The 144,179-nt window shown below is 38.9% G+C and overlaps 1 protein-coding gene across 6 annotated transcripts; it reads right to left on the bottom strand.

Annotated features, from left to right (window-relative positions):
- Positions 1–30,608: 30,608 nt before the first annotated feature.
- Positions 30,609–127,387, bottom strand: gria1a (glutamate receptor, ionotropic, AMPA 1a). 6 transcript variants are annotated; one of them, XM_088081285.1, is made up of 16 exons: positions 126,799–127,381; positions 126,521–126,655; positions 104,521–104,760; positions 99,174–99,358; positions 93,352–93,405; positions 88,576–88,734; positions 87,842–88,009; positions 86,702–86,806; positions 85,259–85,369; positions 80,661–80,867; positions 78,848–79,293; positions 47,720–47,918; positions 46,257–46,504; positions 41,447–41,561; positions 34,413–34,547; positions 30,609–30,928 (listed from the first exon to the last, which is right to left on the bottom strand). In XM_088081285.1, the coding sequence occupies exons 1-16, from the start codon at positions 126,884–126,886 to the stop codon at positions 30,761–30,763; spliced, it is 2,763 nt and encodes a 920-aa protein (XP_087937411.1). In that variant the 5' UTR covers positions 126,887–127,381; the 3' UTR covers positions 30,609–30,760. The 6 variants fall into 6 exon arrangements, 5 of the variants coding, with proteins under 5 accessions (XP_087937411.1, XP_042348748.2, XP_087937413.1 ...); XM_042492814.2 differs by lacking the exon at positions 41,447–41,561 and adding an exon at positions 42,274–42,388 and having other exon boundaries at positions 126,799–127,376; XM_088081287.1 differs by having other exon boundaries at positions 30,792–30,928; positions 34,258–34,547; positions 126,799–127,387.
- Positions 127,388–144,179: the final 16,792 nt, after the last annotated feature.

Genomic DNA, 144,179 nt, shown 5'->3' with positions numbered 1-144,179 from the left:
TGTTTTCAACAGTTTTTGGGACATGACATATTTTAACATTTTGCCTTACCTATAGTCTTGGATTTTTGGTCATATTTTCGACATGCCAAATTGTGCTTTTTTTGGCTCCTTTTGAAACTTTCTTTGCTCTGGCCTCTTTTGGCAGGCTATTCTAAGTTGTTTTCAGCTGTTTTCAACAGTTTTTGGGACATGACATATTTTAACTTTTATGCCTTACTATAGTCTTGGATTTTTGGTCATATTTTCGACATGCCAAATGATGCTTTTTTTTGGCTCTTTTTGCAACTTTCTTTGCTATGGCGTGTCTTGGCAGGCTATTTTAAGTTGTTTTCAGCTGTTTTCAACAGTTTTTGGGACATGACATATTTTAACATTTTTGCCTTACTATAGTCTTGGATTTTTGGTCATATTTTCGACATGCCAAATTATGCTTTTTTTGGCTCCTTTTAAAACTTTCTTTGCTATGGCCTCTTTAGGCAGGATATTCTAAGTTGTGTTCAGCTGTTTTCAACAGTTTTTGGGACGTGTCAAATTTTGACATTTTTGCCTTACTATAGTCTTGGATTTTTGGTCATATTTTCGACATGCCAAATTATGGTTTTTTTGGCTCTTTTTAAAACTTTCTTTGTTATGGCCTCTTTTGGCAGGCTATTCTGTTGTTTTCAGCTGTTTTCAACAGTTTTTGGGACATGACATATTTTAACTTTTTTGCCTTACTATAGTCTTGGATTTTTGGTCATATTTTCGACATGCCAAATGATGCTTTTCTTTGGCTCTTTTTGCAACTTTCTTTGCTATGTCGTGTCTTGGCAGGCTATTTTAAGTTGTTTTCAGCTGTTTTCAACAGTTTTTGGGACATGACATATTTTAACATTTTTGCCTTACTATAGTCTTGGATTTTTGGTCATATTTTCGACATGCCAAATGATGCTTTTTTTTGGCTCTTTTTGCAACTTTCTTTGCTATGGCGTGTCTTGGCAGGCTATTTTAAGTTGTTTTCAGCTGTTTTCAACAGTTTTTGGGACATGACATATTTTAACATTTTTGCCTTACTATAGTCTTGGATTTTTGGTCATATTTTCGACATGCCAAATTATGCTTTTTTTGGCTCCTTTTAAAACTTTCTTTGCTATGGCCTCTTTAGGCAGGATATTCTAAGTTGTGTTCAGCTGTTTTCAACAGTTTTTGGGACTTGTCAAATTTGTGACATTTTTGCCTTACTATAGTCTTGGATTTTTGGTCATATTTTCGACATGCCAAATTGTGCTTTTTTTGGCTCCTTTTGAAACTTTCTTTGCTCTGGCCTCTTTTGGCAGGCTATTCTAAGTTGTTTTCAGCTGTTTTCAACAGTTTTTGGGACATGACATATTTTAACTTTTTTGCCTTACTATAGTCTTGGATTTTTGGTCATATTTTCGACATGCCAAATGATGCTTTTTTGGCTCTTTTGCAACTTTCTTTGCTATGGCGTGTCTTGGCAGGCTATTTTAAGTTGTTTTCAGCTGTTTTCAACAGTTTTTGGGACATGACATATTTTAACATTTTTGCCTTACTATAGTCTTGGATTTTTGGTCATATTTTCGACATGCCAAATTATGCTTTTTTTGGCTCCTTTTAAAACTTTCTTTGCTATGGCCTCTTTAGGCAGGATATTCTAAGTTGTGTTCAGCTGTTTTCAACAGTTTTTGGGACGTGTCAAATTTTGACATTTTTGCCTTACTATAGTCTTGGATTTTTGGTCATATTTTCGACATGCCAAATTATGCTTTTTTTGGCTCCTTTTAAAACTTTCTTTGCTATGGCCTCTTTAGGCAGGATATTCTAAGTTGTGTTCAGCTGTTTTCAACAGTTTTTGGGACGTGTCAAATTTTGACATTTTTGCCTTACTATAGTCTTGGATTTTTGGTCATATTTTCCACATGCCATATTATGGTGATTTTGGCTCTTTTTGCAACTTTCTTTGCTATGGCGTGTCTTGGCAGGCTATTCTAAGTTGCTTTCAGCTGTTTTCAACAGTTTTTGGGACATGACATTTTTTGACATTTTTGCCTTACTATAGTCTTGGATTTTTGGTCATATTTTCGACATGCCAAATTATGCTTTTTTGGCTCATTTTAAAACTTTCTTTGCTATGGCCTCTTTTGGCAGGCTATTCTAAGTTGCTTTCAGCTGTTTTCAACAGTTTTTGGGACATGACATATTTTAACATTTTTGCCTGACTATAGTCTTGGATTTTTGGTCATATTTTCAACATGCCAAATTATGGTGATTTTGGCTCTTTTTGCAACTTTCATTGCTATGGCGTGTCTTGGCAGGCTATTTTAAGTTGTTTTCAGCTGTTTTCAACAGTTTTTGGGACATGACATATTTTAACATTTTTGCCTTACTATAGTCTTGGATTTTTGGTCATATTTTCGACATGCCAAATGATGCTTTTTTTTGGCTCTTTTTGCAACTTTCTTTGCTATGGCGTGTCTTGGCAGGCTATTTTAAGTTGTTTTCAGCTGTTTTCAACAGTTTTTGGGACATGACATATTTTAACATTTTTGCCTTACTATAGTCTTGGATTTTTGGTCATATTTTCGACATGCCAAATGATGCTTTTTTTTGGCTCTTTTTGCAACTTTCTTTGCTATGGCGTGTCTTGGCAGGCTATTTTAAGTTGTTTTCAGCTGTTTTCAACAGTTTTTGGGACATGACATATTTTAACATTTTTGCCTTACTATAGTCTTGGATTTTTGGTCATATTTTCGACATGCCAAATTATGCTTTTTTTGGCTCCTTTTAAAACTTTCTTTGCTATGGCCTCTTTAGGCAGGATATTCTAAGTTGTGTTCAGCTGTTTTCAACAGTTTTTGGGACGTGTCAAATTTTGACATTTTTGCCTTACTATAGTCTTGGATTTTTGGTCATATTTTCCACATGCCATATTATGGTGATTTTGGCTCTTTTTGCAACTTTCTTTGCTATGGCGTGTCTTGGCAGGCTATTCTAAGTTGCTTTCAGCTGTTTTCAACAGTTTTTGGGACATGACATTTTTTGACATTTTTGCCTTACTATAGTCTTGGATTTTTGGTCATATTTTCGACATGCCAAATTATGCTTTTTTTGGCTCATTTTAAAACTTTCTTTGCTATGGCCTCTTTTGGCAGGCTATTCTAAGTTGCTTTCAGCTGTTTTCAACAGTTTTTGGGACATGACATATTTTAACATTTTTGCCTGACTATAGTCTTGGATTTTTGGTCATATTTTCAACATGCCAAATTATGGTGATTTTGGCTCTTTTTAAAACTGTCTTTGATATGGCTGGTCTTGGCAAGATATTGTAAGCTTTCTCCAGCTGTTTTCAACAGTTTTTGGGACATGACATATTTTAACATTTTTGCCTTACTATCGTCTTGGATTTTTGGTCATATTTTCCACATGCCATGTTATGGTGATTTTGGCTCTTTTTGCAACTTTCATTGCTATGGCGTGTCTTGGCAGGCTATTTTAAGTTGTTTTCAGCTGTTTTCAACAGTTTTTGGGACATGACATATTTTAACATTTTTGCCTTACTATAGTCTTGGATTTTTGGTCATATTTTGGACATGCCAAATGATGCTTTTTTTTGCTCTGTTTAAGACTTTCTTTGCTATGGCGTGTTTTGGCAAGCTATTTTAAGTTGTTTTCAGCTGTTTTCAACAGTTTTTGGGACATGACATATTTTAACATTTTTGCCTTACTATAGTCTTGGATTTTTGGTCATATTTTCGACATGCCAAATTATGCTTTTTTTTGCTCTGTTTACAACTTTCATTGCCATGGCGTGTCTTGGCAGGCTATTTTAAGTTTTTTTCAGCTGTTTTCAACAGTTTTTGGGACATGACATATTTTAACTTTTTTGCCTTACTATAGTCTTGGATTTTTGGTCATATTTTCGACATGCCATATTATGGTGATTTTGGCTCTTTTTGCAACTTTCTTTGCTATGGCGTGTCTTGGCAGGCTATTCTAAGTTGCTTTCAGCTGTTTTCAACAGTTTTTGGGACATGACATTTTTTGACATTTTTGCCTTACTATAGTCTTGGATTTTTGGTCATATTTTCGACATGCCAAATTATGCTTTTTTTGGCTCATTTTAAAACTTTCTTTGCTATGGCCTCTTTTGGCAGGCTATTCTAAGTTGCTTTCAGCTGTTTTCAACAGTTTTTGGGACATGACATATTTTAACATTTTTGCCTGACTATAGTCTTGGATTTTTGGTCATATTTTCAACATGCCAAATTATGGTGATTTTGGCTCTTTTTAAAACTGTCTTTGCTATGGCTGGTCTTGGCAAGATATTGTAAGCTTTCTCCAGCTGTTTTCAACAGTTTTTGGGACATGACATATTTTAACATTTTTGCCTTACTATAGTCTTGGATTTTTGGTCATATTTTCCACATGCCATATTATGGTGATTTTGGCTCTTTTTGCAACTTTCATTGCTATGGCGTGTCTTGGCAGGCTATTTTAAGTTGTTTTCAGCTGTTTTCAACAGTTTTTGGGACATGACATTTTTTGACATTTTTGCCTTACTATAGTCTTGGATTTTTGGTCATATTTTCGACATGCCAAATGATGCTTTTTTTTGCTCTGTTTACAACTTTCTTTGCTATGGCGTGTTTTGGCAGGCTATTTTAAGTTGTTTTCAGCTGTTTTCAACAGTTTTTGGGACATGGCATATTTTGAATTTTTTGCCTTACTATAGTCTTGGATTTTTGGTCATATTTTGGACATGCCAATTTATGCTTTTTTTGGCTCTTTTTAAAACTTTCTTTGCTATGGCCTCTTTTGGCAAGCTATTCTAAGTTGCTTTCAGCTGTTTTCAACAGTTTTTGGGACATGACATATTTTAACATTTTTGCCTTACTATAGTCTTGGATTTTTGGTCATATTTTGGACATGCCAATTTATGCTTTTTTTGGCTCTTTTTAAAACTTTCTTTGCTATGGCCTCTTTTGGCAAGCTATTCTAAGTTGCTTTCAGCTGTTTTCAACAGTTTTTGGGACATGACATTTTTTGACATTTTTGCCTTACTATAGTCTTGGATTTTTGGTCATATTTTCGACATGCCAAATGATGCTTTTTTTGGCTCTTTTTGCAACTTTCTTTGCTATGGCGTGTCTTGGCAGGCTATTTCAAGTTGTTTTCAGCTGTTTTCAACAGTTTTTGGGACATGACATATTTTAACATTTTTGCCTTACTATAGTCTTGGATTTTTGGTCATATTTTCCACATGCCATATTATGGTGATTTTGGCTCTTTTTGCAACTTTCATTGCTATGGCGTGTCTTGGCAGGTTATTCTAAGTTGCTTTCAGCTGTTTTCAACAGTTTTTGGGACATGACATTTTTTGACATTTTTGCCTTACTATAGTCTTGGATTTTTGGTCATATTTTCGACATGCCAAATTATGCTTCTTTTTGCTCTGTTTACAACTTTCTTTGCTATGGCGTGTTTTGGCAGGCTATTTTAAGTTGTTTTCAGCTGTTTTCAACAGTTTTTGGGACATGACATATTTTAACATTTTTGCCTTACTATAGTCTTGGATTTTTGGTCATACTTTCCACATGCCAAATTATGCTTTTTTTGGCTCCTTTTAAAACTTTCTTTGCTATGGCCTCTTTTGGCAAGCTATTCTAAGTTGCTTTCAGCTGTTTTCAACAGTTTTTGGGACATGACATTTTTTGAAATTTTTGCCTTACTATAGTCTTGGATTTTTGGTCATATTTTCGACATGCCGAATGATGCTTTTTTTTGCTCTGTTTAAGACTTTCTTTGCTATGGCCTCTTTTGGCAGGCTATTTTAAGTTGTTTTCAGCTGTTTTCAACAGTTTTTGGGACATGGCACATTTTGAAATTTTTGCCTTACTATAGTCTTGGATTTTTGGTCATATTTTCGACATGCCAAATTATGCTTTTTTTTGCTCTGTTTACAACTTTCATTGCTATGGCGTGTTTTGGCAGGCTATTTTAAGTTGTTTTCAGCTGTTTTCAACAGTTTTTGGGACATGACATATTTTAACATTTTTGCCTTACTATAGTCTTGGATTTTTGGTCATATTTTCGACATGTTAAATTATGCTTTTTTTGGCTTTTTTTGCAACCTTCTTTGCTATGGCGTGTCTTGGCAGGCTATTCTAAGCTGTTTCCAGCTGTTTTTAACAGTTTTTGGGACATGACATATTTTCACATTTTTGCCTTACTATAGTCTTGGATTTTTGGTCATATTTTCGACATGCCAAATTATGCTTTTTTTGGCTCCTTTTAAAACTTTCTTTGCAATGGCGTGTCTTGGCAGGCTATTTTAAGTTGTTTTCAGCTGTTTTCAACAATTTTTGGGACATGGCATATTTTGACATTTTTGCCTTACTATAGTCTTGGATTTTTGGTCATATTTTGGACATGCCAATTTATGCTTTTTTTGGCTCTTTTTAAAACTTTCTTTGTTATGGCCTCTTTTGGCAGGCTATTCTAAGTTGCTTTCAGCTGTTTTCAACAGTTTTTGGGACATGACATTTTTTGACATTTTTGCCTTACTATAGTCTTGGATTTTTGGTCATATTTTCGACATGCCAAATGATGCTTTTTTTTGCTCTGTTTACAACTTTCTTTGCTATGGCGTGTTTTGGCAGGCTATTTTAAGTTGTTTTCAGCTGTTTTCAACAGTTTTTGGGACATGGCATATTTTGACATTTTTGCCTTACTATAGTCTTGGATTTTTGGTCATATTTTGGACATGCCAATTTATGCTTTTTTTGGCTCTTTTTAAAACTTTCTTTGCTATGGCCTCTTTTGGCAGGCTATTCTAAGTTGCTTTCAGCTGTTTTCAACAGTTTTTGGGACATGACATATTTTAACATTTTTGCCTTACTATAGTCTTGGATTTTTGGTCATATTTTGGACATGCCAATTTATGCTTTTTTTGGCTCTTTTTAAAACTTTCTTTGCTATGGCCTCTTTTGGCAAGCTATTCTAAGTTGCTTTCAGCTGTTTTCAACAGTTTTTGGGACATGACATATTTTGACATTTTTGCCTTACTATAGTCTTGGATTTTTGGTCATATTTTCGACATGCCAAATGATGCTTTTTTTGGCGCTTTTTGTAACTTTCTTTGCTATGGCGTGTCTTGGCAGGCTATTTCAAGTTGTTTTCAGCTGTTTTCAACAGTTTTTGGGACATGACATATTTTAACATTTTTGCCTTACTATAGTCTTGGATTTTTGGTCATATTTTGGACATGCCAATTTATGCTTTTTTTGGCTCTTTTTAAAACTTTCTTTGCTATGGCCTCTTTTGGCAGGCTATTCTAAGTTGCTTTCAGCTGTTTTCAACAGTTTTTGGGACATGACATTTTTTGACATTTTTGCCTTACTATAGTCTTGGATTTTTGGTCATATTTTCGACATGCCAAATGATGCTTTTTTTGGCGCTTTTTGTAACTTTCTTTGCTATGGCGTGTCTTGGCAGGCTATTTCAAGTTGTTTTCAGCTGTTTTCAACAGTTTTTGGGACATGACATATTTTAACATTTTTGCCTTACTATAGTCTTGGATTTTTGGTCATATTTTCGACATGTCAAATGATGCTTTTTTTGGCTCTTTTTGCAACTTTCTTTGCTATGGCGTGTCTTGGCAGGCTATTTTAAGTTGTTTTCAGCTGTTTTCAACAGTTTTTGGGACATGACATATTTTAACATTTTTGCCTTACTATAGTCTTGGATTTTTGGTCATATTTTCGACATGCCAAATGATGCTTTTTTTGGCTCTTTTTAAAACTGTCTTTGCTATGGCGTGTCTTGGCAAGATATTGTAAGCTTTCTCCAGCTGTTTTCAACAGTTTTTGGGACATGACATATTTTAACATTTTTGCCTTACTATAGTCTTGGATTTTTGGTCATATTTTCGACATGCCAAATTATGCTTCTTTTTGCTCTGTTTACAACTTTCTTTGCTATGGCGTGTTTTGGCAGGCTATTTTAAGTTGTTTTCAGCTGTTTTCAACAGTTTTTGGGACATGGCATATTTTGAAATTTTTGCCTTACTATAGTCTTGGATTTTTGGTCATATTTTGGACATGCCAATTTATGCTTTTTTTGGCTCTTTTTAAAACTTTCTTTGCTATGGCCTCTTTTGGCAAGCTATTCTAAGTTGCTTTCAGCTGTTTTCAACAGTTTTTGGGACATGACATATTTTGACATTTTTGCCTTACTATAGTCTTGGATTTTTGGTCATATTTTCGACATGCCAAATGATGCTTTTTTTGGCTCTTTTTGTAACTTTCTTTGCTATGGCGTGTCTTGGCAGGCTATTTCAAGTTGTTTTCAGCTGTTTTCAACAGTTTTTGGGACATGACATATTTTAACATTTTTGCCTTACTATAGTCTTGGATTTTTGGTCATATTTTCGACATGCCAAATGATGCTTTTTTTGGCTCTTTTTGCAACTTTCTTTGCTATGGCGTGTCTTGGCAGGCTATTTTAAGTTGTTTTCAGCTGTTTTCAACAGTTTTTGGGACATGACATATTTTAACATTTTTGCCTTACTATAGTCTTGGATTTTTGGTCATACTTTCCACATGCCAAATTATGCTTTTTTTGGCTCTTTTTAAAACTGTCTTTGCTATGGCTGGTCTTGGCAAGATATTGTAAGCTTTCTCCAGCTGTTTTCAACAGTTTTTGGGATGAGTCAAATTTTGACATTTTTGCCTTACTATAGTCTTGGATTTTTGGTCATATTTTCGACATGCCAAATTATGCTTTTTTTTTGCTCTGTTTACAACTTTCTTTGCTATGGCGTGTTTTGGCAGGCTATTTTAAGTTGTTTTCAGCTGTTTTCAACAGTTTTTGGGACATGGCATATTTTGAATTTTTTGCCTTACTATAGTCTTGGAGTTTTGGTCATATTTTCGACATGCCAAATTATGCTTTTTTTGGCTCTTTTTAAAACTGTCTTTGCTATGGCGTGTCTTGGCAAGATATTGTAAGCTTTCTCCAGCTGTTTTCAACAGTTTTTGGGATGAGGCAAATTTTGACATTTTTGCCTTACTATAGTCTTGGATTTATTTTCATTTTTTTGATGTGCCAAATTATGGTGATTTTGGCTCTTTTTGCAATTTTCTTTGCTATGGCGTTTCTTGGCAGGCTATTTTAAGTTGTTTTCAGCTGTGTCAGCAGTTTTTGGGACGTGTCAAATTTTAACATCTTTGCTTAACTATAGTCTTGGATTTTTAGTCGTATTTTCGACGTGTGACGTTCTACTGATTTTGGCTCTTTTTGCAACTTTCTTGCCTTACTATAGTCTTGGATTTTTGGTCATATTTTCGACATGCCAAATTATGCTAATTTTGCCTCTTTTTGCAACGTTCTTTGCAATGGCGTGTCTTGCCAGGCTATTCTAAGCTGTTTCCAGCTGTTTTTAACAGTTTTTAGGACATGTCAAAGTTTGACTTTTTTGCCTTACTATAATTTTGGATTTTCATACATATTTTCGACATGTCAAATTATGCTGGTTTTCAGTCATTCTTCGGAGATGTTAAAAATTGAGATTTTTAGCCATACTATACTGCGGTTTTTGTTAATTTTTTTTTCACATGCTGCATATTCTGTTTGTTCCACAGAAAATCACACACACACAAAAATCCTTAAAATAAATTATATTACCAGAAGGAACCAAACCACATCATGTATATGTACTTGTGAAAAGATATGCTCTTCTTACTTTTACCTTTTTTTTTTGAGTGAGATGACATTCTGCTTCGTTTAGCAATAAAGCTTGATTTTTCTCACGTTTTAAGAGTGAATTACCAGCAAAATGTCCAAGAAAAGGAATTACTGCATTCTTTCCATGTCAGCTATAGCTATTTCTCTTTTTTTTTTTTTAGCTCCCCTCCTGTGAAACAAACAGTTGAGAATACAGTAGGTGTTTTCTCCCTATGAAAGCTTTCAGTAGTCCTGTACGACTTGGCCTTAACTTCCAGATGAGGATGTTCTAGAAAAGTAGCCAGCAAGGACAGACCAGCAGGGCTATAAGTGGGTAAACCAGGGAGCCATACAGGAAGTGGTCCAGGATGCTTTGCGAGATGACTGACAGATAGAGGGGCCCACCCTCTATGAAGCTGATGGGCATTTCCTGCAGCTCATGGATGAAAAAGACAGAAAAGGGGAGGCGAGAGGATGACCTGGACAAATAGAAAAGTTGACTATTTGACAAACATATGGCAGTGCAGAGCTAAAAATCAAACTCGTGTGTGCAGATGTATTACCTTGGTATGTGGGGTGTGATGAAGGCAGCCACAGGCACCAGGGTGAGAGCCCTCATCAACTTCTCCCTGAAGTTGATGAGGGCGTTGCCATCCCGCAGCACAGCCAGGTACAGCATAGCTACTAGATTCAGCATTTTCAAGCCCTGCTCTTTCCCATCACCTGGCAGGAGCCTTCAAAAAAAACCATGAAAAACAGCTTCTGCATTACAGTGCTCTTAAAGTTGTACAAGTTCCCCACTGTTTCAACCATGTTCTTTTTATTTTCAGCTAGTTGACAGCAGAGCTATGGACTAAAGTAAGGGTCAGTGAGATTTTTTAGATGTGACAGGATGTTCAGAAATAATTTTAGAGCTTGTGGAGAGAAGAAGAGAAATTAAGATTGTTAAATGTGTAAAAAGATTTGTAGTTTTTATCACACACGATACTACAACATTTTTTATGATTTCTATATGACATACAAAACAATCATATATGCTATGACTTATTTTGCTATATACTATACTATGAGATTTTTAATGATGTTTTATGACATGATATACTATGAAATTTTTCAGGATTTTAAAGATGACATTCTAGACAGCAATCTAATTTTTTTTACTTACATACTGTCTTATGATAGTTTTAGGATATTTTATGACATAATCAACTTTGACATTTTAATGATTTTTTAAAATAAAGTTTAAAATTTTTAAAGTTTTTATGACACATTACCAGCACTTACTTTGTGACATACAATATCAGAAAAACTGTCCATGACAGCTTTTTTGTGACATATTATAATCATTTGTTTTGTTTTTAATCACTGTTTAATGAAATTTAATGAAATATTATACCAGTAATTTTTAGATACTATATTTAGATTTTTCTTTTTTTAACATTTTTATGGCGTATATTTTGTGACATACTACTGACATACTACTTTGTTACACTTATATTACATTTTATTGTTTCACCTTTTGACCCAATAAATTTAAAAGTTATGAAATAGAGAAAGGTCAGTGTCTATCATTGATTTGACCTACCCACAGCATGATGGCAATCTGCAAACTCTTGCCAACCACACAGGTCCCATTCAATACTACTCTCCATCCCGCTGTGTCTTGAAATTACAGATAAAAGGTTACCAGTAACAAGGCAGGGTCTGGGACAGTGGCGTTTTGTCTGATTTCAAATAGACAAAGTCTTCATTTTCAAAATATGAGGGTTGTTTAAGTGGCTTAGCATTACACATCAAAATATTAATGTGTCATGGTAAACTTTTGTCTTTATGAACCATGCTGCACATCATTAGCTCAGTTAGATTCTCCACAATATGCCGCAGCCTGTAGCTCCTCAAATCCTACATTTTAGCTATATTTTTCTATTTTTTAAACACCATGACCCCTTCTGCTGAAGCATGACTATTCTACAATAGAGAAGCACTTATCAACATCAGGAAAAGTTGTCTGGAGTTTGGACTGAATGCAGCAAATCCCCACAAACGACATGCGCTGAGTGGCCAGTCAGACCAGAGAGGAGGAGAGCCGGCATCAGGGCGAGACTGACCCGACTTGGACTGAGAGCTGCTCCTCTACCAAGCCTTCTTCTGGCTAATGTCTGCTAGCAGAAGAATAAAGTGGATGAGATGTGATAGAGGCAACAGAAAATCAGAGACTGCTGTGCACAGAGACATGGGCATTTACCCTGGCATTCTGGATCAAGCTGTTGCACTGGATGGGCAGACCTTGTTCAGAGCTGACAAGACACAAGACTGATGCAAATTCAAAACATGCACTGCAGGAAATGAATGATGCCATCAGCAGCAACATGCCCAAGGAACTGGATGGAATCTTCATAGCAGCTGCTGATTTTGGTCAACTCATCCTTCAACTCCAAAGATGTAGCAGGATCAAGGACAAAAGTAATTAATTTTTTTCAACTTTGTTTAAAAAATGACTAATAAATCTACCTTCTACCTTCTTCTACAATTCAATCACTCAGTTAAATTCATGGAAACCAGAAGCACCAAACATAATCTATTGTCAAGAAAAGTTGCTGACTCCCTACTTTTGGAGCAATTGTATGTGTAATTGTATGCGTAATGTCAGAATATTATTAATCATTTATATTCCTTTAGTCCAAAACAGGGTCCACCTATCAAAAGAATGAAAATAAGTTTTCATGAAATATTAATCCAAGTTGTCAGTATTGGAGTGTAAAATCCATTGCTAACTGTGCATGCCAAATTCTACCAAACAGACCTGCACTTCAATATTCTCTCATCGGCCCGCACCATGTTGTTGGGTATGCTTGGTTTCTTTACTTTGCTAGCTAACAAATAAAATTGTTGCCAAGCTTTTCAATGTATTCTTCAGTCTGGGACAGCCTCTGGAGTACAGGATGCATTCCCAGTTGAGAAGGCAGACGGGCGCTGTGACATATCTTTGCAGCCAGCGTACTGCAAACTTTGTAAGCCGTTTTCTTAATACCAGGGCTCGGTGACAGTCATTTCGTAATGACAGATTCTTAGCTTTATAATGAAATCAGTGTTGTTTTGTACTCCTATTTTCAAGCAAAATATATTTCTAATAGTATATAAAACTTAATTTAGAATTGTATATAAAAATATTGGGGGACATTTTGAGCATATTTGACTATCGAAGAGAACCCTCCCCCCAATATCTATTCTAATTAGGGCCTAGACATGGGCAGTTAAAAAATGTTATGTCTAAGGAAATACCATTAGATGAGCACTTCAGACCTATTTATTGCATATTTTAATAGGTAAAAGACTAATAACTACTTGAAACTGCTGAGTGAATTTAAATATATAAGAGATTCACTATGTCAGTAAATTAGCTTTAGTGTACAGTACATACACACATTATGGATATATATATATATATATATATATATATATATATATATATATATATATATATATATATATATATATATATACCTAAAAGTGGGGAGGGAAGCGACAAACTGGCCCACTTCATTGCAAAATGTATAAATTTAAGCCAAGCTGCAGGGGTTGAAATATTCACTTGAGCTCATGATTAAAGAGGGTTTTAAACCCTGTCTGGAACGTGTGTTTGCGTGTATTTGTGTGTGTGTGTGTGTGTGTGTGTGTGTGTGTCACAGATAAAGAAGGTGGGATATGGTAGTCAAAAAGGATTGCAGGCTGCAGCATCAGTGCCTGCCAGTGTTCGGCTTGATTTTAACTTTGGACAACTTGCCCCAAGAGCTTAAGAATTCACTTCTCCAAGGCAACCAAAAACAGTCAAGGTACATACAGCCTAAATCCCACTAGGCCCACTATAATCCCCATAGCCTTTATTAAAGTGACCTTTTTCAATGTGGATTAAAAAAAAATCACCAAATTTAATGATTTTTTCACTAGAAGTGATTAGAAACAGCATTCCTGTTCCCTATGTCACATACAGAGGGACTGGCAGACAGACCTACTGTAATCTGCATTTTCACCACCACCCGCCCTCGTCCTCTTTCAAAGAGGAAGTTGAAGGTTTATTAGAGTTGGTGGCCTGTGATTGTGTTTTAATGAGAGAATGACTGCGGAGGGGAGATAAGGCACCCAGTTCGGGCTGAGAGGTCCTTGGTGGGATTAGAATAATCATCAAAAAACGCCATGTCTTTAAAAAACACACAATGGAACAGGGCCGCTCCTGTCATCCTCCACTCCTCTGCCCATTCATCCCTCCATCTCTCCATCCCTCCACCCCAATGCCAGTAGGCCAATTGACATTCCAGTGTGATGGTCTGCTGCTTATGGTGGAATGTGACATTTTCTCTCATCATTCTCTGTACTGAGCCAAATGTGCAGTTTTACAGATTAGAGGGGGGAGGGTAAGGGGGCATAGTCAGGGAGAGGAAGAGAGAGGGAGATGGAGATGGAGAGAGATAAAGAGGCATTCAAGTGCTGAATTAATGCAAACTCATGATAATGAGGCATTCAGATACAAGCAGCATCATTAGGCACCATGAGTTCAGTATTCCTGTCTTCCTGTTCAAACTTTATTTACATGTCTCCTATTTAATGTCAACAATCAACTACTGGCATTGCATTATGGAAATCACCAGCGTGAGAGGGATAAATACCATAGAGCTTTTCATTTAGGTTCCTTATAAATGTCACATGTTAATGTGACATTCAGAATTGTGATGTGCATAGACAACTGACTGTGACGCAGCGGCATTGTTCATATATTTGTTTGTGTATTCTGTGTGTGCCTGGAGGAGTAAGAAGTATATCTGGTGGTGGGAAATCAGCTCCTGATTTTGACCACTCGGGGCAGCAGAAACAAGCTGTAAAGGCAATATTGATAAGCTGATAGTTGACAAGTTCATATGGCAAACATTTTGCCTTAATGTGTCCAGCAGATATGGATTGATGTTCGCTAGAATTTGTAATTGTGTTTCTGCCACCTGATGAATATAAATCCAATATCCACTTTTGTTTCAGCTCTCTTTTTGCTCTTCACCAACTCCTGACAAAAATATTGCTCTTAGCTGCTAAATGCTTCACTACGTTCATAAGCTAGTAGCTAACTTTAGGTATGGGTTTTTGAGAGCTTTTTAACAGTGTTTCATTGGCCTGACACCATCCCAGGATAGTATACTGTATTATACATCAAGGTATATACATTTGTTGGACAGAGATTGTAAGCAAAACCTAAAGACAATTAAAAGAAAGTGTTTTAGCTGAAAATACCTGTCCACTATTTGAAACAAGGTTGTTAAGAACTATAAAAAAAATTGAAAAAAAAGTAAAGATTTGGATAGTAATACCAGCACAACGCACTGCAGAGACACTACAATATGTTCTATAGACCGACTCAAAATGTTTGTTCACAATAACTTCTGGGCAGAAAACCTCTGCATCATGTACATAAAAGGATGTAGCACTTTTCAAACGCTTCCTCACTTGGTTAGTTTGTAGCCATCTAAAAAAGTCAGATTCAGTTTAACTATACCCTATAGGGCTAACATAACAACACAGTACTTAAATGAGCACAGCAGAATTGTCAGATTGGTCAGACCATCGTGTTGATCTATATATCATTATATCGACGTTACAATTAAAAATGACAACAAAAATAAATGTATGCTGATTTTTACATATCTCTGCAATTAAAATCTATTGCAACTTGTCCTCCCAGAGTTCTCCTCCCAGAGGTGACTGTTGTTAGTGCGAGGTCACCGTGATTCGGTCTGTAAGGGTTTCTCAGCAACTTATCTTACATGGGCCAAAAGAACATGTTGATAAAATATTGATTATAGCAGCTTTAATGTTGAGATTGCTGTGGGAAAACTCACCTCGTTTTATTCATTTGACTTTAGAATTTAATCTACTCATATTAATCACATAATACAGCCATCATGCTTAACTGCATCTTGCAGATGCATAGCATTATTTTTTAATATGAGAAAAGCAGGAAACCCAGGGTAGCCATTGTTAAAGCAAGTTTAACCTATTTTTATGTCAAGCATTTGTGTGTGAAACAAATAAGAATAAATCAATGTATTTTTGCTTCATTGTTGCACAGTGTTAGTGTGGCTAAAACGTGATGTGAATCTCAGATCTTTCCTTTTGACCTTTAATAATCTCTCTGCAGTGTTGAAAATGAGCTTGGAGCTTGAAGTACATAGTGGGTGCAAACTGAATGTGTGCATTGCAACTTCTCACAGCTCTCATGTGTGATTGATATACCGCAAGGGCCCATAAATTAAAATTGATGATTTGTTTCTCAGACGGATGTGTAAATTCGGGGTGAAATAAAGGTTGAGGGAAAGAGTGGAAAATGATAATGATGTCTTTGGCTTGATGGTAAAACAGTCAAGCTGGGGTGAAGATTGAAAATGATGTTGTACTCTGGTGGAAACGCAAATGGAAAACAATAACAACCCCACAACTTTGCTGCTGCTTAATTATTAATAAATAATCCAGAAGAGAAGCTGAACCTGTGCTGGAGTTCTACAAAAAACACATCACTTCATCCCACACAGGCCCTTCATATGAAGTGTATGAATATTATTATGTGGCCACCTTATGTGTGTGTGAGAGAGGGCGAAAGTTCAAGAGGTGTCTGAGAGCTTCTGCTGTTATATATAGTAACAACTTCATCACCAGATACCTGTCCCTTTTCCAATCTGATCTCACTTTAGATCCACTCAGAGAAATATGACTGGTCATTTGCCTCATCATCCAAAAATCTGAGGAATTTAAGGTTTAAGGTTTTCTTCACAGAGGACAGGTGTTAAACATTGATACAACAAGCACACAGCCCAAAACACAGAGATGCCATGGAGGGTGTCATGTGATTTTCATTCCTACAAACATATCTCCATCCCTTGCAGGGGATAGGGGATATGTGAACTCTGTTCAGCTGGAACTCTCCCTTATTTACTGTTCTTTAAATGCTGTTTAAATCACACCAGCTAATCTGAAAGGTTTTAGCAGTGTTGATGTGTGTGTATACAGTTTGTGACACAGAGAGAGAGAGAGAGATAGAGTTACTTTGTGGCCTCTCTCTACAGGGAGAGGGGATTATGTTTCTCTGCTGTCATGTGTTCTGACATTCAGAATGTTATTAAACTTCAATAGGCTGAGCTCAGGGTTCACTGATTACTCTTACTGGGGCTGAATCCATTATGCAGGGTTTACTTCACACCATGTGTTTACCAAAATCACAATCACACACTGATACACCTGCACATGCACTCATGTATGCATGCATGCATATATGCATCACACCCTCAAGGCACTCACACACAGAGTCACACAGATGCAGATAAATACGTTAGTCTGAATGCGCCATTACTGCAGTAATGCATTTTAGGTAATGTGACTGTCTTGGCAAATTTGATTTGTGTGCCTACTAAATATGCATAGCGTATTGAAGGAGAAGGCTGAAATTCGGAGTTAAGAATGTTTCTATAGTGATGTGAGTGTCTTTCGAGTGAACTCTGGCATTGAGAATGAGAACAGAAAAGCCGTCTGCTAAAAGTGAAGAGATTGCCCACTCACAGCTTCCAGCAAATACACCAGCATGCACTGACTGGTAGAATGAAAAATGTCTCCTATTGTCAAAAAGCTGTTCCTTTTCAACAAATGGGAATGACAATTGAAGCATTGCTTTGCAGTGAGGAGATTTAAGTATGGAATTCTGGCCTATTGAGTGAAATATTACTTTGAAATGGAGGGTATTTCCTGTTGCTTGGGTTTTGACCCTATGCACTAGAGTGATTGGCTGGGAGTCTACCTGCGTTGTGCAGGGAGCCTCCCTAACTTTGATCACTGTGGAAAGAGGCCCTGCTCCATAATCCCCTCATCTGTCATTCTGTCTGAGGTGATGTGGCCTGCCATACATCTCTCCCTCACTCCCTCCCCCTGTTCTTTCTGTATCCAGCGCCCGTTTACTACCTCCATCCATCTTACCCTTGAGGCCGTTGTCTGCCTCTGTCCATCGAGATGGACAGATGGAAAACAGAGGAAGAGAAGTTGGGTTCAGGGCAGCGGCTTTCCCTTAACTTCAGGAGGTCTGCAGCAGAGCAACTTTTTTCTGTTCCTCCAACAATGAGGAAGCACATATCTCAAACAGGGGCAGTTTATCTTGAGAGCATCGGACTAACAGGCTCTGTCTCGTGATTGACCATCCCTTTCACTTGGTCCCTGGATGACCCTCAACACCACTGAGACGTGGGAGGACGATTAAAGCTCCAGCTGGATAATATGTCATCATAACCTCATACGTTTTAATTTACAGAGTGATAGAAGCGGAGTTATAAATCCCCAGCTAATGGGATACAAGAAGCTTCAAACTGTGAGCCTTACTGTGTGTACTGACCACTGAAGTGCTGGAGCAATATTTAATAGTGTCCTTTCTCAGGCCAGTGCAGTATCTGTGTCTATGCACTTATGTAGTGTGGTCAGACAGCCCAGTTACCAGAGTAAAATGTTGACATTTTTTGTACATTTTTGCAAACCACAGTTTTGCTTCATTTGTATGTATAATACTTTTGACTTTCAGATAACATGCATATGAGCTGAGTTTCTCATCACGAGGAGGAGGAGATGGCGGACACCTAGGTGAGACAGCTGTCAAGCAGGAGACAGCAGCTGGCCACTAATTTTAACAACAACAAAAGTGGGTCTTTTTTAACATGAGTTTAGGGCATTTCTAGTCATGTTTGTAGCACAGTGAATTAACATTAACAAAGAAAATGTGGTTATAGCTTTGACTTTTGGTCTGAATTTGAGGCTTTTTACATCCACATAAGCTTAACAGTATGGCTTTTTTATCCGTACTCCTCACTTTTAGGGGATAAAAAGTAATGCAGAAATTAACACAATTTATAGCCAGCATATGCAGGATTTTTACATATACAGTCTGGCTGTCTTAGGGAGCGGCACAGGAGATCATTCATGCTGAGTATAATAAGATATATATCCATATATCTCATCTACCTTTTCCAAATGGACTAAATGACACTGACTAACATGCACATTTATGTATTCATATTTTTAGAGATTAAAAATTATTATCTATTATCTATTATCTATATATCTATCTAAACATTTCCGGCAGTCATCTTTAACAAGTGCAGCCATGTTCAGTCCATAGACTGTATATAAAGATAAACGCCATGACGACACGAAAAGTGAAGCCAAAATGTCTTGATCGCCGTGGTGGCTGGTTGCAATATAGGTCATAAATCAAGCCCCCTCCAAATTAGTGGATGGGTTTTGGGCCAAACAAAAAAATCAAGTACACATAAAATATTTTTTTCCAAAGAATGTCCTGATAATTTGAGTTTAAATTAGTTATTTGATGTTATAAGATTGGGGGTCTGACGTTACAGTTAACAGCTACGTGTCAATCAGTGCACTCGCGACCAGTGGTACTTGCTCACAAATGGTCAGATGGGTGTACTGGCAGGAACTCTATACTTTATATTAAAAAAAAAATAAAAAGAAAAAAAAACAACAAAGAAAATCTGATGTCAAAGGGTCTTTTGGCACAGTATATGTGCATGGACAGACACATACCAAAAACCTACAGTACAAAATAAGCATTTTGGCTTTATATAGTACTGTCGCATCACCAGACAAGAGTCAGACAAAGTGTTAGTCGGGACCATCAACAACGTTGACATCTTAAGTTCCAGACAGGCAGGAGCCTCTCAACCTAAAACATGCAGAGTGGAAGGGCACTGATGCTTCTCAGGTCAACCACATGTCAAAGCACAAATATAACATTCTTATGAGACCAAGAATCAAACATTTCTTTATGATTAAAAATTCCTTCACAGTACCACTATATATGTTTGGAAATCAAGCAAGCACTAAGACTGTCCTGAGGCGATTTCTGTGCAATGCCAATGTGCCATTAGATGCTGCTTTCAGATCTCATCCTGCTGTGACTGCCAGTCTGAGAGAAATGGCCTGAGGGCTGGATGGATAAGAAACGAGAGGTGCTACATGCCATTGAACTCAGTCTTGCAGCATCTCTGTGGGCGGAGAGTGTGTGCTTGGGCTTATGTGCAACCCATGTCCATGTCTGTGTCTATGTCTTTGCTCATGTATATGTGTGGAAGAAAACTCCCACACAGAAATGCGTGCAGGCGCTGCTGCCTGCAGCTGCTTGTGGGTGTATGGAGCCCACATGGAGGGAACATGGGGCAGGGACAAGAGAGGACAGAAAGAGAATCACTTGAATTACAAGTGACTTCCAAGATATAAAATAATCAGCAAGAGTCAACATCCATGAGGATGTGTGTGACTCTGCCCTTTTGAACTGAGGCAGTTAACTTAAGCTGTTCCAAAGAGGAGTAAGCATTTCCTCCCTGATGACTGCGAGACTTTACTCCATCCCCCCAACACGAGCTGGCAGCAGCGTCTTCACCACTATTGATTTCCTTTCCTCCTCTATTTGGAAAAACATGGCTCACATGCCAGAAGGAGACTCTGCAACAAAGTCAGACCACCTCTGTTCATAACAGCATTATTGAAATGCAAAGGAAGAGAAGAAGAGAGTTTGGGAACAGACCTCATTTATAAAACAAAACGCCCACAGCTAAAATCAATGGCAGCACCACCATGACACACACAAACAATGTTTTCAGCTGAAATAAAACCAGCTTAAATTATGATTTAATAAAATATCACACTAGAACCTGGAAACACACACACACAACTATGTGCAGGACAACAGGTAGCAAAAATTCGAAGTAGTGGATGCCTTACAGACAGTGAAGTTGGCTGGGCCGAAACAATATCAAAATATCCTGGTGCATCATCTTCATTAAAGTCCCAGCTGTACGCTCACTACATCCTAGACATTAATATTTGCTGTTGTTTTGTCATAACAGTTACCATTTTTGCAATAAATAAATACATAAAGCAAGGCTGACGGTGTAGCCTAATTGACCTTTTACTGCAGCAGCAACGGTCGAATCATTACTTAGAAAACTTGGCACAGCAGACCTTCAAGCTCTGGATCTCTGCATACGCTGAAGTGTGTCAGGTCTGTAGTAAGAGCAATTGTGCATGTAGCAACTCAGCTAACACAGCTTTACCTATATTTTGGGGGGTTCAATTGCACTTGTGAAGCGACTTTCTAATCTTCCAACGACTCAAAGCACTTTTACACATATCGTATTCACACATGTATGGTATGGTGGCCGAGGCAACCATAAAAGGTGCCTCCTGTTGAAGCCCTCAAACGCACTCACACGGGAAACAATTTGGGGAGCCAAAAAAGATTGGTGGACAACCTGCTCTTGCTCCCGAGCCACAGCCACCCCAGCTGTTATTGGTTATGTAAAAAAAAAAATTAAAAAAGAGGCCCATTCATGATTAGACACCCACTGTGTAGTAGGCTAGATTATTTGAGTTTAGATCCCAGCTATGCCAGCCAAACTTTATTTAATTCATCAGTTTAACATTGGTTTTGATCCCTGAAGCCTTTTCTTTAGTCACATTAAAAGGGATAGCCTACAACAAAGTCTTAACCAGGCAACCTTGCTTTACAAATATTTATGCTAACCTGTGGTTAGGTTTTGCACAAAAAAACACACTGGTTAGGATCAGGAAAACATGTTTTGGCTTAAAATACAAAATTTTGTTGCCAAAAAAACGCTACAGCTGATGAAATCTGCTAGTGACAACTGCCTTTCAGCCAACAAATTGACCTTGAGGCCCAGATGCGCTAAATTGATCTCAAAGACTTAGCGGCAACGAAAGGTGACTGTTGCCTTTGTTTTGGCCTTAAAGTTGTACACACATACACACTGTAAAGACTACAACAAATGGCCAACCACACCTGTGTGAGAGGAACTGTTCCTGCATACCAGCAGATGGCATTAGTCTGAAATCTTCATTCAAAAACCGACAGACCAGTAATGAAATTAAAAGCCTGCTTTAGTCTGTCTGGACTCAAGAGCCTGTAACTGAATTCAAGAATTGTAAATTGTAAATCTGTCACCTTTATCATTTTAAAGTCATTGTGGTCTTTGTGAGAAAGAAAGGCTTGATGGTGGTAGCAACAGCAACTAAGGGCAACTGATACAAACTTATTGGTGAAGTATTTCTTTATTTTAGGTCACATGATCTTTCTATATTTGAGCTATCTACAAGGCAAACACAAGTGTGAGTCCACACCTGTGTTTGTCCAGGTCTCTTGGAAACTGTCCCAGTTGCTAATCAACTATCCCTGTTAGAGAATCTGTGAATATGCTTATTAGTGTGTGTGTGTGTGTGTGTGTGTGTGTGTGTGTCTGTGTCCACTTGCATAGGTATGCTACTGCTGCTCATCAATGCTTCTCTAAAGAGAGACAAAAAGTGTGTGAGGAATCTGCACCTGGACACAATTAACTAGCATTCACTTTGAACGACTCTCTAGGCTGGAACAAGATCTCTCCCTGTACTTCCCGTCTCTTTGTTTGCACGCTTTCCGTTTTCTCATCAAAATTTCTCCTTTACTCCTACCCACGATACCTGCTGCCTTCTCCATCATCAGTACACCTGCAGGTGTTTCTGAGAATGTTCATTGTTTTGCTGTTGAAGACATTACTGTTTCAAAGAACGTCATGATTTGAGGGTGTGATTTACTGATCCTCAAAGATCCAGGACAGGTGACGTGTTCAGAATTAATTTTAGATAAGGACTGATTACCTAAAACCTGGGGACATGATTTCATTCTCCCGAGATAAATTTCATCAGAGGTGCTGGCACAGAGCGCCAGAGTGTTGTGACTCCAGGACATTTACAATCACATAGTAGACCTATGGCGAGGACAGGAAGTTAATATAGTATGTCTGATGTCATATACACAAGTGATGCTGGAAATCACATTAAAGTGTCTGACAAGTTACTTCAAACGCTTTCTTTCAAAGTCATAAATGAGAAACTTCTAAACTTGTTGAGAGGTGGCAAAAAGAAATGCAAAAATCCTGTTGAAACACCTAGCTTGGAAAAGAGAAAGAGAGAGATGTTAATTATACAGCAGGCCTTCAGCTGTCACAGTGAGAAAGAGCGGGGCCTCTCCGGTAGTTGATGTCACTAATCATGGGGTGTGACACAGCATGACACCCTGTTATCTCTATGTAGCACACACAAGCGCAAACGTACACAATAAGCACCACAGCGCACAATGGCACATTCTATATTTGCATCTTCATCATAATAATAAATTCTTCTCCCAGGCTGAACAATAATATGAGAAACGACTGTTGCATGAAATGTTTCTTCCAAGTAATGAATGGTATGTTTCGTTTCACCCCTCATGCACACAGATGCAATTTCCAAAGCTGAATGTGTGCAATCCAGGCAAGAAAATACATTAATAACTAAACAAACAACTTAATTAATCATCGAGCAGAGTTTGTGCACAAAGTACACCGAGGATTTTTCTACCAACATCGTAGCTTCATTGACACGCCACAGTCAGTTTGTGTTTGCAGTATTAACATAATAAAAGTGATGCCACAGATGCTATTTAACAAACAGGTTAAAGACTGGTTCAACTTTGCAAACGCAGTGTGATGAAACTCAAAATGGTCAAAATCACTATCTGGTCCAACTGTGAACAAAGGTACACTGACTTTGAAATACAATTTTCAAAAAAACTGACCAAAAAAAGCACAAAAAGTCCCACCTCCACCCAAGCATCCACCTGTCTGAGTTTACGTTCCCCCAGGGGGGGAAGCTATTATCATCATCACTCCACACTCCCTGCTGTGTTGAGCTTGCTGTTCCTCTCGGGAGAGATGAGGACGGGGCTTAGATGCCAAACATAAATGCTGTACATATTCTACATTTACATAATTAGCTATGCCAAACATGTTTCCTGGCTGAATATAATAAATTCAGGCGTCACAGCTGAGTACTAATGTTGTGTTAAACAGAAATGTAAAGGCATGACACAGATATTCATGTCGAAAACAATGTAGAAGGGGTGACATTGTCAGGGAAGAAGCAAAAAAAGAAAGTGTTTTAAAGCCACATTAAGGCAGACTATTTTTAACACAGCCAGAAATATGCTGAGAGGAGATCATCGATTTGGTTGTGCATGTATCTCTCTCTCTCTCTCTCTCCAAAACTATTGGACCCATCAGCTTAACATTTGTTTTTGAGAAAAACACAGAAAGTTGTCACCTGATTCTCCAGTTACTCCTAGCTTTGATCGTTTTAGTTTCCCACTGTTTTGGTTTTCAAAACTGCAACTTTACTGTTTTGGTTTACTCACTGCTCACATTGTTTCCAGATGTAGTAGGCAGCTGTTTTCAGGCAGATCATCTAGCAGTTAGCTGGTAAACATAGTGAAGCATTTAGCAGTTTCACAGCCAGATGTTTCCCACAGAAGTTGGTGAGGACCTAAAACAGAGCAAAAAAAAAAAGTGTTTAAAAAATACTACCTACTTATTATATCCATATGGTTTAATTTCACAATAAACTTCCAATGTAGGTTTGCTTGGTTTTAAGGGTTTACTTTTAGAGGAATAGTAGCCAACTTTGTTTTGGCAACAAAACAACTTAGTGAGGTTAAGGAAAAGAACAAGGTTTGTTTTAAAATGAAAATGACTTTTGGTTTCACATGGGACACAAACAGCTGTCTCCTGGGTGAAAGTCCTGTGTTTCACCTAAAAAACCAACCTTACCTCTTCTCTGCATGAACCTTCTCACTCTTTCCTTCAGTTGCTCTAACCATCTAAAAATGACTGAATGAATGGAATATTTTTTTCAGACATGTGAAAACAAAATAAACAAATAGTTAAAAGTTAAATAAGTTTCACCAAACCGGCATAACCAAGTGAAAGGCATGTTCCATAGATTCCATTTACAAGCACTGACATGCCAATCCCACCCCTTCTTCACAACTCAGTTAATAGTCTGCATTTAAAGAAATACATTGCATATATAAACATATCTGTATATACCCATATACACCATATATATACACACACACACACATATATACATACGTACACACATAAACACATTCATACATACACACACATACATATATAATGAACCAAATTCTTTATCTTAATATAAAAGTTATTGCCTATATATATATATATATGTGTGTGTGTGTGTGTGTGTGTGTGTGTGTGTGTGTGTGTATATATATACACACAGATATATGTCATTGATTAGTAGCCCGCTTACTGTAGTATTGTCTATAATAGGTAGTAAATATGTTGTCTATCAATGTGGCACAGTGAGATGTCATCCTGCTGGGTCTGGTGATTTTAGGATAAAAGCTTAAACTGTGCATTGTATTAATAAAGTCTGCAGTTGGTTTGTGTTTATTTGGATTAAGCAGATCTATATTAAAATGCCCACAGATGAACATGACCTTATGATTTGACATCGTGAATATTTCCTCCATCCTTGTTAGAACCTGGTTCTCTATATTCCAATAGGTTTCCGTTCGCAGTTGTCATTTTCTTTACCACCTTATAATTTAAGCTTTTGTCCACATTCACAGCCATGTCTTTTCCAGCTCTCGCTCTCCCTGTTAATATAATTCAGTTCATAACCATCTAATGCAAAGTCCACACCCGTCACAGGGTTCATCCAAGTTTTGTTACATCCAAGTTGTGTTACATGGTTGTGTAAACTGATGTATGAAGTATTCTTAAATGTTGTAAAAGTCAGCATACATTATTCTACAGTAAAAATGAATAATTGATAGATTGTGTTCTGTCCTGATGGTCTTGTTGTATTGTTCATCTGTATAATAACTCTTCAATATTATAATAACCAAAATCTAATCAACCCATTGTTGAGTCCTAGTGAGTGTTCTTAAGCTATTGCGTTCGCAACAATGTGCTGTCCAGTCTGTTCCGGTCTTGGCTATTGCCGGCGTGGAGGCATAAAAAGCATAATGTGGTGTCGCCACTTCTGTCTTTCTCTCCCCACATTTCTTCTTAACATCTTTCTGTGGTGTAAGATAAAGAAAAAATGCCCCCCCAAAAAACCCATTTGAAATTACAAAAAAAACCCACCCTGAAATAATAAACTGAATATACCTCTCTGCTTAATTCTTCTTGCAATATTAAATATATGCAGGTTAATTTACTTGCTTTTATACATGCAAATGATGTATACACACTCGTGCTAATTAGTTTGAGTGGAATGCATGTGAAGGTACTCCTTAATTAAATGTTGTCTGTACTCCCTAATCTGTATGACCCTGATGAGGGCCATTAAATTGACGCTAGTTGGCTCTTTTTAATTGTCTTGCAGTCCATGTAACAGAGGCTTTCTCTTTGTCTTTGCTGACGCGAGACAGACCGCCTGAGATTACTTTTTGGATCACTGCTCTCCTCTCTGACCCAGGCAGCGCTTTCGTCTTTTCTTGCTTATAAAATCTAGTCATATCCCACTCGCCTGAGGCACAGAGTGAGATACATGCCTCCCGTGGAAATAAAACGGAACAAATATACATAGTTTATTCCTTTATTCAGTTACAAAAGCATGATGACTTCCTTCCAGGACACTTTGGTTAGAAAAAAAAGTTTATTTCTCAAAAGTCATATTCCTAATAGTTGTTTGCTTTTTTTTTTTAAACTGTGAACCCATTTATTGACTATCGTTTTAGTTTTAAAACTGAGTAACACCCTTTCCATAGTTTAAAAAAACAACAATAATGATGTCTCTGGTGAACAAACTCTGGTGATTAGATTCCAGTAGTAAAATACTGTGTAAAAGGAAAACGACAAAGAAATATTCAAATGGTGTTAAATTTCAAGCACTTAAAAAACACCAACAGGTAATTCTGAAATTGCAGCAAAATAAAATAAAATAAACTCAAAATTGGCTTTAAACAACATTAGCGTCTACAGATTATTCAACATCAGTCTGTCTGTATGTGTGTGTGTGTGTGTGTGTGTGTGTGTGTGTGTGTGTGTGTTATATTTTTTTACACTCTTAAAAGTGTATAACACTTCCCGGCACCCCGACTCTCCTTTATAATACAAACGTTGAGTGTCTTTTTTTAAATATTGTTTTTTTTTTTACAAATCTGTTATGGTATATAAAACATCTGTCTGAAGGTAAAGCCTCCACTGAAGAGTGCTGTGCCTTGTTCTAATTAATACAACATCGGCAAAAGAAGACGCATCGATGAGGGAAGAAAGGAAAAGTACTCACGCGGCAGGTAACTAATTCAGGTACACTGAGGCATGGTCGGGAGGAGAACAAACAATTTCACTCGGGGAAGAGAAAAGCCTTTTATATACATAATAGGTGGAGATATGTATGATTTCAGTAAACTCGGACTGCCCATCTTTCTTGCTTGTATTACACTGTAGAGAAAGAGAGAGGTCACACATTAGTTTTGGTACCATTGTTTTTTTTTTTTTAAAGCAGAAACTCAAGAGGAGAAGAGAAATAATACATGACCAGCTGTGGGGGCAGGAGATGAGCGCTGCCTTTGTATAGGCGCTTGGCCTCTGCTGTGAAACGAGAGGTCGGCTCGAGCGTGCGGTACATAATCTAAAGCTGACCTCTGGTGTCGGGCAGCAGCGAAAATCCCATTTCAAGCAACAACCTTCCAGTCACCTTAAAGTAAAATCACACCCTTGGACACTGTTGGACTCGTAGTCATCGACTGTGTTTGACAATGTTGATGATGCTCAGTGCATTTCACGACTTATGTTGTGATTAATGACTGCAATTTGCAATTTTCCCCTCAATGTGCTTCACATGTAACCTGATAATTTTCTATATTCTGCATTATTTCTGATCATCCAGGTACTTGAAATGGTTGTACTCTGCAGTGGAATATTTGTGTTGTACCACCTACACAAAGATTCCACTGCAGAGTACAACCATTTCAGCTACCTGGATGAGGAAAAGATGCTCGTGCTGGCAGGAAGCACAGAGTGTACCCTTTACATCGCCTCTGGCTGTGATGCATTGTGAAAAGCTGTTATTGGTTTCGCTCCTGCTTTGACAGTTTTTCACCTGTAAGACTGTTGAGTTTAAAGGATAAGGCTGGCGACATTCAATGTTTTTCTCATTGTCAACATTTCCCATGAAAAGACCAAAACCAACAATGAATTGATCGCACAAAACACAGCACAGCACTGGCTGACATTTTCCCACTATTATCTTATGAACACGGGCACTGTTAGTTTATTCTGAATCTGCTATTTATAGTAATTAACACACCAAATGCATATTAATACACTGCTAAAAATGTACTCCTGTCTGAGTAACATTTTCTTAAAACTACAGTTCTCAGCTATTTAATACAAATACTGCATGTATAAAAAAAAAAAAAAAGAAGAAAAGAAAAAAGAAAGTGTGAGCTGTTTTAAATATGTTCGTCTTCTGTAGGAATTAAGGGGCTTAGCACAGGGTGTCACAGACAGGGCAGGGAAATCAGAAAATATTAAATATTCTGTATGAAATACACAACAGTCAAAGCTTAAGTCCAGAAAAAAGTTAAAACGTTATTCACTGAGAGTTAAACAGGGTTTTCTATTTGTACATAAAAACATTTCTAGTTTCTTACTGTTTCAAAGTCACGTCACTCGATTTTGATCTTCACATCAGCTCAAATAAGATGAGACACCTGTGTGATGATCACTGGAAATAAAAACAAAAGACTGCATTTTATCAGAAAATGATCCATACTGTTAACTTGCTCCTGTGATCATAAATACAACACTGCAGTCAGATAGACCTCATCAGTCATTTACGACTTTGCCACTCTTTACTTAGGTAGCAGAAACTAGAAACTAGAGTTTTAGCTTTTTTTTAAAGGTGTTTTTAAGTGACTTATACAGAGTAACTTCTCCATAATCCAACTATGTACTGCCATTAAAGTGGACTGACTCAAAATAAACTACAGTGTGTGTGTTCATGGTAATAATTACTTAAATTACTTATACCCATTTTCCACCAAATTAGCTCTGCTTCTTGAACTGACTGTTCAGGACTCTTGGAACCCCGACGCTATCAAGCGAACCAGCCCATGCTTCTATGTGTGATGGACTATCTTAATTTACAGAGATGTTATCCTCTGTGTCCTGCTAAGGGACAGCAGATGCAAAAAAGCCTGTGCCTGGTACTGCTAATAAGCTGTGCATTGTGCCTGTCTATTTGTTATGACAAATAAATATTAAATACATTAAAAAAATAAATGCAACACAGAAAAACAAGCCCACACAACTGCCATCACATTTTTTTGAAAATATTGCTAAATCCTCATTGCTTCACAGAAATACAGCCAACTGTGCCATGTCCTATCATGGGATAATTTGATATTAGATACACATTCTGTCCTTTCTTTTTAAATCCCAACATGATTTAAAATTTGAATCCTGCTGTTGTCAATGTTGGTCAGTCACTCTTGGAAATATAAAATGCACAACTAACAGGCCAAGAAATGCAAAGTGCATCATTACACATGTTATCAGGTGGGATTTTTCTTTAAGCTCTACATGCCAACCCCAGTGTGTCTGCCCTTTGTCATCTCCTATCCTGCTACTGTCCAGGGCCTGCCACTCTGATTTCTGTTTACTTGACATGATCTGAAAGGGAGAAGTCTCCAGCCGAGCAGCGCGACAACCATCCGTAACCTTGACTTCCAATAAACTCAGATAATAGTGTGTGTGAATCTGTCAGTCACACCAAGTGTTTCAGTCACACCTCGTTCCTGAGCTAGCTAGCATCAGCGAGAGGAGGCAAACTTTCCTTCTGAATAGGCCACTCACAATCTTCAGGGGATCTCCATAAATTGAGAGTGAGTAGCTATGCTGCCCATTTATTAAAACTGAATAAAAAACATCACAGGAGTGAGTGAAATCTGCAGCTCCAACAATAGTTTGAGGAATATTCTCTCCATTCTATCTGAACTTTACGATCTTTGCTCTTTCACATGTGCTGCAAACAGACTTCCTAGAATAAGGATGGATATGCTATGAATGTCACAACAGTAGAATACAGTGTAAGGTCACTCAGTACTGTACATAGCCACAGAGTAATTCATTTTCTAAATTCTATAACCTTCCTCAGGTCAGAGTGAGCATTTCTGCATCTGCCCCCTGACTGTTTTTGTGATCATTAAATAGTAAAACTTTCTATCTATCCGTTGGTCACACGTATGACCCAGTAGCAACAAGTGTATAGTGTATCTGTGTGCATTTGTGAGAATGGTCATATGGCACAAAGACAAGGCATGATGTGTTAAATGAGGTGTAGCAGCAATGCATGTTCGTTGTAGCCTGGTCAACCGCTGCTTTAAACAGCATAAACCGACAGAGAAATTAAACTACTTTTGACAAGGCTCTTTGCGCTATTACAACAGTGTAAACCATATACTATATCATAAAAACTGGCTATGCTACACAGAGCACTTTGTCCTTCCAAAATGGCGTGTAAATGTGAGAGTGAAAGCGAGCAGGAATGTCCCAAAACAATATCAAATCGTCGTAGCAGTCACAAGTGTTTGTTCTCCTCTGCCACATCTGTGCAAAGACACATCCCATCAGCCGTCATAAAGCATCTAGGTAGTACAGGGTCAGCAGTGGAGGTGAAGATATTGCACACGCAGACTAACGTCAACAGCTCCATTGAGATGGCACAGCGCAGGCGTCACACTGAAGAATAAAGTTCTTTTTTTTCCCCACACAAATGAACACTGTAAAAAATTCAAAAACACGCCCGGCTTCTTTATTGCAGCACTTTTTCTTTCTTTTTTTTTCCAGTATCTCTTTTTCAAACATCCACTTGTTAAAAAAATGTTGCGAATCTCTGTTTCGAGTTTGTAAGGAGCGGTTTGAGAGTGCATTTTGGCAGTAGGTTTAGTCTTGTTCAAGTTGGGCACATTGACAGCCAGGAGAACAGATGGGTCAAACCAGACAGCCATGATTTTTGAGGTCATTAAGAGTCTTGTCGCTCTTCTTCTGCCCCACCCTGCCTATTCCTCGCCGCCAGCACAGTCATGTGAAGATCACATGCCAGAGGCACCCAGTCCCATGCTGGCGGTGTGGCTCATACAGGGCAGCGTCTGAACGGTCTTGGGGAAGTCGTGGGTGAGGATTCGTCCGTTCTCTCCTCCGCTCCCATTGCCACTCATCCTGGTCAGGGTGGAGCAACGCATGGCGTCGTTGATGGATTGCTGTCAGAAACCAACAAAGGGTTTACAGTTAGTCTATGCATCAGATTTCAGCCTTACACACGTATGCATTATATCCTAATTATAAAAGGGAAACCTTATGCAACACTTAGAGTTAGCAGCGCACAGACTGATGTACTTTAAACAGATAGTTCTGATTTTTTGATGTAGGGTTGTATGGGGTACTTATCCACAGTCAGAGTATTACACACGATATATGGCGTCAGTACGCCCCCAGCTTGAAGATGCAGGCTTGAATCTGACACAGAAGCTAAGCAATGTACTGCTGTGGATGGGTGTCAGCATATTTTAGCTACCTAACAGTACAACCTAAAAAAAAACCCAGTTGATTTTTGTAGGTGGGGCTTTTTTTAGGTGGTTAAAAATCGTTTTATTGCTGACCTCTCTACAGAAGTAGATTACTTTGCTTCCTCTTCATGCATGCTGACTGACATCTACTGTATGTAACATACAGGGTTCCAGCACACAAAAACATAATTTGAGCTGGCATATAGTAAGGGAGAGACGAACCCTATTAACGCATATTAGAGCTACGATGTGTCGACAGCTACCGAAAATGATCTTGCTGTTATGTTACATTACATGAAAGGTTATGCATGTAAGATTATTGTAATAGTTTCACTGACACAACAAAACATTGACTTTTACAACACTTTCAATTATATTTACTAATTCAGTGACTTTTCCAGGCCTGGAAAATGTGATTGTGACTTTTGCAAGTTTTCCATCGCTGTGGGAACCCTGAATATTTATCTTTGGATAGGTACCCAATACAACCCAACTTCAAAAAATCTCATCTACCCCTTTAAAAGGCATTTCAGCTGTAGAAGCATAAAGGTAAGTTATGCAATTTATTTTTCTTTATTACAGGAATTTATGCATATCAGCAGCTGTTTATGTCACTGTCTGAATGTGGTGCTGGCATGCCAGGAAATTTAAGAGCAGAGTGAGCTGTTAGGAGTCATAGGGTGCTGGTTTTCACCCTCTTTATCGGGGCCTGAGTGATATTCGCGGGTGGTAAACCGTGGTGCTGGCTGATGTGCATCAATGTCCTAATTTGTAACAGGAGGAGCAGAGCGAAGTGTGGGCAGTTAGAAGGGAGCTGAGGCTTCACTCATTGGTTTAATAGCTCTATTCTCCAGTCTAGCGCAATAAAAGCCACCCGGCTCCAAAGCTGACCTAATGATGTGTGATCCGTGTGTGTGTGTGTGTGTGTGTTCGCCATCAACGCCTGCCTGCATCCTCTATTCTATAGCTGATTAAACTGGGCAAAGCCAGCGAGATCTGGAGCAACCGGTGAGTGCTACATGGGGATTGGAGAATTACGCTGGCCTCTAATTGGAACGGCGTTGTTGTTTCTTTCAAGCCAAACAGCATAAAGGCACCGCCGCACTAATAGGCTGCTCGCCAGTCTCATCAGCATACTGATCAGGTGCCTCTCCGTGTACTGATTAAAACATAAGAGATTCATGTAGAAGATCACTCCTTGTCTTGGCCCTGCCTTGTTTTTTTTGTTGCTGTTTACACGAGGAGTATATCAGCGAGGGGCTTTGATGTTGGAAGAATGAATCAAAGATTGTTTGTTGCAAATTGATCCACGAAGCAGATGACTCGAAAGAGAAACCTCACATCTCCTGATAAAGTCTTACAAGCAACAAGTCCTTCCTTTCAGGTTTCTGAACATACAACAGTTTGAGTTAGACTGTTCTAGGTTAAAAGCAATGATGGAACAAATGTGAGCTGCACCAGGCCTGCCTTATGATATACATATAAAGGATGTTCACCACAATGGGCCCTGCATTTGCAAAGACAGTCAGCAAAAAGAGAAGAAGGAGCAGGGGAGAGATTTGCTCAGAGCGACAGAGGTAGATAGATGTACCACTGTGATTCAAATTGCCTTTATACCTGTGCTGCAAAGTGAAATGTCTTCATTTGTGAATGTGTGCTACGAGATTATTGTAATGAGTGCAGTAATGGGATTTAACTTGAGGGAACATTTGTGTAAGCCGAAAGGAAAAAAGTGTAATGTGTATTTAACTACTGAGTTTGGATTATATATCATCCGCCATTAAAATTAACTGTGTAAAAATGACATATTTGCATCAAAACATTTGGGATGCACTGATTTATCTGCCTAACATTGGGATTAGCTGATATTTGCCTTCAGGCTATCTGCAAATAAGATGAAATTCCCTAAAGGCAGCGGCTGTGTTTTAATGTTGTTTCACGTCAATTTTGCGCAGTCCAAAAAGCAGGGCTCCAAAAAGGAACAACAGAAAACGTGATTGCGACAAACAGAAATTTTTCCCAGGACGACTTCAGGACAAGAAGATGCAGTAAACTAACTATTTATACTCCATTTTTTTCTTGATGATGCTACATTGTGAACCACAAATCTGTGTTGAAATTGATATGAAATCAAATGTTTTGTTAAAGCAAACAATATCCTTGCAATATGGACATTCAAGTGTTCTGTCAAAAAAATCATGTTTTTTGTTTTTCTCCATATTGCCCAATCCTACATTATCATGATGTGTTTAAATCTTGTTAGAAGTCGTTTTTGGCAAGAAACTTGAATAGGAAGTCTGTTGATGTTTTGACAGCAACTTAAGACAGATATTAGGGGGGGAATATTTTATATGGCAAAATAGCATTTAAAAAAAAGATGTTTTCCATGTGACAGAGGTTTATATTAAAGGTTGTTTTATAAATCTGTATGACTGTATTTGTTCTCACTGAAAGATAGTGTAATGATGAGCTAAATGACTTTTAGTTATTTGTTTGTTATAATGACTTCTTTGTTCCCCTTTCACAAGGGGGGTAAATATCACTAAAAACATGTTATTTTGAACATCGGTTTTGGCCTAGAGTTTTACAATCGGTGCATCCCTTGTTAATATAATACAGTGTGAAGGGTTGAGATCCAAAGAAATATTTGAAGACAACTACTTGACAGGTGCTATATGCTAACAACCCTGTAAAACTAATACAGGAAAAATGATTATCTCGTTGCTATATGTTTTACAGTGCTAAAAATGTCAACTTTTGAACATAAACAAACAGGCATAATGGCAATTTTAAAATCAAGTGATTCAACAACACTGCAGGAAGTCAGTGACGTAAAGACTGAGCGAGGTAGCGGCAGAGGTAGAGAGAGGTACAGGACAGCGTTTGCACTGCGGTGGAAGCCGTGAGAGGCCCTACTGTGATCACGGTTAGATGGGCGGGAGGGTGAGGAGGCGGATGTCATCAGCATCATCATCATCATCATCATCATCATCATCATGGTTTGAAATCACAGCGTTTCCTACCCCGTGGCTGTGCTCTGCCCTTATATCTTAACAGTGTTGTTGGCGTACAGGCCGTAGCTCTGCAGCTCTGTGTAGGGGGCGCTAGCACCACTGTCTAAGGCTGAGCAGTGAAAGGCCTGAGCGGCTGAGGCGGCAGCGGCTCGCGCGGTGGACACCTTCATTCGGCGCGACTCGGTCCTGGACTTGTAGCAGAACTCCACCAGCGCCACCAACATGGCCAGGCCCAGGCCGCCGATCAGGATGTAGAAGACTCCCGCCACATTGCTGAGGCTCAGAGCGCTCGTCTTGTCCTGGAGGGACGCAAGATAAGGTGGAGGGGGGCAGAGCCAAGTAGTGAGGAGCGATAGTGGCAACCAAACATACTCTATGGCACACATTAGACCAGAAACCGAGGACAGACACACAGATTCACACATGTACTCAGGGACAAACATCAGTTTCACAAACACAAATCACAAGTGCAAGGACTCAAAGTATACAGCAAAGACAAACAAATATATACACACTCAAACCCACTCACACCATACACACATACAGTGTTTTCATTGTATTGATAGGGGCCTCACAAAGTTCTTGGACCTCACACTGAGGAGGCGCCCAGTCTTGGAACCATAAGGCCCAATTCCCCTGCAGGAACTCAGGGGTAGTTTTACAGGGTCTTGCATGTTGGTGTGTTTCTCCACTGCAGGAACTGCCACTGCAGGATGATTGTTGAGAACTTTTACTGGGGTGAAACAAGTCCCTGCCTCGGGGTAGATACTTCAGTGCAGCCCCAAAAAACTGCTGGTTGGGATGTCAACACAACAAGCCCTACTTTCAATGCTGTGTTGTCTGAATGATGTCTAAATAATTGGAATAACGACTTTTCTTACTGGGAAAATTCATGTGAAAAAGCCTCTCATCAGAAAAACAACTCAGCTACTTGGAGAAAATTTTATAACACGAGTTGCCGACCTGACCTCATAAATGCATAAACATGGCGAGCAAGAGTCAATGTTTGGTCAACGGTGAGAAACTTAACTCACGTATGGAGTTTAAATTGTTTAAAATGCAACCCAGCTTCTTCGTAAGAAGAAGAAGAAGGATTACGTCATGGGTCCTACCTGGGACCTACACTGCATTGGAAACAGAAAGGCTGAGATGATCAACTATTTCCTGTAAATATTCTTGCCTCCTAGGTTTTACCCTGAGTTTCCACAATGGAAACACACCTATGGACTGTATAAACATAATGGATATAGCCACCGCAACATCACCCATTGGTTTGAGAACTTGCATTTGCAAATTTATGTTTCCTAGGATATCAAAGGAATGATCGGCCTTATTTGCCTCTGGTTGGCTTAACCTGACACACCAACCCACTCCTCCTGCTTAAACCGAACCACTCCCACTAATGAGTACAAGTATTAGTTAATCATAGGGAGAGAAGGGCAAGCCATTCCTTGGCTATTCTAGAATTTGCAAATTTGCCTCTTGTTTTGAAGCCTCAAGGTTGGAATTTTGGTCATACCTAGAAGTAACCCGAGGTGACTATATTTGCATGAGAGGGTGGAGCTGTGAAGGAGCAAGGGGCAATCTGACCAATTAGATGAGGTGAAGCCATGCACACACAGTGTCACTCAAAGCACCTACCCCCTTAATTCTGTATAACTTTAAGCCTTCATGAGTTTAAAATGGGTGCCAGTAGTGTCCATGTCTTCTCAGTCAGATCCATCTCTTGCATCCAAATATGGTCACTTCTGGCACCCAAAAAAATAGGATGGCAACGACCAAAATACCAACCTGTTGGGTGATGTCACAGTGGCTACATCTATTAATTTCTACAGTCTATGAGCCAGCCTCAAGTGGCCGCTTGAGGAATTGCAGTTTTTGGCACTTCTGCATTGTCTTCATTTTTCACCCCCAAAGGTTGCCACTTTGTTGGGACCCCACAATTAACAAAACATAACAATCATACACATCCACACTCACACACATATACAGTACGGAGATGACCCTGACTGATTTGGCACACAATGAGACAAAGTCTAGTCATGTATACAACATCTATAGTACAAGACAAGTGGACAAGACACACACATACAAAAAAACATACAAAAACAAAAACAAACAAAAAACAAAACATGCACAATATAAACATATTTTGGAGGCCTGTCTCACAAAGTAGGTTTTATCATGTTAGCTGAATAAATCTGCCTTTTCAGTTTCACAAAGAAAGCACCCACAAAATAAGGACAAAAAACTACCTTTACTTAAAATGGCAGATACTAAATAGCAACTCGAGAGTAACTCTACACAAACTGGTGTAATCATTTTGCTTTATTGCTCCTAAAATAATTTATCCTGTCAGAAATATTCTATATATAAGATCTGTAGTGTAGTCAGTGTTCCTCTCTGGCTATAAAAGAGGTTTTTTACGGTAAGCACATTGGGTAGCTGTAAAAGACATTAATAAAATCACTGCTTTGTATTGAGATTCCTTCACCTTCAGTGACTTGTTAAATGTCTGTTGAGCTCATGTTCCCTCACTGCTGAACCAGAGAATCAGAGGCGACTTCATGAAGACACTGTCATATAAAAAAGACTCTACAAAGTATTCTGACTGCAGCCTAATGACAAGCAGTGATCAGCTTTTTTAATTTAAAAACCAGAGGATGTCTGCACACTGAAAATTAGCTCCCAGTGATTTATTCAAGCTACAGTTTGGTCACAGGCCTTTATCAAGTCATTTTTAATTTAACCAATCATACTCCTGCTGTGACTCCTCTCTACTTAAACACAAGCAACATTAATGAAACATTTCAATGTTTTTCTTATATTCATTCATCCTGTTTTTTTTCTTTTTAAGAGAAAAAGACAAACCTTCTTGTTTTCCTGTTCCATGCTACTCTGCATATTAAAAGGTCAGCCATATTACTGAGAACTGTTTAAAAGCCAGACAGTATTGCACTCGCTTTGTGAGACAGGCCTCAGATAATGAAAATAAATTCTGATCTATAGCAGTTTAAACAATGCCTATATTAATCCCTTAAAGGAGCAGTGTGTATGATTTAGTTGCATCTAGTGGTAAAGCTGCAGATTACAATCAAATAAAAACCCATTCCCTCACCTCTTCCTTTCCAAGTATATACGGTAGCCTTCAAGTAACGTAAAAACAGGAAGGGCCCTCTCTAGAGCCAGTGTATGGTTTGTCCATTCTAGGCTACTGTAGAAAATGGTGGACTTTATGGAAGCTGACCTGCTCCCTTATGTAGATATAAATGACTCATTCTAAACTAACTGAAATGCAACAATTCTTATTTTCAGGTTATTATTAATGAAAACATAATTCTGATTATTACATTCCACTTCTGCCAATAGATGCTCCTAAATCCTACACACTGAGGTTTTGAGACTAAATACTGATACACAACTATTTTCTCCAAACAACATTTTGTGAGGGGAGAGGTAGAGGTAAAGAGTATTAACACCCCACAACACATGCGTTCATGCAGCAACAGCACAAAAAAAGTCTTTAGTCGGACATTGCTCCATATTATAGCTCATTATTCTCTATTGATGTGGCACCTACTTACATTTTTGCCTATTTATGGTCTGTAATGAACAGGATTCGTTAAAACTTAACTCATGGAACAGTGGGGTCTAACATGGATGTTATTTCTTTAATATCTGAAATTATTGTACTTGTGGAGAATAATGTCACATGGAAACTAGGTTTTATTCTAAGGCATGTGTGTCAAACTATGTGCGATGGAGAGTTTACAGGGTGTCTAAACACAGACAACATGGGGTGAATTTTAAGATGACTTGACAAACTTCCCTGAGTTGGACCTAGAGGCAAAATCCTTAGAAATGTTTTAGAATAAATATAAATATGTATGTGTCTAAACTTCAAAATACAATTACACCCCCCCCCCCAAAAAAAAGCTACTGAGTGACTAAGAGTGTGTTAGTGCTTTTTTTTTAAGCAGTTGAGGATATGACTGCAAATAAAAGTATCACATATTCAGGATGTGAGTATCTCTCAGATATTAAAAGTGTCTCCACTTCTCGCCAAGAGTTAGATGACAGCATGCTGTCATCCATATATGTTAAATGCTAAGCTAAAGCCAACAGCAAGTTATTTTAGGTAAGCATAAAGATTGTAAATAGCTAACAGTTGGTGTGTTTAACTTTGTGTAAGACGTACAAAAACTGAAGTGCTAAAATGACATGGTTTGTCTTGGCACTTAGTTTTTCTTTTACACTTTGTTTTTTGGATTTATAAATGATACATAATGTGCTAATAAAGGAGCTTTATATGACTGGAAGGCAGAATTTGTTACCTCGGGACAGAGACTTGCTTGCATTTTTCCTGTTTTTATACTGTATGCTTAGCTAAGCTAAGTAGCTGCTAGCAGATTTCGCGTACATATATGAGAGTGGTATAAGTCTTCTCATCTAACTTTCATTAGGAGAGTGAATGAGCTTATTTACCAAAGTGCCAAGTTATTCCTTAGAAGCAAATTTCTATTCGCAACCACCTATTATGTGGATTTATGACCCAGTTGCCAGAATGAATGTTGGCACTGTACATTTGGAACTCTTGTTAAAAAGTGCCTGTGTAGTTATTAAACAGTGGTCATGCTTGGCAGCCATGTCACCATCCGTAATGCTGTCTTCCATAAAAGATGGCTTTCTCATCATATATACATGAAATCTGAGTCACATCCCTTAAGAAATGTTGATATGATACTAATAGACCATACACATGTAACCCTAGTTTGCAGAAACATACAATTCAAACATTTCCTTCTGGGCTGGTATTTAACATTTCTCAGTAAACCCTACTTAAATATAGACTTATGCAACTGTACAGCAAAAATATCTCTCCTTACACGGAATTCCTTGCTGTGAGTCTTCAGCTAAATTAAAAGAGCTAATAAAATATTCTCTGTTTCTTTTTAGCGTGATCCCTGGACACTGAGCCCATCACAGCACATAGTTTGACACTCCTGCACTTTAAGTATCAAAATGTAAGCACAGAAAAAGAAGAAAAACTCTTTTGGCACTTTTCAGCCAGCTGACAAACACTTACAGAGGTACCTACGCTACAAAGCTTTTCTGTCAGGGGGGACTGGTTTTTGAAACAGTGTTGTAAATGCATGTGTATAGTGGCAGACTGGGTGCACATTTTGGTCGACCGGGCAGAATGACAGGGTATGCATCCACATATGCACTTTAAGTGAGAAAGTTAGGGTTAGGATCACTATAAGACCAGAATGCAAAGGTTATGGCTCAACACTTTTAAAGGGTTCAGCAAAGGTCAGTGGCCAATATCATAATTTGTCTCCCTCACTGTGTTTCTTTGCTTTATTCTTTCTCCTTGAGAAGGACTTACAAATTGTTTTCAGAGTGATTCATATTCAATTGACAGTACAAACTCAAGGTTATCATCACACTTGAGCTCTGTGTGTGTGTGTGCATATATGTGTGTGTTTGGGGGTTGGAAATGTATTCTAAGAGGATTTTTCAACTTAGATGGTAACTGTAGTTGCTATATTTAAATATAACAAACCATTGTAACAATCCTGACTAATCCACCACACAATGTTTTTTTACACGCTGGTAATGAACATTAAACCTCTGACAACACAGACTCAGTGGGAAAGAATAGACACAAGAGTATCACCAGAGTACTGGCCCGAATATAAGACAATGGTTTCAGCTTTTGATAGATAGATTTGATAGACAGTAACTGCTGTGTAGCTGACATTACTGAATCAGGATGCTGACTTTATGACCCTGTTCTATTTCTACTTCTGTTACACACTGTGCTTTAGCATTTACCATGGTATTTTAATTGACACTGGCTGCTGCTCAGCAAAAGTTACATTGGCTCTCTTTAACCTATAAAGGTCTTCTACTGCCTCATGTTAATGTTACAAAAAAGCAAACTAAAAAAAAGAAACAAATTTAACTGCTTCCTACATTTTAAAAAAAAGTGCTTACAGATGATGGCATTAAAGCTTTCAGCCAACCCATTCTCTGTTCTCATTACCAACTCAACTACACAACAGCTTGGTCAGTGGCCCTATGCCTAAAATTGTGACGCTCTAGGTACCTCTTTAGTGTCAGTTTCGGATGCTCAGGGACAATGTGTCAATTTCCACTCATTAAATGCATTTCGTAAAAAATACAAAACAAACAAAAAAAACCCCCATCTGCTGCTTTCATAGGTTAGAAAAAGCATTGTGGTTTGGGTTAAAAAAAAAAAACAGTTTTGTTACATAACCAAAGTAAGTTAAGAATTGATGGTTGTGATGTACGTATATGTCACATGAAAGCTGTCAAATGTGACATGTATGTCACATTTGACAGCTTTCATGTCACAACTTTCTCTCACTTTATACTACATCATCGATGTGGATGGGTTTTACATTGGAGTTATTTGAAAACCCAGATACATCATACACAGACGCAACAGGGTGCCTTGTGACATCGGACTCAGAAGGTGTTGGCCACTGACCGGGCTGCTGGTTTTGATGCCCTAGCAATGAGAACGGGCTGTTTCATCAGTAGGTGTTGCTTTAGTTGTAAAAATAGCAACAACAGCAGATATTATGGTAGTAATAGTAGCAGTAATGCTTTACTGAAAACAGCAGCAGTACTGGCAGTAAAAGAGGTAGAAGAGAAAGAGTGCGTATCATCTTGAGTGATTTGTTTTGATTTAATTTGATAACAAATAATTTTTCTTATTGATTAAAGCTTTAGTGATTTAATCAAACTATTTGTTTCAGAATTTTTTTGCATTTATCTTTAAGCATCTTCAATGAATTAATAAATACAACAAAAAGCATATTTCGCACTATAAATAACTTTACTGGAAAAAAAATGTATGTGTTGTTTTTTGTGTGTTTTTTTAACTTATTATTTACAGCATCTTTATTTATTAAAATAATCTGACTAAAAAAAGTTAGTGTATCTGCCTACATTTTTACATTCAGTGTTTCTCATCTTTAAAGTCTTTATTGTTAAACATGTTGCAAAACTGAAGATCATCTTATGTTCGGGCCAATACGATAATACTTCCAGAAACACATGGGGAGTATTGCTCGGTGTAATAGAGGCTGAGGGCTGGATTTGGGAGCTGGTCTAGGTTCAGGGCAGGGTTGTGCTGTGAGGTGACAGGTTTGGGTTGGAGACTAACCTTTCTTCCGGAGTCCTTGCTGCCACACTCCCCTTTATCGTACCACCATTTGTTTTTCAGTTTGTCTAAGACGGCTTGCTCATTGAGTTTCAACACCGCTAGGTTTACTGGGATTCTTCCAACCATAAGGAAATAACATAAATAACATATTATACCATGTTATTTTATGTTATTGATTCAGAGACACAGAGCAGCAAATACATACACACTTCAATGCTTAAAAAACTTTCCACACACACAACACACACACACACACAGACACACACACACATATATATATAGCATTAACATGATTAGAAACAGCAGAGTCAAAGTGATATGCATTAATACTCCATCTATCTTGGTTGGCTTGCTCCCTAGGGCAGTAGATGTGTATTACAATATCACTTTGGGTAACCGGCACACTGCTTACCCTCACTTATGCAACACAGATTTTTTGTCAAAAGAAAAGGTTAACTAAATCGGAACAAATTCTGAAGCCTAACTAAATGGACAAACAAGCTTTTAAAACATCATTGAACACCAGGGACCCAGCTGCTTTAATTACTGCACACTGATCAATTTTAAGTCATTGATGTTCATTTTGTTTAAGAAGGGGAGATGATACAAACTATCCCCCTCTGTGGTTTTCAAATCCAGCTACCGCAGGCCAAATACACCCCCCCCCCCCCCTCGGCACTTTTCCTTTGCCCTTCGCCACACCACAGAGAGATTAAGTGATGCCAGAGTGGTATTGCAGCGTGAGCCTGCCGGTTACCCCCCTCCCCATAACCCCCCACTCCCAGTGGTGGTGGGTTACCCGCAGGGTTTATCAAACTGGCTCTGACCTTGGAGTCCCCGCCCCCGCTGCCGCACTCTCCCTTGTCGTACCACCACTTGTTTTTCAATTTGTCCAAGAGGCCCTGCTCGTTCAGTTTTAACACTGCCAGGTTTACTGGGTTTCTTGAAAATAATATAAAATGAGAGCCATTAGGAGACACTCTATGGGACAGATATAGAGAGATTTGTCGCATGGTGGTGGTGGTGATTATGACAACATTGACTTAGAAACTCCTGCATATTACTACTGATATGAAGCAGGAGGGCTGGCTTTAGATGCACATGTTATCTGCAGTGGGCTGAGATGCTGAGCGCCCATACAGCAGTAGAGTCAGGTTTTACCAAGCAGGGGCCTCAGAAGGAGGCAGAGCAGACACTATAAATGAAGATGCCTTGGATGCGGAAGTCGGTCTACAGATGGTAATTTCCTTTCAGTGGCACCAGCATACAGATTGCTATGGTAACTAACCTATCAATATTCAACCCATAACTGCAACGTGGTGAATAGAAGCCTGCGTTGATTAATTTATAACTATCAGCCGAGACAAATGCAGACAGAGGCTTTCAATGCTTTAACTGTCAGGTTCAATTCCACAACAGGTCTGTTTCTGAAACTGGCTGAGAGGAAACTATGTGACCAACTATAGACGCAGTCCTAAATCTATATGAACCACCTCATCCAAAGCATCTCCCCAAGGCCTGCTCTCTCTCTCTCTCTCTGGTGAGTGTGTGTGTGTATTTCCTATAGCTGACTGGCTGGGGGACAAAGACTCTCTCCATCCGCAAATCACAGAAAGGCACAATCTGCAATCAGAATTTGCATAAAAGAAATTTGCCAGATTGTCTTTTTCCCTCAAATCAGAGTCAATTCTTCTGTGCAACAGCAATTTAGTTTGGTGATATTCTGCCTTTCTTGCGAGCAGACACAGAAGAGTTTTTATCCCCCAACCCTTGAGTGCACAACACAGCTGTAGGGAACACAGGTATCCTCAGAGCTGGTAAAACCTCTGAATTCTTTCTCAGCCCGGTGGGCGCAGACAGAAAGAAAGAAGTCAAAGTGTGTGGACATGGAGACCTGCAGGTCATTGGTTAGTTTGGTCAGTATGTCTGGTGGGATGGGGTAAACAGTCAGGCAGGCATGGGGGTGGCTGGACATCATACATGTCAGAAATGAAGTAGGGAGAATATATACAGAACATTTTACAGACTGATCACAGAGTGTAGTCTGAAGACAGGCCGTCAGTACATCCTGTAAAATGAAGAGTTAGTTAATTTTAGTGTCTTTATTTTCAAAGTGCTGCATTCAAATAGGCCTGCACTGCATTATGGATATTATATATATTTACGTAAAATCAGCAGGGATGCATTGATCTTTCATGAGCATATCAGGTATCACATTATGTACTCAAATAATTTCTTTTCTGTCCTGTTCTACCCAAATGTAGCTCAATTTTTAACCAATGTTCAGACAATCTGCAAAAGAGAAATGCAAATGTATGTGGCTTTACATCGTTATGCAAATATTGGGAGTTTGTTTACTGAGTTGAGCAGTAGGTGATGCTTATTCTCCAGTAAGGTGCCACTGCAGAGGAATGTGCAACGAGATGAGTGCCAGTCAAACCTCAAATGAAGGAAAACTGTATATGTAAAAGGGAGTGCACACTGGACGTTGGAGATAGAGAGTTTTGAACATCTCTTATAACAGCAATGTTCTCTTGGAGAAGTTCTGGTAACAGTACTGGGTTTGAAAGTGTGCTGGAAGCCTCCAGAAATTATGTAGCTTGCAGTGGCCTATGCAATGATAGTACATCATGACTGTCCGTCATCATTTATTTGCTGCATCTGTTCCTCTTGCACTTAGACGCATTTGCCTTTTATCCAAACACCACCCTTTTCACCTCTGCCAAGCATAAAAACCTTTTTGCAATCTTTCAAGATTTTTTCAATTTTTCTTGGTGTTTTCACTCAGGTTTTCTAAGTGCAAATTGAAAATGTTAATGAATAATAGAGGTGGATCAAAACAAACCCATCTTCATTCCTAGTTAGTTAATATTGACAAAGGTGATGTGAATACGTTTTCTAGATTGTCTGCATTTTTTGTCTGGAAGTTGTTTCAAAATATTGCATGAACACAGTAGCATTTATGATTTTTGTAAGGTCGGTAATTACACATATCTCATAGTGAGAACTGCGAACATTGTGAGAACTGTGCACATTAAAAGTAGTCAAATATATAAACTTGATAGTTGTCTGTCCTCAGCTCAGAACATGGTAATAAAACTGCAATTAAAAGAAGTAGCACTGGTATAAGATCTATACTTGCTATCACCAGACACCCTGAGTTTAGGTATAAAAATGAATCATTGCATCCCTAATATTCAGGACTTTGTGCAAGTTAATGTAATAATGCATTGCAGGTATAACTGAACTAAGCACTTTGAATTCACTGGATATTCACAGATGTCAGATCCCAGGTTAGCAGCTTAAACATGTAAATTTCTACCCTAACCCTAACCATAAAAAGTCTTGTCAAAATTTCCCGTCTGTAATACATAATTTTCAGTCATGAATGTTTGTTATTGGTTGATGAAACTCTGCATGTGACATCTGTGAATGGCCAGAGAATAACATCCACCACTCTTCTGATAATTAACAGAGAGAGAGAGAGAGAGAGAGAGAGAGAGAGAGAGAGCGAGAGAGAGAGAGAGAGAGAGAGAGAGGGAGAGAGAGCTAATGGGGCCATCCTCAGCAGCATCTTATGTCTACATTGTAGGTTTGCATCAATCTGACCATATGACTTGAAAGCAGATTAATTTCACCTGTTATCTTGTCACTATAATAGCACTTACTTGCTGTATGAAAAGTAATTTCTATCTGGTTTCAATGGAGCTATTGAATAAGACATAGGCAACACTTCTAGTCAGCGGGTTCTGACCTTTGGCTGTCAACCAAGGTGGAACCCCGAATGAATCCTCAGAGAGTTTGAATAAAATCTCCCCATATGGTTCCTTTCATTAAAATGAATGAGGCCTATTAGAGATAGATTAAAAGCTTCAGATGCCACCAGCTCCCGCGCTCTCTCTGTAGTTGCAAGAGAAATATGAATGGGAACTTGGTTAAGGGTGTTAATGTAATATGAAAAGACAGCTGCTGCTCTTGGACATCGATGGCAGGAAAGTATATCCAGCTTGAATTATCGTTCATTACGTCAATTATCACATTGAATGTGTCAAATCTAAATTCAACTCCGCTGACTTCACATTCAAGGTGCGAGCCTTAGCGTAAGTGGAAAAGTAGCCGTATGGGATGTGGTCATTTAAGCTGCAATCCTGCTTTCAAGGGCCCTGTTGGTTTGTGAGAGGTGCATTTACATTTTGTTTGAGCATTTCTGTGTGTTGGAGGGGAGGCTTCAGATTCACAGCAGACATGAAAACAGCTACCACAAGCGCTCATGAAGAAGGTTTAGAATTTAATTAGAGGGCAACAGGAAAACAAGTGTCGCTTAAAGAGGACCAGAAATCTCATAGTCCTACTTTACACTCCTGCTAGTGCTCATGAGTCAGCTATGGATAGGCTTGCTGCATACATATGTATGCAGGCACGAACAAAGATGGCTGTCAGTGGTGAAAATGGGCAAAATGAGATTGTACATGTCTTTGTGACAGAATGCAAACTATGAACAAAAGAAGAAAAAGGTATAAGGAAATACTGTAGAAATAAATGGCATGCCATCTATGTCTGGTTATAATAGATTCAAACTGGAACTTATACTGACATGTTGTGTTATAATTAACAAGATGCATGAATGAATCAAAATGCATGGAATTTCTAAAAAAGGAGAAACTGATATATTTACGTTCTTGTATATTTTAGGCTGCAAGAACTGAGAGTGATGGACAAATCAACAGGTGACAGATGATGCTCATGCACGATCTCCAATAAAAGCACTTGAAGGCTTTTATCCAGCCACGCTGCAGTGGCAGAGGTTTACCTGAGAGGGGAGCCCTTGGGTGTAGCGATGCCATAACCTTTAGAGTCCAGGTTTCCTCCCACCTTCATTGTATCACACGGTTTTCTCTGCTCTATGTACTCGTTCATTGTAGACTCCAACAGGTAGGCATACTTGCCCTTGGACTTCCTGACTCTCATCACGCCCTCGTCTGTCGTCTTGACAAACACAGACGGGTCAGCTGCCTTCATGTAGGACCACATTTTCTCAAACACAGCAATCTTCGACCTCTGACAGCCAGAATTGTTAACGAGAGACATGGGAAGACAGAGAAAGAAAAGACACTGTCAGGTTGAATACTAAAAGGGTACCCATTATGCACATTTTCAGGTTCATATGTTATTTTGGGTTTCCAAAAGAACATTTTAATGTTCAAGAAACACTTTACTTTTCTCAAAATGTCTGTCTGAATAAACCTGTATTCACCCTCTGTCTGAAATGTTCTGCCTTATTGAAATGCTCCAGCAGAATGTAATCCAAAATAGGAGTGAAAATAACAACATCAGCAACCAAGTTTACATGTTTTCCTGATGTTAGCATGTAGCTACATGTAGCACTTTACTTGCAGCCAAGGAGTGATTGTAATGGAGTATAGCAGCTCTTTTTAACCCAAAAAGATGTCAATAAAAGCTTCTAAACCTACATTTTCATAACCAGATATGTTCCAATAGATATTTGATCTGAAACTGGGGATAAATTAACAACATATGCAACCAAGATTACATTTTTTCCTTGCGTTAGTATAGTGCTACAAGCAGCAGTATAGTCTACAAACTGTAAACACAGTGTGCCTGGAGCATATGACATAAAGAAATCCTGCATACTATAATGTCATACTGTAGCCACCAGAGTAGAAAAAACTACTGGAAAAAGAGTATTCAGAATGGTCTGAAGCCTGAGGTTTTTGCTTACAGGGATTACTTTTAAAGATGTTTACCTACTTTGGCCACTTTAATATAAACATCTGACATTTTAGCATGAAATATATGACAGAAAATGAGGATATGTCCTCTTTAAATGCTGTATTATTCTGTTTTAATTCCTAAAAGATTTATTTAAGTTACTGTGGTTGCCATTTTTTAATCAATAGCCATTTAGAATATTCCCATTCTATTTTTAACTCTCTACATAGTGGTTTTCATGTTTAGTGGTGGAGTCCGTCATTCCCACACTCGATTTAACAGGAAATGAAGCATTCATGTAATCCGGGGTCACTATTTGTAATTTTATATTATTGACGTCAGCCTCAGTGGTTCATGTTCACTCTGTAGCAGAGCTGTATTAGGTTACTGATAATGCAAAACCAACATTTTCTACTGCTGCTGCTTCACATTAAAGGATGGATTTTGCTGTAAGCCAGTTGCAAAAAATGCAATGTATTGTAGGTTAATGTAGGTTAGCGTCAATTGATCAGTCAAATGAGTGATTGAGTCTTGGTGTCTCACCCTGAAGAATTCTTTGGTAGAGCCGGCATCCAGCGTTCCATAGGCGATCTCCGTCTGCTTGGCCAAATCCTCTGCACTCTCTATAGGAGACACCATCCTCTCCACTGTTAGGAAGGCAGCCAAGTTGGCAGTATAGGATGAGATGATGATGAGGGTAAAGAACCACCAAACGCCTCCAACGATTCGACCGGACAGAGAGCTAAAAGCAGAAGTGCAGGATCTTTGGTTAGTCACATGCAGGTATACTGAATACAACCAAGAATCAATTATGTTAATGCAGCGTCTTGGAAAACAAATAGCTTCACTCTTTTTCTCCCTGGCCAATTTTGCAAACAATCAAGAAAAGCAATCTAAAAAGCTTGTGATGTTCACACCATCCAAATGACCTACATTGCATCACACTCCCTCTGCACTCACACACTCTTCGTTCCACCAGGCTTGGAGAGCTTAGACCAATGTGCTAAGGAAAGATAACCAGTTCCACAAAGGCCCACTCAGCTTCCTGTCTGCCAAATTAATCTCACTTTAAGAAAGTTGCCAATATGTTTCATGGAGCCACACACATTAATTGTTGGGGATTAATAGGCAGAGTAGAACACTTAGCCAATGCTCTAATTGCAAATTTCAAAAAAAAAAAAAAAAACCCTAAAAAACAACTGGATGATTTGTGAGCAAAATCCCCAGAGTCAAATCCCCACCTTTCCTCTCTCTCTCTCCCTCTCTCTCTCTCTGTGCATGTCTCTTCACCTCAAGAGGAGCCAGCTCGAACAGCAACAGCAGAAATCATGTTGCGTTACATATCGGGTCCCCGACAAGCGCACAGGCACGGAGCGGCGGAGCTTACGCAATGAAAATGACATAAATCTGAAACAAAAAAAGGCTTTCATGATTCACCTTTGCGCTGTCAAGCCAAATGGAGTGTGAACATGAAGGCGAGATTAAGTATGAAAAAAAAAGAAAAAAGGGAGAAGCTAAAACATAATCATTTAAGATGCTTTTCAGATGACGGGTGGATGATGAAAGAGCAGTCAGGGAGCGAGCGGAGAGCAAACACAGAATGGATGCCGAGCCTTTGAAAATCAGTTGGGAGAATGCAGAGCTGTCTGCAGGGTGTGTGTGTGTATGAGTGTGTTTGTGTGTGTCAGTGTGTGTGTTTTGACTTGTTCACTGATCACTGTTCAAAAGGGTGTGGGTAAGGTTAAGCTTTTTCTGCGCAGTGAGAAAAGCAACATGCTTTGCTAGTTACCTCAGTGCATATTTAATATCACAGCAAACAGTTCTCCTGCATCAATATATCCATTTTAGCTCTGTGCAGCTACAAAAGTAAAAAAAAAATCCACACAACACACAATCACCTCACGACGTCTGACCTTCTTCAGGAAAAAATCATTGTATGTAAACCCACAAGTCAAAGGGCACCAGCAGCACCTCCAAGCAGTCCAACAAAAAAGGTCAGTCAGCTCCATTAAACGTTAACAAAACCCCAAACTGGGCTCTTCACCATTACTTTACATTTGCACTTTTAACAACTTTCACTGCAACTTCTGCACATCGGTTTCCCTCAGGATAAATTAAGTTTTGATTTTTTTTATCTTCAAACAAGAATTGTCCATCTAAAAATATCAAAAGATAATATATTTTCACCCAACAGACTAATCTAATAGATGCTAATATCAAAAACACAGGGCCTTAAGTTCAACTAAATAGGTATACATCATTCAGTAGGGAATATAAATATCAAATAACAGATCAAATGTATCAATACTGTAACATTTGAAGAACATAGTATACGGATTACTCAAAAGATCAAATGTTTAATAACAGTATAAAACAATTTAGGCTAAAAAGAGAGGAGAAAATTGAATTGTAAAAACAAGAACATAAAAATTACAGGTAGAAACTGTTTCTAACCATTATCAATAACTGAAGAATCTGCTGATTTTTCTCAATCAATTTGTCAATAAAATGTCAGGAAGAGCTTAAAATTATAATTTCCCAGAGTCCACATTGACATCTTCCAAGTGCTTGTTTAGCCCGACAAACAGTCCAGAACGCCCAGATCTTCAGTACAGCAACAAATTTACACAACTGATCTGCTATAATTTGTGGATTTTGGTCATTTTTGCTAAGAAAAAAGATGACTGAATGAATGCCTCGTTAGCTTAGCTGTGCATTTATTGTATACTTTTAGATGCAGTCTAATGCAGTCAATAATATTTCTTGTTCTCATTAAGTGTATAGTCTTAACATTTTTCTTTAATAGCTCTGTTTAAGTTTATGCAGACAATTCAAATGTGGATATGACTAAGAGTATAATTTATTGCATGATATTTGTGGATTCACGTTTCCATCGCCACATCTTAGTTAAAAAAAAAAAAAAAAGCATTATTACAATTGCACCGGTTCCCATGAAACCACTGTCCCTGAGTACTCCATATACTGCTTTCTGTATGAAGTTTGAGCTACTATGTACCCAAAGGATTACTGGTGCCTGGAAATGTGGACTGTGATATGGAGTAATTATATTTTTTCAAGTGTCTAACAAACTTCTCCACCACCAACAGGATTTTAAGATGTACGCCACTTATTCCGCCAAGGCCAAATGCCCTATCTTGCCATGTTACTAGAGGGAAAAATAATTCTTGTGTCTGCTCCGTGAATTGGATCTACTCCAAAATCTAACAGGCTATTCCTTTGCTCATGCTTCACCCCGCAAAGTTTTATAAAAATGAGGCTGGTATTTTTCCGTAATTTGCTGACAAACAAACAAACCCAAAAATTACCTTCTTGGCAGAGGTAACTAAGAACTACCCCAAAATCTGGGAAAAGAAAGAAAGTGTGTTATGCTGGTTTGAAACCACAACACAAGTGACAGAGAGGGAGAGGGGGGAAATGGCAGAGATGAAAAGCAAACTGGATAGTGTGACCAAAGGCTGACAAACTCCTTAGCTTTGACTGCTGCTGGCCCCCAGAGATGGCAGTAAACAGCTGTCTAATCCTTCTCCTTCAGCTGTCCTCTTTTTCTTTCCCTCACTCTCTTTTCTCTTCTATTCCTCTCCTTTCTTTTTCCTTTCCCCTCCATCCACCCTGCATCTCCACTGTGCTCACTGCCTGTCTCTTCATGTGTTGGGGGGGCTGACAGCAGCTTGTTTTGGGCCAAGACAACAATGGCCTACACCTTGGCACTGACACTGATGCATTCAAGTATGCGCACACACACGCACGCACGCACGCACGCACGCACGCACGCACGCACGCACGCACACACACACACACACACACACACACACACACACACACACACACACACACACACACACACACACACACACACACACACACACACATACATGCGAACATGAATAATAGGGGACTATCTAAGTGTACTATCCAAGAGGAACCTTTATTAGCAGTAATTTTAAAAATACAAAACTAGAATTGAAAATTTACTTTTGAGGTCTTCTTTCACAATATTACTGCAAATGTGATTTTTACAATTTTTAAAGAAATTGCCAAGAGGGGACCTGAAGCCTTGAGCGACGCCTGCCTATCAAAGGGGGACATCCATATACTGCAGTCAAACTGGTTTATCCTGGTTCTCTCACCTATAGAGTGCTTCTTTTTCACTAAAACTTCATTTGTATCTTTAAAATGGGTATGTAAACTTTATTGCTTGCAATATATCAACATTTTTGTGATAATAAATATTACAGAAATAATACTGCCAAAGCAAAGTATATCTTTTAAAGAAGGCTCCCATAATCCTGTGAATTCAGTTTTATCTTTCTATTTATTGTTAATAACTTTATTTTTGTCTTTTTTTTATATATATATATATATATATATATATATATATATATATATATATGTATATTTAGACCAGACCAATTGTAACTACCAATGTATCACCAAAAATTCAGAAAAATAAATCTATAAACGAGTAACATTATACATAAATGATCAGCAATATAATTACTTATTTTAATAAATAATATATTTATTTTAATTAATTAATCACTATAAAATGATTTAACACAAGTCTGTGACTAGACTTAAGCTGTTTGCTTCCAAAAGAAAGAAATCAAACTGTGACATGACAGATGAGCTCAGGTCCAGAGAAGTCAGTGGCGTTTCTGGATTTTGTTGAATCTGGCTTTCACTTAGCATAGTAGAGTCTTAAATTGCATTTATAGATGCAGTGATGAACTGTGTTCACTGTCAGTGGTTTTCAGTGTCCCCAAGCTCATTTTGTGATAACATGTTGGTATTTAATGCAGTGCAGCTTTATGGGTCAAAGGTCATTTTAGCATTATCTAATCTAGACCCCATTCAAAGATGTTTGTTTTTTAATGACTACAGTCTGTAACACATACTACACACACTGGCATGCAGCATTGTCACAGTGCACAGAGAGTGTGCGTGAAGTGAAAGGCACATAATAAATGTTACGATAAGTTCACAATGACACTCAGCTTACAGGACTTTACATTCCAGTATTGTAAACTGAAACTTTTCTTTAGCACTTAAAGTTTAACTGGTATGTTAGTGTTTTTGATGGGCATTGAAATGGTGATGAGCCACCAACAACTCATCTCAAAAACCATCACAACAGGATACACATCTATGAATGGGCCTTCATAAGTCGACTTCTGTTTGTACTCTTTGAACTTTGCACTCTAAAAAGAAAAAAAATGTCCACACTCCATTTCCTTTTGTAAGAAAACTAAAAAAGGAGTTTTAAATTAAAATTATGTAACATCAAACTTTGACTTGACCTTTAAAATTGTTCAATTTCCAAAATACTTACCTGACCAGTTTTCACAAGTAGTGAATGTCAATCAAGTTTTCAATATACTTGTGTTCTCAGTCTGTACTTAAAGAAATGCAACTTGTTTGTTGGTGCACATTACAGAAGAAGGTCCACCCTTGAGTAGGATATAATGACATGAGTCCACTGTTGGCTGGTACATAATGTCACAAGTTCCTTCTAGATAGCACGGAGTGACGCTCACACTCAACCATGTAAAGCACATACAAACATATTTACTAATACTTGTAAAAAAAATCTCATCTGAATAATGTTACATTTCTTCTTCAAATATGATTTGTTAGTATGTTTGTGTAACAGAATATAAAGGCTCAACTTTAGTGGCTGGCTTAACCTTTTTATGGCTTGATACTGTATTAATGGGAAATTATGCCCATTTCTAAAATACATACATATTATTTCTATGATCTAAGGCAGTCTAAAAACATTAGTAAACATGGGCAACTTCGCATTCCCATATCCAAAACTGGAGTGCTTGTGATGTCATGTGATATAAAGTGTAGAGTTGCTCCATTGATATGAAATTGTGAAAGATTTCTAGATGACACTGAGAACAGCCAGAACAATGTTATAAGTATATGGGAACATTTTCTGTTACAGAACTGACAACACCAATATAATAAAGTTCATTTGGGTTTAAGGATAACAAACATTCTGTTGGTCCCCAAAATTAGGCTCTCGATGAGCAGAAGGAGCAGCTCCAGACTTTATACTTCATGACATTACAAGTCTGAGACTTCTTTCTCTAGTGTCTACATCAGAGATATCACACATACTGGCTGATCCCTTGGCCATGGAAAAAACATACTGAATTCCTACTTTAGATGTTCACCTTTACAATGAAGGGTTTCCCAGAAAGGACCAAAACGATATAAAGGTCAGCAACAGTATTTGCTGATTAATCATAAAAATAGATTTATTATCAGACTTTTACTGGAAATTCCCATTAAGAGTTATTACAAGCACAGGATCTCTTTTACAATGTATGTGCGTGCTTTCAATTTATATGCATAAGAATGCATTTTCTTTGTTGATCAACATTACAGAAAAAAGGGCCACACATATAGAATAAAGCTTAATGGGTGGTCCCAAGTTGGCTGGTACATAATGACACAAGTTCCCTTTTGATAGGGACAGAGTGATATTCACACTCCACCATAGATTAATGAAAAAGAACTAGAAAGGTGCATTTTGTAAAGAGAAAAATATCTAATACAAAAATGTATCTATTCAGTAAAAGCTTCTCATTGTTTAGTAAATTGGCACCAGAAATGTTGCCATTGTAGCTTTTAAAATAAAGGCTATAATGTGAACACAATTATAACTTGTCTTAATATTCACTGTGACGTGACAGATGAGCTCAGGTCCGGGGAAGTTGGCAGTGTTTCTGGATTTTGCTGATATCTGGCTTTCACTTTGCATAGTTAAGTCTTAATTTGCATTTATAGATACAGTGATAAACTGTGTCCACTGTCAGTGGTTTTTAGTGTCCCCGAGCTCATTTTGTGATATCCTTCAGTCATGTTGGTATTTAATGCAGTGCAGCTTTATGGGTCAAAGGTCATGGCCATTCATTTTTGGTTTTTAGCCTTGTCTCTTTTATGTATTTCTCAAGGTTCTCTGAATCTTTTCATGCTATTATGATAGGTAATGGATTTGAACACCAAATATCTTGTTTTGTAATGTGTTCCATTGTGTTCAAAATGAATAGTTTTTAGTGATGGATGAAACACCTGTGTTTGTAAGTATATTTTTAGCATTATCTAATCTAGACCCCATTCAAAGATGTTTGTTTTTTAATGACTACAGTCTATAACATATACTACACACACTGGCATGCAGCATTGTCACAGTGCACAAAGAGTGTGCATGAAGTGAAAGGCACATAATAAATAATATAATAATACGATAAGTTCACAATGACACTCAGCTTTACAGGACTTTAAATTACAGTGTGAACTAAAACCTTTCTTTAGCACTTAAAGTTTAACTGGTATGTTAGTGTTTTTGATGGCATTGAAATGGTGATGAGCCACCAACACCTCATCTCAAAACCATCACAGCAGGATACACATCTATGAATGGGCCTTCACTAGTTATCTTCTGTTGACTCCATTCAAAGAGGTTTGTGCAACCCAGAACTAAGTTTTTATTATTGTTATATCTATTTTTTGGTTGTTTTTGATAACTATAGTTGGTAACACATAAAGTTGTAAATTAGTTGGCAAATACAGGGCTGGTATACAGCATTGTCATCATGCACAGAGAGTGTGCATGAAGGCATGTGAGATTGCTAAAATAAGTTTACATTGACACTCAGCTTTACAGGTCTTTACATTCCAGTGTTGTCAACTGAAACAACTCTTAGCACTTAAAGTTTAACTAATCGTTAATGTGTTTCTGATGGGCATTGCGTAAAAAATTCAGACAAACAGAGCCACTGAGAGCCAAGATGCCCTACTGCTTTAGAGGGCCACTTAATAAATAATTACCTTTCAATTATTTCAGTGATATTACATACATGTGGTTATTATGTCACTTCCCAGCAGATGTTTCTTCATGTGAAAAACATGTTTAACTCCTTTTTTTGAATAGCTTGTAGTCAATTGTGCAATTGACGACAAATGTGGAATTCTGCTTGTATTTCTACTCTTTACAGTTTAACATTATCTTACCCAACATCCACTTGTTTAACACAGGAAAGAGGAAAGCCATGTTTCAGTCAGATACAACATCTAGGATATGAGAAGTAAGCAACCCTGAAGCCCAATGTGTAATGTCCTCACGCACCATAACGACCATCGTCAGCTAGAAGAAACCATCCCCCGCACTGCAGTGAATCAAGGCCTGACAGATTTTCACAGGCTGACTTGCAGAGAATCAAACCCCTCACCCACTGCAGGTCACTCACTTCTCAGTGGCAGCAGTCTCCACTGTTCAACACTCAAAGTTAGGATCTGAGAATCATATGGGTGCTGGTCACTCCACCTCTTCAGTGTAGAAGAAATTACATATTTTTGTCCACTTCATCAACTGAAGGCCAAGTAAATATAAAAATATATCTATAAAACTGTGTGTGAATGTAATAAAGACATATTGCTTTCTAAAGAATGCACAAAGCCACTGAATCAAATGTACATAGATCATACAGAGATGAATAACATTTTTTTTCACACATATGAATACTCTGGCTCTTTTAGGGATGCATCTTACTCCATAAATGTGGTAATTTTACGTGTCGGTATCATCTTTCTGAAGCTGGCAATACTGTATTATAGGCATCATTAATAATTTGTTAACTGACTGTTAATTATACTTTTGTCAATACTCCTTGATAACCAATGAAGAAATGATAACTAATTAACTTTACCCATTATAAGTAATGTTATAGATTACTATTTTATTAGTCAAATACCAAGACTTATACAGTCTTGTATAAATACATAAACTAAGTATTAATGGTTTCCAACTAATTTGTAAACCTTTGTAAAAACAAAAAAAGTAAATTATACAATATAAATATCTCTTGGATAGATAGACCAAATATTTATAACACTTTGTTAACTATTAATAGTTGGTTTGAAAACTGTTTATAAACATTGTTTGGATGGTTTCTATAAAGTTGCAACTGCTAATGGTAATAAACTGTTAAACTGTTAACAAATACCATGTAGCAGATCTTGAAATACTATTTGGAAGACCATTATAAAGTTGCAGTTGCTATTTAAATCTTTTGAGTCACTTAATAAATAATGTCTTTCTATGCACTTTGTAAAGTATACATACACGTTTGCCCTTCATTAAATTTTTAATAGGTTACAACAATAACCCACTACATTTATCTTTGGCTCAAAGTTGCATGTCAACATTGACTTTCTGTTCATATATGTGTTTAAAATGATAATCACACAATCAGGACACAAACATGTACTCTTTATGTAGCTCACCTATAAAACATTTAAAAGGGCCAAATTAGTTTTACTCCATACAATCAATAACCATTGACAACATTTTAACTATCTAAATAATGTTTGTAGATGCTTTACAGAGTATCTAATTCTGTAGTATTGTTTTACCTCTTTAGTTAAAACAGAACCTTTTATTATAATTAGAATAATGAAATGTAAACTTGAGGCAATAACCTGTGCAACATCAAAATGGTATGTCATGAAATAACAGATGTAATCATTAGGTAACTGAATATGTTCAACTACTTAAATATCCATAATAGTAAAGTAAAGTTTTGAAAAAAAAAAAACAGTATTTAAAATGGGAATTAAAGTGGAGAATTGTATGCCATCGTACAATTTCAGGGTGTTCTTCCCAATAATCCAGGGATGTTGTACTAACCAAGATAAGCAGTGTGTGCTACTTGTTAAACCCAGGATGGGGGAATAAGCCACGTTTCAGTCAGTCTAAATCAGATACAGCATCTTGGATATGAGAAGTTAGCAACCCCTTAGCTCAATGTGTCATGTGCTAACGACCATCGTCAGCTAGAAGAAACCATCCCCGCACTGCAGGGAATCAAGGCCTGACAGATTTTCACAGACTGATTGCACAGAGTCAAACCCCTCACTCACTGCAGGTCACTCACTTCTCAGTGGCAGCAGTCTCCACTGTTCCAACATTCAAAGTTAGGATCTGAGAATCATATGGTGCTGGTCACTCCACCTCTTCAGTGTAGAGGAAATTACATATTTTTGTCAGCTTCATCAACTGAAGGCTCATAAATCTAACAATATATCTATAACACCATGTGATTGCTTACTTAATAATGCAGAGCACCACTGAATCAAATGTTTAACATCTTAGAGAGATGAACAACAATTTTTTCACAAACAAATGAATATTTAACCTCCTTTAGGGATGCATTTCGCTCCATAAATGTGCTGGTAATTTTACATGTCAGTGTCATCTTTCCTAAGCTGGCTGTTAACAGACTGTTAATTTCACTTTTGTCAATACTACTTGATAACTAATAAATAAATTGCAACTACTGATGGTACGCTGATACACTGATACACTACTGATGGTATATTGTTAAACTGTTAAAATATCATGTAGTGGATCTTGACATATTATTTGGGAGGCCATTTTAAAGTTGCATTTGCTGTTTTAAATCTACAGTCACTTAAAAATGCTTTGTTTCTCAGCTGTGTTAAGCATGCATACGCTTGCCCCCATTAAATGTTTTATAGGTTAGAAAACTATTTATTTTCATATATAAGTTCAAACTGATTTATGACCAAACCTTTTAAATTTATATCACTGCAGCTCAAATGAAAAGGGTTCAGGAGGTGAAAAATGGACTACATAAATTCAACATTACAGATCAATAATAAAAACCTATGTTACAAAACTACAATAATCCACCATGTTTTTTCTTTGGCTCAATGTTGCATTCTGACATTTTATTTCTGTTTCCTGAATATGTTTAACATGATGATCAGATTTATCACTCTTACTCTTTAGTTTTGTTTTACTCCTATGATTGAAACCAAACCTTTTATTATGATTAGAACAATTAAATGTTAACTTAAGCACAATAAACTATGTAACATCACAATGGTTTTCCATGAAATTCATGTAATTATTAGGTGATTAAATATGTTCAAATATTTAAGTATCCAGTAAAAAAAAAGTACAACTTTTGTATCAGTATTCAAGCTAGTGGGGAATTTGAGGAGAATTATATGCCCAATCTGTAAACTTTTAGGATGTTCTTCCCAATAATCCAGAGATGTTGTACCAGCTAAAATAAGCACTGTGTGCCACTTGCTTAACCCAGGACAGGGGACAGACCCATGTCTCAGGCAGTCAGAGTTGGATGTAACATTCTAGCTAATATAAATTAGCATCTCTGAAGCTTAATGTGGAATGGCCTATTGACCATCGTCAACAACAAAGAAACCAACCCCCACACTGCAGAGAATCAAGGCCTGGCACAGAGCTGCACACGCTGACCCCTCACCTTCCAAGTCACTCATTTTCTCAGAGGCAACCTTAAAGGCACATGGGTGCTGGACACTCCACTCAGTCAATGTGGAGGATTGTTTAATGCTTACATCATAAACTAAAAACCCTTTAAGGAATTTGAAATTCTTCATATAAACCAAAACTGTGTTGAATAATAATAAGTCCTCTGGTCACTGCAGCATGCACACAGAGAGATGGCAAATCATTTAATCCAATACAAATGAGTAGTCAGCCTCTGTTAAAGACACAATCCATAAATGTGCTGGTAATTTTGCATGCCAGTACACCCATTTAAAACTCTCAGTTCCCTCTCCTACAACAGAAGACTTTAAAGGTCGTGATTACAGCAGACAATCCAATCCAAATCTCTCAGCTGCTATTTTTTTATTTTACTTGAAAGTGAATCCTATTTTGATCCTAGTTCTGCAGTTTTGTATTGTTGGCTGTTTTATATTTCTTTAGTTGTTTTAGTAGTTGTAGTTGTTTCTGGTTTTCTTGAGATCTAGTAATGTGTATATACAATTTGTCTGTCTAATGCAGATTTAAGATTAATTTAAACATTGGAGAAAATATAAAACAAAACAAAACAAAACAAAACAAGAAGTGTCATTTTGTACAGGCCAAGAGGGACAAAGTGTGGACTGACTTCCTTTTTTAGAATTTAAAGTTAAAGTACAGCCAAAAGTACAGCCAAAAACCTATAGAATTTGAAATAGTTCATCTCAGCAGTTGAACAGAGGGTTTCAGAGGTTAATCATTCCTCTAACTGACTTATCCCTGTAACTGAGACAAACTGATTGCTCACAAAACCTCCCATATTATAAATACCATTAAAGATTGCTCTAGTCATTTATATCATGATGGGTTGTCAATGTGTTTTCAACACAAGGTAAAAGGAGCACACTCTTAAACAGCAACTCAAAAACTTATTCAGGTGCACGATTCAAAAAGCAATGTACTAAAAAAAAACTAAAATGATATTTCTATCTCCAATTTCCTAAAAAAATAAATAATTTTATTATTACATTTTGTAAGATTATTTTCTTTGAACAATAATGCATCTAACTTCTTTTTTCCTATTCTTTGTCATTTATCCATGTTGAAATGGGAATGTCACTCATACTATATATCTAAGATGGAACTTGTGTCATTATATACCAGCCAACAGCGGACTCATGTCACTTTATACAACTCAAGTGTGGACCTCTTTTCTGTAATGTGGAGCGACAAATAAAATGGATTCCTATAGATGGGCACACATACATTGGATTTCAACCATAACAATAAATGCCAAATTCAGCTGATTCCTGTGAATTCTGGGAGACCCTGCAATTTTGTCAAATCACTGCAACTATACAGAATTCTTAACTATTTAAACCGGTTAAAATCTGATTTTCACTGTATGTTCTCACACAACTAATCTACTCAGTTCCTCAGTTGCCCTCTAAGTATTTCTGAGTGGCTCTGATGTTTTACAAAGAAGACTTTGGACCAGCAAAGCTATTTTTTAAATTATTTGCTTCATTTTATGCAAATATTGGTTTCTGAAAAGGCATCATTCAATGATGATGAAACTTTATTCCTTTTTAAAAAAACAATAACATTTTTGTTTTAATATTCTTTTCCCAATAGAAAAAAACTTTAAATCCTCAAAAATAAAACCTAAAACTTGCATGGCATTTTTTTGCTTGTAAAAAACTGTTAAATGGAAGTTTTGAGTACATCCATTCATATTCTCAAGTGATGCTAGCCACGCAAGATGTATGCAGATGTGCCTCAGGTTGTCTGGCTGTCTACTGACGTATAATAACAATGCCGCTGGCTCTGTCCGGCTATGTTCTCATCTCACATCATCCTGCCATGCCAGGGAATGTATTTGAAAAGTTAACAATGAGAATGGACTGGGGTAGCCCCCTTTTTAAACACAGTGTCAAGCTATAAAATGGTAAAGACATCCACAACGGCTGAGCCTTTTATATTCAGTTACAAAATACATACTTACAGATCCTTTTAGAAGCAAAAAAAAATTACATGATTTAGTTTAGATATATTTACAAGTAACTTGTGTCATTATGTACCAGCCAACTGTGGACCCTGTTGCTTTATACTACACAAGTGTGGACCCTTTTGCCTGTAGAGTAGATCAGCAACAAATGCATTCCTGTGATTATAGAGAAACAAAACATATGTACATTGTAAGATTGACAGAAATCTAGTGCTTCTAGTGCATCTAAAACTCAAAGGGAGTTTTGGAGGATTGAGCTAATCTCAAGGTTAAGTTAAATTCTGATAATAAACTAATTTAAGCAATTCATTAAAATTAGTAAAGATCTTGCTGGTATTTTCTTCCACATTTTCTTCCTACCATTATTATTATTATTATTATTATTATTATTATTATTATTATTATTATTGTTATTGTTATTGTTATTGTTATTTCTCCTTCTTTAGATTTTAAAATATTTCCTTGCCCTCTGGGGAAGCCGTATTGTAAAAAACAGTGTCAAGCTAGATGGTTAAAGCCATCCACTAAAACTGAGCCTTTATAGTTTGTTATAAAATATTAGTTATAATTATAATAATCACAGTCATTGTAATCATAGTTGAGGAATAATTTTTGAATTATTTAGGTGAGATCTTTTTTTGTGTAAGTCTTATCTATCTCATTTTATTTATTCTTTACATGGTGGAGTGAACGCCACTCCATGCTATCCAAGAGGGAACTAATTGTCATTATGTACCAGCCAACAGTGGACTCATGTTGCATTATCCTATGTTTGGACATGTTTTCTATAATGTGTACACCACAAACAAATTACATTTCTATGAGTACAGACTGAGAGTGTATATTGAAGTATATTGAAAACTGATTGACATTCAGTGCTCGTGGAAAACTGGTCAGGTCAGTATCGCTAGGGACTGAACAACTTTAAAGGTCTAGTCAAGGTCTGATGTTACATCATTTTACATAATTAAACCTAAAAAGAAAAAATCTTACTGCTGATCATTTTATGTAAAGGTTTATTCTGCTTGGATTATAGTTTTCTTGCTTTTTTAAGGCTCTAAAATACTGATTTCTCCTGCCTTCTGGGTAGCCCTTTATTTTAATACAGTATAGAGCTTAAAACTTATGAAATCACCTAAAGCCAAGCCTTGAATTTTAATGCAAAGACTAATAACAAATCACGTTTCAGGAGACTGGTGTCTTTATTAACCCTATCATGCTATTTGTATCATATTTGATACATTACATTCTGTGGCCTTCATGTCACCCACATTAACATTACTAAAGCCTGTTTAACGGCCCATCTGCAGTCTGAAAGGCTGCTGGGGAGAGGAGTGTTAAAAGCGACGTGTGTGAATGGGTCGTTCAAATACCAGCTCCAACCAGGAGGGAGAGCTCTGAATATGGATATAAACACTCACACACACTTTGGTCCCCTCTTGGCAAAATCTGAAAAATTTCACCAGAGGCCATAACACATGATTTTATGATGATTTAGAGCATGTCCAAGTGGGGACTTAAAAAATGTCCCCTGTTAGTTTTGCCGTTCCCTGTTGGTGACTGTGTAACGATGAGTATGTTCCCTGTTATATATATGCGCGAGTGCACACACACACACACACACACACATACTCTTTCTTCCAGGAGACAATGCGTGAGTGTGTAGTTTGTCTGCGCAAGAGAACAACCGGGTCACCATTTACTGTGTGAGTAGGAGAAAAAGAGATGTTTGTGTGTGTGTGTGTGTGTGTGTGTGTGGGTGTGTGTTGGTTCTCCTGCAGCAGTCCTACTCCCCAGTTGAGCACAGCGACTGGCAAACACAGACCTGTTTGTCTCTGTTTGTTTCCTTTTGAACTCGCTTCCTTTGAGCCTCCTTTCAGCTCCTCATACATTATTGCACAGCAGCCAACCTTGGTGCCTCTGTAAAACATTAACTAAGCTGTCTTATTACAGTAAGAGAAATCTGTCCAAGTAGCACTGTAATTTCATAGTCTTGTTAAGGCAATGATTAATCAATTATTCACTCTGCCACTTTTATTGCATTACGATGAAAAGGAATGATAATGGGAGCAGCAGAAGCACTATAGCTTCACAGCAGCTTGGATACAGGAATGTAATACAGCTGTGTAAGTATATGATTAGAGATTAAATGATTTTTGATAATTGATTGTTTAACAAGTCACCACACAAAAAAAAGCACCAGCTAAGGCTACAAAAAAATAAAATACCTGCTGTTTTTTTTACAGTACATTTACATTTTTAAAACATCACTAAGGGCACTAACGGCATGTCACAGGGCATTTTATAGAATACGTACAAGAGGGATTGAACAGAAGCAATCCAGTGTTTGGTGGATTGTAAAAAAATAAATGAATAAACTCAGCAGGGTTTGGGCTTGATAGAATTTTCTCAAATTTGAATCTAGTACCAGATTTCTGATTCAATCCATTTAGTTTTACCAGTTAGCAATTTCAGGGAACACAACTTCGAAACAATTACACTTTTAAGACATGAGAAACAGAGAATTACATTTTGGGGGGATTTTTATTTTTTTTAATTTGCTGAAACTGTCACACGCTGCACCAAATGAGATATGTGAAACTGTCAAACTAGGCAGCGTTGATCACATATGAATAAAGATTCTGATACTGTATTGCCTATTTTTCATCTCAAATGTTTTCAGGAACAGATTTTTAAGTAGTGTAGCTGTAAAATGAGCAGCTCTGCAACCAAGCCGCCATGCTTAAAACAGTCGAGCCAAAACAAAACACCACCCACCATCGGTAGGTCTCATTTTTATATTTGAGTCATGCTGGATGAGCACTGCCTGGTTTGACAGTTTGACTGCGGTTTACAGTTAGTGATTGACATGATAGACAGCTTTGTTAGAGACTCCTCAGCTCTAATTTGCTGTTTTAAGTGAGCAATAATAAATTTTAGCAAATGCCATTAGAAGCAATCAAAAGAGGGGTGACATATTTTTGTTTCCTCTGTCTTGTGTTGTTCTTTTAGAATACAGTGACAGTTTCAGTAAATAGAGTTACCAACTCTAGTTTTAACAGAAAAGAGAGAAACAAATACCTTAAACCTGCAATAATTCGCCATAATTCATCCAACAAGCAACATATCATCGTCATGAATTGATGGCACCAACTGCTCATTTACAAATCTAGCAAACAGGAAGAAATGGAGCCACTGCAGTGACTGTTACAATGAAGATGAAAAACATGACAGCTCCCAAAAGGTGAAGCAGAAACATCTCGATTGCCCCCTGGTGGCTGGCTGCAGTATAGGTCATAAACCCTGCCCCTTCACTGTTGGCAGATTAAAATAAGAAATCTAAATACACGTCAAAAACTTTTTTTCCCCAAAGATTGTTGCCGTTAGGTATCAACCTGATTTTTGTTCAAGTCATCATTTTTCATCTTTCATTATTTGACGCAATTAAAAGGGGGTGTGACTTTAAAGTCGACAGTGGTGTGTGTCAATCAATATGCTCATCATCAGTGGCGCTGCTTGTAATTGGGTTGGTCAGGTGTACACGCAGGAATTCGATACTGCAGCTCCACTTCCTAATTGCTACTGAACACACTCTGGCTCCAAAAGCACAAGATGGCAGCACCCATATCTGTGATATTTCTGCAGGACAACTTTACTCCTCCTCTGTCTGTTTTTAGTCTTTCCCAACACCTGAGAGAAATAACTGACTCTTTAGCTGATAAATGCTCCATTACCAGCCACTCACTAACTTTATGTGCAAGCTGTTTGGTGCTGGGCAAGCAAACTGGGTTTCAGATTTTTTCGCTGATAACTTTATTTAACTTTCGTAGGCCTCTTTCCCTGAGTAACATCAGTGAGGTGTCTCACTATGAGAGGGCATAAATAATAACAGGATATCAAAACAAGAGCTGTGAAAGAAAACAGCCACTTAATGAGAGCACTGACACTGAACCAAAATAGTAAAATTGTGGACTATAAAACCAAAAAAGTTATCTGTAAGATGCTTAAACACTGAAGAGATTAGGGAAAACTGCAGAGTCAGGTGATCATTACCTGTGGATTTGTCATGTCTGAGCACATATACACACAGTTGATCCACTCTTAATGTAAGATGATTTATCACAGCAGTTTTAATGAATATGAATATGAATATTTTTTCCCAACTTGGAATGCAAATCAAACCCTTACAAAGAGTGTGCAAGCATGCTGTATATGCACAGCTTAGAATAATATCATAATAAATAGTGCATGCTATGTGCTCACAAATAAGAGAGACCAACACTGCTTAGTGAGTGTGTCTGTTATGATGGACAGCAAAACAAATTGGGCCACCTCTTTACAGCATGTCAGATGCAGATCTTCATCCTCTGCTATATACGATCTCCACCCACAGCTCCCTGAGAATCTGCTGTAGCACTAAACTCTCATTAGAATTCCCCCGGCTGGCCTCCTCTATTCGATATGGTAATTAGCAATGACTAATGACTTTAGCAAGTGTAAAAAATGAGCCAGTAATGGCCACATTACAATGGATTAGGAATTACAGAGGTTTAAATGAGAAAGAAAATGGTCTCTAATTATGGTGTGATTCTAAGACAAATCAGGGATGGAAAAGGAGTTTTCTGCTACACTGCTTTTTTTTTTTTTTTTGCTTCTTCAAAATTAGCAAGACAGCTGTATGTTCTTCATGACTGGGCACAGCCACTCCCATAACTTGTCTTGGATACTTTGATAGACATGACTTGTTTAGTGCAAGTCAACAAGAAAGATAGAGGGAGAATGACAGGCTGACAAAATGGAACGTACAAGCAAAAAAAAAGGCATGCATAGAAGCAGAAAAACCCACAGATGCAGCAGACTGAGAGGTGTAAATACACTCAGTGTAATACCAGAGTCTTAAGTGTTAGTGAGTATGTGCTGACTAATTGGCCACTGCTGTGGTGAATTGGAGGAAATATCCTTAGCAACCGCAACTCACTAGATGTGAAAAAAGCAGCGACATAACACGAGAGCAGAATTTATATCAAGACTGCATCGGAAAGCATCCACTAATCAACACGATGACATTACAGCAGACAAACTGAAACTGTTACGTGCCCTTACACAAAGACCTTCTCTGGTGGTTCAGCCAAATACTGCAAGTCTAAGTAAATATTTGGATCTTGTTTTGCTGGGCTTATCAGCTTTTTCTCCAAAATAAAAGTCTTTTTTCAAAAAATATAAGGACAACCAAGTCAAAGGAGACTCCATTAGTTATGTCTGGAAGAATACACCATGCACAGCTCTGTACCTGCCTGTCTGAGTTGTGTGTACACTGTGTCTGTATTCTATCTAATAGGCTATCTACAGCATGTCTTTAATGTTTTTCAGGCCGAGAGCCTTTACTGAAAAAGAGACAGAACAGAGAGCCCCTATTACATATACATATATATAAATGATCTGGATTAAAGTTAATTCACTAAATATTTTGGGTCTTCTTTCGTTTGTGCTTATCTGTAGCAGCTAAGTCAGCAGCAGTAGTAGGATAGCTGGGTGTGTTAGCCTCATCCTCTGCACCAATGGTTTCTGAGGTAGTCAGTGTGTCAGAGTCTCTTGATTAAACAAACGTACAAAACGATCATTTTAGCTCACAAGAATGTTTGTACACTTGAAATGCCTGTAATGATACAGCTGAACAATGCCACATGGTGATTTAGGGAAAGCCAGCTCACATGATTGCACAGGATTCATGGGTAACAGTCAGCTCATCATTGATGTGGTGTAGTCTAGTGTAAACTAAATAGCTTTTATGAATAGGCCAACTTATCTTTGCTAATAGGGTTGCATTGGTATACCAGTTTCGGAATAAACATTGATGATTATCATAAGCTACTGTGTACATTATGTTAAAAAAATAGATTACATCTTTATTTAAGTTATTTTCAAGAGGGAGCTATTTTTACACATAAAAAAAAAGTTTCAGTTATAGTTATGAACTGGTTGTTCAACCAAATAAAAGCCTTCTGTTTACATTCATTTAAGGGGCAGTGTAAATGATAATAATAATTCTGTCATACAGCAATAGTTTCTGAGATTGCAATGGTAATGAAAATTAAATTTTAATCCTGTTGCAACCCTAAACTTTACTTTTCTGAGTAATAAAAAAAATCAAGCTTTAAATATTTTTTAAAATAAATTATCAAGAGGCACTTCAGTGCCCCCCCTGCAGTAACTCCTGTTGTAGACCCATGATGTAAAGGCTGTGATAATTGAGGCAAATCATTACAATTGTGTAATTTGTTGCATAGAGCTGGCGGAGAATGTTGGGGTTCTACTTCATCATGTTTGGATGAAATTACAGTTCACATGTCTCATAATTTATTCTGCACTCTGCACATGATTTTGAGCTAGTGTGTATGAACAAAACATCAATTATTGTACTCCTATTGGGCCCATACGTCTTAGCTGTACTTGTTTAACAGCTCTTTCAATTTGCTGACTTATATCACAGGGCTTTTGTTAATTAGCATTTCTTCAACTATGCCTTCGCTGCTTGTAAATAATATGAGTTGATAAAAGTTTTATTAAGCTCTCGATTCCCTATAGCCTCCTCAGTGAAAAACAGCCTGTTTAAAACATGCATAATAATGTGGGCATGTCTGGATAATTAACCAGAATGAAGTATTTATAATCGTGATTACCTTTTTATGTAACTCTGCCGCCATATAGGTCACTGTGGTTCCTGAAACCACACGCAAAAGGGCAATTTTGTTCCTCTGCTGTGGCTTCAAAATTGAACTAAGCTCCGAGTAGACACGCCAAATTGGTTTGATGTGCAACACATGGTGCTTTTAGTGCACACTGGGCCACAGAAAACAACAGACACTCTTTGAAAATGCACTTATCTGACGCTTACAGTGTGTTTGAAGCTTTCCACCACTTCATTCTGTCTCTCTCTGTCTCAATATTGCTAAATGAGGCTCTGGGGGATGAGAACGTGTTATGGCCAATATTGTTGCAAAGTGGTGGGTTTGCTTCTGATTTCTGTTTGCTCGGTTGCTTTTGTTTTGATAGCCGCACGCTCGCTAGATTGTATATTTTCAGAGCACTTTCATCTTCAAGGCCAAACTAACATGCAAGCTTTAAGCAGCTAGCAAAAAAAATAATGATTTATTAAAATGTCCCTCTCTCTCCTCCTCTCTCTCCTGCTAAAGGTCAGTATTACCATGCCATTGAGTTGAAAAGAGAATATTATGATAATGTTGTTACCAGCCTGCAGCAACCTCACCAGAAGCTTGTAATTAAACTCGTTTGAGCACACAACGGCGAATTTGACAAAAAGCATTATGATTCAAAATGTAATAGTTTAATGCATGTTTGTTTCATTAAGAAGCAGCAGAGTTAAGTGCTGCTTAGCAACATATGGCTCATTTGAGTGGTGGTGCATGAAAACAACAGTTGCAACAGTGCAACAGTTGAGCTACCAGTCATTTTAAGTGTCGGTGCAGAGGGATCAATGTAATTGAGATATGGCTGTAATCATTGTATCTGTGGCTGTGCAAAGAGGTCACTGAGTGATATCATGGATGCTTTCTTAGCCCCATGTAACCTGAGATAAGTCAGTGCTGGCGAGCTGTGAGAGCGCTCGCTACGCGCCCACACACATACGCACCAGCCTCTTAGTCACTCCAGCCAGAAGACAGGAGTCCAAACAGGGATACATCACAACTGAAAATCAATACCATCAACTCGCATACAAACTGACTTATGGTGCGTTCAATTTGGATCGGTAATAACACAAAGAGATGACATGCATGTGCACTCAACTGCAGTTTTACAGAGACACTTGATGTGAAGCTGCACCCGTCAGACAGAAAAATCTGTGTCTCTCTATGGTTGCCATGGCAGCACACTCTGCACTCCAAACAGTACAGCTGAGCTGAGAGAGACTTTAGTCATCTCACTCCCCCTCCCTCCCTCTCTCTGGCATTCTCTCTATAAGGGCAAGCAGCCCTATAGTGGGATAGAATTGCTATCACAGAGTGAAAGCTCTCATTGCTCTGTGCAACTCACAAGGTAGCAACTACAGGCCTGACTGATAAGCCTCTAAGCGTTGTGGCGCACATCTTTCCAGTCAAACTATTGGCAATGTTTACTTTGGTCCAGGTAGATTTCCCATGTGGCCTCTGGCCTGGTGTATAATTCATGGTTGCTGGAAAGACATTCATACATTGTCACTGCTTGATTACAGCAAACTCCTCTCTGCTGCCGGAAACATATGTGCGCCTCTGTGTAGCTGTGTTTTAAATGCAGATTTGACTTGGTGTCTTTGTGTGTGTACAAAGCGTGATACCCCAGTGTGATCCTCTGGGGATGTACGCGTGTGTGTGTCTCTCACTAGTTTCTGCTTGCGAGCGTGCATGCATGTATGATCAAAAGTTGCCTTCATGCAATCTCCAAATAAATAAAACATAAGTGATGCCGTGTACTAAACTGAACCGTCTCTTTATGAATAAATAATTCCCTCCTACCAAGTCTTCCCCAACTGCTTTGACAGCAACTCACTAACACCCCAATTATGTAACTCAGTTGCTTGTAACATGATCTAATTTCTCGTTGTTAATAATAATAACAAGAACAATAACGCAATATGGTACATAATATGATAAAATCAATAATTCCCTTGATCACACAGAAAAAAAAATCTCTTATCTCCTCCCTTCGGGCTTGATCAGCAACTGAACAGCCACTTACATGAGATTGTACAACATACATGGACTAAAATTCTTGACTTGATAACTTCATTAACTTTGTAATGCAGAGGCTGGCTGATTTAGATGCATGGATGAGAGCATTTTCTGGAGATAAGTTAAGTACATTGCGCTATGTAAAATTTTGGTAAGAGGAAGGGAAACATCTGCTGTGCACCAAGGTGAGCATCTTAAAATAATTCAAAGACACAAACAGCATCAACGAGAGAAAACTGCAAAAATAAAATGGATTAAAATAGTGCCAGCAATGGCAGTGCCAAGCTTTGAGACAACATGCACGATTTGAGTTATTCTAACCCAGGCCTATTTAACTGGCAGCTTGCAGGTCACATCTGGCCCAGAAGAAACCTCAGAGAGGCCCAGCATACATAAATCTGATTTACCAGTATGGCAAAAATATGAAAACTACATAAAGTGTCCAAAAGAACCCAATGGGTAAGCCATCTTGCATAACTGTCATCTCTATTGAGTTACACGTGCAGTACTGATCGGGCAGCATTTACAGATCGGTATAGTGACACCGCAAATCATGTCTTTTGCAAGATTTTTCCGAATGTGAAGCAGTTCCAACCACACTTAGCTTTTCAAAACATCTGGGCTGTAGTCGAGTAGTGAAAAAATACATTCTATGTATTTTCCTTAACACTTTTGCATGACACTGATGAAAAAAAACTTAATGAGGTGAGGTATATGTGTGTGGGAGAGGGAGAGAAAGAGAAATATCACTACAAAGACATATAGTGTGTTATTGTTTACTGTTATTGCCACTTGTTATGGTTCTGAATATTGAAAGCTCTTTTGTAGGAAGTTTTTGCACTTTGTGAAATGCCTGATATGTAATATATGACTAAAAGCATATTTTTTTTATTCCAAAAGTGAAATAATAAACATTGCTATTTTTCACTATATTCATTTGCATTTGTTTAATATTTGTCATTACCAAAATAAATATAAATAAATAAAATAAAGATCCAGCCTGAGTAAATATGTAACTGAATAGTCTTTGTTTTTATCATCTTCATATCATATGTTCATCTGTAATAAATCAATTTTTAAAAATAGATTTGACACTACTCAGACAGTCAGCGGGTTCCAGTGCCTTTGTGTGCATGGGGAATATCAAGTTAAAGAGAACTGAAAACTTGGTTGTGATAGATATTCTCCCAAAGTGAACATTTTGTTGTCTTAGTTCCATTATCGTCAAGCACTAATGCAGTTACAAGCAGAGACCATTTTCAAAGCTCTCTGTGATAGTGTTTTCATAGACACTATGACATCTTAAGTATCAAACTTTTGAAAGAAGCCATATGTGACATTCAGAGCATGTGTATGATATAGAGTCTGAGCTAGGATTGTTTGCACAGGGCTCTCAACATGGAGGTGGCTTAGCCGGCGGCTAGTGGCTGATGGTGCTAAAAGCGCGAACAGCGCTAACAACGGCAACAGTGCTGACACAGGTATTGGTGTCAACCTGGAGGGGGGAAGCAGAGGTTGGATATTATGCTTCTGTGATAACAATGTGGGTCAGGACATCGTTACTACTGGCAACCCCCATGAGCCCAATGCAGAGCGGCAATTAACTATCCAGTGAGACACATTCACATGCACTAATATGCACATGTGGCCGGACCTTCTACCAAAACAAGGATCTGAGAAGCTCGGACTGGAACATGAGGGATTGTGATCACATTCTCTGCTCAGGACACCATTACTTCATTATATCTTTACAGAGCAAACAGTTGTTTGCTGCTGTATTAACCCTTTGAAATCTGAAGTTGTGCTGCTTTCAGATGCCTTTCACAAGTACTTAAAACTTTGAACTCTGAGCAAATTTCATGGGTTAAAAGGCAATGAGCAACTTGGTAGGAAATGTTCCACAAATGCTAGGAAGCTAGGGAAAAACTACAGCTAAGTATCGTGATTAAATATTTAAAAATACGAATTGTGAGTTTTAAGCACCTTTTACTGGTCATTTCCCTTTTTTATTTATTATTTATTTGTTTATTTTTACTCATTTTCAGCTATTTTTTTGTACTTTTTACTCATTTCTTGATTATTATTTTTCTATGAGCATCACTATATGACAAAAACTCGGCCGGTTTACCATAATACACCAAGTACTCCACGTATTATTGAATGATTCTGACCGCCCAACTGAGAAATTGCTGTTGTGGCGCGCGGGGTGTGAGTGACAGAGCTGATTTATTTCAGTCTACAATCATGTAACAAGAGAAACACAGGCGCAAAGGAGAGGAGACAACTCCATGGGGCCATCAGACACACACACACACACACACCTAGGCACATAGACATCAGACACAGACATAAACATCTCAAAACACATTCACTGGAGGAACATCATGAACCCACGCCCTTTTACACAAGTTCTCCTCCTGCCAATAGCTCCCACCAGGCAAGCTTTATGCCGAAACTGGGAGCCAAGTTTAAACCCACAAGGTCGAGTACGATACAGATCGTGCTGAATGTATATGCTGCTTCTATTCCAATATATTTATACCGTCTTACCCTTAGCTTACAGACAGGAGCAGTGGTTCTGATTTTTACCATGATTCATTGGTGCTAGATGGAAGTAAAATCACCTAGATGTGCAGCACCTTCAGTCCCGCTGCTGCTTCACAGTAAAAGCATTCCACTAGCATGGTGCTTTCACCAGAAATGGTTCCCTCAGATTTTGAAATATAAACAAAAAAATACAAATCCATGTGTATTAATCTGAACAAAAACACCTTATTTGGATATTGCACATGCTCATGATATCTGAGCCAAAGCTCCAATAATCTTAGCCATCTAAACATGCATAAAAGATAAAATGATGTAGGGTTTTTTCTAAAAAAAAACAACAAAAAACAATATATGTACTTATACAAAAGCTATCCCTCTCAATCATCACTTATGCCCCACTAGAAGCGTGTGGTGGTGTCTTTATCTGCAGAGACTCTGCCCTTTGCCTGTAATTTTTTTTCCATCTTATTTTGTTGTGGTAGGGACATTTATGGGCATGTAGCCCACAGCCAACAACAGCATGCAGGTGTTGGGACTTCATAAAAAAGGTAAGGACAAGATGCCCAGCACTGAAACACTGGACACATTTTTACAAGCCACATATCATTCGAACATTCCTACACTAGTATGGCATTTTTTCAGGTCAGACAGTTTGACTTTGTTAGAGACCTGTCTCCGTCTTAGCGATACAATCATGCTAGATCTGACAAGAGCAGCAAAATAAGGAGCAAACATTAAATTTATACCATGTCTAGTGTAGTACAGTATACCTTAAAATATTTCCCCATGTGATTAACATTTGTGATTCTGATCCCAGAGGTTGCACGAAACAACCACTCTATAACTTATCAAAGCCAAACAAAAGCACATCCTGTTATCTCTATAACAAAGATAAAAATCACACTCTTAAATCTCTCAGTGCATGAGCAGAGCCAGGTGAAGCAGGAAGCCAAACAGCACCACTGGAAGAGATAGAGGGATCTATGAATGATGAAAAGCAGAGAGGATGAGAGGAGAGGAAGACTAAAAAGAGGTGACTAGAGAGGAAGTAAATGGGTGGACCGATGGATGGATGGATGGATGGATGCATGGATGGACGGATGGATGGATGGATGGATGGATGGATGGATGGATGGATGGACAGAGTGGTGTGGTGGGGTATCACTCTCAAGTCCACCTGTCGGCAGAGATAAACACAGGGAGGGCCCAACAGCACGGACTGGGGCTTATGGGAGAGCCTGACTGACAGTGCTGACATTTAGAAAGAGCATGGTAAACAAGGTCTCACAGAGAATAAATAGCAGGAGGAGCAGGGGGGCTTATACACACATACTTAAGTACTGTACACATTAATGCGTGGACATCAATGTATGAATACATATCTACAAGCATGTATACACACACTAACTAAGCACATGCCATAACTTCAAACCGGTCCAATATAACCAGTACTGTTAGGCAGTGGACAATGAAAATGACTAAGTGTTTGCTTTTAATAGAATAAGCCTATACAGTAGGCACACACACACATACATACATACACACAGGCAGACAGGGAAATTAATCCAGGACAGAGTGGATCGTCAGTGATGTTCCTTGGCCTTTTGTCTCTGATTAAATGGAGAAGCATAAAGAGTGCAGTGCTTTGAGCTGCCTACCTCAGAGCTGAATGCACCTCTAGAACATTTTGTTCTCACCCATTAGTGACAAAGACACACTGACGAGAGGTTTATAAGCACCTGCTCAGAAATGTCAGCTAATTCAGAGACAGCTCTTTACCGTTTTATAACAATAAGACAAAGTTATCAGTGGTTGAAGGTAGTGAGCCAGTCAGTGTTAAATACAAAATAAGTAGATTTAACATGAATAAACACGACTGACATGTATAAAGTCATAAATAATTTGTGAAATCAATTTCTGAAACTTTTACAACTTAACTCATATTTAAATTTAAATTTTATAAATGTTTGTTTTCATTTATTTTTTTTATGATTTTTGTCTTTATTTTATAATAGAAACGATGCAATTTAACAGAGTTTCTACACAGAGTATGCGACTGATGTGTTGCACAGAGATTATATTGTTATTGCCTCATGGCAACTCTTGTCCCTAGTTGGGGTTTTTACATGTGGGCCTACAGTGTGATTAAAATCTGACCCTTTTATTTCATGTCTTTTTTTATTGTTCGTTTTTATTTCATGTCTCCTACCAACAGTTGCTACCAAATTTAGCCAGCTTGCTCCTATTGACTAGAACAATGTCAAATTAATTGTACCAGCTAACTCGTTGCAGATGTAAATGAATGCAGTACACCAATGAAGGCACTAACTTCACATATTGTTGAGTTTAACAAAAATTGCAGATGCTACCTAATTAGCCATCTAGCTAACCTGAATTGTGAGCTTGGGTTATTAGCATCAAAGTAAAAACAGATACACTTTAAAGTTTCCGTAGAAAAGTTACAATGTACCATTGACCCAAATACTGAACTTCAATTTGAGGTACTTGTATTGTCAGTATCTAGTTTATACTTAAACTTTATTACATTTAAAAGGAAATATCACACTTTTTTTAAACAAAGCTGATTCTGCATTAACTTTTATGCTTTTGATACTTACGTTTTTTCTGTACTTGTATCGAAGTAAAACTTTAGATGAAGGACTAGTTCTTGTAATGGCATATATTATAGAGTGGCATTGCTACTTTTAGCTTACTTAACAATCTAAATATTCTTCCACAATTTTTAAGTACATGCTGTTTTGCTATTTCTCACAGAGTCTGCTGTAACGGTCATATTTGTTGCCGTTGAGTGTTTCTTTCTTAAACTTCACAGTAAAATAACAATAAAGTGATTTGAGGACAAGGTTAAAGGAAATCACCAAAACTTTTACATAGAACTAGATTTAAAAAAAATCAAACATACAATACAATATTATACAATAATATAAGTTGCATCACATACCTGGAAATATATTAAAATAAAGTGCATAAACGCAGGTTGTAAATGAGCTTAGAACAAAAAAAAAAAAAAAGAAAATCTAAAGAAATTGGCACACCCTCACATACAAGAACAGAAGTGTTCTCACAAAAGTCTCTCTGGATAAAAAACTCATTCTCTCAAATCCCAATAGCCCAAAGGCAATAGTACAGAGTGTTCATGTGAAACTCTGACAACAGGATATGTGAGGTTACGAATACTACTGCTTTCATCTGACAAAACACGTGTCCTTTTAAAATCGAGCAGGAGCTCTTAACGCTTTAGGAGACACATCAACATGCACCTCTGTGTGTGAATACAGGCTGTGCTAAGTAGAGCAACTAGGTCACCCAAATATTCAAGGGGAAGATGTTTCCTTCAGGGCAGCATTCAGTGGGGTGAAACATTCACTGTGTTGGTTTTTAAGACACAGAGCAGACGCTACCATGCTGATTGTAACACCGCGGACTGCTGCACACTATAACCGACTTGTGGTGTTTTTTATGAGGTCATACTGACTCCCAGACAGTTTCTGTGTCATCAGAAACACAAAAAGGGACAGTGAGAGTCACCTTGGAAGGACATTGTGAGAAACAGAAGACATTTGACTCGAGTCCTTGGAGGATACAAGCACTTAAAGCTGCCACTCTCAAATAAAACTGAAAGCTACAATTCCATTTCATTTAGTAGAAAAATGGGACTTTTGGCAAACAGTCTTGTTTCAGTTTTTACAACTGGAGATGAAATGCAACATGTCTTATATCTGGATAATTTGCAGTCAAAGGTGGCAAGAGCACAATAGCCGCAAGTGAAGAAACAATCTCTTTTGTCCTCTTAAACAGTCGGTGAAACGTCTTGCATCAGCACAGATTGCTTTCCCCCCCCGAGCAAAATAAATGCAAATACTGTGCAAATATGTGTGAACCCATGTCTGGTCAAACACACATACAGAGACATACACATAAATGTACACACACAAAAAAAACTGTGTGTGTGCATACAAAGAGACCACAGGGAACGGACAATTTGCAGGAGCATGGTGACATTCTCTCTCTCTGTAAGGCTTACAAGGAAATCAATAGTTATTGAAGATGCATTTTCTGGCTGTAAGAGAAGAACGCTTGGACAATAGGCCTTATCCTGCAAGAGGCACAGCAGAGTCTCCAGGCAGGAAATGGTAAATGTCAGGTGAGGGCCCGTGGGAGAGGGGATGCGGTACCTACATCATGTAACTGCTGAGCACCTGCAGCATGCATGCCTGAAGGTGCAGAGATTTTCTCCGTTTTGATATTTGCGTAAGGTAAGCGTAAAGTGAAAATACATTTTGTAAATGTCACAAGAAGATAGCCGAGATATATGGACTGCTACACATTTCTGTAATTTCTTTAACCTTCAGCTGCTCAATCAGGGAAGGTTGACTGAGCACTGCTGCTCACATGCAGACCGAGGAGCCTTGCAACACAGTATGTCTCCGGTTGTCGGTCACTGATCAACTGGGATAATGCAAAGTCAGTTCACAGACAATTCAAGAAAATATGTTTTTTAACCTGCCTCTAGTGGTGTCCAGCCATGCAAGACAGATTTGGTTTTATTTTCTCATGCTATCAATTCTTCTCAATACAATGGTGGTGAATAAAATACTGTGTTTTGTGCTCACATTATTAAGAAATCATAAAAAGAGAATTCAACATTTCCCTCATTAAAGGTAAATTATTATGTTTCTTCCTTATTTCCTGTGATATAGACTATATAAACATATACAAATGTCAATGTTACCTACACTGCTACATGTAGCTACACAGGCATGTATTTGGCAAGGTCGGAATCACATGACCAGTTCACTGACAGGGGTTAAGCAGGAAGGAAGCAGTCCACATAAAGAGGCAGATTGAGGTGGTGGATGGGTCACAAACACAAGACTTAACCTAAGAAACAGGTGTTTGGAACCATGTGAACCCAACCCGGTGAACTCTGAGTCATTTTAAGGTTGGCTTATTTTTTTTCTCTATATGTAAACTATGTAACTTTACATTAAGTATGTAACATTTCATGTAATTAATTTGTTAAGATATCACGCAAACCGCCATTTGCACATTTTAATAACATTTCATAAAAACCATTACGTATATCTGAATACGTTGGATTATATGCTGATGTGAGGGAAACATGCAATCTCGGTTGCTGATGTACTGTTTTTCTCCATTTCAGATCCTATGGAACAAAGTGGCCTCTGCCAAGGTTAAAAAAATGAAGCCAATGCAGAGTTGTCAAAAACTGCAGTTCCTTGAATGGCCACTTGAGGCTGACTCCAAAACAGAGTCAGCCCCCCCACATGCTGATATACTCTACTTTATAGCAGAAATACACATGTCTGCAGCCTGGTACAAAAATGGTTTTGGTCTCAAGAGCTAATTTCAACATTCATGACAACTGTGTTAGGGTGAATTTTCTTTATAGTTCATTGGTTTACATTCTATTGAGGCCCAAAGTTACGTATATACAAGGGTGGGGCCGCTTGAGTGAGAGGCTGTCTGCAAGACATCGCTAGAGTCTATGAATCATATCCACTCCTCACTCATCCATAGCTCCAATCTCCCATCTAAATATGGTCACTTCTGGCTCGAAAACCCCCCCCAAAAAAACATGATGGCAATGCTGAAATGCCAAACTCCTAGCTTTAAAACAGCAGTCCACAAATCAAAGCGTGATGTCACAGTAGCTACATCCATTTATACAGGCTATGGCCGGTTCATATCCGGTTGTGTTTAGAAGCTTTGATTGGAGATTTTTTACAGTAGGAAGAGCCGCTAGACTCAGTTACTGTCATTCTCCTGTTGCAATGAAGGACAGAGACACCGTAACACAGAAGACCCACAAACACTGACCAATCAGTGTAGACTGAGCTTTTTCAGTAGGGTGGCTTAAAAAAGACTTTCCAGGACAGACAGTTTGTGGAAAATAAGTGTTTTTTTTTTAACATTAAAGTATGTAAAATGTTCTAGTAGAAACCCAAATAACAACTATTACCCTTAAAACGAGCATCACACAGTCTGCCCCCTTAAAATATCAACTCTGTAAGCACCATAAACTAAACTTCATTCACCTTCATTGTGTTGGGTGGAGGCAGAAATCTTAGACACAGAAATCTGAAAGCCTGGGCAAGAATAGCAGATCATCCAAGCACACTTACAATTATTCTTCAAAGCAACAGCATCAGCCTTTCCATCCTCACAGTATAGTTACTTCAGAACAGATGTATTATGCATACATTCACCATCAAACCACACATATACATAATGTATACAGCTTAATGTTTAAAGAGACAAGAAGCTCTGTGTGTCTCTATGACCTAACCTGTCTCTGCTGGTTCAGAGCTAACAGTGATAATACTGACATTATCTTCTCATCTCCTCCTGCTACTCCCTCTGGAAAGCTCAGAAAGTCGACCTCAGTGTCTCTAATTTCAGACACTTAATGAGATTTTTAATTGGTGACCTTTTGAGAATGGTTTCATACCACAGCTCATGAGAGCACTCAAGAGGAAGCCGACACATACCACTCAATACTCATGCCAGGATCCTTCATAACAATCTTTAAAGGCTCTAATATTTACCTTCACCCACAGATTGACTAATCGATACACAGACCAGCAGCCTGATAGAGATGGATTTAAAAAAACATTGGAGGGAGCTAACAACAACAAGTTTTTATAGTACTAGAAGTTCATGGCATGTTTATATCACCAAAGGAAGTATCTGGAAACAGGAGAATGAAAACACAACACTCTGCAACATGACCACATCATAAACTCCCTATGCTGCTCCTCATCAAACTTTTATCGCTGCTCTGTATGACAAGTGACTGGCAAAGAACAAAATCTCAATAAACAAAGCCCAACTGAGTTGCACAAGAAAGCAACACACAATGCTGAAGCGTCGGTGTGGCAGACAGAAATATATTGTACGTAGGTGGCGCTTAGTGTCTCTTTGTGTACCAACAAACAAAAGCAGAAACTCAAAGCACTGTGGATGCAATACATCAAAATTTTGTAGCCTGACTCTCTTACCGTGGTGAGATATCGCAGCCCTGCTGCATAAAGGCCCCCAGTGAGAACCAGAGGGAGTTGAAGATGCCAAACTCATTGGTCTGCTCGGGACTCTGCTGGTTGGTGTTCTGTTGCGTCGGTGTCTGACCCTGCTGCACCCCATTGGAGGCGGATGCTTGGTCGGGAGTCTGCGGCTCTGCGCCCTCCTCGTAGTCCTCAGCGTGCCATTCATATGGGCTGAATCGACTGACAAGGAACAGGACGACACTGACGCCAATGTAGGCAAACACAATGCACATCCAGATTTCATAAGCCAGTGGGTCCAGGAATGAAAACACGCCAGGTTTGGATTTGGTGGGTTTCTTGATCATAATAGAGATACCCAGGGACATGAAGGGCTTGGAGAAGTCAATCACTTCTTCACGAACCAGGGTGATGGTGAGAGGTGCCACGGCCACGTCTGCTTTCTGTGAGAGGGACACAGAGGCAGGCAGCCATGTAAACAAAAGCACACTGCATTTATTTTAGGTTCTACGATATATGTTTATTAACGAAATAAAACACGGGATTTTCTTTGTCAAAACAAAAGCAATAAATCTAACTATCAGTGGCAATGCCAGGATTTTGCAAATGAGGTGGCACAGGGGGGGACCAAGAACCAGTCAGGGGGGGCCCATGGGAAATCAGAAAATTCTATCTGAAATAAATAAAGCATTGGTAATAGGCTTTTTTTTTTTTTTAAAAAAAGGCCCAATTTCCAGGCTCTTGTGCAGTGTCTTGTGCCCTGTGACAGGTGGTATTTCATTGAAGTGGCACTGCAAAAATCATTTTGTATTGAATAGCTGTTTAGCATCAATAAATAAACACATTTTTTTTTCTACCAGATACAAAAACATTGCATATTCATAAATTATTCATTTAACATGTTTTTTTTTCAAGATAAACTTTGCAGTGTGCAGATTGAAAGTGCTGATCCAGTGGAGTTGGACAGATTGACAGTGCTCTAGAATCTCTTAAATTTTCTGTCTTTCATTACTACAACAAAGCAAGCAGACTATTAAAAAACAGTTAGAAAGGTTGCTTTAATTAATTGGTTTTGGCAATGTGCACATCAGCATGTTAAAGGGATACTTGCTGATTATTAACCAGCTTTGTATCATAACAGTTATAACAGTGACACCACCCATGCACCATTCAGCACAGTTTCGCTGGCTCTCAGGCTGTTTCTCAATCTACGGGCTTTACTTCTGGATTTTCGTATTGCAGCACCATCCATACAGTCACCATGGATATAAAGAGTATAAAAGTGTATTTAGAGACAAACCCATCCCGCTGTCTCTCTGTCTTTCTCTCTCAAATTCAGACCAAACTGATTAAAACAGTAAAACTAGGGAGCGCTGAATCAATTATAAATCAAGATTCTGTTACTGCATTGCCACTTTATTGCCTACAATTTTTCTTACCGTTTAACTGTAATATGACATCATTTGTTACCAGCCAGCTGCCATTATGTCAAACAGATAGGTGCTTAAGGTTACGCACCAGTGGGAGCATTTATTGGTCTGCTGCGGTACAGTGCATTCTTGTAGTTTTCTACCTCTTAAGCAAAAAACAAATGCCACAGTCCTTTTCCTTGGCTTCCTTTTCTGGTAATGTAGCGTCAGTTTTAAAAGTATTTAAGTCTTTTTACTTCATTACTTCATGGTTTTAAGGAAAGACCATCTTTCAAAGATAGCAAAATGCTCTTTAAGACTAAACAACATTAGTTTTTCAGTAGTTTATGTTACTTTTTCAGCTTTAGATGGAGAATGATCCAACGTAAAACTCCACTCACCCCATACACCAGTTCTCCCACCATGCCGTTCCACATCTTGGTTTCCGGATCTCTGGCTCCATATTTGCCATCTGAAACAATCTTCAGTTTGTACTGGTAGCCCACATGTTTAGCTATTTCTGCAGCCAGCTCCACGATGTAACCCTCGTACTTGTCATTTCCCGACAGCTGCTCGTGGTTCTTCTTCAGCATCACATATGGAGACTCCTGTCGGACGCAGGGCAATTTTAATTCAGTTACACCACAGTGTCAAAAACAACTTGCAGGAAATTACTCAACAGTTTCTGAAATAATTAAAATTTTGCTGATGTGAAAACAAAATGTGCACAGATACGCATCATTTCTTGTCACAAGCTGTTGTAACTGTAAGTAACATTACTTTTACAGCAGAACAATTTGTTAAGCTAATTTAATCAGAGACAGCATTATGGATGATAATAAAGCTTAAACATGTAGTTAAGTTTTATATGACTATTAAAAATATTGCAAAGGGAATATGGATGCATTTTATGCTTTGGCACAATTCATCATTAATCTTTTTACCTCTTGTTCATAGCTGAAGCTTTGGAAGCAACAAAAAAATCTTAATGGGCCAAAAATATAATTGTTACTCTGAAAGGCTTGAACGAAAGATAATTATATGAAATTACAAGGTATTATTTTGGCTTTGTTCCTTGAAGGTATGGTGTGTAATTCAAACACAAAAGGTGCATAAGTATCATCATTACGACAGCGTTTGCCACACTGAAAGGTGTGCTGATAACATAGAGCTGCTTGTGAGGAAGCAAAGGAATTGGACAGGGTTATTAAAGCTGAGGAGACATCGGATCTGAGATGAAGTACCCGTGTGTGTCTGTGTTTGTGTGTGTGTGTGTGTGTGTGTGTGTGTGTATATTTGAGCCATGTGTATGGTGAAGCAGACACCGCTGACCTCTGCTCCAGGGCCAGGATGTTATTCTTGTTATATCCTACCCACATTTGTACATCTCACACTGATTGGATGTCCTAAGAAATTACAGCTGACATGACACCTGGCGCCCATCTTTACATTGAGAAAAATATATTTCATATAGACTTCCAGACAACTCTGAACTGTCCACCAGCACTTTATGGCCCTCAATTCCCACAAGCTGTTATGTATGCCTTCTTTTAGCTAAGGCTGTGCTGAGTGGAGCAAATCCTGCCATCATATTTCATCAGGGTCTAGAGATTGGGGGCGTGGGGGTGGGGGGTTCCTCTGTGTGTTACAGTTATCTGGGTTCTCCTGCTCTTTATGGTTGAGGTGAAGGTAATCATTGTTACACATGGAAACCCAAGGCCCACTGGTAGAGAAACGGCACCCCAGGGATACAGTGGTGAGAAAGGTCTGGCGTGCAGCGCTCTGACAGGGTATGCACTTGGAGTCAGACAGATACACACACGAGTACACACACAGACAGGCTCAAACTTGAAAACAGGCATGTGTACATGTGGAGGCATGACATGGCATACAGAAGGTCCTGGAGGACTCAGTCTCATTGACCTCAGACATTTCCACTGAGATCCGCTGTCACTCAGCCATGTTAAAAATGAGACAGAGACACATGCACACATTTCAAACAAACATTACGCACAAACACACAAAAGAATACGAGATAGCGCAAAATGCATTGGAATGAGTATGTTTTGCCATAGGTAAAAATACATAAATAAACCTATTTTATTCCTTTGAGTACAATTTAAACAGACCTTGAGGGAATTTAGAAAATTACATAATTTGCTCTTTCATGCTACCATGTCCCGCTGAATTGGTGAAGGTTTCAAAGGGTTAATACCAGTAGCCGCTCACAATGAGTATGCCATTAATAACTAACACCTAACATGCCAACACTTAATCTTAAAATTCCACTCGTGGCCTGGTTTTAGCATAAAGCCACGATTGGGAAGACACCAATCTCCAGTTCCCCATTTAACATGCTCTGCTTCACTCCTCCAGATCTCCTGTTAACCCCGGCCTGGTGCGTGTTCACCGGCTGGGACGGTAGGGATTGTGGGAAAGAACAAAGTGAAACCCTCACATTGGCAAAACAACACACTCCCTCAAGCAAACGAATCAGCGAGCACAAAAGTTATATGTTGTAAAACTCTACTGCTACCCTGCAGCCCAATAACTGTTCACACCTTATCTCTTCTCTTAGGTTCCAAGACAGAGAACCAATTTATCTTCCAAGAAAAGGGGACACTGATAGGAGATTATGTCAGAGAGACTTATTTTAGGTCTGTTCTCTTGGGAGACTGCAACCTTCGGGTTTAAATGAGGATCTTCATGTTTCTTTATGAGATGGCAGTTGACTATATGTTAGGTTTTACATGTATGTCCAATGCGCTACATGAGCTCCAAGCCTTTGTTTTCCAGTTTATTGACAGAGTCCTGTCAGATAAACTTAAGTACCCCATAATCAACATTGTCATTTACAAATGTGCTCATTTTGAATTTATTTTAAACTGACGGTCATTTATTTATCATATAAACGCTGATATTGTTACTTTATATATATATATATGTATGTATATATATATATATATATATATATATATAAAATTGAACTATCATTGTTAATGTTAATGACAGCAGAAGCAATATTTTTAACCATTTATTCATTATTCATATAGGCTCCTAGCTCCTCAAACTATTTATACATTACTTTTAGCTATCTATTTTGACCATAAAACCATTACTTTTAGCTAACTATTTAAATCACTTATCTTATCCATTATTTTTTGCAATCTATTTCATCCATTAATCAATTATTTTCATCTTAATATTTTAACTATTTAGATATTACTTTTAGCATTAGTATTTTCCAAATGGATGTTGTTTATTAACTATGTAAAAGTGTTTTTTTTCTAACATTTTCACTATCTGTATCAACCATTTTAGCCATTACTTTTAGCTCTTTATTGGCCATTAGTCTTTAACTTTTAGCTATCTGTTTTGGCCATTTAGTCATTACTTTAAGCTACCTATTTCAACCATTTCCATTATTTTTATCCAGTTAAATCAGCTATAAACAAATTGTGTGTACTACGTAGCTCCTTCATAATTATTTGAATGAATAGTGTTATTGCTGGGGTTTATTTAAATTAAGCGATTCACTATTGCAGTCATTTAAGCTCCAACTTGTGGACACTTAAGCAATTCTTTCCCCCCAAGTGGGAAATATAGTTGCCATCAGAAATTCTCCATATCTTAATTAAGAACTGAGAGGCTGATGTGAACAGTTTCTCCCACTCGGGTGCTTTTATTTATGATCTGTATATGACATGAATGCAGCACTACCAGATGATTGTCATTGGTAGTGTCGCCATGTGTTGTGTTCAGCATTTTCTGCTGATACACCCTGACTGAAAGCTCGCCTCTACAAAAAGATAGCACAGATTGGAGTGTTATTTTCCATTACTCTACATTGTCTCCCAGCTCTATCACCTCCATCAAGCCTTTATCTGGTGAGCGGCGAGTTTCTCTTAAGGGAAGCACGTACTGTACTTGAAATACCCCATTAACCCTTACGGCGGAGATCAGCTGCACACATTTTGCCCTGCTAGACCTTAAGTCTGCAGCAGCATTCTGAAAATCATCGAGTGTTTTATCCATGCATTGGATAACTGTATCTGCTTCAAGTCCGACAAAATAACATGGTGGCAGTGATTCGTAGATAAAAGACATTTCCACTTCAAAAACAATACCAGGAGTAACAGAATAACCAGCGCTGGGCTTCGGGCATCCACAGACACTGAAAATTCTTTGATATTAAATTTTCAAAGAGATGCAGACACCGAGAACATCCTGTGCCTGCAAATATATACTACAATATTTATTATAGCCTATTATATATGAGCCAGGTATTGCCAGCCATGTTGCTTTCCATTTCTTTGGAGAAAATGTCATGATAACCTAGCTGCCAAGAGAACTGGTCAGATTGAATCTTTGCTGCCGTGTTCTCAAATCCAACCTCATTCACAGACCCTGGCAGCTCCGTCTCAGGAATGTAGGCCAGGACATTAAACAACATGATCATGCTGTGTTGAATAGCCTGATGAGGTAAGCGGAGCCAAATAAAGAGCACAGTAAGAGATAGAAATGATGAAAACACTGACACTTCAAATCAGTCTTCTAACTACAGCCTTAAACATAAATGCACTATGGGCCAGTTTTTATTTTGTTTGTGTCGCCTAACATTACACCTTACAACATTAAATTGAGGTTGTGTCCTTGTGCTGTCTTTTGAATGAATCGTAAATATGTACAGTGGAACTCTCCGAGATGGTAAGTCAGGTTCCCCAAGATAAAATACTGTAATGTACTTGCCAAATTAAATGATAGCAGTTGTGATTCTGAGCATGCACGAGTCAGACAGTTAGCAGGATACAGTTGGTAAGTGAAGGAAGGGAGGGAGATACAATCACAGATGTCGGCTGAATTCTATCTGGGGCCTGAACTTTTGAAAACTCTATCATAAAAGAAAATGAGAAAATGTTACACCTCCCTTTCTCTGTCTCAGTCGCATCTATTTCACTGGCCCCTCCTTTTCCAAAATCAACCTTTCTTTTTTACTTACCAAGATAGTGGTGACTATGTAAGTCCTGTTCTGCAGACCGTAAGTATCGTTGCTGCCCCTCATGAAGCTGGCAGTAGTCACATACTTTTCATCTTCATTCCAGTAACCAACCTAAAACAAGAGTACATGTCAAAAATGCTAAAAGTGACAGTTTGGGGGGGAAAAAATCCTTTTACTTGCAGTCACATTTAGAAAAAACACTACTTTTCTCATTTGTGCTGACATTTAATTCAGAGGTGAGCACACACCCTCTGAGATATGTTTTGGAGCAACTGTAGAAAAAAATAATTCAGAATTGGGCATTTGACTGTAACATTTGTTAGGATGTTGATATTTGACAGGGGTGCTAACAACACAAATAAAGCTGAAACTGTCACTTTCCATGTGTCCTCACTTTGAACACTTGCAAATTGTTGTTATTATAAGATTTCTCTGATGTATGTTGTCCACCAGCAGCCTTATTTTTTTCACTTTGTTTTTTTTCTGTTTCTATTTCTCACAGTTTCCCGTTATTTCAACCGCATTTATATATACTGAGCATACATTTAATGTAAAGCTTTCATTTTTGCTCCCATATTTCACACACACACACACACACACACACACACACACACACACACACACACACACACACACATATATATATATATGTATATCTCTCTCAAATTTTTCTCAAAATCTGTGTTGGGCAGCACTTCTACTTTTCCAAGATACTTTATCTACCCGACAGGTGTGACATATCAAAATGCTGATAAAAAGCAACATTATTATACAGGTGTTCCTTGGGATGGTCAAAATTTCAAATCCAAAATGTTGCCATATTGGGGCAGTTTTCGTCTTTTTAGGAGAAGGGTTAAAAGGGTCTGCCATGTCTACTCTTATCTCCAAAGTAAACAACACAGCATGTGCTACTCTGGATTGGTTGTGAGTCCAGTCAAATTTGTTCAGTGTATTTTCACAGTATCTTATAAGAATATAACATATAGCTAATTTCACACTTTTGCAACTGGAGATATTTAGGATTTCACACAAAAAACTTTTTAGGAAATCTAAAATGCACATACTTTTGCAGAAAAAGCATCAAAATGTAAAGTTTTCTAAATGGAAGTATAATAAATCCACGTTTCTGGTTGACATTTCATGCTCAAAGCATATATGGGATTAAACATGAAATTGGTCTAATATGTTACTCTTCCACTTCAATGAAAAAAAGGAGTAAATCTCCTGAAAAATGCATGCATTTTCAGTCACTGTGTGTGTGTGAGTGTTTTTATTCTTAAGATGTCTCTTCAGAGCATTCTTAAGCATAATTCTTATTAGTCTGATAAATATGAGTTTGTTGGATTTATTGAATATTGTGTAAAGTGAGCAGGGAAAGTGATTAAAAAGAGTCCTTGAGCAAATATAAATATTTTAATTTGGTGCCACAGGCAACAGACTTACCTTCTTTGGTCCAGAAGGGGCTAATTCCATGACGCTAACAGTGTAGTTGGTTCTGCGGCCTTTCTCATTGAACTGAATGTGACCAGTCAATCCATCTATGCGGACCTATAATGGAGTCACAGATATTGAATAAGTAATTCACAGGCACAGACAGATGGGTAAATAATGGATGCCGTGAAGCATGATATTCATATAGTCCATTTTCATAATGTATGCGCTAGCAGCCAGCATTTGTATGTTGCGCTTACACGCGATGCATGTTAAGCATAGCATGCGCGTGTTTGTATAAGTATTCATTTGTGAAAGTCCACAGAGCTGCGTCCCTACGGAAAATGAATGACAGACGGTGTGCTTGCATGTGTACAGTGCAGTGTGTTTGTCTTGGCTGTGTGATGGAGTTAATTGAGCGAACACGGCTCGAATCTCCAGTCCGTCCGCAGGCAGATGGCTAGATTGACACTGAGCAGGCCTCTGCACAGCCACTCAGCAGACAGACCCTCGAGCTGCACACACGGACAAACACACACGAACACACACACACACACACACACACACACACACACAAACACTCACATGCAATTACACATAACCCTCACAAACATAGTGCATTAATTAAACCTCCATATTTTGTGTAAATGGTGTTCCCGGGTACATAAATTACATATTTGATTTTAAATTGTGTTTTTAAATGTTAACTGTATTCCTGCAAAGTCACTTAAAAAAAAAATCAGATATAATAAAATAATTGTCGTTGTTCCTTGATATATTTGGTTTTACATGCATGAGTGTCCCCACAAGACAGTGTGTGAAGTCTAAAGGCCAGTACAGCATTTCTATTTCCATCTCCAAATATTACATTTCTAAACTCAATTGCTGATGTCATATTCCATGATGATCACGGCTGAGTGTTATTGCCTGCAGGTTTTGTTTACGAGCCATGATGTCACATTTGATACTGGGAAGCTCTCCTACGACTTAATGTGAACTTTACACGACAGAATGAGACCTAATTTGTTCAGCCAGCCCCAACTCAGGAGCTGTTAGCCAATGTGTCACTCAAGAATTTGCATGAGTGTGTGTGTGTGTGTGTGTGTGTATGTGTGTGCACACACTGTCGTGCATTTATGTGTGCGCACAGACCTGCTGCAGGGCTCTCTGGATGTCTATGCCCTGTCCCCAGGGAGCTGGTGGGTTGGCAAGGCACTCTCCAGCATTGCCCCTGCGAGAGATGTCTATCCTCTGTCTCCTTAAATTCTGGAAGGCCGTGGACATGACTTTCACTCCGTCATATGTTAGAGCGCCTGTGTACTGTAAAGAGAGAGCAGGTAGTTCAAACAGAAGCACACACAGAGATAAAAACTAATGAAGGTCTTGGTTGAGGAAAACAATGGAAAAAAGTTCATTGAATTCTGAAGTTCTCCAGCTTTGTGTTTACACTAAGACATCATTTCTATTGCTTAAGTTTTCCGTTTGTTTCTTGACCCTGTAAAAAAATCCTTTATCTCAGCTGGCTGGACAGCTGTTATGGCTAAAAATCAATAATCATTTTATAGCAGAGATCCCACATCTGAATCACCTAACTCAGAAAGGATCAGGGGTTATCAGTGCACAAGATTTATTAGAAACCATTTCATGGCTTTTTGCAATATGCCGCTGACAGTCAAAACAAACTAACTGACTGACAGGGAAATGACAACTTTCTTATGTAACCGTGACCTCACACAGAAAATCCAACTTTTAGAAAAATCCAGATTTATTTTTACATTACTTTAAATGTGACATCTTAGCATATCCTGTGCTGCTTTATTACTTCTTTTAATAACGCTTCAAAGATAGAAAATAAAAGGACAGTTCAGAGAGTAAAGCAGTAGTACTTTGAGTCCACTCTTGGGCACTTTGGAGTCTTTGTTGTCAAACTCCATCCACTGCTGGACGACACGGCTGACGCTGGGCTCAGAGTTGTTGACGAGCTGAAAGCCAGTGATGTTCGCCCCACCTTTCCTCAAGTCTGTCAGGTCGATGTCAAGGAAACCCTGAGACAAGAGGTGGACAGGCAAAGAGCTGAACTGAGACATACAGTGTAGGAAATGATATGTAATTATTAATAAAATTAGGACTTCATTCAAGTGCACAATGCATGATTACACTGATTGCACACAAGGCAGAATTTACTAAAATTCATGGCAGTGGACATTGAAATACACTTGCCACAAGAAGAAAAAGGACAGAGAGAGATTCCATTTAAAGCAGATTGAGGGCTACTCGACACCGACAACATCTTGCAATACGTGACCATGATTTCTTTTTTGGTTGCTGGCTGCAGTGACAATCCCAAATCTGAGGGATCACTAGATCACATCGAAACTTTTTGGCCTGTGACCTCTTCGAACAAATCAATAGCAACTTGCAGCCCTTTGTCACAGGTTATGCCTCAAGCTGAACTTCAGCTGTGAGCACTTCAAAAGTCAACAGAGTGATTATTTCTTTAAGATTATTCCTTTTGAGGGATTTTCAAAGATCTGAAGAGGTCAAAGTATCCAGCAGTTTACAAAAAAAAGTAAAACAGTCCGAAAAACAAATTTAGTGAGACAGAAATTTGTTTCCCTCTTATCTATGTAATCATCCTGTGAGCCCCTCGGATTTATCCTGACATCCTCCAGCCGGTTGTGACCGGCTGGAGGATGGTAATCACAAGGGAGAAAATCAGAAAAAAAGCATATTTACACTGCACCCAATCTCAGAAGCCAACACCTATCTTCTGACCAAAAACTTTTTTGGGGTTCTGGTATAGCTAGCTGATATCCAGTCCAAGACTTACGCTTGTGTGTGCCAGTGATTGTTTACAGATCAATAACAACTTTAGATGGGTGCAGACATTTCCAATCTCTATAAACATGTTTCTGTAAGGATTGCAGGTGAATTAGAAAAAAAAATCTGATTGAAAAGCTAAATAGCCAACGGGTTCTGAGATTGCATTTCAGCGAATGCGGTCTGCTTCTTTTACTCTCCAAATGGACTGTTTACTTGCAGGCAACCAGAAGTCCACTCAAACATGACAGGTCAATACTACGTGGACTACAAACAGACTACAAATGGAAACAAAAACGCTTCTGATACCAAACTGTTGTCCTGTTGCCTATCGATACTGTATGCATATTTAGATATCTGTTTGTAGAGATTATGCTGCACTAAGCTTGCAACGGTATGAGATTTTCATGTTATGATAACTGTCTCAGAAAATATTGCGGTTTGATGGTATATTACAGCATTATTATTATTATCATTAACTGTCAGAATGAACCCTTAAGGGAATGAAAACAGAAGGGCTGTGTTGAACAAATGTTTCATCGCTATGATTAAGACTTGACACCAACTTTTTAATGGAACTGTGTGCATAAAGTTTCCCTTTTGAAAATAACTACAATGAAGGTGATATTTTCTGTCAAGTTGCATTTTTTTGAATATTGTAGATAAGAAAATGTACACGGTATGATAATTGTCAACTTTCATATCATCGTATACCTAAAAACCAATATAGCACTCCAACCCTATGCTGAACCATATAATTTTTGTTTTGGTTCTTTGACCTTTTATTTCTTGTAAACTGATAATTTTAACTCTAAAACTTCAAATAAAACAAGGAGAAAAGCATTGCTTTCTTTCAGGGGGTCACAAACCTTAAAGGACCCAGTGGTCTAGTGGGCACCTGGCATTAGAGGGAGGGTAATGTTGCAAAAAGCATTACACTGTAGCTATTGCTTTTAACTCCACCATCAAAAGTGCAAGGGTTAATATCATAATGAAAATGGCAAATCCTCCTTTTTCACTTAGAGAGGTTATCCCATTGAGCATACTTCATCCCCGTCTTTCCTGAGGGGCAAGACAAGTGAGAAAGAAAATAGAAACCTCATTTCATGTCTGTGTTCAGTCCGGAGCTAATCTCTGATAGACTGAGTCCTCATAGGCTACTGTTAACAATGGAAGGATCAAAACCTTATAGGCTACTGTGAACAATGCAAAGGATGCCTCGGGCAGAGCAGAATGGAGAAAGAAGCGATTTACTGTAATGGTATCATGTATTTTTTCCCCTGACTATTATGTGGAGAGAGCAGAGCGAGAGAAAGGCAGAGAGGCAGATTCGGTCTCTCAGCAGGCTGCCTGTCAGCGCTGGGAGAAGACGACGCAGACGAGTGGGAATGGGGAGGAGGAAAGACCAAGCGAGAGAGGGGGAGAGAAGATTTGTCTGTGATTTGTGTAAGATTTAAGAGCAAAGTTTCGACTGATGAAAAAAAAAAGGTGTCTCTGGTGTTTCTCCTGCTCGCCAGGCATCTGTCTGACTTCACAGAATATTTTATCCTTTGTCTTTCTTCTCTGCCTCGATGTTATTTGTTTCATGTCAGTTGAAGCTTTGGCTCTCTTTCGGCCGTGTGTCTATCTCAAACTCTCACTTGTTTGCTCTTTCTGATCCTCACAGCCATACAGTAAAGACAAATGAAGAAAAAAGAAGTTGCTGATTGTTAACCAGCGGTGGAAAGTAGCTAAGATAGTAAAGAGAAGAAGAAAGAGAGTTGGTATGTAACGATACATCAGTATGAATTTATATATTGAATAAATTCAATTATCAACAATCCAATATTATTGATACAAAGGAACACTGATGCATATATTCATGTCATATACTCATCCATCCAAGCGCACCTCATTCCTAAACATTAAAACAGCGCTAGCAGCCTTAGCCCAGGCAAATACTGGTAAACAGACAAGAAAAAGACAATAAGGATATTTACTGAAATCCTCTCATATTCATCACAGGCCCCTGAATTCAGTCAAATCAAAACTGCATTGGGGTAGACATTGTAATTTTAGCAAATATCGTACCGTTGTCCATAAAATCCATATAATGTATTGGGATGAAACTAATAGACTGTTTCACAGCTATTCTGTTGCTAGGGCAACAGCTTATATCCTTGTTTACTTCCTGTCAGTTACCTCATTAACAAACTTTCCAACAGGAAAAACAAAGGACCTATTTAGTGAGACTGGGGATCGGTACTTGACAACTTTAAGGTATCGACCAAAATAACCTAGTCCCATGTAGGATCAAATTTTTTCCGTTCAATCCTTTTTTTTACCCAGATGAAGAAAAAATACTATTTGTATGGTTGCTCACAGCCAAATATCATAAGCATTCTTTGATTTCAAGTGACTTGCAATTGGCCCTCTACTACAGCAGCTACAACCCATAAACTCTGTACTGCAGTGAAGTCAAGTGTGATGTATTTGATGAAGCTGGATCTTCAGCATGCTAATTCCATCAAAACATTTAAAAATATGGCTTCACTACACATCTGTGGCATATAATGGGTATCAAATGAAGCAGAAAATAAAGGTATCAAATGAGGTACTCTATTGGTATTGCTATCACACACTGCAGTTCACTAGCATAGAGTTCAGATTTTTTCCATGTCCTCCTGGCTTAGGGCAGGGTCAAAGGACTGGCAGACACAAAAAATGAAGGCTAGTTCAAGCTCCGAGAGAAAAATGCAAGCAAAAAAAAGAGAGGTAGTGTTCAGTCTCCCTCCCTCCTCTCATTGCCCTCTCCCCAGTGTACCTGTGTGCGTTGCCAGGTGTCCATATTTCTCAGCTGAGCAGACAGACTAGTGTCTTTTTTCTGCTCCATGTATGAGCTAATGCAGCGCAGTGAGCTGAAGAGGTTACTATAGAAACTAGCCTTTACCAACACCGGACATGGAGGGGGTTATTTCTGACAGATATTTCATCCACATTTTAACCACTGAAATTATTTTCTCTATCGCTCTATCACACTTTGTTTTTCAAACACACACACACAGAGCTGCTGACGTACATGCACATAAGTAAATTAGCAAAATTCTAAAAAGGTGCAAGGACACAGAAAAAGTAATTTTGTGCACAAACCTTTTAATGGGCCCATTATAAATGACTGCAGCCACTTTGCGTATCAGCTGTTATTACCGTCCGAGCCTTATCATTTAAAATTAAATCTGGCAAACAGGCCAGACAAGAGAGATTGAGCCAATCTAAAACTCCAGCAGTGAGAAATTGTTCAAGCCAGCAGCTGCATATTAATGTCGTTATTACTACAGCTTTGGTTGATGTCAATTTTCTCTTCATTTGGTTGCATTTAGTGAGTCTGAACGGTACTGAGGGGGTCTACGTACCATTTGCACTGAGAAAATGGCAGCAGACAAAGCGAGCTAATGGATGTAAGCTTGCATACATTGGCTGCCTGACCTTTTTCTGTCACTGCGAGTCTGCACGGATTTCTGACTGTCACACATTCCCCCGTCTGTACTTTACTGCAAGTCTACTGTGCTGCTGTTACGTCTGCATGTCATTGACGCTGTAGCAGAAGAATATATGAAGCAGCTGAAGAGGAAAATGGAATGAGAGAACATAAAACACATAAAACCAGATAGTTTTAGGCTAAATTATTCGGCACACGCGAGTCCATTAAACTGGCAATAAAGACTGGAATCCTGGTAAAAGCCACATTTAATGGCAGCGCAAATTCATTCATTTGAGGCATGAAAGTATGTAGACAAGTACGAAGACATCTTTGAAAGAAATCTAAGCAGATGAAAATGCAGCGATATAATGCAGTTCCTTACCAGGTTAGCCAGGATGTAGTGGTAGCTCTTTGCGTTTTTGCCTTGTTCAACAATCTGGAAGACAAGGTCAGAGAAGATATAGAGAATAAAACGCCTGTGATACAAAAAAGACGGTTGCTTTGTGTGTGTGTATGTGTGTGTGTGTGTGTGTGTAACAGAGAGGTTTTGACAGTGTCTCAGCAGTAGACCTGGTACAGTGCACAGTACTTGACCTTGTGCAGCACAGACAGAAAGTAGGTTCGCAAAACATCAGAGAGAAGGGACGAAAGACTTCACATTAAATATAATACAGGAGGAGTAACTTAACAAAGATCAGTTTTAATTCACCAGTAAACAGATATCAACAGATTATCAACTCTGCTTAAATAAAGGTATCTTTAGTAAGGTAGCTCAAGAAAATGATGGTTCTGAAGTCCGTTAGAAGCAACAATGAATAAAAAAAAATCCCTCTCCTCGCCTTGCTCTTTTCCATCTCTGCTACTGCTATCCTTTCCTCTTTCCTCTTATTTCCTCCTCGCCTATATAATTTCCTGCTCTCCTCCCCTCTTCCATTTCCTTTCCTCTCCTCGCTTGTTTTCTCCTCTCTCATTTCTTTCATCTCCTCTCCTTGCTCATTTCCTTCTCTTGTCTCCTCTGCTCTCCCAACACCTTTTCTCTCCTCTCCTGTTTTCTCCTCTCTTCTCATTTCCTTTCCTTTCCTGTCTTTTCTTCCTTTTGTTTCTTTTCTCCTTTCCTCTCATCTCTTATGTCCTCCTCTGCTTTCCTCTCTTCCATTTTCTTTTCTCTCCTCTCTTGTTTCCTTCATCTCCTCTGCCTTCCTCTCTTTTCTCATTTCCCCCTCCTCTCTATAGTCTCCCATCTTTTTTCCTATTCTTTCCCATTTCCTCCTCTCCTCTCCCATCTCCTCTCTCATTTCTTTCTTTCCTCCCTTCACCTCTGCCATTTCTGACTGTCCTCTCCCATCTTGTTTTCTCATCTTCTCTCTCAAATCGTCCCATTTCCTCTGCCATTTCCTCTCCTCTCCTCTCCTCTCCTCTCCTCTCCTCTCTCCTCTCCTCTCCTCTCCTCTCCTCTCCTCTCCTCTCCTCTCCTCTCCCAACTCCTTTCCTCTCTTCTCTTGTTTCCTTCCCTCCTCTCCACTGGGCTATTTTTTTACAGTTTTTTTTTTTGCCTTCGGCCAGACACTCACTCCCTTGAAAACATGTTATCTAACAAACACAAACCACCACGGCTACTGTTCAAATGTAGAAGTGAAGCAACTAAATAAAAAAAATCACTTAAATATTATAATTATAAACCACAAATAAAGGCAAATCAGGCTGACACAACCCGAGCTGACCATTTAAAAGGCAAAAAATTATAGTTATTACAAAACAAACAATTAAATGAAAATACTATAAAATGCCTTGACAGAATGAGAAGAACATGAATTAACAAATAAATGAATATTCATCTCTTTAATAAAAATAAACTACACATAACAGCTTTTACGTGTCAACAGTTTGTATGTGCTGTGTATATTGTAGTACATTTGCTTCCCTCCTCTTCCTCCTCATCCGTGCTCCCCTGAGAGCTCTGATTTGATCTTTGATCTAATATCTAAATACTTTACAATATTCCGGGAACTCCACCGCCAGCGAACAAACATCAAATAATGAAGTCTCTCAGCGCTGAACTGTGCACAAGCCCCTCTCCCACGCCTGCATCTCTCCTCTGCCTGCACTGCTGTCATTCTCTGACTGCAGGCATCACAGGTCAGCTGAGCACCGAGGGTCAGCGCCGTTTGAACATCACAGAGAGGTGTGTGCCAAAACAGGTTTATTTATACATAAAATGCACACATTGGTCACCAGTGTGACTGACATTTGACTGTAAATGCGGTGTAATCTTTGCTGGTGGCAGCTGTCTAGTTCGCCTGAATAAAGCTCCATGCTGTACTGTACAACAAATGCGTGTTTCATCACAGCGTACTGGGGAGTCACATAGAATAAGGCTGAGCGTGCAGCACTTATTCAAAGCCATGCACCATCCAATTAATAGCCTTAGGACAGCGGATAAGAGGCTCATTCCATGGTCTCTGTTCAGGCACTATGCATGACCTCACACATTTTTCACTCCTCTCCTTCTCCGTGAGCATTTTCCCCTGCGTATACTTCGCGGGAGTATACTCATTTGTTACTGTGTTATGTGTGTGTGTCTAATGATGCTGTAGGTCATGACAGAAGGTGGCATTTGTTATTAATGGTGACCCCAGCACAAGGCGGGCCCCACGGCCGAGCCCCAGGCGAGGAAAAACTGAAGGGAAGGAGAGACACCAATACACCAGACATCGGGGGGAAACACTTATTACTGCCACGGTGGACCCTCAAATGGAAATATTTTGGATGTGAGCAGCTTTTTAATTATACATGCAGATTTGAAGAGTCATTCAGAGTTCATCCCCAAGAGAAAAGGTTACTCTTTTGTCTCACTGTTGCACTCTGAAACGTTTTTGAGGTAGCTCTTGTGTCACTACGAATGTTCTCTAAGGAGACTACATCAACATTCAGTTCATGTGAGAAGTCGCCCTCAGGAAACTGTCAGTGACATTATCGTAGGAGAATCTGTGTACTGTATGAGATGAACGAGATGAACGCAGGAGGGGGTGTAAAGGGCAAAAGAGGCAGAGGTGTGGGGTGTGTGTGTGTGTGTGTATGCCATTGTTTGGATGCACAAGCGGGGCGATGTGGAGGCAGGGAGCAGATGTGGGTGATTGATGGTGGCCGTCTGTATGGAGAAGTTCTTGGGCTCAGCTCCTGTAAACTGGTGAGAACTGATGCAATAACCTTAGCTGTAGACACCGGGCCATCAATAACAGTCACACGGAGCAGCCGTAGCCTACACATATAGATGGGGACTGTCTCTGTCTGTGTGTGTGTATGTGTGTGTGTGTTTCTAACATGTGTGCGCGTTATTTCTTTTTCTTTCTTATAAACAACAATTTACTGAAACAGAAGAAAAGAAAGAAATAAATAAAATCTGGCTGAAAAGTCATAAATCATTTGAGTGACATCAAAAGAAAAACAATACAAATATGACAAATGTGTGGATATTTCTGAGGATACAATTACCTGCATAAAATGTTGCTGTCTGACAAGCTTCCTTTGCTGGCACGGTACATATGCAGTTTACAAGATCTTTTTCATGCCAGATATTTTAAATTACAGCAGGAGAAGCAAAGGTGGAACAATGGCTCTGTTCAAGTGTTCAGAAAGGGACTGTTTGTTGTGTGTAAGGAAGGGGGAGGTGGTGCAAAACGGAGAGGCAAATAATTTTCTAAACACAGAGGAGGGAATTTGTGTGTTTTTTTGTGTTTGTAATAAGGGAGGGACAAACAACTTTTAATAGTTGCTTCTGTATTTATCTGATCCCCAAATGCTGCTGGTGGGTTTAAAAGGCATGTTTTTAAAAAAAAAAAAAAACAAATCCAGCAACTGTTTTCATAGCCAATAACTGTAAAAGCAGAAATTAAAGTTGGATTTTCTTATTTCTGCAGGTCTTAAACAAATCACATGGGACAAAAGCACAGCATTCTACATCTCTATTAATATTTTGACAAAAATATACCATTTACACTTACTGAGTCCTGTATCAAACATTTGCATGCATGGCATGCAGGAGTGCAGAATGCAGAATTGTAAGCTTGCTCATTCATTTAACTTTTAATTTTTAAATTTCAAACATCAAAGGGTAAGTTTACAAAATCGAATAACTTCCACCATCCAAATTACCGATACAGCCACTGTTGTCTACGGCTTATTTGGGACTGTCATCCACCCATGCTGTGCTAAAGTGCTCACATAGCTTGTGTGATGATGCAATTTTTAAGGAGAATTTGCATTTTGCTTAGGAAGTTTGCCTGTTTGTTTTGGTGATTACTCTCTAATCCCTAATTGGCTCATTGCACATTTGTGTAAAATGTATGTTCCTGTTGTAAAAGAAAGATACCTTTAGATTGAGAACTGAACCGCAGTTGAACACCATATGCTAACTACTGTACTACTGTATCTTGGGTAAGGAGTCTGAGCTGAACTGCTAACAGGACAGAGTTGCTAATGTTGCTCTAATAGCATCAATGACTGGCTTCCACACAGGATGTACTCATCAGAAACTGGACTTTTTAAAAATACAACCTGTAACCCCACAATCTAAAGTCATTTTCTACTGTAGGAAGCAAGCTAGTTAGCCTGACATGTTTATTTTTTCTTACCTTTTTGCACTTATGATTTTGGTTTTGGAAAGGTTACGAAAAAAAAAAAAAACTATTTCAAGTGAAAACTTCTCAACTTCCGCTACCCCTAGTGTTTCCTAGTAGTAGCCTAGTAAGCAAAGACTACCGGATAACTTTAGATTTTCCTTAGACCCTAATAACTACCAACAACACCATACTACTGCCTTCTGTTTTCCACAGTTACTTTGGTTGTTAAATCATTTGCCATATCTGATACTGGGGATAGTAACTGCAAAGAAATTTCACTTTTAGTCTTTGTTAACTCAGGATAGCTAAACAAAAGTGCTATCAGCTTCTTGTTTCGGATGCACAATCGTTGACGCACTTCCTTTGTCCTATAAAAAAAGCCTTCATTTTCCTGAGAGATTGTGGCAGTGGTAAATGAAATTGCATCGTAAAAGCAAGGCTTATAGAAAACCAATCTAAATGCTGATGGTGTCATTATTCTATAGCAATTACACTGCACATTTGCTTCATAATAATAAGTTAAAGCAAAAAAATAAATAAAAAATCTATTTCCACTTTAAATGCTGACTTTAAAGGTTGATGCAGCCCCATTTACACTGCTTCAATGTGCAATGAAAGCCAAAGCTTGACAGGCTTGTCATGCCTAATTACGGTTGCTAAGCTGTGATTGGGCAATCTCTGTTTGGATGAAGAGGTTTAGCCAACACTCAGTTGTGATGCCAAGATCTTTTTCCTTTCAACGGAGCAGAGGTGAGTAAGTGATGAGCCTATCACAGAAAAACTGCCGACGCCAAAATGCCAATGTTGTGTTATTTATCTCTCCTGTCCTTGACGCTCCAGGAGACTAAACACCACAGCAGATCACTAACCAAACCCCACGCTCCATTTTTATCGCCTCCTTTCTCATTTGTTCATCCAATTAAAACGTGCACAGCTTTGTTTTGAAGTGTTTCATTTTTTTTAATTTGGTCAATTAGGTTTCTACTTTCATTAGTCTTTTAACCCTTTGAAACCTGGATCGACATAGATTTAGGAAATTATGTTTGAAAAAGCTGAGGAAAATTTCCAAGAGAACAATATTTCTAATTATTTTTAGTATATATTTAAATTTATTTTGCAGAATATTATAATTTTGAAAACTTTTCTTCCAGGTCATTTCCTTGCATTTTTTGTTTGTTTACTGTTTGTTTTTTAGTTTCTTTCTTTTTTCTTTCTTTTCTTTTTGTGCTAATTTTCAGCTTTCTTGTATGTTTTTTTTTTACTAACTTCTTTCTCATTTCTGGGTCATTCCTTCTTAAGTTGTTGCATTCCTCCTGTGTTTTTGAAAGAAATTCAGCCACTCTGCCCAGGTTTCAAGGGTTAAAATTCACATGCAGGCTTTTTACTTGTTTTGTAATAACCTTGATTTGTGTGGAAAAAAGGAAAAATAAACCAATCATGTAAAACTCCTACCTGTGTTGTTTGGAGCTATTCATATTATGCATGGTTTTATTATATTATGAGGTTGCAGCCTTTCAGCTGAAATTGCATTATATATTGCAACATAATTACATAATCCCCTCTCATCACGAAAAAAGCTCTTCACCTTTTTCAGGATGCCGGTAAGCCTCTCTGTCTCACAATCAATGATAATCTGGCCCTCCTTCCTCTTGTCCAAATCCTGGAACACTTTCAAGAAGGAGGCCTCCGTCATGGTCTCCACGTTCACTGAAGTCACCAGCCAGTTCCTCTCCGCTGCTGTGTCCAGAACCTTCTGCAGCACTGACAGGCCTAGACAGATGAGAGGGGAAGGTTAAAACTCTCAGTGCTGGAAATGAAGAAGTTCTGCAAAGACGTCCAAGATGTAGTGATGAATGACTAGCTGGTGTTCTAGCGAGGGTGATCCGTAAGGGTCTGTATTTTATCAGGCAGCAAAAGACATAAATAAATTATGCGCTGGTTAATCTTATACAGTGTGTATTTATATTATGAGCTGAAAGATAAATTAAAACAATTTGGGAACAAAACAGAAGCTGTGCCGAAAACCACACCACTCTTGATAAGCTTATCCATCAGCACCTTCCCTGTAGCCTCAGTGATAAAGTATAACGAGTTGGATAGTCCATTAAGCACTCTGACATGTACAGGTGTGCTTTTTCAGTTCGTACAGCGCTGGGCTAAATAATCACCTCCTCTACACTAACAAATAACCAGCCTGTGCATCATCCCATGCGACGCACTTACAGCCAGCTTTACGTCCTCTGAGCACCAATTACAGGTGGCATTACTCGATTACACTGCCGCTGCGGAGACACTTGAGCATCATAGAGGCACAGTCAGAGCAGCCAATGAGCTAAAGGCTCATGCTAAGACAGGAAATAAAAGGCGATTAGAGAACACATTGATCTTGAGCTCTGATTTACAATCTGACTCACTGTTGTACTCCTTTGCTGCTGGCGGTAGACCAATCCATCCCTCTTGAGCTGGCAGCCACAGTTGTTCCACCGAGTAAATAAAGTAATTTCACCCGAAGCAGACTGGCAGACATTACCCAAATGAATTACAGCAATTACCAAAATTTAGAAAATGTAAACTAATACATGATGTATCTGTATTTGTTTTGCCACCACTACACTGGCAAACACTGTTAAAGACATCATAGGCCTATACATAATTGTATATCCTCCATGCTTGTTTGTTCATGTTCAAACAGGCATTTTATGCATATTGAGCAAATATAAATACAGCTTATCCATGACAACAGCAACACAGACCCTGTCAAAAGAAGAATGGCAGTCACAGCCTCTGAAAGATGATTGCCGGGCCTTATTAAAATGCATACCAGCTGCTCTCCAGGCAATTCATGCTGCCTATTTGACAACAGGTCATTAAGAAATGAAAAGATGGATGCTGTTTCACCTCCACATATGACCACAATACAGCACACATAAATAAATTAGACGCCTCTGAGAAAATGACGTATAAAAATGTACAGGGAGATGTATGCACTTTTCACAGTGTTTCTATCCATTCACTGTGACTCCTGAGTGAATAATTGTAGTCCTTGGTGTTGACAGATTCAGTAGAAGCTGTGAAACGGATGATAGGCATGGGAACACGGGGGCAGTTAATCATGGCCGTGAATAAGGCCCCGAGGAGTGGACAACTGTGTCTGAAAGGAGTGGATAAAGGTTTCAGCACCAGGGATAGCTCCATGCAATGTAATCTAACACAGCCCTTTGAAAAGGCGTTTGCGTGTTTCTATCATTTCATTTCTACTTTTTAATTATCTTTTTTGTTTCTAAAGTGAGAGTGTATTTATTTGTTAATCAGGTTTTGCACTATGTACGTTATGTTCCAGCACTTGAGCAAATACCAGCTAAAATTAGTGTCTGAATCACATTAACGCTTAGTGTTGAGAATGTTCTGTACTGTAATGTAATAAAGAGAGACCTGTAGTCAACCTTCCCTCAATGCTATCAGCGCGGCTGGCCTATTACATTTCTTATCTTCCATCTATTCTCACTTCCCTCCCTTTTTTGTTTCAGTGTTTGCGCCTGAATATCCTTTCGCCTTTTCAAATGTAGCTATGTGGCTGATGCACCCCTATTTATCAGAGCCAGCCTGACAGTGAGGCTCGTGAGACTGGCCAAGGTAAAAAAGGTTCTCCAAAGGCATCCTGGAAGAGAATAATATCATAATGGAATCTGGCTGTCATAAGCATCCTTCTGGCCAGAGGCAATACACGGAGACCTGGGCACCAGGCAATCTAAGGTAAAGAAATCAACACTTTGGGGAAACCATTTCCTGAATATTGTTTATGATAGGTTTAATGGGCTATCAAATTTGTTTTCCCATTCTTGGCTTTTGAAAATACAACGAGAGGCACTTTTATTAGCAGTAAGACAGCAAGACAGATGTTAATGGGAGAAAAAGAGAAAAAAAATATTAAAGTTGCTGAAGTGTTAGGAAAGTGACACTGCATATGGTATATTTTTTTGTCACTTCACATAAGGGATTAAGACACTAAAAAAGTCTTAAATATAGATAAAGATTTATATATACACATTTTAGACTGGACATTAAAGAGTTTTAAACTTTTTTATAGGTAATATTACAATAAACATTTTCAGAAAAAGCACACACTGTTGGTGGCGCTATTGAGAGGATAAAACGATGACTGAAAAAATGTATTAAATACATAGAATTACTGCTTTGCAGTTGTATGCCTCCGTGAACTAGTTAATTTGCACTTACACTTACAGAAGATTTTTACTATCAGGACAGTTTCAAGGTCGGTACCCAAGATTGTTAACCAATTCATTATCTGATCAAATGTCTCCACTTCTGTTGCTGAGTTTTATCAGTACGTAATGGCCATAAAAAGTGTTTTTGCAGAACATTATGTCACAGTGAAGTTTACATTTGACCTTTCAGATATAAAATGTCATCACTTCATAATTTTATTCAATTAGACATTTGTGTGAAATGTAATATAATTTGCATGTCAGATCTTGAGTTATGGTCACAAACAGGTTTTGTCAGGTCACAGTGACTTTTGACCTTTGACTACAAAAATTCTTGAGTCCAAGTTTATGTTTGTGCCCAATTTTTAGAAATTTCCTCAAGGTGTTCTTGAGATATTGCATTCGCGAGAATGAGGCGGATACAAGGTCACAGTTACCTTTGACCGCCAAAATCGAATCAGTTCATTCTTAAATCTAAGTAAACATTTGTGCCAAATTTAAGGAGTGCGTCCTCTAAAAAAGTTCCTCAAAGAGTTCTTATAGATATCATGTTCACAAAAATGGGACAGACAGACGGACAACTCAGAAATATGCTCAGCCAAAAGATCATTTGTGAACATCTCCTCAGCTAGTAAAGAAGGCAACATGGGGGTCTACTTTATGCAATAATTCCGCCGCTCTGTCAAAAATAAACTAGTATTTTTAGCTGAACAGAGAGGAGAGCCGCCCCTGGGATGCTTCTAATATGTGCTGTAAATGTGTCTTGTCTAGGCTGACCAAGAAAAGCTTTGGCGGACATACTGAACCCAGGGCTCGCAGAGCTGTTCATTTCATGCTCGCTTTATTTTATACTTCATGTACTGTCTGCTAGATACTTGTAATACCTTAGTCGTTTTGGTGAAAAAAGCTACGATTATTTTCATTTCCAACTCAAGTGTTAAAAAAGGTTATAATAAGTATGGGTGTGAGATCTCTGTACCAGCCACAGCTTACAGACACATGCAAACAACCTTTTTATTCAACCTTTTCATTCATATGAGATGTGACTGATCCTCTTAAACAAATAACAATAACAAAACAAACATCTCTGAGTGGTAAAGGCAAATTGACCTCCGGATAAATGAAAGTTAATCTGTGTGAAGAATAATAATAGGAAAATTGATTGTAATTTTGAGTCAAATGCTCACAGTTAATAGCACCGCCTATTGCATGCGCACGCACACACACACACACACACACACACACACACACACACACACACACACACACATATATATATGTATATCTCTCTCAAATTTTTCTCAAAATCTGTGTTGGGCAGCACTTCTACTTTTCCAAGATACTTTATCTACCCGACAGGTGTGACATATCAAAATGCTGATAAAAAGCAACATTATTATACATTACATTATTATCAGACAAATTCTTCAAAACTAAATATGATTTTTCTTAAAGGCTCTAAATAACCCTGTAGGAAGGGTGACTACAGCGTAGTATCCAGGCAACAGAGGACCACTGATATAGATTCCACTGGCTCCATCCCACCACTCAATCACACAGGGACCCTGCACACGCACGCATGCACTTACACACACACACACACACACACACACACACACACACACACAAGTCAACAGTTTGTCAGTGTGTAATGAAAGGATCACAGCAGATAAAAAAAATCAGTGGGACATGTGTGGCGCTGCAGCCATCATCAATCAATAGGGCTAGAGACCACTGTGAAATCTCCCCTGTCACTGCTCGATCGTGCGCTTTGCAAAGTGACATGATGGCATCTGTCTTTGAAAGCTGACTTTAGCCTGCTTATGTCTCTCACACAAGTCAAAAACATGAAGAGATAAAAGTTGCATTTGTTTGCATGTATAAAATGTGTACACAAAGCATGCATGCTTTTAGGCACGCACACACACACACACACACACACACACACACAAAAAAAAAACCCTTCGTGGTCACGCTCCAAAACCCACAACACCTGGGACAGATGGCATGGCATTATGGGAAGGACACACCTGATTGGCTAGAGAGGGGAAGAGGAGGAGGGGGCTGATGGGTGTGCTGCTTTATTTCTGCAAGAACGTTTTTAAGATGTTTAAATTTTCATGCAGCAGCACTTTTCGTGCATTTTTTTTGTTTGTTTTTTGGCGTGCTACTGACAAAGGGACAGTTGCAACACGAGTAACTGCTGAGAACGGCTCAATGAAGGCCTTAATCTTTTCCTCCATTGTGTGATTTATCTGCTACTCATTGCAGGTCAATGTATCTTTTATGTGTTCTTCATCTGCACAGAGACGGTGGACTGAAATAAATGTTCTGATGGCTGCTTATTGCCGCACAATGGTTACGATTGACCCCATTGCTGTCTCCATGGTAATATGAAGACGACTAATGGTGGTCGGTTTAACGACTGGTTTTGCCTCTGACTGTCTTCATGTGCATGAGCTGGAACTGCTTTTTAAAAGACATTCCGCAGTTAAAAATGCTAATTGAAGCATGAATGAGGATGATGACACATTTTAGATAAATACATCTGTTTATATGTGACAATCAATTCAAAATTCTCATAAGAAATATTGAAGAAAATAACCTACATGTATATTCCAAATGGTTTAGATCCCAAAGTGTCCACTAAAAACGACGTTGCCAAATATATAGTATGATGTGAAATTAAATACTTGAGTTTCCTACCTGAGTCAGAGCTGTACATGTAGACAAACTTGGTCCATCCGTAGTGGTCGATCACTCCCACCAGAGCGTCCTGCAGCTCAGGTCTCAGCTGGATGACAAACTGGTTGGCCGTCTCAATGGGGAAGGACGGCGTGACGAAGCAGACGTGCAGTGCTCCGCAGAAGGACATGAGCATGTTGACTGTCTTTCTGTCATACAGCCCGATGATGGCGTACACACCTTTCGAGAACTGGGAGCAAACTGCCAGAGAGGATAAGCAAAAAAAAAAGGGAGAGTGGAGATGAAAAAAAATAGTTCCTGGCTTCATTGTGAAGTATGGAACATTTTAGTGAAACAACAACATTGAATGAATGCAGCATGTTTCCATCAAGTAGACACTTGCTATTTTGGTGCACATTAAATTTCTGTACAATAAACTTAAGTCTGGAAAAATTTACAATAGATCTATATGCACATTCCGCAAAATGCAATAAAATGTTCATCTCATTATCTGTGCTGTCTTGTGTTTTATTGTTGCATTACACCTACGTTCTATGTAGGCCTATCTTTTGTAAGAAGGAGTAAGACATGCTGAATTGACGCTAAAATTATTTGACAAATTGGTCGATTCCAGCTTTTCCACTGTTGAGATTTGCAGCTTTTCACCATCTTTTTCATAATACGAATTATTCATATTGCAAATAGAACTTTAACTTTTGGTAGCCTTCTGGAATAATGAGTCAATTTCCCTTTTCATTCCAATGCATACATTTTGCGACAATAAAAAATGATTGAAATAAAGTTTATTTTATTAGATAAAGAGAGCGATAAGCTTACGACGTAAGTATTGTGATAATATTGCATCATGTGGCCTCTGTCAATGCTCATCCCAACTTTCTAATAAAATATGAGTCACCACACAGTGCTTTTGAAATTTTAGGTTGAAAATAGCTCTAATAGCCTTGCCCTTGCATCCATTCAGCTACTCTCAGGCATGTTTATGCAGATCTGTCCAGTTTGTCCATCTGTATACCCCCTGTCTGTGTGTTTGCCTTCAGTGAGAGGTGCAGCGGGTGAAGGCAGATTGGAAGTAGAGAGGTTAATCAATGCATCCCCAGGGTTCCATTGACATTTTACTGGCAGCAGGAGGCGGTTTGCATTTCTCATTTCCTTTTCTCCCTCAGCCACTCCATACCCCTCTCATTGTCTGTTTGTCACTCTGACTTCCTTCACACCCTCAAATACCTTAAAATAGCTAATTTATGTTCACAGTCTTCTCTTCGGAAAGGTATGTCCTCGCCATGATTTCGGCATAGCGGGCTATCTTTGCACTCGCAGGTCTGGCCCGGGCTATTTTCTGCCACGGCGATGGGTGGGCCTTACTTATCTCAGTATTTACCAAACAGATTGAAGTCGCTGTCTGTCCCCGCGCGAGGGCCAGCTCGCTGCTAGGAACTGAAGGCAAGACAGAGCGAGGATGGCCCGTGCCCAAAACGCCTAACCCGTCACAGACCTGCTCCCGCCGGGCAGGCACGTGTGTGTGTGTGTTTGCGTGTGTGTGACGGAGATAGAGGGAGAGTGAGAAATTCAGCGGTATCACATAAAAATACGTGTGCAACACACGCATGAGCACACACACACATATGCAGTCTCTGGTGCTCCAAAAGCCTGGTGACTCACCCTACTTAAAGCAAGCCCTGAAATAGACATTTTGAGCCTCGCCACACTGACTCAGTAACAGAACTATCTTTTCTTCATGGTCTGCACACGCTCTTGCTATTAAATCGACACTCTCTCTGCTATTGCTTTCCACTAGCACACATTACATTTCCCCTTACAATTTTCTAGGACCAATTTCAGCAGTGGCCTCCATGTTCTGCCTGGATGAAAGGTAATGAGAGCTTGTTTGACTTTTTGTGCAGTGTCCCATTACTCTGCCCTGCAGCAGGTTACCATGTTTTACTGAATATGAGTCATATCTCATACCTACAGTATGTCTGTCTGACATTTAAAAAAATAAAACATGCAGCCATGTGGCACGGACCTCCTGCTCCGAGCTGGCAAGAGAACCATGTGGCCATCTAATTCTACAAGAGCATGACACAGAACATTAGTGTAACTCAGCAGTGTCGGGGGTTTGTTCTGATGGCGGTATAGAAGAGGAGCGTATTGAGTGTGTTTGTGTGTGAGGGGCTTGTTAGCGGGGCTCCACATGTGTAACGACACTGGAGGCAAGGCTGAGAGACCTAAAAAGATCTCGGAGACCCCAGCAACACCTGTCCACCCTGGCACTCCGTGTCTCCTCGCCACAGTTACAGCTGCCATGGCGGCAGAACTGAGGTTGCCCGGGCAACGGTCTGTTTCTCTGGCAGGGATTATGGTCGCTCAGAGCTGCTAAAGGACTTTTGGAAGATGAAGTGGGAATTGTGAGTGTTTGGACATTTTGTCATAATTAGGTTCCCCCTCAAGGAATTAGCAAATTTGCAAAACTGACTTGGCTTTGCAAAATGAATCCTCTGATAATTTCTGAAATAATGGAAGATTTGCGGCGCATTTCCACGGCGTCACATTTTTTATTTACACTCAAAACAAACCATAATCATTTCTAAAAGTCAACAAAACCCTTCAGCATACAAATGACGCAGGAAAGCTCACTGGAACTGTATTCTGTTTTTATATTTTCACCCTTTCTAAACTTTTCCTATGAATGAACAATAAGTTGATTTGCGTGGTCAAAGAGTTTCGGGCCGCAGGAGACGAGAGAAAAAATCAAATCCTAAAGGGACTGATACTCGCACAACAGGAGAAGCTGTCAGAAACAACTCACGCAGCTACTGTCTTCCCTGTTCTCTGTATCCTGTGCCCTGCAGCTGTTCCTCTGCTTAGCATGAGCCAAATATCAAATGACAGACGTGTCTGTGCCGGCTGCACAAAGAGGGCGTGTTAGTGACAGTTGTTCCTGCATCTGAAGTTGTGGATGATGGGAGGGTGATGCTAGGGGGGTGGTAGGCAACACTGCATCCTTCATACTGCCAATGAATGTTTGTAGCTCAGGAAAAAATCACATACTGGAGCACTACTGGTGAAGGAAAAAATCAGTAAAGCATAGTATATTTTGAAATTTGGCAATGTACGGATGCCAAGTATCTTTTTTTTAATTCTATAAATTATTAATACAATGAAACTTTTTTATAGCCTACTCGAATAATAAATTCAGTTGCTTTTTGAGTCTACTAGACACATTTAGCAGCAGTAAAAATAACTTCAGTGAGAAACTTCATCTTTAAAACTTGATCTTATTGGATAAAATAGATGTTCATTTCTTTTTCTTTGGGGACATGATTTACATTTGAAAAAGGTAACAAATATATATATCACAATGTATGTTATCACCATACTTAGCATATCATAAAACATTTGTGAGAAGTGAGAATTGTATCAAGAATTGTGATAATATCGAATCACGAGGTCTCTGGTGATGCCCATCCCTACTGGTTCACTCTTAAAAATAAAGTCTTACTTTGACTCGATGACTACATTAAGAAAGTAAAAAATACATATGTACTTAAAATTATGGTGGATTCTTTAAATCTATGAGGGGCTTGGTGTGCAGCCTGAACCTTTTTTGACAGATGCTCAGAAATAAAAGACACATCATTGATAAAATAAAGATAGATTTTTTAAGTTGTTGTAAGGAAAATATCAAAGTGAGACTATTTGACACTATGTAAATGCAGCTTATTTTTGATGCCAAATGGCATCAGTTAAAGGGGAACAACATCTCTTTTTTATGGCCAAGGACAGTTCAATCGATATTTGTGAACATGTGTTACTCTTTCTCAGAGAAACTAAAGTCTCGAACTTGTGATGTCAGTGGGGAGCTGCTCCAAAGACAATGAATAGGAGCCTCATTTTGTGGACCCACATGAAGTTTGTTTCCTTTTTTATACCCAAATGAGCTTTATTCTGTTGTAGTGTTCTCAGTTCTGAAACAGAAAATGTACCTTTATGTTCAGAACATTCCCCTGGCTGCTCTCAGTGTCATCTAGAACATCTTTCCAGTTGGTCCATATAATTGTCTATAGTGCAGCTCTGAACTTTATACCCTATGACATCACAAATTTACCTCTCTGACTTTTGGATTTAGGAGAGAGTTGTCCATGTTTACTTATGTATTTGGACTGTTTTAGACTATAGGAATAACATGTATGAATTTTGAAAATGGGCATAGTTTCCCTTTAAATGTGTCAAGGTGCCCTTGTGCATGCTACCTGCCTCCCAGCTGCTCCACTGGAGCTACACACTAACTCGTGTACACGACTCTGGTATTGCAGAGCAGCTCCTTTGTGTGGGCGTGATTGTTTTTACAATAGCTCTGCATTTCTTGATATGTCAAGAAAAATCAATAAAGTTGAATTGAAATGTACCGGGTGCCATCGCAAAACAATTTTTCAAATGCATTTTTGGGGGAAGCCACAACCATGTTTGCGAGAATCAATGAAAGATGTCTTTCAGGCGCGTTGGCTCAGTAAACACATGTACTCTACACTCAGGGGTTTACTGCAGAGGCATGCAAACCACAAATTCTGATAAGGATGTTATATACATTATACGCCTCCACAAACACACACAGAGAACACAGGGCTTCTACTATTTTCCTCCCCTGAGACTTGCATGCCATTATCCTGTGCAACATTAAGGTCAGCGGAACAGAAGGAATTTCACAGCAGGAGAAAGCTGGGTTCAGCTGGAGGGAACGAGCTGATTGGAGGGTTCTTGCTCAGTCATCCGTAAAGGTCCTTCTTTTACTACTGAGGAGTGACATATCAGGTGACTCCACAAAATAGAACATCTAATTAAGTAGCGCATCTTATCTACTGATCAACTACAGACTTTCTCTGTTCTGTGTATTTTTGTTTTTACTGTGAAACAGTAAAAACCAGAAAACGAAATTTTTGTTTTCCCTCTGGGCATTGATAAACAAAGAAGGTGGAATGGAAGAGTGAGCAGCTGAATCCAGCCCAGCTTACCTCCACCTCAGCATAACCCTGCCAGATTGACTCCCAGAGTCACACACCACCTTCATTCAGTGAGTCTCTATCCTACTGTTACACCCTGGTTTATGTTGTCCAACCAATGTCACCTTTACACCACAAGACTGCAGATCTCAGACTGATGCCTCAGGAGGTCAAATCTGTTTTCATTTTCAGTCAAAACTGGGGGCAAATACATAAAGGGACACAAAAAGGAAACCAAAGACACTATATTATAGGGCTGCAGCCAGGGTGGGAAAATAACTTTTATTCACCTGCCCCTGTGGCTGATGGATTCCAAAATCTAGCAGCCACTCAACAGATTGTATTGTATTTTTTGTTGGTGAGTTTGGCAAATCTAGCACCCTCTTGTATAATTTACCAGCATTTGGCTGGCAGCTGGTGCAAATTTCCAACCCTGCCTGCAACTAATTATTATTTCCATCAACAGCTCATCAGATTTTTTTTTAATTATTCAAACCAATCCTTTTGTCAATACAATGTCAGAATATATTGAAAAAATGACGTTTGCAATCTTCCACTGCCTAAAGCAGTTCCAGATAGACTCTGAAATATCTCAACTACTAGATGAGACTGCCATGAAGTTTTCTACAGACATTCATGGTGCCCAAAAAATGAAGCATTTTGTGACAATCTGACATTCCCTGTGGCACCACCAGCAGGTCTACTGGTCTAGCAAATGTTAGCATGCAAATATGCTTAACTAAGATGGTGAACATGGTAAACATCATACCTTAAAGGAGCTGTATCTGACATTCAGAACATTGGTATAGCAGCAAACAATTTGCTATGTAAATGTATAGTGAAATACCAAGGTTAAGAGCAATCTGGGCCTCTCTGTTTCTGGCTGCATGTGCATATCTGTGCCTGTGAGTGCTTCCCACTGGCTAGTTTAGTGCTGCTGCTCTGCACTGTGCTGCGCTCATGCAGCGGTTATGGGCAATTACTGCTGATTAGGCTGATGCGATCTCATGGTAATAGTTATACCAGTGTATTTAAAAATTGTGATGGTATGATTTTCAACACTGTCAAAAATATGTCGCTCCTTTTTCAATTAAACTTAATGTATGTAGTGCACAGCATGCACCACCAGGTGACAGTCAGCAACAGCAGAGAGAGAGAAAGCAGGGAAAACTGCATATTTTCACATCTAACTTGTTGAATTAAGGGATTATTTCAACCAGCTGTAGGGGATTTTTAGCACCACACACTCATACTGCCATATACCATATAACCCGTTGAAGCTTCTGGAACGTACAAACATATTGAAAATTAGATACCACCCAAGCTGTTTGCTTCTGTCAGCTAAGCCAACTCCACGTTGAGAACCGTGTGCAGACAATCTCAGCTCAGACTCCGAAACATAGATATGCTCTGAATGTTGTACACAGCTTGTTTAATATCAACATGATAGCATTTTCCCAGTGAGTATGTTAACATGCTGACATTAGCATTATGCGCAAAGTAGTGCTGTGCCTAAGTACAGCCTCAAAGAGCTGCTAGCATGGCTGTAGACTTGAAAAAAAATGAAGCCAACACGAAAAGCCAAAAGCTGCAGCTCCTTTAATGGCCACTTAAGGCTGGCTCCAGAAGTGAGTCAATCCCCATAGACCACCATGTTAAAAAAAAAAAAAAAAAAAAAACAGTTTTGGTCTCTATAGCTAATTTCAACATTCATGACAACTGTTCAGATACAACTCACCTGTTTAAATTTTATTAAGGCCCAAAGTTACACAAAATTAAGAGCAGGGCCTCCTCTCTCCAACCTCTTGCCCAAATCTGGTCACTTCTGACTCCAAAAAATCAAAATGGCAATGGCCATAATGCCAAACGAGGCTTCAAAAAGGGAGTCTACAAACCATTAAGGGACATCAAGGCTGCCACATCCATTATTTTCATAGTCTATGGAATTGACTTAAACAATCAGTTGCTCATCAAAATTATTATTATAAAAACAACAGATCGATTCATTGACGTCTTAAATATCAATTGACTGTTTCAGCAGTGTTTTCAGAGATGAATAAATAATCTTGTTGGTGAATAAAGTATACCGTTATGTAAATTTTTTTTTTTTTTTTTTTTACAAATCTTGCAGCACCAAGGGTGTCAGCATGATGTCCAACCCTGTGCTGCCAGAGAAATCTTATAAATGCTTCTATTCACTATTGCAGATGCTGACTGTGAACTGGAGGGTCTCTAAATCATAACTGGTCGAGCACCTTTGTTTCTTGTCATCCCCCCCAAGCCCCCCATTTGCACACTGTCGGCTCTCTAATAAAGCCATAAATTGCCCCACTCACAATCACAAAGTAAGCTATAGTATCTTTCTTCATATTTAGTTTAAGGTATCCTTTTGAGAAATGAGAGGGATGACAGGAGCAGGGAGGTTCCTGTCACATCAGGCAGTAATATACACCACCTCCACAGGGGTGAAGGGTCACTCAATCAACCACGGAGCACTTTGAGGGGAGATAAACACATCTGACACCAGACACTGCAAGACGCACACAATCATACTCCACTCAGCCACCCATGGCTAATAACTGTCAGATGATGTGTGTAATAAAAACAGAGAGCATGTTGTGGTCCCTCTGGTCCCATCCATCTTCCGGAGAGCTAATCAGCTACATTAATGAGAGGCCGGGCAAAAGAAGTCGATATCCGATTCACACACACGGGCAAATACATTCAGGAACTGCACGAGCTCCCAGCACCCCTTTCAACAACAAAAAATGCCTCGCTGGTTTTGACAAGACTCCGTCTCACACACAGCTTGTGCTTGTGAAAAATCCCTCAGGTGATGGGTGGGGGTGGCCTACACTGTGAGCCCTCCAACACAGAATGACTCATGCGGTGCAATAAATCTCCCACTATTCAGAGGACAGGGACCCAGGGGACTGAAACACAGCACCACCTTGGATCTGCATGAGTGTCTGTGTAGGAGGGTTTTTACTGCAAGGACAGTTTTCACTGGGATCTCCTGCAAACGACTTCTATCCCGGAGAAAATGATTCATTCTGTGATAATGTGTCTGCAAAGAGATCATTTCATCCGTGCGAGAAATGCAACAGGTTTTAGAGGTTTTTGGGAGAGGGTGGGCTTTGCCTCACTGCCTTTCCTCGTCCCTGGAGTATCCATATGCCCCATGGAGTGTTTCGCTCCAGAGAGGTGCGCTCGCTGTTCCCTGGTATAAACAGCTTTAGCTCCTCAAGCTTAAGGGAGATTTACTGCCAGTGCAAGAGCAATAAAATTGTGTTTATGTCAGAGCTGTTACCGGTGTGTATGTGGCAAGAGGAGAGAGAAAGTAATACAGAAAAAGGAGGAAAAGACAGATGAGGTAGTGAAGTGAAGATAGAAAGAAGGAAAAAAAATGAAGAGAAATATGGCATGCTCTAAACTCTTAAGCTTCCACCACTGGGAATAGCAGTGATCAGAGCAGCTGACCAGCCAAACAGATCTTAGATTAATGTCGGGAAGCGTTGGATACTCATGAGAGATTACATTAGTCGAAACGGGGGTAATGGAAGGTTAATAAGGATGAGCCAAAATCAAGCGTGTCTTGAAAATGTAGGTGAGGGCGGACAGAAGGCAAAGCTGGTTTCTGGAGAGGAGAAGAAACAGAAGCATTAGTGTCTGCGAGAGGAGATGATAGGGAGACCGCTGCGAACAAAGGGAACAGATGCCAGCCTAGCAGTGGGAAACGCAGGGAACACACAGCGAAATCTAGATTTCTCCTATTTCCTCTAAGTAATAAAACAATGGCACCGCATCGCCTCATTAAATGGGTAATCGAGGGTGTGAGAGCACTCCCCTCGGCTCCAAACACATCTCTCTCTTCCCGTGTCTCACTCTCTAACCCTCTCACGCTAGGCCGTTGTCTCTCCTCCTCGCTGTTTCTCATCGTGTTTCCAATCTGGTTTGCCGCGGAGCCCTTCCGCCTGCTGAATAAATGCTTACCTGGGCAGCAGGTCAGAAACCCAGCCCAGACCAACTCCTGTCAGGGGGTATGGAAACTCCAATTATCTCCTTAACAATCATCCCTTCGCAATTATCTCCCCATCTGCGTATCAGTGTCGACAGGTGCAGAGGGATGGTCCTGCTCACACTCTTTCTTTGACAGAAGAAGTGATGGAGGTGGATATGTGAAGCAAGACAAGTAAAACACACTACATGCATGCTAATTCAACACTATACTGCTGTATAAATTAACAATTTTCCTCAACAAATTCCAGCTGAGCCCCTGGGAAATGAAATGTTCATGATAGACTTGAGCAGAACCAGAAACGCTGCATTCATTTTCTTACAACTAACTAGAGCTTGCAAGCAACAGTTACCGTTACTGCTGATAATCTGTTTTTTTACTTTTGTGATCATTTGAGATTAATCACTTAATCCAGAAATCCATGAAATGAAAAATGAAAGCATTAAATCCTCCAGGGGACATCATTAAATCAAACTAACGTGTCATTTTTGCTTGATAAATGACTGAAATGAATAACCAATTATTATTAATTAATTTTCAATCACTTCAGAAACAATTCATTGATCATTGACCAGATGGTCCTTTGGTTAATACAATCAAGTAAATACACAACAAATACAGGTACTTCATCACACTGACACACAAAATTGACAGTTTACCAAACCCCTCTGTCACAATGTATAATCATAGCTTATCTCAGCTGTAACCAGGCACAGCAGGCGAGCCAGTCTTTGGTTTCTCCACGTTGATGTGGTATGCACAAGGCTTTAATAGGAGCATTTGGCCATTCTAAAACCAAAAACACAAGAGCAAAGGAGTAGGGGCCTGTGTTCACATGGCACTTTGATTTTCTGAGCACAAACATCTTTTTTTTTTATTGTTACCAATGAGAAAAGAACATCTGGGCCACCTCCACAAAGTGTTTTTTTCAGGGTACTTCATCTTTTTTGCGCAGCCACTCTGAGCACTTCCTGTTGGAAATGTCTAAACTTTTCAGAAAGACACTTTTGCGACACTCATGCTTCTTCTTTTTTTTTTTTTTTTTTTAAATGCAACCAATCTTATGGGTTGGGACTTGACATCCCGGTAACTAAGAATATGGAGGCAAAGCTATTTCTGGCTGTGTCTATCCAAGCTGTATCATATGTGGGACAAAAAACAGAAAAGCACATTTGTTGGGGCAGACTGGCTGAACATTAATGTTGCTGGCAGGGTTGAAAAGGAACCTATTTGTCTACCAGCCGCTGTGACTAGTGGAATTCAAAAGCTACCAACCCCTTAATACATTGCCATTGTTTTTGCCTGGTGGGTGAACCAAATCTAGCAGCCACTTGCATATTTTACCTGCATTTGGCAGGTGGCTGGTGCTAACGTCCAACCCTGGTTGCCGGTGAATGTTGGGCTTTTATCGTCATACTGAAATCTTGTACAAGCTCATCAAGTATCATCATCAAATGATCAGTGCCTTTTTTTTTATGAAGCGCTGGGATAAGGCACTCTTCAGCGCCCTGCCACCAATTTTCTGCCAAAGAAAATAGCAACGTGGACCCTCAGGGACACATAAATTGCACAGGCACAGCTAACTAGCTTAATGTCTAGTTGCCAAACACTAATGTAGCATTATTTTTTCCAAAGCCAAGTAGCTTTTCATTAGCTGAGTCAGAAAAGTAAGACTGAGTTTTTAACCAATCAGCTAGCTATAAGAAAACATTAAGACTTAATTTGCAAAAAAAAAAAAAACCCGATAGAAGCCATTCTAAAAATTAAAAAAAAAAAGCCAACACTGGTTTGATTTGTATTTTCTGGACTGCACAGACAAAAAAAACATGAATTAGAGAAAGAAATAAAAATGGAGATCTCTTTTTGCAAATTAAGCCTTCAGTGTTTGCGACAGTGTCATAGACAGAAAAAGACAATCACCAGCTAGAATTGAGAAGCTTTCTACCTTTGCCAAAAGTCAAAAACTCTTTGTTTCAAAGATGCCTTATAGTTTTAAATAAATCTGCCATCGACACTATGATAAACTGCTGTAAAAATGAACTATTTGTTTCATCTTAAAAAAAAAGTTAAAATTTGAAGTTGACTGAATTTAAGAAGACAAGTTGAGGTAATTATGTAATAATGCAACTCATCTTTTCAAATTCAGTCAACTTAAACATTGAAGGCAGCCCTGACACTCACTTTTTTAAGTTAAATAAAGTATATGATTTTTACAGTGAATATCCTGTGCCAGAACAGAAAGCTTGACAGGCGTAGCAACAGTAAGCAGTGGGGGGGCTGGACTTAGCAAACAGACAAATATATACAGTATAAATCCATGCATTATTCCTGTTCACTGATTTGTAGCATGAGCCTAAAAAGCTGAAAACACCCACACAGTAAAACCGGTGTGTTAAAATCAGTGATGGTAGGCAAATGTTCAAATATATGAATACATTTTGTCTTACTGCCTATAATGCCTAACCAAGTTTTGCCTCCAACTTTCATCAATTGTTGCAGGTCTGGTGTCATGGCAAGGCAGTCATTTAGTACTGCGAGTATTGTGCGGCTGTGCTGTCACTGCTAGAGCAGCTACACTATGTCACAGTGTTTAATATGCTCGTAGGCTTTGTTCCTCATTAAAGTACACAGAAGCTCCTGAGATGTACCGTATGACAAAAGAGAGACTTGCTTCTGTCTTTGCTGCGAAAAAACATGACAGCTGCCATCATCCGGCGCTCGTCCCTCCACCCCGCAGCACAAATCCTGGTCCTCATCCCCCGAACACATTGTTTTCTAATTGCCAGCCCCACACGTCTCGGCTCAGACCTCCATGTCCCAGCTGCCATTACCTCCAGAGACGACAGATTTGTTTTAAATACTTGGTGAGCTTGTATGAATACAGAGAAGGATTGGGAGCAGGCTTAGAAAGACAATGAGGAGAACAAATAGAAACAGAGCGGACACAGTGTTCAGTGGAGTGTGTGTTTATGTGGTGAAGTGTATGTGTGATAAAGACTGGTGTCTTGTCAACACAACCGAATTCCTCCTCAAGGCGCTGGATGGCCATTGGGGTTACTTTTATGTGGCAAGTTGTTCTTAGAAAATGGTCACACAGCAGGTGAGGAGATTAAATGACAGGTTGCTTATTTTCTCCTTCCTAACCATTTCTCTCTTCCCTCAACCCCTGCCCCATGTGCACATTTCCTCTTCCTTTCTTCTGCAAAGCAACGCAGGCACACACAGAAATCTCTATCCCCCTTCTGCTCCACACTCTATCACTCGGCTGCTTGGGGAGCAGTTTTGGCTGATCTACATTGATTGCTATGGGCCATTCTCTATCCCTGGCGCTCCAGAACAAAAAAAAAAAAAAAAATCCAAGCCTTCTCATTCATCAAACCAGCACCTGCCAGACTCTAGCCCAGGAGAACAACCGTCAGTTTCTTTTCTTTTTTCCCCCTTCTCCCTCCATTCTCTTTGTTTTCTCCTCGACAAATAACTGTCATGTCCTGAACAGTCAGGAGGGAGCGGTGATCTGCTATTCGTCCGCCTTTTTCAATAACCCATTGAACATTCGGTAATCCCTCTGAACATGCATGCACTGTGGAAGTCAGTCACCACAGCTGTACCTCAATGACTGACACAGTAGCTACACAAAAAAAATACAACACCCCAGAGCCTCCCTGACACCAGCCACCGGGGCTGAAATTGCAGCTTAACCTCCACCCCCCCCACCCTCTTCTTCTTAACACTTCCATCCCAGCTCAGACTCTCCTTTCTAGGGTGTTGTTTGCCCCTGTGGGGAAAGAATGGAGCAAAGAGGGTGAATATAATAACTACAGAAATAAAGTTTCCAGGAGACTTTTTTTATTTCAGTTTCTCCAGGCAGATCTTAGAGTGCTGCATATTTTTAACAGCGCTTAACAGAGTTAGTTCAATTGTCTTTTTTCCCCATGTAGTTATTATTACATATTTATGCTTATAACTCCATGAAGTGATAGCAGTGGATGTGCTGCATTGAATAATACATTAAATGCATCTGCTCGAGCTCTGTCTCTTGTTAGCTATTGTGTGTGCGCAAGAGTGTGACCACAGAACTTCGCAAAGCAGTCTCACATGCGTGTGCACATTTCTGTTCAGTCGGCAGAGCAAGAAACTGCTCTGATGAGGAAAACTTAAGCAAGGTAAATGTTGCAGTAGATGAACCCCAACCTTAATTGTCAAATCTTTTCTTTGAATTAGTGGATAATTAGGTCTTTCAGGGCCATAAAAACTATTAGAATAAAGCAGGAAATTATCTCCTTCTTTGGTTGACCTGGTCACGACCCAACAACAAACCCCATCAGTGACGATGGATCACAAGTAAACACTGATTTGTTTTTAGGGGCCACAAGCCAAAAAGTTTGGATATCATTGATGTGAAATACTATTTTTTCAGGTAAAACTGAAAGTAAACACACTTGAAGTATAGTAAGTCAAAGCTGTATCAAGAGGTCAGTGTGTGAGTGATAATTTTTCCTTCACTTCCTCTTTCAGTTTGGATTGGTTAACTTAGCGATGTATCTTAAAACCCGCCTAACTGACTGTTTTGTTTTTGCTCTGTCTGATTTCCTTTTTGAGATGACACAATGTTCCCCAATTAAACTCAAGGTTAACTTGTGGAGTGCAATTATATCCATTATACTGATAAGAACAATAGACAAAACCAGACAAAATAAACTGTAATACCATGATATCTTTTGTTTTATGTTGAGTCACACCCGCACCAGTCTGTGAATAATCTCTCTGCCTCTCAGACCACATACACATGAATATCTTTTCATTTTAAAAGCAAAAAGTGTCTCTGTAAACAAGCACCATTTCAAAAAGAATCTCTATCCATATTAACACGCCAGACAACACATATCACATGACCAATCACATACAGAGGACATGCACGTGCTGCTGAAAACAGGAGGCAGACTGTCTCCTCTGTGGTTGGTTGCTTAGTTACAGAAAATATGGCAAAAAGCAAGACCAATAATTTCTTTGCTTGAACTTAAAAAAAGGTGGATCTACTACTGAAATTAACACATGATTATAAAGCAGTCGTTAAAGAATATGACTTGTTGCGAAGCCTATACGGTGACATATTAGAGCAGTACGAGGAACGTTATCCATCAGCAGAGGAAGCCATGGCAATGGGAAAGAAGCAATGTTAACCAAATAAAAAGTCTGTATGCCTAGTTGTAATGTTTTAGCTTCACACATTGTGACTGATAAGACCTAACTGGGAAGCAAAATTGGGTGTCTGTGTCATCGTTTTCAAAAGTCTCTGTTTTAGCCCATCTAGACTGAAACGCAACCCCAGAGATTTACTTAAACTACAAACTAAACTTACAGACAAACAAAAACTGGGTTATTTTCAAAGGTCTCTGTTTCAGGGGTTCCAAAACGGCAGAGTAGTATGGATTCAGGGTGCAACTGCAGCAGTAGATATGCGTTTTAGTGTGGATGTAGCCTCTGTCACTTCCATTCAAACCACTCCTAATAATAAATTCAATAACTTATTTAATAAACTCTGACCTTCAACTTGACATTAGTGCATAAAAATAAGTCCAAAAATTTGCACGGGTATTTCCTTTGCAAAAGCCTAGCTGTCTGTCCTGATGTTTCTTTTTAAGGATTGAATTATTAAACAAGTGTCTATATAAGGTTACAATATCAGACTAAAAAATGCAGCACTGCTTCACTCAATATTTCCTGACTATCTACATCAGATCCATGACTTCACATCCTGTTTTTTTCGCATCTGAAAACAAAACTTACAGCCTGACACAGAACAATTTGATCAAAAACTGGATAAAAACATTCAGTGCCACAACAAATATAGCTACGACAGCCGATTTATCGGCTAAACATCGGTATCAGCCAATGTTTCCCTTATTGACTGTTATTGGCCTATCAGCAAATAAGATGACTTTCACCGATGGCAGTGGCCTATGCTTTTCAGTTACATTATATTAATTTCGCACAGCCTTGAAAGCAGAACTTGAGATTAACAGCCACAAACTTTAATTAATGAGCAGGTCCAAGAAGAACAAAATAACTATTTACTCCAGTCAATAAAAATACGGATTGGGTGAAGATAAATTATAACGTCCTCATGATGCATTCACTGTAAACTTGTAAAATGAAGTTTAAGTAAGAAGCTTGTAAGAAGCAATTACTGTTGTTTGAAGGAGGAATTTGTTGATGTCCTCACAATGATATAATAAAATAAATATAATATAATAAATATAAATATAATAAAAACTGATATTAGAGAGAGAATTACGACATACACAGTAAAAAGGCTTTTGAAGCAGATGCTATTTTTTTATATTTTAAAGATGTTTTTTATGTGAAATGTTATATTAAATGTTCTTTCAGAAATTTGTATGATTGAATTTGTGCTCATTCAGTGGTAGTCTAATGAAGGGATGGAAACTGTTCAGTTAATTTTTCATAGTGTAGATTTCTTTGTTTCCATGGTACAAAAGGGGAAATAAATCTCATTTAATACAAACTAACAATATAAAAACACTGATATCGGTATTGGCAATCAACTTGTTATTTTAAACATCAGTATCAGCTCAGAATGTCAAAATCAGTGCATCTCTAGTTTTAACTATAATGTTTATACTCATTATTCAATGTAAATACCACTGACATCACTGATACTATAGTCTTGATTTATCACCAACATTCGATCAGCCCAGTACTTGACCTCTACCTGTACACACTCTCTGTGACACAGACCTACATACATCCCATCAGCCAACAGTAATTCATATCTGTCCTCTAGGCCCGCCCAAAGGGAAGCACCCCCCAGCCTCCTCTCATCTGTTCCATATTGATTGGCTGAGCAGCTCTCTGTACGCTGCTCTGTTTATTGATTATGGCTGCGTCATAGATTCACCTCGAGTCTTCTTTAACCGACCCTCAGAGACCCTGGGAAATACTGCTGCCTACATCCCAGTGACAACCCAAATCGTCTTCTCCATGAACACTAATTAGTCTTAATGAAAGATTTGTTACCACGATGCCTGAACTGGACACAAAATCAAATGCAAGTTAGTGACTGGTGGAGCCAAATATACATCTAATTCTAAAAATTCTGTCGTTAGGTTCTATATTCTTCAGACAGATTTCCTACCAAAAATAGCCAAAGCTTAGCCTGAATCTCACCACACACATGTCGGATATCAAAGAGAAGGGTAGATAATATAGGCGTGAGCCTGCAGGGGATTTGACATGAAGCTAGCGATTCACTGACGTCCTTATTACAAACCAAGTCAATAGCAGATTATGGTAATGTGGTATCTAACTGAGGGGAACAGTGACTAATATTCTCCATGTACATACAGCATCCCTGGCAGTTATTTTTAACCACTGGACACATGTAAAATGAGCCAGTCCAGCAAGTGCTTTCACTGAACATGTGAAAACAAAGGTGCATATGGAAAAAGAGCTATTATCCATGATAATAAATGCTAAAAATACAGGCACTCTGCCACTTCATGACTTGTGTATGTGAACGTAAGAGAGAAGACAGAGAAATTCAAATTAGCTCCAGTATCCTGTCTCACATTATGCCGACAGTGTCGCCATCATCATTACTTCCCCGATGACTCCACAGACACACACACAAATGAATCACTTCGCCATTAACATTCGATGTCTCTATCTATTATGTTTTTCCTTCTCTCTTGTCTTGATTTTCTCTGTCACCTTTGCCCTAGTCCACCCAACCCCTGAGCCTCCTGCCCCCTGCTCTTTAGGCAGGTGCCAGCGAGTGTGTGTGAGCATGTGTGTTTTTGTGTGTGTGGTGGGAGGGCTTGCTTCTAGAGGAAGTGGCTAGTCATAAGAGCCAGCTGATGGGTATCACCCTCATCCGGAGCTCCATTCATCTCCATGCACAAGGGCCCATTCACCCGCTGCTTTTCACACTTGCCGACCCCCAAGAGCCCTGGGCACATTCCCACACTCACACGCTTTACAGAGGTGAACTGTCACTCACTCAAGACATCCTACACAGATGCCAGAACAGGCACCCAGATGCAAACACGTATACACACATGCACACTCCTCCACACAGGCATACTAAATAGAGACCCAGGAATAGGCTGCTTTTCTCATCTGACTCATTATAAGCGGGCCCTAGGGCCCTTCCTTACAAACAGGTCTCTATAGCTTCCACATCCAAAAACTCTTTGAGAACGAGTGACACACAGCAGGAAGAGGTGTCACTTTCATTTTTGCCATCTCCCTCTGCTGTGAATCTTTCTGACATGCCTGTTCCACAGCCCACCATCATACCCATGGACTGCGGTGATATGCGTGACACACTGAAGAAAAGATGTCATATTTGATGGCAGAAGACTGAGAGGGTTGCCTGGATGGAGAGAAAGTCTGTAGATATCCTGAAGTGCTGACAGTGCCTGGATCTAGTTAAGCTCTGGGAAAACCTGAATATTGGCAGTGATCCTTAATCAAATTATCAGTTTCAAATAGTTTCCTGACATGGTAATTGATCATTGTTCGTATTTCTTTTGCAAAAGAGCTGCGTTTACACTCACACAATTTTTACATGGATTTTAAAAGAAAATCTAGCAATGTTCTCATTAAAAAAGACAAAGAAAAGGTAGTTAACAGAAGGTACGCCATGCTGCATGTTGGCCATTTGAGTCCAAATCGCCATGTTGTTCTTTAACTGTATGTATGCTGGTGCTGCTGTCTCTCCACTGAGTGCACACTGTGACTAAGACATCATTGTACCCCCTCCTCCCTCCTTCCCTCCCTCTCTGCTGCTTTAGGCACCATGTTTTTTCCACAAGCGACATCCCTTGAAACGTTCAGCCGCAGCCTGACCCTCATATTCACATCACATTCCCTTCTGAGCAGCGGACCTTCTCATTAATGAGGGCATTTTGGGTGTGTTTACATTTCATTACACAGCTCTCGGTGGGGGTGGGGGTTTCAAATGTGTTCTGCAGCTCTTTAAATGCATTCCTGCAAAATTGAACACACTATAAAGCTCTGGACGGGAGGAACTTCATAAAGTCTGTTTTTATGAACAGGTAGTAGAATCATACTAAATAATGTGAAATGCGTGTAATGTGTAGGGATATCTCCTATTCCCCAACACACAAGAGCAAATTTCCTTTTTGTGATAGTGTTCGACATTTGCCAGCAGCTAGCACTCAGTGTCTATAAATCTGCATGAGTGCTGTTGCACATAATGCTTTATTTCCAATCCAATTCAAAGCTCATAACTAACTCTCATAACAACTGCTACAACCACATTACATTAAAGTTCTGTGTGGGAAAGGCTTCTAGATTCTCTGATATGAACATTCACTGGCCTCTGTCTCTCTGCCAATCAGGTTGGAGCATTTCCAGGACTCTAAGGCTTGGTCCACAAGGACGCACATTTTTTAAAACAGGGTTTTTTTCCCTCCTTTGTTCTAAAAAAAAAAAATCTGAGAAAAGATGATTTGACTTGAACGGGATAATTATTGATATCAACTGATATTATTATTAGATTTTTATCTTGATAGCATTTTAAGCCATTTGTCCAGCCCTATGGAGGAGTGATTGCATATTTATGTGGAAACTTGTAAAAAGTTAGCAAGATTAGAGCCTGAACTATTTTAGTTACATCTGCCATTGCACAAAATGTTGCCTCATTTATGATGCTTCACAAGCCAAATATACACAGCAAAAAACATTACCCCTGCCTGCACGTCAACACTGAAAACAGAGTTTCTGAAAATGTTAAATCTGGACAGTTTTTTTTCAAAACATTCAATTTAATTGACCTAAAATGCAGTTTGCTTGTGGATAAAATGCCAAAACAGATAAAGAAAGAAATATACCTAGGTACATGTGGACAAGGCCTTGGGTAACTGAGCTAGCTTTGTGAGATATTTAATGAACAGGTGTTCAATGGGTAGTAGGTGGATTTCTGCTCAGTTTTCTGCAATTGAATGGAGTTTTAAAAAGCTGCTTGTTGCTATAATCTGCAGCTACCTGTTAGTACCAAACCTTTGTATTATTACTATTATTATTATTATTATGTGCTTTTAGAAGCCTAACACTGTTTAGTATGCTGTTCCTCCCTGTTTAGTGTAGTAGTTTAAATAAGATCCAGAATCAAGACAAGCCAGCAGAGGAACCAAAGACCCAACAGATGAGATAAGACTGAAAGATAAGAGTCCCACACAGGGGAAATTCACAATATCCGTAAACTCAGTGTTTAGCACACTACAACTTCAGTGAGGGACAATGCAGACGTTTGTCATGCACCATGTTACACACTCTACATTGTAAAGCTAGTGATTTAGTTGATGAGGACCCTTCACTTTCCAGTGCACTCATCAGCAAGCACACTAGCCCTCCACGCTGGACAGTAGTGGGATCCGATCAAAGAAATTCAAAGACAAAGTGATCATCGTCTTTCGACAGCTGACCAGCGACAGAGACAATTTCTATGAGAGTAGGTTCCATTCCCAAAGCTACAGCTACGTACACTACAGAGGGAAAGGATGAGACATATAAACAGCAGAAGCACATTTGTGATCACTGCCAGTTGGGATAAGATATTCATGAGATGGTGAAAAAGTCCTTTTATGTGGACAAAGGTCTCTGGAGATTTGGTTCCCAAAAGGAGGAAGAGGCCAAAGCTCTGGTGGTGAAGCTTGGCAATATCCTGGCCATTACAAGATTCAACCTACAGCAGTGGGAAAGCAATAACTCGTCTGTCAATAGCTACCTTCTTGCAGATGCTGGCTCTATCCTGCACTGACCTTTGAAACCAGACTCCTATGAATCCAGACCTCCTCACATTGGAATTGTTCATCAGAAATTTTATTTCATGAGCACTGCCCCACTGCTGACACTATGATCACCATGCAGAGAATCTGTAAGACTTTATAGCTAATATCACCTCTGAGGGTATATTGTCTCCTTTACCACTGAAGCTAAGATCTTGATCCAACGTCTTTGGGACAAGAAAAGATAGTGGGACGATCCAAGGCTCCCTGAAGACTTCTTACATGCATGGCAGACTGGCAAGCAGGGTTACCAGACCCCTAAACGATATCACTGCCACAATGCTATTTGAGCCCAAACATTGACACGTCAATGTTGTCTTTTGCATTGCGTCAAGGAGTGTGTACTGCTCAGTGGCTCATCTGGTCTCAGAGAGCCCTGATGGATGAACTGAGGTTTTAGTCCTCACAGAAAGATCTAGGATTGGCACCAAATTCCAAACCACAGTTAGAACGGTTTGCTGCTTAATATTACACGTTTTCCATTGCTGCTAAAAAGGGTAAGCAATGAAAGCTGTCTTATATTCTAGATTGAAAATTTGAGGCTGTCAGATTTCTCCTGGTGATGTTTACTTGTGTAGATCTGAAGATTTGATTAATATTAGGTTGTATTTACTCTAGGCTAAATATTCTTGGTTTATAGCACTGCTTTGTTCTTGAACCATACACTAACCGAGTGCACAAGTGAATTGTGTTGGCTGGTGTGGTAACAGGTATACATAAAAATCCTAGAAAACAATTCAATGCCTCATCTCTGAACAGACGTATGTCTCTATTCAACATACAGAACCAGAAAATTTAAAGCATATAGAGTTTGTTCCTTAGTCTTTCCTTCATTCTGAGCCACAGTGATGCTCAAATTTTGTCTTTTGAAAAAAATGCATCATCTCTCCATTGATCATTCTATGAGCTCCGATTGATATCTGCAACTGCATCCAGGCCAGTGAAAACGGAATAAAGACCAGTTTTTAAATGCCAGCCACGTATCAAAGTGGAAATGCTAAAATCAATGTCTGAAAGAAGTAATCAAATGTCTGTCACTGAGACACACACCTGGCAGAGAGTCAGGAAGGCACAGTTGTCAAAGGGTATCTCCTGGAAGTGTGCGACTTCACTGTAGTGAGTGTGAGTGAGCCACAGGCAAATTCAGAGGAGTCGAGGATGGAAGGAGAAAAGCACGGCTGAAAAGCCTCAAGGGTGACAAACTCTTGTCAGAATACAAAGGAGGGATAAGTGCAGGGTTAACAAAGAAGAAACAATTTCGACTGGCATTTCTTTTGTCTCGCTAAGACATGGAGTTATGTTTGGGTGGCATAATGGCACACATTATCACCCACAGGAGAATGGCGTCCTCACTGCTCTGACCAAGTAATTATTTTTTTTAACTTCCTTGTTGACCATAAATCTTGCATCCCATTGCCAGCATGCTATTATCTCAGTTGAAAATGCAACAGCTCTTTCTCTTGAACATATACTCTAATAAAGATCAGATTAGAAAAATCAGGTCCTGAAGTGCTAAAAGTTGAAATATGTATTGCGCAACCCTGCGCGCATGTCTTTGTTGAGGTTTTAGGGAAGGATGGTTTAATAGTGTGCGTTCTGCCAGAAAAAGATAATCGGATTGTGATTCGTAGCTAATTAGATATGCACTTAAAGAGTCGTTTTCCCTCTTTGTTCTCATCGCCTGGGAGCCCCGATCTGCGCTCTGGCTCTTTGTTTTCCTGTTCGGTTAAAAGAAAGAAAGAAAGGCGCACTGGGATCAGCGGCAGCCGTTTTCAAATTCATATAGCTGTAAAACCTGATGTTATATGACCGTTGGGTCTCTACTGCTGCTACAGAGGTTGGTTTTAAATCCCCGTGGCTTCTCCAGAGCGCAAAATCAGGCTGCAATCACGCAGAGGAAAGCAGCAGAGAAAAGAAGTCCTTTGCCGTCCCACGCAACAGTTACCATGATAACCCACTAACAAACGGGAGTTTTATCAGTAGGCCTATATTTTTTTATGCGATTATCCTGCGCATGTTTTAAACCCGTGGAGTTCAAAGCGCTCTTTACGAAGTCGATCAACAGATTGAGGGGATGGAAAACGGGCTGCACACACAGAAAATGCAAAACGCCAGTAAGCATAATCTGCTTCCAGTGAGGTGATACTTACAGGCATATGTCATGGAGAAGCTATTCCCCATCTTGACCATATCCACCTGCGGCACCAGTTTGGGGATGTCCTGGTGGTGCGAGAGGGCGAATCGAAAAACCTCATATTCGTGCGATTCGGTGGGGAACAATCCTCCTGTTGAGCAGCAAAGAAACAGGAGTTAATGTTGGACCCGAATCAGAGGGAAAACACATAAATCAAAAGGAGGCATGAAGCAAACTTGGAATAAAGGTTTCAATGCTGAGACAATAGGTCTGTTGCGTGTGCGCCATTCTCACCTATATTGATGTTACTTGGAAAACTTGAGCTTGATCCCAAGCACATCCCCAGTAAACTGGTGTAGAGAATGGTGAAGCTTCGCTGCATATTTCCTTTTGCATTGGCGAAGGGAAAAAGAGCCGAAATCCACGCATAGGTTTGTCCGTGTGTGAAGTTAAATCCCCGCGCGTCTCCGCCACTCCTATCGCCTCCTGTTAGAGCAGCTTGGACACCGACATCGATTCAACACCGAGACAGTTATCGCAATGGCGAGAGGAGGCACCTTTCTCTCTCCTCTTTTCCCTCTCTCTGCTGATGCTCTCTTGTCCTTGGCTGCTGTTGTATGAGACGGAGAATGACTTCAGCATTAGGCGCACTGCAAAAAATGCGTCCGTTTCTGTTTTTAATGCTGTTGAGCCTCAATGTCAAATTTAATATTTTTTATTTTCTCCTTAAACGGCGGATTTCTCCCTCAGTGCGACAAGATGATTCCACTTGTATATTGTTTGCTGGGTAATTTCGCCTCTTTAAATAAATGTCTGGAAATAAGTGTCAGTGCAACAAGGTAGATCAGAGCAGATTGCTCATAAAGGACATGACATGTCGACACATTGCAAACATCAAATTTCGCAAAGGAAACAAGGGACATTTATCACCTTGCATGCATGTCTTCACCTCCGAAAAAACAAAAAATGACACTTTCACTGTGAATGCTTTACGCAAATGACTCGTAGGCTGAATATTTTTTGCAGTGTACACCCTCAGCGCGCACCCACAGGTCCCTCGGGAGACGCACGGGATTTCATGGATATCCATTCACTTTCCCGCACTGCAAAAGTATCCAAATTACTACCTACAATGAATTTATAATGTGCTTTTATTTTGAAGTTAGTTATTTTGCATTTATCAAAACAATTCAAGATAAAAGTGTGCGACCTTTTTGGCTACACTGCATACTGAATTTCTTTGAATAGTTACACAATTACCCAGCAGCGATTTTAAGGATATATGAAGCACATGTAGGGAAATGTAGGGCTTTTAGCTTCTGCAAATATATAAAGCAAATGTTACAAGTTTTTGCAATCCAGTTTAGATTTAAATCCTTACATTACTTTATATGTTTGGGATACTCAGCCTGCTTTGCCCAGGGGCCACTTTTGCACAATAACAGGAGGCCAGTAAATAAACGATCGTTGATATATTTATCAGTATATGTACTAAATGAATTGCTTGTCTAAAATGGTTTGACATTTGCTATCATCACTCATCTTTTCCCAGAAGAAAATCCAGTCTCAGCAGCCCCACAGATCAGGTGCATGCAGGGGCGTTTCAAGGATTTGAGGACAGTTGGGGCTTAAACAAGGTCTCTGTCTGGGGGTCAGCGGGATCCAGTGGTGTAGTAGTTGATGAGGTATGATGCAGGTGAGGGAGAAGGAAGTTAGTATATTCTCCTATATATTCCAATGGCTTTTTGGCTGATGGGTGGGTTTACTGTAAAGATCTAGAAAATCATGTGACTATACTTCATATATCTGTGTATAACCTCCACTACACCACTGGTGAGACCTTCCATGTCTCTTTTTTTGTTTGTGATTAAAAAAGCTCAATTTTGATGCTTTATTTATGCACTCTGGCACGTTATTTACATCCAAAATACAAAAAAATTCCTTGTGTCAAACAATTTATCTTCATTGTGAATTAGAAAATGCTCGGCAAGCCAACATGCACCATATGTGACACGTAGGCCAGAAATATAACACTGTGTTAAATCAAAGGATTTTTTTTTCCAATTTTTCAACTTTGAAACTCAATTGTCAAACCAACATGGACAAGAAATCCCTCAAGCATTCACAAAAAAAGGGAAATTTGAACATGCCAAATCCATAACAACTGAACTCCATCTGCTGATGAAGATCATGTGACTGAAAGCTTGAGAACAGCTACTAAACACATCCTCTTGTGAGTCTGTTTTCTCAGCTGCTGTTTCCAAAATCAAGAGTGAACATGTAATCTCAATTTTATCTCTCTTTGCAAAGAGAACCAAGTTTAATCATCAGCATGTGGTCGCTTTGGAAAACATTTGACACAAATGGTTTTGGTTCAGCATTTCTAGCATTATGAAAGTCTTGCTGTATTATTTACAGTTTATCAAAACAAACTTAAAACTATGTTGACTGACAGGTTACAGTATTACAATGTGTCTCTGCAGTAGTTTAGATGAAACCACATGATGCTGTCAGTTGTAAGAAGACTAAATATATATTTTTTCCCATTTATAAAATCTGCTCTTCCTTCCAAGTCCTACATTTCTAGCTTGGTTAAAAGAAGGCTTAGATGAGTCATTCTTGCCTTTGCTTGGTCAATTATACAGGATTAGAAAATAAAAACAATAAATGGATGGAAATGTCTTCACCAGGGATAGCTGCACACTGATATCATGGGAGCTCAAGCACATGGGATTTGAAATGCAAGAAAATTTCTGGAGTTCTAGAAGTTTTAGAATGGGGATGTAAACTCTGGATAATGGGCTTAACATTACCAGGATTTATTCTTTAAACTGGCTAGGTTAAATATAATTTTTTGGGAATTCTGAATGTGAAAGAGGGCTTTTGCTTTGCATGCTCCCCCCCTCCCTCTCACAGTGCAGGACTGGCAAACAGCTGATAAGGAGGGTTATGATTCACACCATGTATTTACAGACAGCTACAGCCAATTATTTCCCGAAGAAAAGGTACAAGCCTCCGTGCTTTTGTACACACTGCAAAATTAATAAACACTGCCGATATTCACATGAGATTGATTGCAAACCACACTCTGGTGCAATGCCCTGGTGCTTCTTTAGAAAGTGGAGTGGTAAATCCTGTCTTTGACACAATTAGGATTAGAGATGAGCTCACTTATCAAGGCAGGGCTCTGTCTTTAGTTAAAATCACTTATTGTTTCCACAACACGAAGGCATCCATTAACACATTTCTCCCAGAAAATGAAATTTAGAAGATTAGAAGGTTATGGTGAATTGGAGTTCCAGTGTTTCCAATTGAGCAGGAAAAATTCTGATAATCACTATGACACTGACTGCAGTGTGTTACACACTTGAGCAATAGAAATGCAGTAAGTAAAAGGTTATCTAATCTATGAATGATGGATGTCCTATAAATACAGGCAGAATGGTCAATTTTCTTCGCTTTTGTTCAAAATGATGAGTGCTTAGCTCAAACAGAAATGGCTGGGCAGGCTTTCAGTGCAATACTTCTCACATTTTTTGGCATTTTATTCTCTGTGTGCAAGACCACGTCTGATTTATGCATATTTCACCAGCCTGTTTCATAGTGCATATTTCAGTGTTTGGGTGTGCTTTGTGTGTACGTGTTTGCCTGCAGTGCCCCATGTGTAATGAATGCCATGCAATCTTTTTTAAACTCCTGATTAATGCAAATAGATCTTAGAATAGCATTAGTAAGGATGGCTAAATATTCTATGGTGCTAAGTGGAGGAATAACAATCACAGTGCTTGTTGTTCGAGGTTAAAAATATCAACGCCATCAGACAGACACTAAAGAAGGAAATACGCTGTCTTTTCTTTCCTAAGGATGTCTTCATCATGGATCATAATGTAAGTGTCTGTCTGAGGGTTTTTAATAGAAGTCTATGTGAAGAGTATAATGAGGCTAATCCGTCAAAATCTGCTGGTTCCACTCCAGTTTGAGTGAGGAGGGGGGAAAAAAAGAAAAACTCCCCAGCGTGTTACTCCTATAATTGAGCCACCGCACCACTTGTGCTGTCAAGTGCTTGTGTACGTCATACTGCTGGAGGCAAACTATAAAAAGTATGTTGTTGCAGAGGTGACAAAGAACAAAATATGTCAAACAGGCCGAGGAGTACATGTGGAAAAGCAGAATAATGTCAACCAGCCATGACTCTCCAGGGACAGGAAAAAAAAACTGGTAGGAATGATGTTGTTGGATGCGATCAAAAATTCATGTTAACAATTTAGCCATATTTGGTGGGATACACTGTTACCCAACCTGAATTCATCAGTTTGTTTAAATAAAGCTACTCGAGGAAGCTTGCTAAAAACAGAGCGTCATCACCAAACTCTATAGCTCTACAAACTCTGTAGCCTTTTATAGCTAACTGTTTTAGTGTAACTGTCACCACATTTCCTTCATGTGAGGTCTCACTACTTCTATCAACCCCATAATACAGCTATTTACAACAAACAAGTTAAACCAACTATGAGCTACTGCCCAACACCAAACAGCAAGCAGACTAGCTATGTGGTAAAAAAAAAAAACAAACAAAAGAAAAAAAAAACTCAATAGTTTTGTAATGTAAGATTAAAAAAAAAAATAAAAAACGGAATTTTTAAGCATTGGCAGTAACTAAATATTGGACTCAGATTTACCAGATGGCCATAAACATGACTCTAAATGAATGCTAATGTCGCCCTGTGTCTGCTGGATGTGAATTTAGTCAACTACTTCCTCATGTTTTAGCCCCAAATCTTACACAAGCACTATGGTGGTGGTCGTGTATTTGTCAGCTTGCTTTGATGCCCCCTATTGGCAAAAAAATCAATAAAAGCTCTAAATGGCTGTCTATGAGAAGAAAATGCACGCATACACAAACTAACACAACTTTTGTGAATCTTCATTATATCTATCTGGCAGTCAATGAATATATTATATATGCCTACTTCCTTTTTTTTTCTTGGCCTGAAAATAGTTAAAAATCAAAAAGCCAAGAGCACCAATTTTTAATACTGGGATTAACATTTTAAAAAATGACCTCTTTGACCTGTATAGCAATAACAGCCTTGACGATACTTACAGCAGATAACAACTAAAGGCCCAGACATACCAAGACCACTGGTTTAAACCGACATCAAACTAATGGTGACAAAGGCTGACTGTTGCGCTGCCAAACGACACCTGTCTTGGCCAAACAGCCACACTAGAACACACTGCAAAGATAACTAACATTTACACCCTGCACCTGCATGAGAGGAAATAACTCTCATTACCAGCAGGCACCGGTAGTCTGTATTTGTCATTCAAAAAGGGAATCTCGAAGACTGAAAGGACAGATTTAAGACGCAAGTTAGCCAGTTAGCACATAAAAAAAGCCAAAATGTTGAAAGAACAAATGATATTTACTGTGTTAACAAAAAATAACATAAACAAAAACCAACAATATCCAAAGAGCTTAATGGCTTAAAAAACGACAACTTACCTGATACCACCAGTTTGTTTCGTCTTCATGCCCTTTTGACTTAAGTTTGTTTGCTTCCTTTCACTTTCTTTACTTGTGAACTGAGTTGAACTGCCAATCAGAGGGATTTCACTCACCAACAAGCTCCGCCACTTCCTCCATTTCAACATGCTGAATCGCCTGGGAAAAAAAGCAGACAAGGGCTGGTAAGGGCCAACTAGTGCAGATGGTTTTAGACAAACCTTAAAAAACAATGGCAACAGACTCTCGACATTGACGAATGGTTAACCATTGGCTTGGTGTGTCAGGGCCCAAACACATCTCTGCTGTGTTGACACTGAGAGGCCCTCAGTCGTAACAGTAGTTTACAATTTACTGTAAATGTTTCAGCAGTAAAAAATGTAGCATATAGTTTTTGGTAAACACAATAAAAGAGGACTGAGAGCCTCCCATATTATTAGAAATTTCATCAATTCTATGATATTTTCCAGTCCATTTGCCTTTGAGAAAACTAAAATGTATCAAAGAAGGCAGGCCAGAACAACTGAGCGTGCTATTGTTTCCCATCCTTCACTAACAAAAGAAAAGAAGCATAGCAAAACACAATCTATACAGCCTGAGACAGTGTGAAAATTGTCCTCCCATCTCGTCTCTCTCCATGTGATCTCTCAGTTGTGCAGAAGTGATCAATCTTCATGTCACACACAGAAATCAGTAATGGATTCTGATAGTTTTGGCCTGTTACTCGCTTTATCTGCACACTTGATTACAGCACTTGTTGACTGACTGGCAGACACTGTGGAAGTACACCGGCCTTGGACAAATGCCTGGCATTATCACAGAATCGATAGGAAGCAGGCTGGCCTGAACTCAGTGCATGCCTGATTTCTGCTCTGTACCTTAATTGGGATGAGTTATATTGACATGTGGCTTAATTAGTGGCCCCTATAATTGATTTAGTGGGGCTGCCCAGAGAGGAGGCAAGCCTTTTAGAGGTAGGAGAAGATTGGGACTTCTAAAAATACTGACACTTTAAAAGGAAAGTTTTAGTCATTTAAAGCAGCTCTCTATGATATTCAAAATATTTACATAGCCTTAAACAACTATTTGCTATGCAAAAGTAAATAGTGGAGTAATGGTGTCCTAAGAGAGAATGAAGTCTCGCTTTCACTTAGCTTCCCAGTTCTGTGTTGTAGTAGACGGTCCAAGCAGTACGTGCATGTTAGTGCACGTGAGTCCAGTGTGTGTCCCATTAGTTAGTTATTTGCTGCAACTCGGCACTGCTTTCATACAGCGGCTACCACTGATAATGGCACAGCCTTTTTATAAAAGTGTACACCTACGCCCACCTCCCCAGTAAACACTGTTAGCTCTGTCAGCACTGTTTGCACTGTTAGTACTGTAGCATCTCCATGATGGATCTACACTCTGAATATCACGTAGATCAGTGGTTCCAAACTGGTGGGTCATGGTTCAAAAGTGGTTCATGGGTCCATCCTGAATGGACCGCATGTGACCCCCAAACATGTAAAGTTTGTAAAAAACAAACTTTAATTTGAAGAACAGACCCACAGACTGTAAAGAGCCTTATTTATCATGCCATTTTTTTCCCCCAGTATAGCAGTGATTTTATTGCTCTGTTCTCTGTATTATTTTTGCCAATTAACATGCTGTGCTTTTGCAGCATTTTTCTGTCACTGGCATTGAAGCAATAGTAAGCTTTTCTTTGGTTTCAGTGCTATTGAATTACTAAGTTTTAAGTAATTGCACTTTATTCTTGCAATATATTTTATTTCATTGTATTCTAAGCCCATGTGTTGTTTACATTGTGTGAAAAAAATAGAATATGTGGTCATTTATCTCTGTGTGAACCTTAAACTAATGACAAAGGAGCAATATGGGCCCCATGGCTGAACCAGTTGGGAACCACTGGTCGTTATCTCTTGTGGTTTTGAACAGATGATATATCAAAATGTATTACAGTATTACATAAACAATCACATAGATTTGCATAAATGAAATGTAGTTACCATGTCACATTTGATATATTCCCTGACAGATGCATGGTTTTTGAACAGAAAAAACTGACAGATTCCATGAAAAGTCCAAAAAAAAACCCACTGTGTTAGTCCATTTCTCAGTGCTTTATGACTTCCACAGCCTACTTTTTGCTTTCATCCTTAAGCACTAAATGGCTAGAAAAAGTTTGCAATTCCATGCGTTATTTTTTTATGGGAGAGACTATAAGCTCCAAAAACAGTTGGGCACTGTTTTTAGCTAAAGTCACTCAAATAGGAGTAATAGTGCACTGGGGTCTGTTTTCAGCTGCAGATTTGGTGTGCTGCAACTAAAGTGCCTAATGAAAAATTTATCACTTAAGGTAACCAAGAGTTTCCATTCATTTCCTTATGATAAGAAATCACCTTAAATTATGGTTCAGATAAGTACTGATCAAATAGTACATTAGGTATGGTATTTTTTGTTATTGTTACATGGCAATAGATTTTTTTTTCTAATTTATCTGCACTCAGCTGCATTTCTACACAACAATAATGTAACTTTAAAAAAATCAAAGTAAACATGATGTTCACTGCAATTTTCAAGTACCAAATTGATATTTTCTTTTGCTTAAAAAAGGGAAAAATGGAAAGCCTACATTCCCTTCTTGTTTGATATTTATACTGCAGTGACATGAATGGAAATCAATCGATGTCTGTAGGAGGAGGAAAACATTCAAAGAGGCACAGCACTAGTACTGTAGCCAGTGAGCTACAACATGGAAAAACATTGGCACAGTCCTTTCAGTTGCCAAATATTCAACATGCATTGCAGATGGTCACATTTATTTGTAATATTTGTATTATTCAGCGCCATACACTCAAGGAGGCCGTTTATGATCACAAAGCACAGATGATCAGATAATGCCAATTATCAAACAGGCACACAGTGAAAACAGAAAGGCATAAGTGTTGTGGGGAATAAACGCACTCTGTTCCTGTCTACCCTTTTCAGGTGTTGGCTCTCTCTCTGGCTCTGACTCTACCTCCCTCTCCCTCATATGCCTACCTGCATAATTGCCTTTCCCCTCCACTGGCCGTGGGGGAAGTCGAGCTCTCACAACGTTACCGTGGTAATACTGATTGATGGAGTCGATACTTGTGCGGTTCCAGAACATCGAGCATCGGCGCACACAGACATGACAAATTTCAGGGTGCAAATTATAATGGCCTGATTAATCCCCTCTAGGGAAATGGAAATATTGTAAATACCTATGAACTCATGGAGGACGTAGAGCTATACAATAGGACCACACTCAGGGGGCTTTTGTATCCATTGTCTAGCTGTACACACACAGGGGGAAGGATGACGAAGAGGAAATTCATAGCTAGGGCTGAGTAACTATGTGTGAAAGGGGAAGCAAATGATAAATCAGGCAAATTTCAAATGGAGATTTTTTTGTGTGATATGATTGGGAATTCATCTCTCTCAAAATCCTAAGAAATGATTTTCACTACTCACTTCCTGATTAATAGGAACTCAGTGTGAGCTCTGAGGAAATGGTAATTCAGTGTGAAGATGGTGTATCAAGTATCTATAACCTATCAGTTTACAGTCAGCCTATTTACTTTGATCATGGCTGACTGACCTGAGGTTTATCACTGACCGTGCAATAAGAACACATTCCAACAACATTTGCAAAATAAATCAAGCTATAGAAACCCATACATGAACTTGGTCATCTGTAATAACTGATTTGTTTTCGAAGCTTAAATAAAATATCAAGTGACTGAAAAGTTGCTTTTTGTTAGAAGGTTATAGTATTCATTCATATGTTTTGGGTAAATAACTCAAAACCATTAGAAATGATATAAAAAAATAGGCTAAGTATGATAAGACCATGTACTATGTAAATACAAGCTAATTTAAGCTTATGTAAGGTCAAATAATTAAAAAAAGGCAGTGGTATACTTTGCTAAAAAAAACTCTTAGCACAGAGAGGTGGAAGGTAATCTGTAATGGTGGCTGTAAGAAATGAATAATCTATTAAATAATAATCTAGCTAGATACTAGAGAGAGGTGTATCATATTCTACAGACTGGAAGAAGAGGAAGGAGAGGGCAACAATAAAGACATTGAAAAATCATCGATGCTTGTTTTTCTGGGTAAAAATAAATATCTGTAATAACAAACAAAATTTCCCAGGTGATTGATGTAATCCACATCTGTTTCTACTACTTTTTACTTCTGCTGTGCATTGTTCAACGCCCTCCGTTGATGATACATCCTTGATTATTATGGTTTTACACAAAACTGATGGAAACACAGGCTGGAAAGGAACTGGTTAAAGAAGCAGAGATAATTTGGTAGAAAAGGGGTTATGAGTAAAATTTCTGATAACCTTTTAGGACTGTTTGTATGTCAATCTGAAGAAAACATGGCTTTTTTTACAGCAGAAACTGTGGCTTCTCATAGTATGTATAAACTATACAACAAATTCCTTGTGCTTTTTTAGTTAAACATTTAAACGGGCAAAGTAAATTATTGTTATGTGCGAAGAAACCACAGCTCTCAAGTGAGAACATATTCCTGTAAAACCCTGAAGAATAGAAATGTTATTAAAATGAAAATACTCAAGGACCTAAGAATTAGTTTTGGAGTAAATGGGTTTTGATTTATTTTGTGTTGGTGTGTGTGTGTGTGTGTGTGTGTGTGTGTGTGTGTGTGTGTGTGTGTGTGTGTGTGTGTGTGTGTGTGTGCGTTCAACACTCTAAAAGTTCTGACAACCTTTTAAGACTGTTTTTATCTGTGCTTTACAGAAACACGCCTCCTTCACAGCAGACATTTGACTCATAGTAACAAAAGCACAGGTGTTACTAATAACACTGAGGTCTCCGTCTTATTCATGTGTCCCTGTGAGCCGTGAGAGTGTGACAGTGAGCCAGTGTGCACAATACCAGGATCCTGAAAGAAGTTGTTTACTAATTATTTTATTTACAACTGTGCTTTTTCTATTGGCATGTCAAAATGTCCTATGTAATAAATACCTTTTGTTTAACTTGCACAACTTGTGACCTGCATGTCACAAATCATTTAGGAGAGACCAGATTCTCCACTGCCACTGTCAGAGGTTGTGTGCACGGGTGAACTGACACTTTATCAGATTGTATGTATGACAGCTATGTGTGTTGTTCTGTGCGCAGCAGCAGTTCCTGTATATGATGGTCGAATTAATTATGACAACTTGGTTTAATTACAATAAACAAATGAGACCGCTTGTGTCTTCTTAATTGCTTTACAGAAGAGGATAAACACGTCTTGCTATTTACATAAAACCTTTAAGTCCCTCCACCATCTGCTATTGAAAGGGACGTGCAATAAACAGTTCCTGGAAAATCACTTCATTTGTTTTTTTTTGTTTGTTGCACATTACTTAATGATGTTAGGGATATACCTGTGAGGTGAATGTGCTATAGCAACGATAACTTTGTGGGGCGTTAATTGACATGTTACCCAACTGTCCCACTATCTAATCATTTTGAATATCAAGCCTGCCGTATCTGTATGAATGTTCTGCCTCTGCTTGCAAGCATTTAGGATCAATCAAAACAAATTAACGTTCTGCACGGCTAACAGGGTCAGCCCAAATGAGATCGGACATGCTTACAGGGACGGTCAAGGGGAAATAAATGATTAATTGGACCCCGGGCTGTCAATCTTACTGACCAGTTTTTACAAGTGAACTGAGAATCCTTGCAAATGAAGAAGTGGAAACCGCATGACATAACTGTTGTCTTGGACATGTGGCCAGGGGGAGAAAAAAAAGAGAGAATAAAAATACAGTGTTAAAATGGTTAACATTAGTATTTTAGACAGTGGACTGTAATTATTACACACAGCCCGTATCAGTGGCCTGAGAGAGAAGCATATGCCCAGGCCTAGGAAATCATTAAAAAAAAAAAAGAGTAAGAAAATTTTGGATGCAAAGTTATTAATTTTATAATCATGAAATCCCTCAGAAACCTTTGAGACTGGTTTGAATAACCACTCTTTGCCTCTTTATTCCCCTTTTCCTCTCACACTCACACACACACACAGGGTTCAATATCATGGCTCATGTGCTGCAGTATACATTGCAGGCAATGAAGTTGACAGCTCCTCCCCATGAAAGCAACCACGCATTACATATTTGCCCAGGGAAATCAGCGCTGGTCCAATCAATTTGGACCTTCGTGTGTGTGTGTGTGTGTGTGTGTGTGTTGTCAGCTGCACAAACCTTTACTGCCGCAGCTGCACGGGGTGCCATGAGCTCGTTAAAACAGCAGCTCTAATGATCTCAATTGCCGCCTGATGCAGTCTGACTGACTCGATACTTGCAGAGAAAGTCTAGGAAAGTGGGAGAGAGAAGCAGAGGTGGAAAGGTCAGCGAGAAGTCATGGTAGAAGAGACAGGAGAAAGAGCACAGTCAATAAAAAACAGACAAACTTGAGACTTTTCAGCAAGTAGGAACTGTCTCACACACAACACTCTTGGCCATTCAACAAAAAAACTCTGAGTAAACACTTCATCGTTGCCCGAAACATGACTCCTAGTCAAACCATACGGAAAAATCACACTTGCTGGTTGCCTGTTAAACCTCGAAGCTTCTCTTCCGCGGCGCACATCTTTCTGCTTTGATCACATGGCAGAACTGTTTACAGCAACACTCAAAACAGCATTCCCCCCCAGGTGTCCTGCGGTTTGGATGGAGTTATGATTCAGTAGTGAGCCTGATATATAGCGGTCTGCTGTTGGGCTGCTCTAGCTGTGGAGAGTACACAAGTGTGAGTAATACTGGTGGACGTGCCCACTGTTACTGGGTCAGCCACGCATGCACACACTGCGTATACAAACTCGCTGGGATGTCTACTGTCACAACTACAGTATACATGTAGCGTACTGTAACTGTATTACAACATTGCCTTGATCTTTTTGATTAAGGACTGTGGATGAAGGTCATAGTAGATCTGCATGAGAGCCCATCACAATGCAAGAAAATACATTAAAACAGACAAAAACACAAGAAAATAATGATTATAAGAACATTATTTTGGAGAGAAGACAGACATCTCTACAGCCGATATCGCCAACACTCAACAATTCATACTAAAACAGTCTAGACTGATAAATACCACAACAGGTAAGAGGAAAAATTATATATTTTTGATTTTGGGGGGACTGTCCCTTTAAGACTTTTGGTAACTGCCAGTGAAGTTTGCTAGAAAACACTCCATGTGCAGCAAAACCAATGCAAGTTGCTTTGATAAAGAGGTCACTCAAAAACAGTGGTAGCTCCTTCCTGTTTCATTACTCCCTTGCAAAAAAACTAAAAAGATCTGCTGATGTAAAAATGCTGAAAATGATTACTATCTTCTTTGGTGGATGCATTTTTGACCAATGGCGTCAATGCTAACCTCTGTGACAAATAATTTGCTGCAGCTTTTTTGGAAAATATCCACCACGTTTCCCCAGTTTAACGATTATAATGTGAAGAAGCAGCAGGAAATGTTAACACTGCAGAAACAATCAATTTTACGTTTACCACTACTGTTAGGCACATTTAAATCCAGCACATGAGTGGCGGACTGCCACTGACAATAAAAAAGCTACACAGAGAGGTCACAATTGAAAAATATTAAAAAAAACAATGCTTACCATTAATAACATCAAATATGGGGGCTGACTTCACGAAAACCTTAAAGGTGAAGTATACAAGAATTAGGGGGATTTGGTGGCGTCTAGTGGAAGTGTCAGTGTCAGTGTGTCACTGACCCTGTTTGGCATGTCGCTGCATGCAGGTTGGCCACAAGATGCTAATGAATGATCACCTTTCTCTGATAAATTAAGATCCAGAAATTGAAATGGTTTTCACCACGAGAGGAATCATCTGCAGAGGTCTAAACCAGGCTTGACTTTGCCATGACACGAAAACGCGATTGGTCGTATTTGGAGCCAGTGTTTGTCCATTTTAAGCCACTGTAATAATATGGTGGTCTAACATGGTGATCTCCTTGAACGAGGACCCGCTCCCTATGTACATCTCGTTCTAAGGAAACTAAAACACATTTACTCTTATCTTAGGGTGATTATACATAAAAGACACATTTTTAATTTTTGCCAATATATCCCCTTAAATCATGCACAGACTTTTATGGATTGTAATTTTAACAGACAGATACCAGAATGATATTAATCTTTTCATCTTATTCTCCACATAAAGTGAGTAAGGCTAAAATGGGATCCTTAAAATAGCACACAAATTATAAATAATCCAGATATATGTTTTTGTGATTTAGTTAATGTTGTGAAATGGGGAAAAATATGAGCCTGTGGCTACTCACACAGATTCCCATGGTTTTTAACTACAGTGAAACCAATTGAGCTCCTCCATGAGGGGATGAGTCCAGAATATTGACTAATGTACTGTGAAATGTTGAAGGGCTACAGCTGCAGCAGTGGGATTTGTTTGGAACAAACAAGGGAGAAAATGTAGCTCATTCCTCATAAAGTAACTAGAAAAGGGTCTGTGAAGGTTTGTGAAGGTCAAAGCACATTCAGGCTGCTGAGAAATCAATTTCCTATTCAGCTAAAATGTCCCTTGTGTTTTATTGACCCATATCTTTCAAGTCGCCAACCCCATCCCATGGTCACCCCAAGTGTCTTAGTGCCAAAATTGGAGAGCAGCAGCATGTCTTTCAATGAGGTGGGGCAGCATGTCCTACTGTATACATCTGTACCTGTTTATGTGTGGCGAATACCTTCTTTTCCTATTAGTGTAAATTCTGCATGTGCAAATTGCTGTATGAGCTGCTCAAGTGTTTACCATGTGGGTTTTTTGTCTATTGTGCATGAATGCCCATTAGTGTGTATGTGTGTGTGTGTGTGTGTGTGAGAGAGAGAGAGAGAGAGAGAGAGAGAGAGAGAGAGAGAGAGAGAGAGAGAGCATGTGTGTCTTAGAGTGCTGAATTTGTGCTTTGCTTTGAAGGACAGGGAAGGAGGGATGGGAAGCCAATCTGTTCCTCTGCAGATTAACTCTCTCATTCCAGACCCCTCTTTTCTCCAAAACACCCACTATCTCCAGCGTCTGTCTTTCTCCCTCCTCCTCCTCCCCCCTCATCACTCCCTCCAGCTTCTCCCTTATTGCTTCTCTCAGCTTCTCTCTCTCTCTTGCTCTCTGTCAATCAGGCTACCTGCATGGGCTCCTGTGTATTTGTGTGGGAGAGCGATGGATCTGTAGCCGTGTAGGCAGCACACAGATCCACCCCCGTTTTGAGTGCGTTAGCCTCGACATCAAAAGCTTCTCTCTTCAGAAAGGGGCAGCGTGAGAGAGACTGTGGGGGGACAGAGCAAAACTGAGGGCACGACTGTGAGAAAAGGAGTCCACTTTTTTGCTTCATTCACCGAGTAGAAGTGAATGAAGGAGCAGGACATTGTTTCCTGTCCAATTAGCCAAGCATCCAGCCGCTTCCTGTCTATTCTGCAAGTGTGTAGCGAGAGGCTAAAAGAGAGAGATTACGGTGAGAAAGAGACAGCGAGAGAATGAGGGCATGTGAAGGAATGAATAACACACCTTCATGACCCCTGGGAACTCCTCACATCTCCTCCTCCCCCCAGTCAGGCTGGAACAAGGGGAGAGGGAGAAAGAGGAATGATAAAAAAAAAAGATAGAGAACTGTGAAATATGAATAGAGAAACCTTGGGTTGGAAGTGGTGGTGGTGGCAGATGAAGAGAAAGAAAACCCTGTGGGGTTCTGCTACCTCTCCCACACATTTCTCTTTTTTAAGTTTGAAGTGTGTCCTTCTGCTATTGAATTTTAAACTGAAGGCACTAAAAGGAAAACAAACAAGAAGTCGGAGGGAGCTCGGACAGGTTAGCGGTAGAGGTGTTGTAGATGTAATGTACTGTAGTGCAACGTGCAGCAGGGTGGCGTGAGGTTGGATGAGAGGAGTCAAGGGGAGGTGTAGGGAAACAGCGAGGGTGCTAGCACTCCGCATGCTTTCATTAGCACTCTAAATGCTAATGAATAAGTTCATAGCTTTGAAGATGCAGCTATGTTAAATATGCATGGGTTATCCAACACAGTGCATAGAGTGGGAAAAAAGGGGTGAAAGAGGAAGGGAGACATAAAGATGGAGGGGAGATGGAGAGAAAGGAAGGAAAGGAAGGGAAGGAGATGGGGATGTCTCCTTTTCCTCTTGTAGGACATCATTTCTTTGTTAACGGCCTAATGAAAACCCAAAACATCCTCATGGAAATACTTTAACAAAACTGATGAAATGACAATTGCCGCCTTAATTGTTGCAAATAAGAGTTAGAGTGACTTTTCATAGTGCTCTCGTCCGCTCTCGTCCCCGCAGGGACAGATGCAGAGTCAGTCATTAGTGTTAAGTCAAAAGACATTAAGCCAAGCTGCTTGTGGTGCAGTAATGACCCAGCAGTTTGAAGCGATGACAACAGCAACTAGGGACAAATCTCAGCGGAGAACGGCTTCATTTTCTTCCTCCCTGCAGGAAGGAAAAGTGTAGTTTGGCTTGGAGAAGCACTAGATAAGTACATCACACACTCCTCACACACAGACACCCTCAGATTAAAAAAATGGACTATATGCATGCTATTAACATTATCTGAATTTTTTGCACGTTTGAGGCCTCTCACTTTGTGCTTTGCTGTAATGTTTGAACTCTGCAGCTCAAATTGAATAAATGCATGCATAATGTCATTTAATTGAACATCACAGTATGCTGGTCATTAACAGGTTAATGGCTTTCCATTAATACCCCTGCAAAAGTGACAGGGGGGTGGAGGCGCTTCTTCAATTTGATTTCCAATTAATATGTATGAGTGGACCTGTATGAGAGAGATGATATGAAGACACATTATCAGAGCTGAACAGGGGTGACAAAGCCATCTGATGACTTGGCTTAAAGAGGAAGTGACCATACTATTAATGGTCGCACCACCGATACAGAAGAGCAAGGACAAAGGCAAGTTTATTTGTGTAGCACCTTTCACAAACAAGGTTATTCAAAGTGCTTTAAATAAGACAAAAAATGGCATTAGGACAAGATATTAAAGTGCAGTGCAAGACATGAATAAAGATTCTCAAATTTAATTTAATAAAATGTAGGGGCAAACAGAGGAGCCTTAAGCCTTGATATAAAAGAACTGAGAGATGGAGCATGTCTTGGATTTGTGGTGCATAAATACAGAATGCTTATGCGTGCGTAGTTTTGACTCTGGGGCAATAGCATTTAGTGCTTTATAAACTGTGCTGTATGAACCATTATTAGCATTTTAGAGTAAATTCTTTGACAAATAGGAAAACAGTGTAAAGATGTGAGTCCTGGAGTGGTGTGATCCGTCCTTCTGATTTTAGTTAGGACTCTTAGCTGCAGCATTCTGAATCAATTGCAGCTGAAAATTTTAAAGACAGCCTCACAGTAGTCGAGTCTACTTAAGATAAACACATAGACAAAATTTCTAAATCCTACACCCTTTAACACTTGGTGTATTCTTCAGGTGATATTAGTTAGATTTTGTATTTTTCTTAATTTGGCGACTGAAATTTAGATCTAAGTCCAAGATAAGATGAAGATGTCTGGCTCGCTTTGTGGTCTTTAATATTCAGTGTTGGGGAGTAACTAGTTATGTGTAACTAGTTACAGTAATTAAATTACAAAATAAATGTCGGTGTAATTCTGTCACTCCTGAGAAAAAAAAATGCAATTAAATTACGGTTACTAAACATTTTGGTGATTATAAATGAGTTACATGTGAAAGAAATATTTTCAGTAAAAAATTTATGGTGAATACAACAGTCATTCTATTGCTCTACTGTGCAGAAATGCCTTCGTTGGGCATATTTTTGGACAAAGCAGGTCGGCAAAGCCGTTGAGACAAAGTTTAGCACAAAATGTATGCAATTGTGTTTTTAAGTCTTTTCAGCTTTATTGTCCTGTTGAAAACATTTGTTAGGAAAGTAATCAAAAAGCAAGCAAATGTAATAAGCAACAGCAATTTTGCTATGAAAATTCTGGTGGGGCCACATAATGTTCACACAGGAAATTTGATTATGCAAACAAAACAGCATATAACTATTTAATTACCTCACAAAAGTTTTATGACTTATTACTAATAAGTTATACTACTTTG

This window comes from Plectropomus leopardus, chromosome 8 (genome assembly GCF_026936395.1).
Source record: "Plectropomus leopardus strain MGB_pleo_1.0 chromosome 8, ASM2693639v1, whole genome shotgun sequence".
NCBI classification, from domain to species: domain Eukaryota; kingdom Metazoa; phylum Chordata; class Actinopteri; order Perciformes; family Serranidae; genus Plectropomus; species Plectropomus leopardus.
This window is presented reverse-complemented; position numbering and strand designations above follow the sequence as displayed.

Coding starts and splice junctions, on each gene's coding strand:
- gria1a (XM_088081285.1), bottom strand. CDS start 126,886: ATGCAGCGAAGCTTCACCATTCTCTACACCAGTTTACTGGGGATGTGC. Junction 85,370..86,701: donor CCCCTTCTGGACCAAAGAAG/GTAAGTCTGTTG, acceptor CTCTTGTTTTAG/GTTGGTTACTGGAATGAAGA. Junction 30,929..34,412: donor CCGAGTCGCGCCGAATGAAG/GTGTCCACCGCG, acceptor GGTTTCTGACAG/CAATCCATCAACGACGCCAT.